The 144,179-nt window shown below is 41.5% G+C and overlaps 2 protein-coding genes across 2 annotated transcripts; both read left to right on the forward strand.

Annotated features, from left to right (window-relative positions):
• Positions 1 to 22: 22 nt before the first annotated feature.
• Positions 23 to 5,283, forward strand: PIM1 (Pim-1 proto-oncogene, serine/threonine kinase). Its single transcript, XM_020795323.3, has 6 exons — positions 23 to 301; positions 551 to 657; positions 850 to 900; positions 1,062 to 1,428; positions 3,140 to 3,316; positions 3,894 to 5,283. Exons 1-6 carry the CDS (start codon positions 220 to 222, stop codon positions 4,049 to 4,051), a joined length of 942 nt encoding a protein of 313 aa, XP_020650982.1. The 5' UTR covers positions 23 to 219; the 3' UTR covers positions 4,052 to 5,283.
• Positions 5,284 to 24,274: 18,991 nt separating this feature from the next.
• TBC1D22B (TBC1 domain family member 22B) lies at positions 24,275 to 78,103 on the forward strand. The gene is made up of 13 exons (XM_020795303.3): positions 24,275 to 24,494; positions 28,081 to 28,137; positions 38,973 to 39,274; positions 40,926 to 41,105; positions 41,945 to 42,015; positions 42,687 to 42,815; positions 43,303 to 43,368; positions 48,658 to 48,772; positions 66,873 to 66,979; positions 68,873 to 68,948; positions 74,849 to 74,976; positions 75,252 to 75,347; positions 75,840 to 78,103. Exons 1-13 carry the CDS (start codon positions 24,439 to 24,441, stop codon positions 75,966 to 75,968), a joined length of 1,512 nt encoding a protein of 503 aa, XP_020650962.1. The 5' UTR covers positions 24,275 to 24,438; the 3' UTR covers positions 75,969 to 78,103.
• Positions 78,104 to 144,179: the final 66,076 nt, after the last annotated feature.

The raw sequence follows: 144,179 nt of genomic DNA on the forward strand, positions 1-144,179 counted from the left end.
GGCTCCGCCCCAGTTCTGCTCCCTCCCACTTTACTACAGGCGGCTGAAGCCGGGCCGCCGCGCCACACGGGAGGGAGCAGGCTGGCCCGGCACGACCCCGCCCGCAGCTCCCGCCCGTGCAGAGGAGACGCCAGCCTAGCAGCTACCGTCGTTGCCGCCTTAGAGGAGACGCCGCCGCCGCCGGTCCCGGCCTGCTTGGAACACGCGGACGGGGCGGGGATGTTGCTCTCCAAGATCAACTCGCTGGCCCACCTGTGCTCGGCGCCCGGCGGAGATCTGCACCCGGTGAAGCCGCTGCCAGGTTAGCCAGACCGGGAGGTGGAAAGGAGAGATGGCTTGGTGCGGGCAGAGGGGAGTCACGTGCGGTGGGCCGGTGGGTGGCCGCCTTGGGTGCACCCCCTCCCGTGGCCAGGATCGGTCCTGATGGGGGTCGGGGGGGCGGTGGTGGGTTTGGATTGGGGGGAGAGAGAGAGAGAGAGAGAGGCGCGAGCAGGAGACAAATGGGGGAGGGCGCTGAGCTGACCTCCCTCCCCGATTCTGTTCCTCTTAGGAAAGGAGAAGGAGCCCTTGGAGAAGCTCTACCAGGTGGGCCCACTGCTGGGCAGTGGCGGCTTCGGCTCTGTCTATTCGGGCACCAGGCTGGCCGACGGAGCTCCGGTGAGTGGCTGGCTGGCTGGTGGATCGTGCCCTCGGCATCCCTCCGGCTCCCTATTCGTTTTGCTGTTGTTTTCCAGCTTTCTGACGTATCCATTCTTCAATTCAGTGTTTTCATTTTTTTCTGACGCTGGTTCTCATCTGGATTGGTTTTCATTTCTCTCCCCCCCCCCCCTTTATGTGCTGTGTTTGCAGGTGGCCATCAAGCATGTGTCCCGGGACCGGGTTTCGGAATGGGGAGAACTGGTAAGTGTGTGGCAGCACAAATGGCTGGGGGAGCCCCTCTTTGGAGAAACCCACACACACATCTTTGATTACTGTTCTGCTGCGTAGGTCCACTTGCCCTCCTGCTCATGGACTCCTCTTTCTTTTTCCTCCTTCCCCCCCCCTTCCCACATTCCTTGCAGCCTGGTGGGACGAGGGTGCCCATGGAGATTTTACTCTTGAAGAAGGTTGGCTCCGGCTTTCGAGGGGTTATTCGGCTCCTGGATTGGTTTGAGAGGCCAGATAGTTTCATTTTGGTTTTGGAACGGCCGGATCCTGTGCAGGACCTCTTTGATTTCATCACAGAGCGGGGCGCTTTGCCCGAGGATTTGGCCCGCAGTTTTTTCCGTCAGGTTTTGGAGGCGGTTCGACATTGTCACAGCTGTGGCGTTCTGCACAGGGATATCAAGGACGAGAATATCCTGATTGACTTGAGCACTGGAGAGCTCAAACTTATAGACTTTGGTTCCGGAGCACTCCTCAAGGACACCGTGTACACCGACTTTGATGGTGAGTGTTGTCAGTTTCCCTTCGCTGCTGAGAGCCAGGGAATTTCCTTTCTAAAACACTGTGTTCCCTGGCTTTGAATGTTCAGTAACTTCACAGCAATGGAACATGTTCTTCCTTTGAAGGGTAGGAATTGTCCCTGTGAAATACATTTTAGACTGATTACCAATTGCCTGCTTAAAATGGCAAAAACCTCTGTTGCTGAAAGATGTAACTCCCATCCATTGCTAGTCTTTGCTGCTGATTAGAGATTACCTTTTTATAAGTCTGATGGACCCGTAGGGTTAGCTGGCAGTGTGAACATAGAAAGTGAAGTTGTCCAGGAGATCTACAGTAAATCTTTGGAGATTATGACGACTAATTCACCTGCTAGGTAATGCAGATGGGCTTTGGGTTTTTATGGACAATGCTAAGCTGAATGTAAACATGCTTGGAGCCATGCTGTTCAGAAATCAGGAATGCTAATCTTGCAGCCAAAGTGAAAAGCTTAGAATATATAGTTTGCTATCTTTCTAAGTGCAATAAATATAAAAGATTGTTTTGTTTACTACCCTTCCTAATGACAAAGTAAAAAGGCAGTGGGGGAATTGTTAAGGATTGTTGCTTTCGTCATCTCACTAAATTAATCATTGCTACTGAGAAGTTGGTTATCATCATGGCATGGATGTTGTGAAATCTAATCTAGAAGAGATCTGTTTACAGCCAGCTCCCTTTTCCTTTCTTACTAAGAAATTCAAGTAGCTGATTTCTATCTTTAAAAAAAAAGTAACATGAGAAGGCAGTTCAAGGATTTCAGTGTTAAAATTAGAAAATAAGTGATTTGTTTTTGTTCACAAATTGTTCTCAGAAAACAAACCAATAAGCTTCTTGTGTTGCTATGGACTCTTCCTCACAAAGAACCGTTGCCTTCAAAAAAATCGCCTTCAAAAAAATCGCCGCAGGCTTTTGGTTTGTTTTGTATCTTTCCTCTTGAGCTCCCGAGTGACAGGAGCTGCCTTGCATTTTTTTTGTTTTGTTTTGTTTTTAATTTAACGGTTAATGACCAGGGATGGACTTGCTCCTCCCCACGTTGCCCTCCTTCTGGCACTGTTTCGAAAGCGTGTGCTGCCCTCTGGTGGATAGTGAGGTCTTTTTTTACAACCCAAAGTTTGTAAACAACAGTCACGTGATTGGAAAGGAGAGGAGCTGCTCTGACCTCAGTATCCTTGCTTCCTGCCAGCAGGGGAGGGATACTAGATACTACAACAAAGGCAGAGCTACTTCTATGCCAAGAGCATCTGCACAGGTGCAAGCAGGATGCAGTCTGAGCATCTCATAATTACTATTTTTACAATTCCTAAGGCAAAGTCACTGCCATAATGTATTGTAAACGTTTCTTGTTTTTCTGCAGATTGACTATTAACAGGAATTTTAAAAGGGATTGAAAACTTCTTATAATACAGGCAATTTTGGGAATATTTAATTCCCCCTCTCCGTATATGTGGTATTAGGGTTATGCAGGCGCTAAATTTGCAAATCGCCTTTGCAGGAAAAAAAAATGAAAACTGCAATTCAAAACCTCAATGCCTAATAGGCTCACTGCCATTGAAATGAGTTCTTATGTCTTATCAGTGTGACCAAGCATTACAGATAACTAAAGCCAAAGGAGTCTAGAAGCTGAATTCTGTAGAATTTTAATTTTCTTGCTAACCAGACTTGCCTCTTCCTTTTTCAGGGACTCGTGTGTATAGTCCTCCAGAATGGATCCGGTATCACCGATATCATGGCAGATCTGCTGCTGTCTGGTCCCTTGGAGTGTTGCTCTATGATATGGTCTGTGGAGATATCCCTTTCGAGCATGATGAGGAGATCCTAAGGGGGCAGGTCTATTTTCGACAAAGGGTTTCTCCAGGTAAGTGCCTGTTGCCTTTATCTGGTAGGAGGCTAACTTGGGGACCGCTGGGATTCTATGTGCAATGTATCTCTTGAGCCAACAGCATTTTAGGTAATCGGCAATTGATGCAAAGAGGACACTTGGTGCTTGCCTTTTCTCTCTGTTTTTGCAAGAATGGCACTTAGAATAATTCTGGGTATCTTTAATTGTGGACATTTTAAATAGTGCTGCCATATATGAGTTTTTACTTTAGGTTGAAGTATGTAAGCATGGAAACAGACTCTCAGAATATGACCTTAGTTGCATGTTACTAGGTAAAGTTTATGAAGTAGTGTTCACAAAACATTCTGTTCCTTGGCTTTCAGCATTCTCTCCTGTTGCCAAACTTCCTTCCAACACAAGGAATTTTGGTGTTATTTAGCTTTGCGAGAAATAGCCACTAAATGGGAAATAAATTGTTCAAATGTAATTTTGACCACATTAAGTAGCCTTGTTTTATGGAGTAAGTTTGGGAGACATTAGAGCAGAAGATATGTGCTTACTTTTGCTGATTCTCCTGGCCAATGAATTTTTAAATTTGTGCTTTCTTTTGTAGAGTGCCAGCATCTCATCAAATGGTGTTTAGCTCTGAGGCCTTCTGACAGACCATCTTTTGAAGACCTTCTGAACCATTCTTGGATGCAAGATGTTCTTCTGCCTCAGGAAACAGCTGAAATCCATTTGCACAGTCTAATACAAGAGTCTAGCAAATAGCCGTGTGTGTTGTCCAAGCGGGGGGAAAACAGAATTCTGCTCTACTGCGTTCAGCTGAGTGAGGATTTTCACAGGAACAAAATTCATCTCATTTTAGATGCAGGCTGTCTGGAAACTTATCCAACCATCAAGAACCACATCCCTCCTGGTAGAGTGAACTCCCAACTCCTAGAGGCTTACCTTGCAACCCTCCTTGCCACTAGATGAATCAGGCAAGTCCATGAGCATCCATAACCTGCTGAATCCTACAATACGAAATGTTTGGAGCAGAGGACTAGTGCATATGCTTCAACTAGGGGAATCCGGATACGGGAGCAGGGAGGGAAGGTACTAATTTGGACTGGCGCCCTGTCTTCACTGTGTCATCATGTTCTGAGTGCCTTCAGTTGCAAACATAGCTGTGCTGGGGGAAAATACTTGAATGTATTCCTTCATTGCTGCTGTCTCAAGATTCTCCTGAGTTACTCTTTATTCCATCTTGGAATACCTGCTTCAAAAGAGTATGGGGGTGATACACTGGCAAACGGTAGCTGTACATGTTGTCCAGTATGAACTTTTTAGTTTGTTCTTGCTGCCTCTTGAAAGTGAAGGCAACTTCAAATGCACAAACAATGCAACCCAACTAACTGTAAAATTTGTACAAAACAGTACAGGAAAAAAGCTTGGTGTACAGAAGATTGTAGTTTATACTATTTTTACTTCTGTTTTTTTAATTTATTTCTAGGGTTTTAAAATGGAATGTCCTAACTTGTAGGATCCTATTTATTTTATTTATGAATCATGTGGGTTTTTGGCCTACACTTCACTGCTACAGCTGCTGACTTGGTGTCCTGTCACATTGCCCCCTCTTATTTCTGCTCAGATCCCTTCCTCACTGTGTTGTCTTCTGTATGTTCTGCTCAGTTACATGTCTTGCCACTGTATGGAGCAGCTGACCACCCCCCAGCCATCTGTAAATACTTTAAGCTGTGGCTGTTCAGCTTCTCTGAAGGTTTGAGACATATTTCCACAGGTATTGGTGGGGAGGGCATCTGTGTGTATATACAGCATGTGTATATAGTGCTCTTCTTACTGAAAGTGGGGCAAGATACTTTGGACTTCAACACTGTCAAGCTTGTATAAGTAATTTGGTGTGTAGTTTGCTGTTTTTTTTAAATAGCTAATATTGTACAGGGAATTAAAATGCTATTTTTTTTATACATGCTGTTTTAAATAAAAATTGAATCACCTGATTTAATCAGAGTTCTGGCTCTTTAATGACCAGTATAAATCAAAGATAGACATTACCTGCTTTCTTTGTGTTACGTTCTTAAAACGCTTAGCTGTAGTTCATAGTTCAGATCTCTTATAGCACTATTTTATGGCTTTAAAATGTTCAGTCAAGTGACAGAGAAAATTGGAGGTAAGTGGCATTATATTGTGAACAAAGTTCAGATGGAACCAATAAATTGTGTGAGACAAATGCTTCATTTATATGACACGATAGAGTTCCTGACATAAAATTTAGATTCCTGAATTTTCTGCTGGGGGGTGGGGTAGGGGTGATGGAGCCCAGGACATGAGCAGGAAGATAGGGGTGGAAAGAGTCACGTAGCAATTAATAACTTGCAGTGTTCAGATATTGTATGTGGTGGACATTCTCTTAGTCTTTCATATCCAGTTCCTGTCGGAGATTACAAAGATCTTTGCCAATTCAAGTTCTCTGTTTTGGTCAGTATAGACTGTGCACCAATGTTCTAGGCAAAATAAGTGCAGCTGCCTTCTGATAAGATTTTTGCCTCATCCCTCATGGGTTTTCATTTTGTCTTTGACATAAAGCCATTCACAGGATCCAGATCCACATTTACATTCCTAAAGCTTGGTGCCCCTCCCTGATTCATATTTGCTATCACTGCTAGAAGTTTTGTGATCATTACTTGCTGCAACCATATTGAGTCCATTTGTTGGCTGATCTGTCATTTTTTTCTCTCACATCTGCAGATGAAACACATGTATCCCAGCTAGAGTATGGCCAGCACTGCTATAGTTTTGCTGGTTGAAACAGGTAATAATAATATAATTTATTGTCATTGTAAGTATATACACAGTATATCATACAACGAAATCCACATGTGGGTGGAATTGAGCATAAACTTCAGTCATGAGAATAAATTGAGGTTCATATAATGGTTAAGACTATGAGCTTGTAAGTGGGAATTCAGATATGTTAGATATATGCAGTGGGATTTTAAAAATACAGTGGTACCCCAACTTACAACCAATTCAACTTACAAACAGCTCTGGTCGCAAAATTTTACTTCTACTTGCGACCGGAGCTTCCACTTAAGGAAAAAGGCAGGGGGAAAAGGCAGGAAATTCAAATTGCTTCTTTGTAGCTCCCCAAGGGTTAGAATGAGTGCAATCGAGGAGGGACTGCCTGGCTTCTGCTTCTCAGTGAGCGTCTATGTGCTTGCAAGGAGGCTTGGGACTGCCTGTTAGGTAAGGTGCTGTTTTATGCTTCTAAAAAACTTCTGGGTTTTTTGCAGCATGGTTTTAGGCTGGGGGGGTTATGTTTCTGGGCTGTGATGGGTCTTGGGGGTTTGTTTTCGGGTCCCCCATTTCCGATGGGTCTTGGGGGTTTTTCCCCCATTTCCGATGGGTCCTGAATGCTTCCCTTGCTTTTTCCTTTGTTTTCTTTGCATTTCTGACCTTGTCTCTTTGTCCTCTGTGCATTTCCAATCTGCTCCATCTGTTTTCTGTACATTTGCAATGGGTCCTGCATGCTTATAAGGGACGTGGTGGCACTGTGGGCTAAACCGCAGAAGCCTGTGCTGCAAGGTCAGAAGATCAAGCAGTCGTAAGATCGAATCCACGCGACGGAGTGAGCGCCCGTCGCTTGTCCCAGCTCCCGCCAACCTAGCGGTTGAAAAGCATGCAAATGCGAGTAGATTAATAGGTACCATCTCGGTGGGAAGGTAAACAGTGTTCCGTGTCTAAATCACACTGGCCATGTGACCACGGAAAGATTGTCTTCGGACAAACGCTGGCTCTATGGCTTGAAGAGCGGGATGAGCGCCACCCCCTAGAGTCGGACACGACTGGACAAAAATTGTCAAGGGGAACCTTTTACCTGCATGCTTCCCTTGCTTTTTCCTTTTTTTCCTGTGCATTTGCAATGGGTCTTGCACGCTTGATTGCTTCCCTCCCCCTTCAGCCAGAAGGGATTAATCTGTTTCCAATGAGTCTTGCAGTGATTTTTGTGTGTGTGTGATTTTTTTTTCTTTGGCCGGAACGGATTAATTGCATTTCAATGCATTCCTATGGGAAATGGTGCTTCAATTTACGACCATTTCAAGTTACGCCCATCTTCTGGAACTTATGGTTGTAAGTTGAGGCACCACTGTAATAAACATGCACAGAATTGTGCTGCATGTTCCTTAAACTGACTTATATCAGATGAGCCTTGTTTTCTTAATTGTACCAAATGAAACACTAATACCTAGATTAATATCTGGGATGTTCACATTTGCCATTTACTAACAGACACCCCATCCCAACTTTCATGTTCTCATGGGTTTGTGACAGTTTTCCATGATCTACATTTTGCTAGTGATGATTGGTTTTCCTTTAAATGTGCAGCCTGACCTTATTCATGCCGTAGTCTCAGGTTTTAACCCCTTCTCCTCCTCCGAAGCCATTTTTTATTGGGAAAATGGCAGTAGGGCAAAGAGTAAAATGCATGTTCTGAAAACAATTACAAGCCACTCAAGCTGAATTTGGCTGAAAGTATCAGATTAGATTAGTTTAGTATCAGTCATAGATTCACCTTCATACTATGTACTTAGCTGCTTCAGATATTAAGAGGAAGAATAGATCCTGAAGCTGAGGCTCCAATACTTTGGCCAACTCATGAGAAGAGAAGACTCCCTGGAAAAGACCCTGATGTTGGGAAAGTGTGAAGGCAAGAGGAGAAGAGGACGACAGAGGATGAGATGGTTGGACAGTGTCACTAAAGCTACCAACATGAATTTGACCCAGCTCCGGGAGGCAGTAGAAGACAGGAGGGCCTGATGTGCTCTGGTCCATGGGGTCATGAAGAGTTGGACACAACGACTAAACAACAACAACTCTACTATCTCAATATAATGTATGGAAGAAAGTTGAATTAATTTCTGTGGAAGTTGCACACCAGTGGGTGTTAGCATTATGGTTATAGACCCACCCTTATTCCAGTAAAGGCTGATTGACTGTTACTTGTTCTAAGAAAACCTTCCCACAAAGGAGACAAAAGTATGATCAGAAAGTTCAGCTACCCAGAGCCGGATCTAATGATAGCAACTTCCTTCTGTGGCTAGTTTCTATCATCCTCCCCACTGTGTTGTAACAGTAGCAGGGAAAAGCTATGTGGTTGGAGATCTTAGCTCAGTGAAGGTTCCTGAAAAAAGAGCCATATTCTGCATTTCATGCCTCCAATAGGCTTTGGAGGTTAGAGAATACTGGGCACCATGCTTTGCATAAGAGTAAGTACACACTTCCCTAAGCCAAGCCCTATAAGAGAATGGAAGAGGAAACAAGTTCTTAATTAGGGGGTAGGGGGTATTCCCAGTTCATTGAACTTGAGGGCCTAACTATACAATATGGAAAGTACATGTCAGCTTTTTAAAATGGCCTCATCTATTTCTCAATCATCCTCCCAGACATCTGCAATGATTTGTGTTTTGATACAGCATTCCACATTTCTTTACCCTTTTCACAGGCAACTACCATGTTTCCCCGAAAATAAGATGGGGTCTTATATTAGTTTTGCTCCAAAAAAACACATTAGGGGTTATTTTCAGAGGAGGATTTATTTTTTTCATGTACAACAATCTACATTTAATCAAACACAGTCATGTCATCTTCTGGTTGCGGCATAATGGTGGAGGGCGGGGTTTCACTCATACTAGGGCCAATTTTCAGGTTAGGTCTTATTTTCGGGGAAACAGGGTAACAATGTGGTAGAGAATCAAGAAATTTGGGACCAAAGTGATAATGAAGTTCTATCAAGGCAGGGAGCATATTCCTTGTTGGCACATCACATACTGTACATTTACTCACTGTATCGTCTTCTTGGGTCTTTGGTTAAAATGATAAACCAGCTATCTCCAACCCCCTCTTCCCAGCCTGCATTGTTGTATCTCGGGGCCTTCATTTGGAATTATCCAAAAGCACAAATCACAATGTTGCATGCTACAACTCTGTTCATATCTGGAGGTTCACACACCAACCTCTCATGGTGTACCAATGACAGATGACTGAAGCAACCCGATTAAAACCCTATTCACAATCCTATTGTGAAATCCATTCAATATGCATGGTAGCATATCACCATGAGATAATTTAATCAAAAATGCAGGAGACAGCATCCCCCCCTGAAGTCTGTGCTTTATACTCTAGAATGCATTTACTCAAGCTTGTTGACTTCTTTGACAACTGTCTAGAGGTTTTATGATAACAGCTACAGGAAATGCTGCAGAGTAAACATGCTCTTAAAACATTTTTTCCTGTGCCACAATCAAAAACAGGAGCAGTGACTCTTGTGTTGCTGAACTTAACTTGGTTTTGACCTAGTTCTTTGTTTGCAGTCCTTATCTTAATTCTTTACTCAATTCAGATGCAGACTTGTTTTATATCTCTGAATAGAAAAAAGAACTAAGAACCAATCATGATCCTCAAACATTGGCATGTCTTAACAATGTCTGTTCTTCCTGTACTTTGTTGCTTATGTGCATCAGCTCCAACAATTTGTTTTGATGTGGCAGAAGCAGCATTTCCTAACTTATCATGCAGAAGCTGAAAGCTTAAATCCCAATGAAAAACAGATTACCACTTGCTAGAAGGTGGCACTTGTAATTAATAGTTTTGGTATCTCTGTTTTTGGTTATATGTTTTATCCACTACAATGATAGTACCTGTCATCACTGGGGCAGAAAGAAGGTGTTTCCTGGCTCATCTCAGAGATACAAAGGCTAAGAGAACTCCTGCTAGGATATGAACTCAATGACTCTTGTGCTCCTGCAAATACTGTTATGACATCTACAGTGAATTAGAGAAATAACATTCTCCACCTCTGTAATCTGCTGCCAAAAAGCACTGGAGTAACTGGCTGTATGATAGGAATAGTTTGTGTTGACATGCTTACAGGAAATGCAAACATCAATATTAACAGCATGATGGGGTGTTTGCTTACTGTTACATAGCAACTGGTGTCAGGAGTGCTTGCAAGAACTGCAAGGTGTTATATGAGACATATGCTCATACACATTCTTTGGCTACAAGCAAATGTCTGCTAGAAAGATGTTTTATTTCACATATTAAGGATAAGCCTGTGTTGAGATAAATTCAGGATATATAATTCTAGACTCATATCACCATGCAGTGAGGAGGTATAGAAGCCTAAAGTCTGCTTTCAATATACTCCAACTCAGGATGCTCGTAAAAATAAGCCTTATTTAAGTGCAACCCCACCCTCCACCATTGTGCAGCAACCAGAAGATGACATGAATGTAAAATAAAACATCCCTTGAAAATAAACCCTAATGCATTTTTGGGAGCAAAAATTAATATAAGACCCTGTCTTATTTTTGGGGAAACATGGTATTTAAGATTGGAAATGTGGTGAGTGCTACTCTTTCACTGTTCTTTCAATAAACAGAACAGAATGACTAGCACTGGCTTCACAGAACAGGGTCAGCTGCATAGCTACTGAGCAAAATAAATATTTTAGAAAGTTGATTCGTGTAGCTTCAAATACAGTACAGGGACAAATAAACACCAAATATTGATTTAAGATATTGTCTGTCAAGTGCTGAGATGGTGAGGTGTTCCGACAAGAAAAACACAACCTGGAGTAAAGCTACCCAACAGTGGAAAGAAATCTGCAGGCCTGAATGTAATCCTGATTAGCACTACAGTTCCCATCTGCAAATACTAACACAAAGCAAAGCAAAGTGTGCCGCTTATATATACCGCCCCATAGTTACTTCAAGCACTCTCTGGGCGGTTTACAAGTTAATTATGCAGGCTACACATTACCCCCATTTACCGACCTCGGAAGGATAGAAGGCTGAGTCAACCTTGAGCCGACTACCTGGGATTGAACCCCAGGTCGTGCGGTTTAACCACTGCGGTTTAACTAGTGATTAGAGATTTAACCACTGCAGTTTAACTAGTGATTAGAGATGATGGGAGCTGAAGTTTAACCATACCAGGAAGTTCTCCACTCTTGCTGTTTAGAAAATGTGCAAGCAACCATTGCAATTTTAAGAAATAACAAAGGTCTTGCAGCCTCTTAAAGACAAACAAATTTTATTCTGCAAAACCTTTTCTGGGTGGCAACCTACTTTATCAAAGGCAAGGTATACTACAAAGAGATAGTGCTGAAAGAAGTTCAGGATTTTTCAGTTCAGCTTCTGAAATAGGCAGAGTGAAGAACCAATAGTCTACAAGAGATCCACAATCAGCCCCTGTTACATTTTTTAAAATGACATGTAGATATGGCTTACTGTAAACTTGAATTGAGCAACAACTAGAGGTAAGGTTGAACCTGATGCAATTTTACTAACAAATATTGCTTCCTATGTTGTTTCCCAAATCGTCACTACTTTAATAGTTCATTCATTCTAGTCTCCAACATTACAGGGAAACAACACCCCCTGCTGTATTATTCAAAGCATGTACAGAAGAATAGGAATAATGTATCTTTCTTCAGTGCTGTGCTATGCATCCTGTCTTCCCAAACTGTAGGAAATCTGAGGGACAGCCTTTGCTAAGATTCATGTGCTTCTGATGAGAAACAGTAACAGAGACTTAGGGTATTTTTATAACATGTTTCTTACAGCTGCATAGGTTGCATGAGTCCCAGAATATATATTTACTGTGGTACTTCCATTCCCACAGCTCCTTAGTTTCAGAGTAGATTATTTTTAATTTATTATTCCCTTCTCTCCAAGAAAAAATGGATTGCACAGAAGATTACGGCATCTATCCATTTATTTCATGAAACATAACTATTTCTGACTTCAAGCAATCAAAGATTTAAAGGGCAATTTGTTGAGATTTGTTACACACTCATGAGGAATAAGAGGAATGTCACACCACTTTTTAAACAAATTAATGAAGGAGAATTCTTAAACACACATGCTTCAATATCTGTGCATTCCTTTCACATTCTTGTTTAGGAGCTGATTTTTCCTCAACAGCAAAATACATACTTGGCAGACAGAAGATCCATGATTCAACCTCAAGCATCTCCACGTACAGCTAAGATAGAATTCTGCCTGAAATCCTGGAGAGCCTTACCAGTCACAGTTGTCAATACCATTAGGTTTCTAGGATCACTAGATTTGCTTTTCACATAAATCTCAAATTAGAATGCAGAAAGATGAATCTTTTGCAGTACAACGGTGCCTTGACTTACAACTACAGTATAATCCGTTCCAGAAGATGGACGTAATTTGAAATGGTTGTAAGTCGAAGCACCATTTCCCACTGAAATGCATTGGAATGCGATTAATCTGTTCCAGCAATAAATAAATAAAAAAACTCTAAAGCATACAGCAAGCCCAGTCGGAAGGCGCTGGGGCTTTAAAAAAAACAAAAACAAACCAAAAATAAACAGGAAAGCAAGCTCCATCGCTGGGGCTTTAAAAAAAAACACACCAAAAATAAAGCACACAGCAAGCTGTGTCGCTGGGGCTTTAAAAACCAAATCCCAAACCAAAAATAAACAGCAAAGCAAGCCCCAAAGGCGCTGGGACTGAAAAAAAACAACCCAAACCAAAAATAAACAAAGGAGCAAGTGATTATGCTCATTACCGTTGCAAGGCACTGGGGCTGGAAAAAAAAAACCAAAACAACACAGTACAGAAACATCCCCCCCAGCCCAAAACCCACCCAGAACAGTTTTTAAAAAGCAGAAAACAGCACCTTACCTTACCAGGCAGCCTCCTCCAATCGCACACTCTCTAATTGCTGGGGCGAAAGAGCTAAAAAGAAGCAGCCTCTTCGCCAACAACAGTTAGCAATATGAATTTCCTGCCTTTTTCCCCTGCCTTTTTGTGTTTGTAACTGGAAGCTCCAGCCACAAGTAGAAGCAAAATTTTGTGGCCAGAGTTGGTCATAACTAGAAATGGTAGTAAGTAGGGATGGTTGTAAGTCGAGGCACCACTGTACTGGTTGGCAGAACCATGTCCAAATTCTATAGACCAATGCTTCTAACTATTAGAAATATCAGAAAGTTGTATTTGTACTAAACAGAATGGCACCTAATTTAATTTGCAGTGGTGAGAATCCTGTTGGTGTCCACATAAGATCTATATAACTTGCCACAGCTAATTATGGCTGAGAGCTGTCAGGGTGCATCTTGGTCATGTGTCTGGCCAGATGCCAAACTGAGTAACTGAGATGCATCTCAGTTCTTCATGAATTAGCTGAGTTACACAAAACTTACACAAACACCAACCAGATTCCTACTACTGTTATGGCCGTTGTGCCAATAAATACACACTGACTGACTGACTGCACAAATGACTGGGTATAAGCCTAGAACTATGTCACATTTGCAAACAAGAGTTTTTCCCTGATCTTTGGATTTGTTGAAATTTATAAATGGTGGGGGAGGGAAGATGTGATGGGTGGTAGGATGCATATGCTTAGCTCCTCCTTTTGACACTTTCCCTCTGCATATGCCTGAGACAGTTTCTCCTCAAGCAGATTTCTTTCCAGGCTTGTATCCTGATGAAAGAAAAGCAGCTAATAGCTAATCTAAAAAGTGATTATCTCTCTCTCTTAATCACGGCAGCTTTTCTGCAAATTCCCCACCTCTGCATGCATATTATTCAGTACCCATGTGGGAACGTGTAGCACTGGCCTAAAAAAGAAAGAAAAAGAAAGGGAGGGAGAGAACAAAGTAGCTTTTCTTTTGTTTTATAATCTAGAACTAAAACATCCCCATCATGTTATTAAATACATAAAATATAAATACACATCCAAATGCTTTATACATTATAGTAGGCCCCACCTTTTTCCATAGCAGTATAATCCAAGTTTTCAGAGGCACATAATTGTGATTATGGGCTAGAAACAGAAACACCATCCTGCTCCAATGTTCTGGTGTCACGGTTTCATTTCCTCATATTCAGTGATGCAAATCAGGACCCTGTGAGAAAACAATCCAATATAACAGGTAGGAAACTTATGCCTATTGAGCTCATCAGAGCATTCCTGTCAATTAATGAAATAATCTATGTTTAATTTTATTTATTTATTGAACTTATATCTCACCCATCTAGTGGCAACCCACTAGAACACATTATACTTTTTCAGATTCACAACTGCAGACACGATTTGTGACCGCAGAAGGTTTATAATGTGGCTGTCAGGTTGATGGTGGGAGTGAGTAAGTTCAATCACATCATACCAGTCCTGGCTGGCTTATACTGGTTACCTGTTGCTTCTTGGATCAAGTTCAAGGTCTTGATGCTCAACTATAAAGCTCTTCATGGTTTGGGACCCTGTTACATATTGAAGTGTCTTTCCACAAAGTCATCTTCCCGTATCATCAGATCCTACCAGGCTATGTTCCTCCGAGTGGAAGGAGGACAGAAAATGTTCAACAAGGAGTCGGGCCTTCTCAGCATTGGCACCAGCTTTCTGGAATTGACTCCTGGATGAGCACCTGGCTCCCTCCACTCCATTTTTAAGAAGCTGCTGAAGATGCTTCTCTTTTGAGAGTCCTCTGAAGGCTGCATCATTTTAATTTTTCGCCTCTTGCCCTGCTGCCTTATTTGGAAATGCTTCACTTTTGGGGCTTACTGCCGATTTATTCTCCTGTTGTTTCTATTTTATGTGCTTTATTTTTATTTTTGCTGTTGTCATTATGTACCATCAAGTCACCTCTGACTCATGGTGACCCTATACAAATCATTCTGCCCTCAACCACCCTGCTCAACTCTTGAAGACTAAAGCCCATGGTCTCTTTTTAGGAATCAGTCCATCTCATATTTGGTCTTCTTCTTTTCCTCCGGCCTTCCACCTTTCCCATGGTTATTGTCTTTTCCAGAGAATACTGTCTTCTCCTTGTGGTGAAATGGCAACAGGTGATGTCATTCCTGCCTGTCCATCACAGAAGCTCAAGAGGGAGGACCCAAGGATAGGGGCGGAGTCAGAGAAACAGTTGGGGATGTGAAATAGCAGTTAGGGTTTAGGAGAGTGAAGAAGAGGGTTATTGAATTGAGCTGAGAGAGTTAAGAGAGTGAATTGAGAAGGTTAAAATATATTGAACAAGCAGGAATGAAATTATAAGTACTATAAGAGTTAAAAGTATATACAGTAGTACAGTGGTGCCCCACATAGCGACATTAATCCGTTCCGGATTAATCGTCGCTATGCAGAAACATCGCTAAACGGATCAAAAAAACCCATAGGAACGCATTAAACTTGGTTTAATGCGTTCCTATGGGGCCCAAACTCACCGTTCAGCGAAGTTCCTCCATAGCGCCGCCATTTTCGCGCCCTCGATAAGTGAGGGCAGGGTGCAAAAACACTTGTGGTGGCCATTTTGAGCACCCGGTGGCCATTTTGGAACCACCGATCAGCTGTTTAAAAAAACATCGCAATGCGAAGATCGGTAAGCGAAACGCTTACTAGTCATCGCAATGCGAGTTTTTGCCTATGTAAACGTCGCAATGCGATCGCTTTTGCGATCGCAAAAGCGACATTGCTATGTGGATTCGTCGTTAAATGGTGCGCTTGTTAAGCGAGGCACCACTGTAGTTCGGAATAAAAGTACTTGGAACCCAATACATAATCAAATCCTTGTTAATACCTGATACAGTTCATACCGTGATTTACCTTTGTGATTTACTTGACAATAAATGAATAGTTAATTAAATCTCTGATTCCTAAGTTCAATAAACCTTAGCTTTGGCAGCACACGTGTATAACATACATAATTGGTATTAGGAGGATAATACCTTGTGGCAGCTAGAAGAAAAAAGGGTGTGAGACTTTGTGAGGGCCAAAATAAACAGGGGTAACAAGGTCGAATGCCACAAAGTCGTGACCAGCAGCGGGATACGAAAGATAATCCAGTAAGCCAAAGAGATACGAGTAAGAATCCAGTAAGCAAAAGGGATTTGAATACAGTCCAGTAAGCCAAAGTGAATTTCCTGAGCTTAAGAGACCTAGTTGTCTGGTGCTGTAAGGGCAGGAGTGGGACTCTTGAAAGTGGCTTGGTGAAAAGTTTAAAAGGGACTCCCGATTGCAGACCTGGGAAAGACTAAAGAAAGGGAATAGCTCTGAGGAAAATTCAACAGTTCAAGTTTTACCTCAAGATTTTGAAAGACTAGTGGGCTAGTCTTGGATTCTAGGCTCTAAGAAGTGCTGAAAGAGACAAAAGCGGAAGCCAAGGTCAGACACAGATCTGGGGGAACTGAACCAAGCAGAGGGGCTTGGAAAACAGAAAAATAAAAATAAGCAGAAATAGCTGGGTGGCTGGAGGCCAAAAGAAACAGTGTATCCTACAGGGAACAACGAGGCTAGGTGCCTAAAGTAACAAAGTAGCGAACCTAGGCTGTAGAGGGGAAGCTAATAAGAATCAATTTCTCTCTAACACAGAAGAAAAAAAATAGGTCCCTTTTTAAAAAGAGGCTTGTCTATCTGAATCTGTGCGATAACAGATAAACCATGCCTTCTAAGAGAGGGAAATGGTTGTGGTATCGGATGTGCAGAGTTTACCTCACGAAGAGAAAAGCCCTCCTGAATTAGCTGAGCAAGATGATGATGCTCAGGAGGATGATGACTCAGAAGAGAAAGATCCCTAGATTTTGTGAAATGGAAATTGGAGAAGGAGTTTCAATTAAAAGAATTACAGCTCAGAGCTGAGGCTGAAGCCAGACAGGCACAGGCAGAGGCCAGAGAAAGGGAGATGGCCATGGAGCAAGAAAGGAGACAACTAGAAATAAGAGAAAAAGAAAGGGCTGAAGCCAGACAACTGGAAATGAGAGAAAGAGAAATGGCCATGAGGGAAAAAGAGATGGAACACCAATTTAAAATGAAACAATTAGAACTAACAGTCCTAAATCAGAATAATAACAATTCAGCAGTTGAAGAGATTTTAAAAAGAGACTTTAAGAAATTCCCACAATTCAGAATGGGAGATAATCCTGAGGCATTCCTAATTCTGTTTGAGAGAGCCTGCTGGGACTATAGACTAGAAGAATCAGAGAAAATGGTCGTTTTAAGAATCCAAACAAGTGGAGAACTCGCTGAAATAGACTTGAGAACTTAATCCATATTGGAAGGCGGTTCTCAAGTCAAAAAGTTCTCAGGTCAAATCTGCATTTCCCATAGGAATGCATTGAAAACCATTTGATCCGTATCTGCTCTTTTCCGTCCATAGAAACTAATGGGAAGCTGCTATTCCGCCTTCGACCACTAGAGGGGGATATTTTGTTTCTTTTTTCTTAGGTCAAGAAAGGTTCAGGGAAGGCAGGGAAAATACAGTCCAGGCAGTACCAGGCAGTCCTAAGACTGTCTCCCAATCCACTCTCTAAACGCTGGGAGGAGTGAGGAAGCAGACAGTCACCCTTTTCACTGCCCAACAGTTAACTGAAAGTTCAAATTTTGCACTTTCCCTGCCTCCCACGTGGTTTTTTTCAGTTCTTAAATCTAAGTATGTAAGTCAAGTCAATATTTTCCTATGAGAGTGGTTCTTAAGTCAAAATGTTCTTAACTCGAGCCGTTCTTAAGTCAAGACCCCACTGTAAGCCCAAATGCCCCAAGAAAAAGCAAGATACAAAGATTTTAGAAAGCTGGTTTTTGTGAGGTTTGGGATCAATGTGGAACATCTGAGGCGGAAATTTAGAGCATTGACCAAAAAGCCTGAGGAATCCTATTCTCAATTAGGGGCAAATATGAGGAGATATTTGGAAAAGTGGCTTGAGCAGTCGGAGTTTCAGGCGCTAGAGGATATGAAAAATATCATTGGTCTTGAACAATTTTTCTCAGTTCTACCTGAGGAACTGAGGTATTTGGTAAAAGCTAAAAAGCCTCAAAATATTTTGGAGGCCAGCGAAATAGCTGACCATATCACAGAAATAAAACATCCAAGATACTCAGGGGTAAAATTTGAAGGGAAAGCTTGGGATAACAGAAAGAAAGAACCCAGAGAGTACCTCAAAAATCAACAGGCAGTTGGAAGCCATTTTGGAGGCAAGCCCTCAGAGCAGAGCCAGCAGAGATATAAGAACTGGGAAGGAAAGGGAGATAAGTTCCCAAGTTTTGAACAAAAAGTTTCTAGATGCTGTTTTGGATGTGGAGTAAAAGGACACTTCATAGCTCAATGTGCTAAGAATAGAGAGTTTGAGCAACAAAAATAACATACATAATTGGTATTAGGAGGATAATACCTGGTGGCAGCTAGAAGAGAAAAGGGCGTGAGACTTTGTGAGGGCCAAAATAAACAGGGGCAACAAGGCTGAATGCCACACTTGTGTTGTGCCACAGTAGGGCAGACTCAGTTTTAACATGTTTGCCTCCAGAGCCAGTTCAGATTTTTTTTTATTTAGGACCCACTTATTTGTTCTTCGGGCAGTTCAGGATATCTGCAAAGCTCTATTCCAGCATCATATTTCAAACAAATCATTTTCCTGTTTTCTTAACTGTCCATTTTTCACACCCATACATGTTGATTAAAATTACAACAGTGTAGATGGTTTTGATTTCCAATGACACATCCTTACACTTGATGATCTTTTCTAGTTCCTTCATTGCTGCCCATCCTAGTCCCAGTCTTCTGCTGATTTCTTGCTGCAGTCTCCATTTGGATTGGTTGTTATATCTGGTTTGGTCTTATATGTAAACCACCCAGAATAATGCTGTGGATTAATAGGGTGGTATATAAGTTAAATAAATAAATAAATAAATAAATAAATAAATAAATAAATAAATAAATAAATAAATAAATAAATAAATAAATAAATAAATAAATAAATAAATAAATAAATAAATAAATAAATACACCAACTCTGCACTTTTGACTCATTAAAACAAACACAGTCTACTAGCCATTCATTATGGCCTGCCTTGTACATAACAATCACCCTGTTTTTGTAGTTCCAGGCACCAGTCAATAACTGGAGGTAACCAGTAGATAGCAATATATGGTTGGCAGGCTAAATGTTTTTTTTCTGACATCCCAAGCAGTGCCAACCTGGTGTTCACAAATGCACATCATCATAATCCAGCAGCTCTCATTGAATTCTTCTTGCACGGAAACTCAACCTAAGCTGGGGAGGTTTTAATGTACATTTTGATATCTGTCTTGTTCTTGATACTGTATATCCATCCTGATTGTCTGCCTTGAATATTGTTGCTTTCCCCAGTGTCCCCTGTGTGTTTTCCCTCAAACACAGGTCCACCTTCAGACACATGTACTATTTTCTCCCACTGTACATGCTGCCACCAGTGGATCATTATCCACACAGTACCAAATAAGTTTCTTAGACCCGGGCTGCCAACTATAACAGGTGTATTTATCGTTAGATTGGTAAATCACAGAAGTAAAGTCATAGATATTCTTTTATTGTTCAGTCATTAAACTTGAATAGGATTACATGTTTGCTTATTTGTATTCATTCACATTACCCACTGTAACAGTATCTTATGACTGTCTATCTATTTTCTATTACTTTTATCTCTTATCTATTCTCTAACACACACCAACTTTCCAATCTCTGTCTTAACACTTCAAAACTCCCCTCAGTCTCCAACTGTTTTTCTTGACTCCGCCACTCCTGTCCTGTCATAGGCTCCGGCCCTAGAGCTCCATATGACGGACAGGCTTGACTTGGGCATTCCGCCACAGAGCATATGTTATACAGTAATTTTTAAAAGAGCCAAAAGCAGTCAAGGATTATACTCATTACCAACCCAAACAATTCCAAGGAACTGGGGGGGAGGAATCCCATAGTCTTTGGAGCCTTGCTAGTCAGGACTATAAGAAATGTCACAGAAGACTATCCAAGAAAGGTAGATGACAGTGTCTTGCTTCTGAGCTAAACAGAGGAAGTACCATAATGGATAAGTGACAATATTATGTGTGGTACATGTGACAAACCCAGACCTACTGGGATATGCCACAGTTTCACTAAGCTGCCACCAACCATTCCCTATAAGAAGTCACACAGACCAGGGATGGATTTTTAACAAATAAAGGAATAAGGTTTATTTAAACAACACACAGGGAAAATAAAAATGATCAGGTGAATAAGATACAGTAACGTGGCTTAGTCTCAATCATGCATACACACAGTTTGGTTCACACAGAACACTTAACTTGAAGCACAGACCCTGAACCTATCAGTTCTGGCTAACCATACAGACACCTGAACCTATCAGGTTGGTACTGACTGACACACAGTAGTACCCTGTCTGACACACAGACTCCCACTCAAGCTTCTTCTCTCAGCTCTTCCAGCTTCTCCACACACGCTCCACATATATATACAGTACAGCCCCTCCTCCTGATGTCCCGCCTTCCACTCCCCATAGGATGGAACTTTCCCTCCAAACCCATGACAGACAGGTAACATCAGTGCTGTATGTAACAGAGGAAGTACCATAATGGATAAGTGACAATATTATGTGTGGTACACTGTTATAAAAACACACACACACTGAAAACTTACAGCAAGCGAGTTTTATTTCATGTCTGCAGGCATGGAGAGAACACACCTGGGGGGTGCAGTCTCTGCTATTCAAGCATTCAGCAATACATTTTATGCCCGACGCAAAGCATCCCCTCTCTGTCCCTCTGTCCAATCCTGACCAATGCAGAGAGCTCACATTCTATCTATCACGTGACGCTAAGTGCCCATATATGTATTCTCCCTTACTACACTAACTCTACACTGTCTCATGTTTCTTAACTTTCACTTTCCACTTTCATTTCTCAATTTTCTGTGAACTCAGAACTATTACTTCACCTATCCATATCAATAACAGCCAGGACAACTGGTACATAAAAACCAATACAGGATAGCCCATGCTATGATAATATTTTGATCTGGCTTGACTCTCTGCAAAAGAGATATGGACCAGTTTAGGTGACTGCACTCAAAGATAAGATACATGTCGGTCATCAAAATCATATGCACATGAGCTAGAACAAATCCTGCTTTTGGTGTTATGCCACAGAAGCCACCTGCACAAAGGATCTCCAAAATCCATCTGAAAGACAAAGAAAATTGTAATCAGTAGTGCAAGATACAGAAAATGTTTCAGAGCTTTTTAAGTTAAAATAACCTAGATGGTTAGTTTAAACCTATATTTAGAATACGAGATCAAAATTAACTTTGGGTACAAGACATAAGGCAATAGTACTGATGCACATTTGAGTGCATGAAAACAAGGAAATGGGCAATATCTTCTCTTTGAAAGATAACGTGTTATATCAAGTCCCACCTAGAATGCAATCTGATACATATGCATTCAGGAATAAACTTTGCTAAACACTTGGAAACTATTTCCAAATAAAGATGTACAGGATTACATGATAAAGAATGAACATTTTCTTTCAGAACTATGTCATCCTATCAGGGTTTAGATTTGGTAACCTCACAGTGCAACAATGCCTCCTTGTAGGCTTGCTGTCCACAATTAGTGGCTTCTGACTTGGAATGAAAAAGTAGTATTTGTGCTCAACTCCATCAGCATTCAGAAAATTATAAAATTGGGACCTGTGTAATTTTTTTCCCCAGTTTTAGTTTACAGAACAACAACATCTACTTCGGTCACTAGCTGGAAGGTATCCCTAGAAACAAAGATCGAGTCAGGGCTGGTTCATTTATTTCTCCCCAGAGCTGTTAGGCATCTCTACTGTTGTCTTTAGGGCCCAGAATTCTCCAAACAGTTAAAACACAAGTATACAGAGAGAAAGGGGATGATAATGGATCATTCCATGTTGTGCTCCCTAGCATCAAAAATTAAGATGAATGCCAAAGCAAATCATTCTCATCCTAGTATCCAATAACTGATGTTTTGTCATTTCATCTACTCAATTTTTCCTCAGTCAATACTAGCAGAAACCCCTTTAGCTGCTGCTTCCCCCAACCCTGGTGATCCTTTTGTTTCTTTCACCCTTTTTTAAACTCTTCTCTTTCCCCATTAAAAACAAAACTTTCTGGCCCTTTTCTTCCTCTTCCAGGTGCTTCTCCATCCCTTCCCTCTGCTTCCTATCCCCATAACACGCAGCAAACCTCTTTCTCTCTGTATACACATCTTTTAACTGGAGAATTCTGGACCATAAAGTGGGCAGCACCATGTGTAGATGCCTACAGACTCTGAGAAATAAATGTCCCAGCCCTCACTCCCTGTTGTTTCTAGGGTAACCTTCTGGCTAGTGACTGAAGCAGATACGGTAGCTCATATTTCTGTGCCACTGCATAGCCATGGAGGGACCATGACTTCTGTGGTGTAGTTTGGGGATGCAAATAGGATATATCATCCAACAGTAGTTTGGACAGGATTGCATCTAAAAACCCTTTGAAATCATGAGGATCCATGCCTGGAATCCATGTCTTCGTGCCACTAAAAAGCCATGCACTGAAGGATCCATAATTTTTGTGGTGTAGTGAGCACAGATGAGATCCATTATTTTGATGTTGGTTTGGAAAGGATCCCACATAAAAGTCGTATGAAATCATGAAGATCCATTCTTGGTTTCATGGATCTGCATTTTACTTTCTTCCCTTCTAATTTATTTATTTATTTATTTGATTTATACCCTGCCTATCTGGCCCACCGGACCACTCTAGGCGGCTTCCAATATAAAATCAGATAATAAAAACATAGACAAATACAGTGGGGTCTCGACTTACGAACTTAATCCGTATTGGAAGGCAGTTCTCAGGTTGAAAAGTTCTCAAATCGAATCTGCATTTCCCATAGGAATGCATTGAAAACCATTTAATCCGTATCTGCTCTTTTCGTCCATAGAAACTAATGGGAAGCTGCTATTCCGCCTTCTGCCACTAGAGGGGGATATTTTTTCTTTTTTCCTTTTAACCTAAGATGACTTAGCTTTTAAAAAAAGGGAAAAAAAGAGTTCGTAACTCAAATCTAAGTTCTTAAGTCGAAACGTTCGTATGTCGAGCTGTTCGTAAGTTGAGACCCCATAATAATCAAACAGCAACAGCAGTAAAATAAAGAAGGAAAAGTAAGAGAGAAATCAAGAATTGGCTGGAGGGAAAGCCTGGATAAATAACCATGTTTTTAGTTGGGTTTTAAAGGTGCCCAGCGTGGGGGCCGCGCGAATCTCCAGAGGGAGATTGTTCCAGAGGCGAGGAGCCACCGCTGATGGGAAACGATTGTAGTCAATAATTCTGAAAGACTTTCCGAGGCGTTTGTTACTAACCATTTAGTCATGGACTACACCAAGGTACACCCTAGAGTTCAATGAGTCAAGTAGCAAGCAAGCAAGCACGTACAAGTTTGCACTTTTAAACAACGTAGTGACACCATCGTTCAGCATTTAAACTGGTACTACCCAGTCCTTGCCGCCCTTACTATCTCGATTAGTGCGACTGAGACAACTTCACCCGGGGCTTGGACCCACGTTGCCCCCCTTGACTCTTAGGCACTTTCAACAAACACTGCCTGAGGCATTTACCGTTTAGAAAAAGCAGCCGTCTGGAACTGTTTTTCCCAAAAAGTAAATGCATCATCAGGAAGTTTTCAGCTGCAGAGCTTTGCCTTGGGGCGGAGCCAATTTCAAATCTATGCGCCTACATTTGAAAGCCGTCACGCAAATGAATAATTGGCAATTTATTTTCTGAGGCTGACGGTCCCCTTACAGTGGCCTTTGAACCTCTCAGCTGATACCTTCTATGGATAGTTTTTACCCCTCCCCCCGGCCTTACAGTCAATTTTTTTAACCATAGCGAGCTTTCCCCGCTTCTCCGAGAGCGCGACGAAACACAGCAGTTAAGTCGAGCTACGGCGGTTAAACTGCCTTCTCCCTCTCCCATCTCTGAGCCCCTCCCCTCCGTTTCCCTGGGTAACTTGTCCCGCCCCTTGTGTTCTGCGCAGCTTCTGATTCCTCGCCGCTGTGTGTATGGTTTTTCCCCCCTGCTTCACGGTGCTTTAGAAATCTGACTCGGGATTGGCCAGGGTCGGAGACTCTCTGCCAGACGACCAATGGCTGGAGGGTGCTCGCCCGAGTCCAAGATGGCGGTGCTGGGGACTGGCAATAGGGCCCCTGGAGGGAGGAGGTGAAGCGGCCTCGGTTGGAGGCTTTGGGCCCCACCGCTCCGGCTCTTTCCCTTCTTCCCGGAGCCAGCGGGGGGGACTCGGCTTGGGTCCCAGCCATGGCAGCGGAAAGCAGCAAGCAGTTTTGGAAGCGGAGCGCAAAGTTGCCTGGCAGGTGAGCGAGGGAGGGCCGGCCGGTCGGCCGGGGTCCTCTCTGGCATCGGTGCCGACTAATCAGGCGTTCCACCCTTGAGTCAGGCAGCGATTAGCGATGGCAGTTTAGCGGAGAGTATCTGCCGCCATTCATTCTGCGAGAGGGCTCCCGGTGTCTCCCCCCCCCCCCCCAAACTGATCTGTGGCCACGAAGGAGGAGGAGAGGGGAAACTGTGTAGAAAGGTTGTATTGGGGTTTCCCCAAGGCTAGTCTCGCTGTTAGGGTCGTGACACGGTTCCTCTCAGGCACAAAGTACCGGCTCTGGTACACAGCAGCAACCGCAATCTGAAGTCCTTTGCTAATGAATGGAGCGCCGGGACAGCGGCTTCCTTGGTTCCCACGGTCAGAAGCTGGTCCTAGAGAGCAATAGCGGAGCTGGCGAGGTCCTGGGGCACCTCTCCCGCCTGGGCCATTCGTCTTGCGATCGGCGAGATGGTGCCCTGCAGAGGGAGGATTGCTCTTTGCCGAGGAAGTCCATGCTTCAATCGGTGGGGATCTGTGTAGTATGCTTATTACGCTGATGCGTATTGCTTGCTGAACGCTGTGATTCAGGTTAAATATAAATCCAGGTAATAAAAAGGAACTGGCATTATTCTTTAAAAGCAGCGGCAACAACAACAACAACAGGGTTAGGCCTAAGGTGAAATGAACAACTGGCAACCTTTTCCCTGTTTCAGCTGGAAAGTTCTGTGAAGAATTTCAGGACACAAGGCAGACCTTGAAGCAGAATTCCTCGTCTTCTGCTAAGAATTCTTTTCTTGAGCTGTGCCATGAGTCGCCCCCATAGTGCCCATTTCCAAAGTTGGTGAAGTGGAAGTTTGCATTTCTTGAGTTATGGGGGCTTAGAAGGGTTCGTAGATTGGATAGATATGTTTGTGCACACAAGAAGTACTGAACCAAGTACCAGGTTCTTTTTCCCACCCTGGAAAGTTGGCCTGTGGAAAACTACTATTGACAAAATGTTTGGGCTATTGCTGGAGAACATCTGGAGTTTAGACAAACTTCTCTAAGTTCTAAGGAAAGGTTTCTCACACCATATACTGGCAAGATCATTGTCTTATACCTACAGTGGGGTCTTGACTTGAGAACTTAATCCGTATTGGAAGGCGGTTCTCAAGTCAAAAAGTCTGTAGGTCAAGTCTCCATTGACCTACAGTGCATTGAAAACCGATTAATCCCGTAAAAGGCCGTTTTTGTTCCATTTTGGTTTTTTTCTGGTCTGTAAGTCAATTCTCAGGCTGCAAATCAAACCTAAATTTTGCGGCCAGAGAAGTCTGTAACTCAAAAAGTCTGTAAGTCAAGCCGTCTGTAAGTCAAGGGTCCACTGTATTTGTCTTGGATAATTTCTTCCCCTGGGTTGGTTATATCTTTGTGATTAAGAAAGTGGGTTCAATTTGCCTGTTTGCCCACTAGGAGTGTATTTGAAAGTATGAGAAAACTCAACACAGCTCTTGGCTAATTTAAAAGAGTTTAAGACCTACCTAATCCTTGTTGATATCATCAGGCATATATGCCCTGGAAGAAATCGGGAATAAAAACCAAGACATGGATGTGTGTTTTGGATAAAGCTGTGTAGTTATAACATATAAGTGTTATATTCTGCACATGCTCTCTAATGTCATCTTGACCCTGCATTCCTATTACAGTTTGCCACTGCAGCCCCTCTAGAATGCTTAGCTGGCTTAAAATCCTGCCAAGCTAGGTAATTCTTTATTTCTGCCTCTAATACACACTGACTTTCCCGCCAAACATAAAATTGCAAGGATAGTTTAGATGTGTGGGAAAGCTGCAGATACTTGCTGTATAATGTATTCTTAAGATGTTAACACACGTTATCTTTGGAAATATGCTAGCATCTCCCTATCTTAAGTCTTTTATCACATCCTGCTTGCATGTATATTTCTGCTTCTTTCTAAAGGAGTGTGTCATTTCCATCTATAGCCATTTTAAACAGTAAAGTTGACTCAACCTGGCAAACCGGTTTTGGGAAAGTAAGTCAGCCAACTTGAACTTCAGCCCAACCAGTGTGTGTCAACTTCATCCAGTTTTGGTATAAGTTGTCTGCCAGCTGCTGAGAGATTTTTAAAGCTATGGAAGGGAGCTGATTTGTGCACATGCAGTATTGTCTTAATGGTACTTAATACGTATTTCTCACATGCTCTTTTATGAAGCACACATAGCTTGTAATTAATTATTCTGAGAACCAGTTACACACAGCCCCTCTACAACAGACTTGCCTTGCTCCCCACTCATGTTATACTGCAAGCTGTGAATGGCTCAAATTGTTTGTTGAGAATAAATCACCATTTTTGTATTAACTTGCGTTCGGAAAGTTGGGCATATGGCAAGTAACTCTGATGACCCGTGTGCAGTGTAGTCCAGGCTGAAAAGAAAAATACTTGACCTACATGTAGTCATGTGAACTGGTCTCTGTTAAGTCTGCAGAGAGGGGAGGGAGAGATATTTTGATTGGGACTAGAAGGTGATGCAAATTCTCAAAGAGCAGCTTGTTGAAATGGGGAATGTTTCCCATGCTTTCTTTCTGCACCAACCAAAGAAGAGGTAAAGAAAGGAGTTATGAGGGCATAGGGGATTGCCAGTTTGATACTGCTTTAGCCTGTAGTGGATAGCTAGACTTGTTGGAGGTAGTTGACAATATCTGCTGGCCTCCTTGAAATGTCCAGATAGCTTTGTTACAGAAGACTTGTTCCTGTTGCCTGCTTGCTTTGATCTGAAAAATGAAAATTAATTTGGAAGAGTTTGATTTTGACGTGTTTGGATGTGTCATTTGACACATAAATTATCCTGTTCTAGGTCAGATAGTTGGGTCCTTTGACCTCTGGGTCAGTAGAGTCCCATAGTTCTGCTCAGGAGACATGTGGATGCTTTGGTGCAGGCTGTCATCTTATGGTTAGCCCATTGTGTGTGATAGACTTGTTAAATAGCATACTTATTTGGTTTGTTTGGTTGCTTTATTTCAGTGCTGTCTTTCTCCCAATTACTGGATCCAAGGTGGCTCACAAATGATTAAAAGTCCAGTTGGCATAACCAATTTTTGTTAGGGCTGTGGGAAAAAAAGATGGTGAAATTAATGTTATTAGCACATGATCAGTTCAAACACAGATTTTGCGAACCAAATAGATTCAATTGTAGAACTCTTGGTTTGGAAATAATGCATAAATAATCACTGGAATCTGCATGAATGAGGCTGCTTATTAAGAAGCATACAGTGACTTTGTAAGACTGCATATACAAATTCTTAAATCTACATTGCATGTCTAGAATTGTGGTTTGGATTAAGAAAGTTCTGTCCACCTGCCAGGTTGTGTCTGGCCTTGTTCTTCTTACCTCTGATTCAGTAGCACATCAGTTGTGCTATGTTAACAGTAATGAAGAAACTACAATTCTAGAAAGATGATCCTCCTTCTCTACATGATTTTGAACATGTAGCATTGTTAAAGTCATTTGTGTGGGACTCTTGATATGTTTACAGCTGAAACTAGAGCAATTTCTCACAAATCATTATAGTTTCTTATCACCCCCTATAGTATTCAACCTGTTTATGGAGCTCAGCACCCCCCACTGGATCCCCGGCTCACAAAAAAGTAAGTATTCACTGTTTACCTCATCAGAAGGCAAGAGTTAAACACTCATTATCATAAGATGTTCTGTTGTGGGAGGAAGGCTCTACAGTTTTTCTGTTTGCTTTGCTTTCTTGTGGAATAGCGTATCTCAAATTCTAGTTTGAGTTGCTATTTCAGACAGAAAAGGCACTTCATACTTGTACCTTAAAGTCAATTTAGTGGATTAAATTTAGTGCTGGTGGATTAAATAATAAAACATTGTTTTTGAGAACAAGAACTGAAAATTCTATGTGAACCAGAGCTTTGTGAGAGCAGATGATGTTCTGCTGAAATGCACTAGCTAATGTATTTTGAACTATTGGTTTTCCTTCAGGCATGAGGTTTGTCTCTTTTTGCTTTCATTGGCAAAAATGATTGGTCACTGGTAGCTTTAGTGTTAAGTCACTGTGGGAAGGCATTTCCATCACAATTGTTGTCCTCACTGCTTGTCAAGAGGTTCATGGATTGGGGAGTCAAATGCCCATTTTAATCTCTAAAGGGAATTTCACCAAGGAGAAGGTGAGGGATCAGCATATGTAGGCTACGAAGTTCCACTCTGGCCTATGTATTGTTTGCTGTATATAAGTAATGTAACATTCTAGATTAGGCTGTAGAATTGGGGATGTGTACTGACAACAAAGTTTAATTTCAAAGTTAGTTCAACATTTTTGGAAAACAAGCCATGTCTCCTTGGGTAGCTTCGGAGTTCTCCAAACTTAATTCAAAATCCAAATTGTGATTCAGGGAATCTTTCACAACAAATAACTATAATGTTCCTGGTTTTTTTGTACTACAGTACATTGGATGAAATTGGCAGGCAAATGAATTCTGCGCAAATGAAACTGAATAGTGAAAAAAGATGTGCATGATTTGTGAACTTTACAATTCAGGGATTTCAGGAAAGGGAATAGTTTACTCCCAAATGCTTAGGGGAAGGGAATCCATATGAAAATGGCACATATTATATAGGTGTGCCTTAAAAAGAAGCGTGTAAAATTTCAAAATATTCCATTTAGGCATTTTTCTGCTGCATTTCATTAATTGTTTGTGACACTCTCCCCTACCTGAACTCTTGGTTCTTGCTTTAGGTTTTAAGTTATTTCAGTGCATTTTTGTGTTTGTTTTTAATTATGAAGTACAAATGTATGGGTTGAAATGGTTGATAAAAGAGAAGTGAGGGACTCAAGAGCTTCTCAACAGTCAAAGGTGGAATGTAATGCCAAAAAGTGTGGGAACTGTGCTTTTAGGGTTCATCTTTGATGCAGTGAATGGATGACACATTGCTGAAAACATAAATAGAAATGTATACTATTGAGCTTGTGGACAGTATATTGCACATGGGGACTATTTAAAGCTAGAGGTCTTCTTAAACAGGATTTCTTTCACCCTTCTGTGGGAAATCTGTGTTTGGTACAGTGGGGTCTCTACTTAAGAACTTAATCCGTATTGGAAGGTGGTTCTCAAGTTGAAAAGTTCTTATGTTGAATCTGCATTTCCCATAGGAATGCATTGAAAACCATTTAATCCGTATCTGCTCTTTTCCGTCCATAGAAACTACAGTGGAACCTCTACTTAAGAACTTAATCCGTTTTGGAATGGTGTTCTTAAGTTGAAACGTTCTTAAGTTGAAGCAAAATGTCCCATAGGAATGGAATGAAAACCAATTAATCCGTTCTGGCTGTTTTTTTGTTATGTAGAGGTGCATTCCTACATTGAAGAATTAGTTCCCATAGGAACTAATGCAAAGCTGGTTAATACGTACTCTACCACTAGGGGGAGAATTTTTTTTTAACCTAAGATGACCTAAGGTTAAAAAAAGAGCAGCAAAGGTTTTTTTTTCCTGTTCTTGGATTTCTGTTCTCAAGTAGAAGCAAAATTTAGCAAATGGAGCTGTTCTTAAGTTGGATTGTTCTTAAGTAGAGACGTTCTTAAGTAGAGACCCCACTGTATATGGCTGTGTCTCAAGCACACACAAATCTGTGCATGCATGAACCCATATACAGTGGTGCCCCGTATAGCGAGGTTAATCCGTTCCGGATTAACCTTCGCTATGCGAAAACATCGCTGTACGGGCAAGGAAAGCCTATTGGAACGCATTAAACTTAGTTTAATGCGTTCCAATAAGCGTCCAAACTTACCCCTCCAGCAATGTTTTCGCGTCCGGCGGCCATTTTGGAGCCACCGATCAGCTGATCGGCGGCTCCAAAATGGCCGCGGATGACCCGAAATGCCCCCCCGCAGCGTTTTCGCGACCTCCGTAAGCAAGGGGAGGGCGCGAAAACACTGATAGGGGGCCATTTCGGGTCATCCGGCGGCCATTTTGGAGCCGCCGATGAGCTGATCGGCGGCTCCAAAATGGCCGCCGGACGCCCCGATCGTCGCAAAGCGAGTGCGGCGATTGGGGCAGATCCGTATAGCGATCCCCAAAAAGGGATCGCTATACGAATTCTTCGTTAAACGGTGTGCTCGTTAAGCGAGGCACCACTGTACATTATTAGTGCTTGGTGCAACCATAAAACCGTATTTGTATGTCAAATGTGAAAGCTCCCCATCACCTCTTTATAATTCCAGTGAAAGAAGGAATATCCTTAGTTATTGATCAGGGCCAGAATCCTAGCTCATTGCTGGAACTGCATGTTAAGTAGAGGGTGAGGAGGCAATAGAAGTAGTAAAGCAGCTGCTGTTCTCTACCTCTCACCTGGGTTTTCATGACTGGCTGGAGCTTGTGTGTAACCCTCTTGCATGTTGCTGACAAGTGCCACCTTTAACAGTATGGTGGTACTATGGCCTCCTCATACTGGCAGCCAGAAAGAAAATGCTGAGGAGCTTGACACAGATTTGGGAATCATGGAACTTCATATAGTTGAATACTTGAGAGTATAGGGATGCAGTGTCCATCTCCCTCCATGTTGTTCACAAAGCTTTGGGGGGACCCAGACTTCTTTCAGAAAAGTTTTGGAAGACCTTTAGGACAAATCTTGTATCTGCCTGATTTGCTGGGATGGGTTGTCTACATTTAAGGCATAACCCTACTGAAAATCTGATGTGCTGTATCCCATGTTGTGAATATAAGGTTGACCATATTTCTCTCGAAGGATATAAATATGCAGTTTCATGATTTAAAAAGTGGTTTTACTGTTAGGTGTAAAGCTGCCAGTGTGATATAGAGCAGGGGTCTCCAAACTTTTCACACAGAGGGCCACATAATATATTTTTGAGGGAGCGTGCATATAGATGCATACACACACAGAGCCCTGCCCACCTACCCGCACTTATATAGGCACACACACACCTGCCCACCTACACGCACACCTGCACAGACGGGCCAGAGAAAAAGGCCAGGTGGGCCAAATGTGGTCCACGGGCCGTACTTTGGAAACCCCTGATATAGAGGGTAGACCAGGACTCAGGAGACATGAGTTGAAATTTCCACTCAGCCATAGAAACTCATGGGGGAGGTAGGCACCAGTAAAATCACTTGTGATGAGACTTGACAGTGCATAGTGACAATTTTTAGCAGTTACAAAGCTGTAATCATTCAGACTGATCCCCCTCTAGCCCAGTCCATTTGTCTTTGAACAAATGTTACTACTAGATGTCTGTCTTCCATCTATAGACTCTATAGTACAACTATGGATACATTTATCTGCTATAAATTTTTCTAATTGCTTACCAGTTGAAGCTTGAGAGGAACAAAATTTTCTGTAACTGTCTTGCCTGCTAAAACTTGAAAAATGTGATAAACCTTTGGAAACATGTTGGACTATTTGTCTCTTATTTTAATTTAATTTAATTTTAATTTTAATGTAATTTCCAATGATGCTTCCCCCCAGACACATGCATATTTCAAATATAAGCTTTATTGTTGGAAACAAGCCTGCCCATCACAGTTAAACGTTTCCTGTCAGCATTTTTGCCTTCTGTAGCAAATGCCCAATGTAAGTTTGCAGCTGGGATGTGACGAGGATTTTCCAGTCTGACTAGCTGAACAACAAGTGGTTCCAAGTACTACATGTGTGCACAGGGAGAAGTGGAATGGTTACGTCAACATATGGAAGCCTTGTGTTCCACACTCCAATCAGAAGCCTGTAAGGCTGAAGACAAAAACAGGACAAGAAGAATTTGGCATTTAAGTTATTTATTTAAAATATTTTTACCCCACCTTCTTACCTCTATTACCATCTCCACGCAAGAATTGGAGGTTGTTCATGACTTTGTGTACCTGGGCTCAATGATCTCTGACACTCGCTCCCTAGATGTCGAGCTGGAGAAACGCATTGGCAAAGCAGCTACCATGTTCTCTAGACTCACAAAGAGAGTATGGCTCAATAAGAATCTGACGGCATATACCAAGATCCAGGTCTATAAAGCCTGTGTCCTGAGCACCCTCCTGTACTGCAGTGAGTCCTGGACCCCTTGTGCATGGAGAGGAAGCTGAACACATTCCACATGTGCTGTCTCAGATGCATTTTTATATCACCGGGCAGGACAACGTTCCAAATAGAGTAGTTTAGAACAAGCTGGAATTTTTAGCATGTATACATTACTGAAACAGTGACGTCTACATTGGCTTGGGCATGTCGTGAGAATGGCTGGTGGTCTGATTCCAAAAGATCTCCTGTATGGAGAATTAGTGCAGGGAAATTGCCCCAGAGGGAGACCACACCTGCAATACAAGGATATCTATGAGCGGGATCTGAAGGCCTTAGGAATGGACCTCAACAGATGGGAAACCTTGACGTCTGAGCGTTCAGCCTGGAGGCAGGCAGTGCATCATGGACTCTCCCATTTTGAAGAGACACTTGTCCAGCAGGCTGAGGCAAAGAGGGAGTTCCAAAACCAGCAAAATCAGGGAGCTGGACAGGGGACAGATTGTATTTTCAGTGTGGAAGAGATTATCACTCTCAAATTGGCCTTCTTAGCCACACTAGATGCTGTTCCAAATCCTCTATACAGAGCACGTTACCATAGTGTCTCAAGACTGAAGGATGCCTAACTGCAACTGTAACTAAACATTTCCCGTAGGAATGCATTGAAATGCAATTAATCTGTTCTGGCTGAAGAAAAAAAAATCACTGCAGGACTCATTGGAAACGCGATTAATCCCTTCCAGCCGAAGGGGAGGGAAAAAAAGAAAAAGCAATCAAGCGTGCAAGACTCATTGGAAATGCACAGAAAACAAACGAAGCAGATCGGAAATGCACAGAGAACAAAGGGGGCAGGTTGGAAATGCAAAGGAAAAAGCAAGGAAAGCATGCAGGACCCATCGGAAATGGGGGGAAAAAAACCCAAAGCAACCAAACCGCCCAAGACCCATCGGAAATGGGGGAACCCCCCCAAAAGCAACCAAACCCCCCAAGACCTATCGGAAATGGGAGGGAGTAAAAAAACAACCCCCCAAGACCCATTGGAAATGGGAAAAAACCCAAACAAACAAACCCCTAAGACCCATCGGAAATGGGGGGGAACCAAAAAAAAACCCAAGACCCATTATAGCAAAGAAACATAATCCACCCAGCTCAAAACCACACTTCAAAAACATCCAGAGCAGTTTTTAAAAAGCAGAAAAGAGCACCTTATCGTACCTGGCAGCCCAAAGCCTCCCTGCAAACACACACACATGCTCACTCAGAAGCAGAAGGAGGCAGTCCCAAGCCTCCTCCAACAGACACTAAGTGCTGGGGCAAAAGAGCTACAAAGAAGCAGCCTTGTTGCCACCTACAGTTAGAAATTTGTATTTCCTGCCTTTTTTCCCTGCCTTTTCTGTTAGTAAGTAGAAGCTCTGGTTGCAAGTAGAAGCAAAATTTTGCGACCGGAGCTGGTCGTAACTTGAAATGGTCGTAAGTAGGGACGTTCGTAAGTCGAGGCACCACTGTACAAATATGTAAAAAGCACCAAATACCACACTAAAAATGGTAAGCAAAATCAACATTAAAAACAGGTTTACAGGAATACAGCACAAGACTATTAAAATGCCTCTCAGCCAGTCTGAAGAGAAAGGTCTTTGTCTGCTTGCAGAAGGACAGCAAAGATGGAACCAACCTGGTCTTCTGTGGGAGGGAGTTCCAGAATCTGGGTACAGCAATAGAGAAGGCCCTCTCTTGTGTCCCCACCAAATGTACTTATGAAGATGGTGGTTTTGAGAGAAAGGCCTCCCCTGATAATCTTAACATTTGAGCAGACTCTTAAAGGGAGATAACTTGGACCCAAGCCATTTAGGGCTTCATAGGTAAAAGTCAGCACTCTTAATTGTGCTTGGAACCCGATTGGCAACCAGTAGAGCTGCTGTAATGGAAGTCATTTGGTTCCTATAACCAGCCACAGTCAGCTGCAGTGCTTCGGACCTACTGAAGTTTCTTGTCCAAAGGCAGACGCACGTAGAGTGTGTTACAGTAATCCAGCCCAGATATAACTAAGGCATGTGTCACCATGGCCAGATCAGACCTCTTCAGAAATAGGTGCAGCTGGTATACTGTGCAAAAGCAATCGTGGCCATTGCCAAAATGTGGGCATCCAGGCTTAGAGACAAATCCAGGAGAACGTCAAAGCTGGTCATCTCTGTTCGTACTGCTTTATGAATTGTACACTTATGATCAACACCAACTTTCCTCAAACTGGTACCTTCCAGATTTCTTGCAAAAAAGGGCAAATGCTATTGTAGGCTGCCCTTCATTGGTTGCTGCCTTGTCATGGTGAAGAGGCTTGAGTAACTCAGAGAAGCTATGGGCTATGCCGTGCAGGGACACCCAAGATGGACAGGTCATAGTGGAGAGTTCTGACTAAACGCAACAGGTAGAGGCAAGCCAGTCCAGTATCTTTGCCAAGAATACCCCATGGACAGAAACAAAAGGGTAAAGGATATGACACTGGAAGATGAGCCCCTCAGGTTGGAAGGCGTTCAACATGTTACTGAAGAAGAGTGGAGGACAAGTATAAATAGCTCCAGAGCTAATGAAGTGGTTAGGCCACAGTCAAAAAGAGGCTCAGCTGTGGACGTGCCTGGAAGTGAAAGGAAAGTCCGATGTTGCAAAGAAAAATACTGCATAGGAATCTGGAATATAAGATCTATGAACCCTGGTAAACTGGATGTGGTCAAACAGGAGATGACAAGAATAAATATTGACATCCTGGGCGTCAGTGAACTAAAATGGACTGAAATGGCTGAATTCAATTCAGATGCTTATCGTATCTACTATTGTGGGCAAGAATCCCGTAGAAGGAATGGAGTAGCCCTCATAGTCAACAAAAGAGTGGGGAAAGCTGTAATGGGATATAATCTCAAAAATAATAGAATGATTTCAATATGAATCCAAGACCTTTCAACATCACAGTAATCCACGTTTATTCACCAACCACCAATGCTGAGGAGACTGAAATTGACCAATTCTATGAAGACTTAAAACACCTTTTGGAACTGACACCAAAGAAAGATGTTCTTCTCATTATAGGGGATTGGAATGCTAAAGTAGGGAGTCAAGAGATAAAAGGAACAACAGGTAAGTTTGGCTTTGGAGTTCAGAACAAAGCAGGACAAAGGCTAATAGAGTTTTGTCAAGAGAGCAAGCTGGTCATCACAAACACTCTTTTCCAACAACACAAGAGGTGACTTTACACATGGACATCACCAGATGGGCAATACCGAAATCTGATTGATTATATTCACTGCAGCCAAAGATGGAGAAGCTCTATACAGTCAGCAAATACAAGACCTGGAGCTGATTGTGGCTCTGATCATCAGCTTCTCATAGCAAAATTCAAGCTTAAACTGAACAGAGTAGGAAAAACCACTGGGCTAGTCACGTATAATCCAAACCAAATCCCTTATGAATACACAATGGAAGTGAAGAACAGATTTAAGGAACTAGATATGGTGGACAGAGTGCCTGAGGAACGTTGGATAGAGGCTCGTAACATTGTACAGGAGGCAGCAACGAAAACCATCCCAAAGAAAAGGAAATGCAAGAAAGCAAAGTGGCTGTCCAAGGTGGCCTTACAAATAGCAGAGAAGAGAAGGGGGAAAATGCAAGGGAGATAGGGAAAGTCACAGAAAATTGAATGCAGACTTCCAGAGAATAACAAGGAGAGACAAGAGGGCCTTCTTAAATGAACAGTGTAAAGAAATAGAGGAAAATAATAGAAAGGGAAAAATCCAGAGATCTGTTCAGGAAAATTGAAGACATTAAAGGAACATTTTGTGCAAAGATGGATATGATAAAGGACAAAAATGACAGGGACCTAACAGAAGCAGAAGATGTCAAGAAGAGGTGGCAAGAATACACAGAGGAATTATATCAGAAAGATGTGGATATCCCGGACAACCCAGATAGTGTGGTTGCTGACCTTGAGCCAGACATCCTGGAGAGTGAAGTCAAGTGGGCCTTAGAAAGCTTTTTTAACAAGGCTAGTAGAGGTGATGGCATTCCAGACAAACTATTTGAAATCTTAAAAGATGATGCTGTTAAGGTGCTACGTTCAATATGCCAGCAAGTTTGGAAAACTTAACAGTGGCCAGAGGAACTAGAGACCAAATTGCGAACATGTGCTGGATTATGGAGAAAGCCAGAGAGTTACAGAATAAACATCTGCTATATTGACTGTGCAAAAGCCTTTGACTGTGTGGACCACAGCAAACTATGGCAACTCCTTAAAGAAATGGGCGTGCCTGACCACCTTGTCTTTCTCCTGAGAAACCTATACGTGGGGCAGGAGGCAACAGTTAGAACTGGATATGGAACAAATGATTGGTTCAAAATTGGGAAAGGAGTACGACAAGGCTGTATATTGTCCCCCGGCTTATTTAACTTAAATGCAGAATACATCATGCGAAAGGCTGGACTGGACGAATCCCAAACTGGAATTAAGATTGCCGGAAGAAATATCAACAACCTCCAATATCCAGATGATACCACTCTGATGGCAGAAAGTAGGAGGAATTAAAGAACCTTGTAATGAGGGTAAAAGAGGAGAGCGCAAAAAATGGTTTGAAGCTCAACATCAAAAAATCTAAGATCATGGCCCCTGGTCCCATCACCTCCTGGCAAATAGAAGGGAAGATACAGAGGTATTGACAGATTTTACTTTCCTGGGCTCCATGATCATTGCAGATGGTGACAGCAGCCAGGAAATTAAAAGATGCCTGCTTCTTGGGAGGAAAGTGATGACAAACCTCAACAGCATCTTAAAAAGCAGAGACATCACCTTGCCAACAAAAGTCCGAATAGTCAAAGCTATGGTTTTTCCTGTAGTGTTGTATGGAAATGAGAGCTGGACCATAAAGAAAGCTGACCGCTGAAGAATTGATGCTTTTTAATTGTGGTGCTGGAGGAATCTCTTGAGAGTCCCCTGGACTGCAAGGAGAACAAATCTATCCATTTTGAAGGAAATCAACCATGAGTGCTTACTGGAAGGACAGATCCTGAAGCTGAGGCTCCAATACTTTGGCCATCTGATGAGAAGAGAAGAATCCCTGGAAAAGACCTTGATGTTGGGAAAGTGTGAAAGCAGGAGGAGAAGGGACAACAGAGGATGAGACAGTGTTGTCATCAGTTGGACAGTGTCATCAAAGCTACCAGCATGAATTTGACACAACTCCTGGAGTCATTGGAAGACACGAGGATCTGGCGTGCTCTGGTCCATGGGTCCATGAAGAGTGGGACATGTCTAAACGACTAAACAACAACAACAACTGTAGGCTGCATTAACAGAAGTATAGTTTCCAAATCCCATGAAGTATTAGTCCCCCTCTCTTCATCACTGGGTTAGGCCTCATCTGTACTGTGTCCTGTTCTTGACACCACACTTTAAAATGGATGGCAACAAAGTGGAACAAGTTCAATGAAGGGCAACAAGGATGATCAGAAGACTAGAAATCAAGCCCCATGAAGAAATATTGAAAGAACTGGGCATGTTTGACCATGAGAAAAGAAGACGGGGAAGATATGGTAGTACTTTTCTGTACTTGAAAGAGAGTGATACAGAGGAGGAGTGGGATCTGTTCTCTTTCATCCCAGAGGGCGGGGCACATAATGGGCTCAAATTACAGGAAGCCAGATTTTGGTTGAATATCAGGAAAAAAGTCTTTATAAAAGATTTACAATTTAAAATGTGTATTCTGTGTTCATAATATCTTTTCCTCTTATATAATGAAGACTAGTACAACTAACACCATTAGTTTGTCTTTGTCTGGATCACATCTTGCATGTGCCGTCGCTGGTTGTACATCTCTTCACGTATGTCCAGGCTTGCTTGGAGTGTTCTTCTTTTCCCTCCAAGGAATACATGCACCTTCTGTGTTTCTTGGGTTCTTTGGCACAGTGACTTTGATTCATTTAACTGAGCATAAAGCAAATGCAGTGTTCAGAGTAGATAGAATAATTACCTTAATAGTGTGTCTATGGCTACAGTGTCCTGCTTCCTTTTTAAAACAAATATGGTTACTCTCAAATAGTAGCTATATATATATTTGCTCTTCTTTAAGATTCAGCACATGCTGACTAGATTTGAATCCAGTTTCCTACCTCACTTTGCTTAGCACACGGTAGGTCTGTAACAGCCTTTCTTCATTAAGCCGCTTGACATACTTTAAAGCTCAGTTTCATACTTCAACCTTTGTACTTGGAGGGGGGTTAAGTAGAAGGATTTTACATTCCTTTTCCTTACTCTAAGGAGAAGAGAAGGGATTATACAGTGGAATGAAGTAATAGTGGGAAGAATGGCTTGATGTACAGGGGAAATGAATGGATGATGAATTTTCCCACAGACATGGGAAGACTTGGTTCCAAGTTGCAATGGTACTAGCTACCCTTTATTTTTTTTAGCTTTGTTAAGGAACGATCTAAGATCAATGCACTGCCCATGAAGAATAAGAAGGCCAGCAGTTTTCATGAGTTTGCTCGTGACACAAGTGATGCCTGGGACATTGGGGATGATGAAGATGAGGACCTCTCATCTTTTCAGACTTTGAACTCTAAGGTGGCCAAGGCCACAGCAGTGCAGGTGCTGGAGAATCACAGCAGATTGCGTGTGAAACCTGAACGGCCCCAGGCACCTCTGAGTGAAGCACTAACCAATTGTAAAGTCATCAAGTCCAGTAGTGATGCCCAGCTATCCAAAATGCCTGGTAAGAGCCTTATTGTTCTTTTTTACAGCTTATGATTTTTATCAAAGTTTTACAGCTTTCTATAGTTCTGTACGGTAGTCACATTCAGAGTCATGGGAAAAGTATTGAATATCTGAGACTCCTGATTGTTAGCTGAGAAATGTGGGTTTCTTTTCTTTATGGTACTAAAAAGTAGACTTGAATGTATGTAGTAAATTTCTGGTCCATGGAATCACGAAGAGTCGGACACGACTAAACAACTAAATAACAACAGTAAATTACTGACAAGATAATTGAGAGATGGTAAGTACAGCAGAGATGCACATGACCTGAGGTTCAGCCTGGTTTGGTGCAGTGCCCGCACAGCTTCCCTCCACCACCTCTTTGGGCAATTGTCCACTTACTGGCAGTAGGAAGGGGTCCTCTGCCCCACCTCCTTGTCTGAGTGAGTGATCGCCTGGAGGAGGTAGAAGAGGGAAGCATGCTCCTGTTGGTGAGCGGGCCGTCGCCTGGGGAGGTGGGAAAGAGAAGGAACACCTGTACGTTTGCTGAACTGGGCCAAACTGTGGTTCATGCCCATCTCTAGAGTACAGTACTCTGAAGGTAAGATTTCAGTGACTTGTTTATTTACTTTTTCCCTGTGTTCAGGAAGAACAGAGTAAATTAAACTAGGTATATAAAGATATGATTTGTTTATATAATAATTTACAGGCATTGTTGACAGTAGATTACTAAACTAGACAAATCCAGGATCTGATCTGATAGCTTTCTTTTCTTTCACGTTATGGAACTTATTGTCTCTTGGCACAGAATGCAAGTTACCTTGCTCTGCTTTGCAATTTATGTACCTTCCCAGTAGAGAGTGCTGTCTGGCTCTGAAAAATCCACTTTCCTGTTTCATAACTACCACCAGATGGCATCAGAGTCCATCTCACACTTAACGATGTTTAGAGGAATTTGGTATTATAAATTGCCTGAGATTTTCTGTTATGTACTGTTGAGTTTGCTTTTCAGTGTATTAAAGGAAGAAGCAAGGGAAGAAAGAAGGTAAATGGAAAGGGAGCAGTGAAAACCTAGTCATATTTTAGAGCTGGAGGACAGGCCAAAGGGCCTGTTAGCCAAAGTAGTCTGAGGGTCCTTCATGAACAGTGGCTATAGAACCCAATATAACATCTTGCCTTCCCTACCACACTCATTAGTGTAATCAAAGTGATTGAGGCTCCCTCTCAGTCTTTTCCTGAAATGTCATACTAGTGATAGTGAAGATCACAAAGCATTCTGTTAGCTGTAAGGAATTCCTATGCAGGGATTTTCATTGTTCTGTACAATGGGAGGTTGAGGCAGAGCAGTTTAGTCCAGCAAGAGTGGATGAGTTTAAGGTACATATCATGTAGACATGGAGTTATACTTGTTGTTGTATGTAACAGTGTGGTAAACAGATGAACTTTCTGCCATCACTAAGAGATGGGAGGAGAAATGCACAAGTATGGAGTCTTTTCCTTCCATATTTATTTATTTGATTTAATAAATAAATACGTGGCTAAGGTGTAGAAGCCTTCTTGCAATTGAGAATTCTGGTTGCACGGAGAAAGTAATAGATTCTAGACCCCAAGGCAAGGGTTGCTGCTGCCTGGTTTGCTCATAGCCTGATGAAGCTTTTTAAAACTTCCAGAGGATGCCTGTATGCGCAACCCCCTCCACAAACAGCAGTCCCTCCCACTCCGGCCTATTATTCCACTTGTTGCTCGCATCTCTGACCAGAATGCTTCAGGTGCACCTCCCATGACAGTGCGTGAGAAAACCCGCTTGGAGAAATTCCGGCAGCTTCTGTCCAGCCAAAACACTGATCTAGGTGAGTCTAAGATGGGATAGCTGAAAGCCCTTGTTGCCCTGCTGGTTTCAGAAGCACACTAAAAAGACTTCTGTGTTGAAAATAGAACTGAAGAAACTAGTTTCTCGTCATGCCCCAGAACCTCCCATGGGCTGCATCAACCCCACAGATGAATTTTACTGAAATTCAGGGACCAAAAAAAGCACAGAATACTGTTCTGCCGGTTTAACATACATTTTCATTTTAAGACATGTGAAGACATACACATTGTCCTAAAGAACAATTGTGGTTCTAGCAATTCTCCTTGTTTCAGATGAAAAAAAGTATGATGTTTCTCTACTGCATTGGTGCCGTGCTGCCAAATTTAATCGGGGTGGCGAAGACAGGCCACGAGCCACACGTGGGCTATGTGTTGTCTGTCCTAATCTGAATCATCCTTCCATGACTCATTCCCTCCAAATGACCTCTGTCTTCAGCCCCAATCAGTACGGAAATGGTCAGCATGGTAGTCCAATTAATCTGGAAGGCACCAGTTTGAGGAAGGCTGGTCTTGAGAATAAGGCATACCACTCTGTATGTGTGGAAACATCTTATCTCTTATGCACCTTTCTGTGTGTTTGAGCCTGCTTTTAATATAGATTAAAAACATGTACATAATACTTTGATAAATATAATTAGAAACCAGTCATTATCACATACAAAACTCCCACTGGAGACGCTATTGTCATAGAAACTGATGTATTCAAAGAAAAAGCCTGCTTATGGCCTTGACGGTCTGGAGAATTTGCTTTTCTTCCCAAGTTTAGGAATACAGGGTGGGATACTATATGCGAAAAAAACTAACTGCTGTTCATTTGCAGATGAATTGAGAAAATGCAGCTGGCCTGGTGTCCCCAGAGAGGTCCGGCCTGTAACGTGGCGACTTTTATCAGTGAGTGCTGCATCCTCCAAGTGAGGGCAATTTGAATATATCTTCCAGATAAAAAAATACACACATGAGGCATAACTGAACTATATGGTGATGTGGCAGTTTTCTGGGCTCCTAGCTGAAGTCTGTACCTCTGAGCCTTTCTCCCTAAAATCCTTTAATTGGAGGGAGAAGTACAAGTACCACTCTTGTTATGTGGGAGAGCCATATGCTTCTTTGCTGGGTTTTAAAAACAGAAAATTTAGAAGTGAACATTGCTCAAATTGTCAGGCTGATTACACCTGGAAAATGCATGTGCATATCAGGGAGAAGGAATGATTATTAGAATTAGGATTGCTGGATTCAGTACAAGCAGCCTCAAATGTTTTTAAGCGTTTGATTTTAGAGGAGGTTTTGGCACATGCAGGTTCTCCCACCATAGCAGCCTGCCCATGGAAGAAGTTGGAGTTGTAGAACTTCTGCTTTCTAGGCAATTCCCATGTCACTTCAGTTTCTCTGTTGATGAAATCACTATCTAAGTTAAGATGATTCTCTAATTGAGGTAGGAACCCCAATTCAGCAGTGGCGTAGGAACAAGATGGAATGATAAATACTAATACCTCCATCTCTAGTCTTGAATACAGCAGACGGAACAAGACTCTGTCTTGCCTTGACAGATTTCTCTTCTCCTACAGGGTTATCTTCCTGCCAGCATGGAGAGGAGAAAGCTAACCTTGCAGCGTAAACGTGAAGAGTATTTTGGCTTCATTGAGCAGTATTATGACTCCAGAAATGAAGAGCATCATCAGGATACATACCGGCAGGTATCCAGACATTTGCCTCTTGCAGTTCCTGTCCCTTGCAGCTTTGGTGGATTCCATTGCAAGGGTCTTAAAGATTTCCCCTCATAGCCATCCTTCATTCTTTGACTTTCAGCTCTGTTATGGTATTAGGACTATAGAGTTTGCTGGCAAAAGTGAACAGATGCATTTTGACAGTTAGCCAGATACTGAAAGTTGCTCTGATTCTCGAATCTCATTCCTGTTACAGTTACTCTAAATACAAGAAGTGGAGTTGATTGCTGATAGGCTATAAGAATTGTTTATTTTATGCAGGGATCTTTATTGAAAAGTCTGTTCTGTATAACTGAAGGAATAGCAAGCAGTTCTTGGTGTCAGGATGACTAATGAGTCTTAGTCATATTGCTGCATTGTTTTGAGTCTTAGAAATATGTTTGGCATTGTGTTGAAGTTTAACAGATGAGATCGGCAATCCTCAAATGTTCTCTGATGTTTTAAAATTTTGTTTCAGATCCATATAGACATTCCACGGACGAACCCCCTCATCCCTCTGTTTCAGCAACCATTAGTTCAGGAGGTGAGAAGAGCCGTTTTTCTTTTCCCTCTTCTGCAGTGCAATGTACCAGGCTATGTTGTGGCCACAGACAGCTTCCTGAGGGATTCTCTTTTTCTATTCAACGTGTTACTTTTCTTCCTTATTCAGCTGCTTTCTGTTTTATGCAAAGGTTGTTCTGATAGACCAGGGAATTGCCATTGATTTAAATATACCAGGCAGACCTTCTACTTACCATCCAATTCTGAATTCTGCAACTTGCAAATACTGTACATATTCTGTGCTCAGACCAAACTCTTTAAATCCAATATATGTTTTAAAAAGTTTCTTTTTCAGGAGTATAGTTGGTTTGCATACTTTATTCTCAACGTCCTGGTCCTGGCAAAAACTCTCCCTCTTTTCCAAACATTCACACCATCTGAAATTGACCACATCTAGACATTAGAGAGTGTGTGCCTGTGTCTGAAAAGTCAGTCAGGGATGGGAATATCTTGTATCTTAGTTTTTCCTCTTCCTTTCTGATATTGTCTTGTAATGCAAAATGTGTCAAATGATGTCATCACATTCCAATGCCTTGTCCCTTCTCCACTTCATTATTGCTGGTGGAGTTGGAAAATATATATAACACAAGCATTTAATACTGCTTGCAATGTGCTGATAGGTCACTTTATCTCGTTTGTTGCTGTATGCTCCAGAGAAGAGACAAGAAAGAAATGTGAGACTGTTATTCTCATCTGTTACCAAGTTTACTCTGTAATGTCTAGTTCTGGTTTACATTTCATATGGATCCACATTCTTTTCTGTCACATGCAGACATTGAATAAAATTGGGGATATGGGGACTGACATGGCAAGGACTGGATTCTGTTCATTACATTTTTCTATTCATAATACTATTAATATTAATTATTAATATTAATAATAATCTTTCCCTTTCTAAAATTATGCTTAATTAGTTGCAACACTTTGAAACTCTGACATATATTTTAGGACATTTATTATCCTACTTCCCAGTTTGAAAGAATTACCAGAATGACATCCTCCCCCACAAAAAAAAGAAAATGTTTTTAATCTATTTAAAAATCAGAGTAAGTTAAGTAACAAACTAGGTGGCATGCCAGCATTCAGGTAAAATTTAAACTAAATTAAATACAAGTTGTATGGAAATGAAAAGGCCTTCTTTTGGCAATGAAAAGAAATTTTCCTTCCTTCAGGAAAGAGTCCCAAAATCAAGCATCACAGTCCAGAATATCCCAGTCTTCGTCAGCTGCCACATAGACAGCTGATCATTGGTGGTGGGGAAATCAGCGTATAGTCTCTGGACTTCTATGGAAGATAGTCATGATCATGCTTGCTTGCTTTGGTGTTACAGTAAAAAGTGTTGGGGCATGGCAATACCATTACTGGGGAACATTAAAAAGGGACCTCTAAGACCAAGTGCCGGTTTCTGCACATGGCAGGAGATAGAGATCTGAAGCTGCTATGTCAGTGTGTGTGCAGCAAAGCTAAAGATAAAATTTCCTAGTAGTGATGTGCAATGCCTAAGATCTCACAGCATTTTGGTGACAGAGCCATGAGTGAGGTCAGCTTTTGGCTGTACTAGACAAAAGTGCAAATATTCATAAGCAAAAGCTGGCATCTTTTATACAGCTGATAATCCTTTGACCAACCTGATTGTGCTGACTATTTCCTAATGCCTGCAGATCACAGTTTCAGTCAAATACAAGTAGACTTAATTCATTTCAGAGGGCTTAATCCATTCCAAAATTTGTGTGCATAGCAAAGTTACAGATGTTTCCTTTATCTAAGAACCAGTTGTTGATTGGGTGTTGACGTTCATGGTAACTAATGCAAGGACTATCTAAAACCACAGGCCTTGCCAGCATGAAAGTTTGATTCAGATCTTCAGGTTTCTGGAACGCAGAAGCACACAGTGAGTCCTATAAATGAATACCTCACAAAGTCCTGCGGGTTGGCTAGAAATAGGTCCATGACTATTCTGAGATCTGTTGTCATTATTGTTGTAATAATACCTTGTTTGCTGGTGTGTATCCTCTTTTGTAGCAGACAAGATTCAGGGATAAAACATTGTTTAATCTAAAAGCCAAAGAACTTCACTGTTTTAGAGGTGGTGGTCCTGTAACTGTAATACAGACTGTGTTTAGTGTGATGAATAGGAGCTGTATATTGTAAAAGGGGTGAATATAATTGCTGAACAACCTGTAAGGTTTTAAAATGAACATAAACAAATGGGTTTCCTGCGGATTCCATATGCAAGATAGTGTTCAGTAATAGTCCAGCAGTATGACTAGCAATACATACCTTCTAAACTTTTTTGTTAAGTTTGTTTTTGTTAAATAAGTAGGCTTTTCTTACCCTGCCTATTTATTTATTTATTTATTTATTTATTTATTTATTTATTTATTTATTTATTTATTTATTTATTTATTTATTTATTTATTTATTTATTTATTTATTTATTTGATTTCTACCCCGCCCCTCTAGACAGAATCTACTCGGGGTGGCTTACAGTTATAAAACATCATAAAAATAATCATAAAAGATGTTGTTGGACTACCTGTCTGCCAGATTCACTTATTTCAAATGCAAATGTATTGAGCTCCAACAAACAACCCATCAATGTACTAAAAGCAAGGTTGTGATCCTCATGTTAACTTTTATATAAAAACTAGAACAGTTTTGAAGAGTTCAGTTCTCCTGTGCCTAAAATAGTAAGGTCCAAATCCTGCTGCTGTTTGCTGTATGTGGAGTTGTAGTCATAGAAGTGGCTGTTTGGTAGGGTGCCAGACAGGTGCCTGGCTGCGCAACCAGTCATGTACCCAGCACCTCATTAAACAGCACCTTCCATGAGTGTTACTCCACATGGAGCAACAACCTTCTAGCCTTCATGTTTGTGGCAATAATATTTTGTAATATCAGGTGAAATCTGAAGGCGTACCGGGCCATCAGGTTAGAATCCTGGTTTATAAATTTAAAAGACACTCTAATTGACCAGGAGTGATTTGTGTGAGCATAACAATGCCTTTTTTGTGTGTGTTTTTGTTTTTTTTGCTTTGCAGTGCTCACTTGAATCACCATCAAGTAGTGGCATGGTCCAGTGGCTGATAAGTTACTTCCTTACCATGCAGTGGTGACTGGGCCTTATTCTCATGGGAAGATCTTGAATTTATGGGCAGGAAACATTGCCAAGGAAGATGAGAGGCCTTTAATGATATTTCAGTGGGTTTAATGGTATCTGCAGAGCAGGAGAATATAGCAGTGATTTGGTAAGGCTGCTTAATATGTCAGAGTAGGAGAGTGTAATGTGGTGAACTATGACTGTTAGAAGCTGCAGTATCTTTGGGTCATACTCTCTGGTTTTATGTTCCAACTGGCAGCAGTTTTCTGCAATTTCAGGTAATGTGTTTCCTATCAATTACCCTATGATCCTTTTAATGGGATCCATCAGCACTGAATTTGAAGCACTCTGCATATGAAGCATGTCCCCTTAACTACATTCCTCCCCCTCCCCCAATACGTTTTGAGAGGGCTCTGTTTGACTGATAGAAATAACAAGGCCTTATTATACTTAGCCAAATCTGGGGAAAAGCCAATCTCATGTTTACTAACAGTGTCCTTAAACTTGACAGTACAAAACACATTCTCATGCTACTCTGCCCAAGATCCTGAAGGCTGGCTAGCTAAATATTGTTTTCAGTGGGGTTCTATGAATAAAAACTGCAGTTTGTGCATGTTGCGTTTTCTGTACACCAGCCAAAAACAACACGTGGTCTGTGGGCTGCATGCAAACTCTCAGGGGCCCAAATTCATCACAGTACCTGAAGAACTACCCCACAATATTTTGGTACATGTTCCTGTGTGAAATTTAGGGTCTTGGTTAAGATCGTACGCTCGCCCAGTAACCTTTCCTCCATTTTAAAAAATAAAATAAAAATTTGCAACCACTAGAAGGTACAAGGGACTTTTTCATTTTTTTTTATGTGTTTTAGTTTGTTTCTAGTCTGTTCTCATTCCTCACACAGTGACTAAGCGAGAAAGCAATTTTGAGGCAAACAAATGAATTCTGGCAATGAAACTGCATTGTGGCAGACTAACAACCAGAAACTGAGGTGCATTGAAGGGCCTGATGAGAGCTCAGCCATTTCTTCTTTAAGATAATAATTAACTGCCAACCAATCATTCTGGTGTTTTGTTCGGGATTTCTAGAACAAAAAAAAGCCTACTTCTTGTTCCCGTCCTGTCAGAGGTTGGATGTCATCACGAGTGTTTTCATTTTGAATTTGGCGCTGCGGGTTAAACCGCAGAAGCCTGTGCTGCAGGGTCAGAAGACCAAGCAGTCGTAAGATCGAATCCATGCGACGGAGTGAGCGCCCGTTGCTTGTCCCAGCTCCCGCCAACCTAGCGGTTCGAAAGCATGCAAATGCGAGTAGATAAATAGGTACCATCTTGGTGGGAAGGTAAACAGCGTTCCGTGTCTAAATCACACTGGCCATGTGACCATGGAAAGATTGTCTTCAGACAAGCGCTGGCTCTATGGCTTGAAGAGCGGGATGAGCGCCGCCCCCTAGAGTCGGACACGACTGGACAAAAATTGTCAAGGGGAACCTTTACCTTTTACCTTTACCGAAACAGTGTTGTGTTATATGGTTATACAGTTTTTATGGTTTTCTGCCAATAAGTTCTTCTTCCTGCATGACTTCTCCCATTTATTTACATATAAGTTAACTTGCTTACTAATTACTCAATAATTTTGTATGATACTGCCTGTATGTGTTTTTCTTCTTTTAAAAAAGATTAGCATTTCCTTTCTCTTGAAATGAAAATAGAAGACTGAGCTCCTGTAGAGCTTCTCTTACTACCATTCATTTGGGGAGAGAGAAATAAACAAACACGAGCCTTCCATCTGCCGCTGTGTGGACGGAGTGAAAGTGAAGTTAGATAGTCCTGCAACTGCATCTGATTCCCTATTCGCCTTGCCATCTGTTTCCCTCTCTGTGTCTAAGCAAGCTAGAGCAATAGACAAAACATTTTCTTTTGCAGTCAGTTGTTTTCAGTGCGGAGAGTTCTCATTTGAGTGAGTAGTAATTTTGTTTTCAACTGGCTCCAGGTAGCATCTTCTGATGGATCTTTCTGTGCTGCTAGGAATCCCACACTTGGTTGTACTCTCAGCATGTGTGTGTTTCTGCCTCCTACTACACACTTCACTGCCCCTTTGCTTGCCCATCTTTCTCCTCCTCTCTCTTCCTCTGGGCATGGCTAACTCAAGCACCTGGCTCTCCTTCTTCCTCTCTAGATCTTTGAACGAATCCTGTTTATCTGGGCCATCCGACACCCAGCCAGCGGCTACGTGCAGGGGATTAATGACCTGGTCACTCCATTCTTTGTCGTGTTCCTCTCTGAATATGTTGGTAAGCGATGCGTATGGCTGCAGTGTGTTCTTATCCTGTGTTGTTGAATATTCAAATTATTATTAGATAAGCCTTATCATGCCAGAAATGCTTTGCTGCTGGCTGCTGTATAAAACTAAGACTGCTTATTCTCACTTTTCTCCTGGATTGGCTTTTGTCAGTGGCATACTATGCTTAACACTGAGAATAAGAACATATTTTGAATGTGAATCTAGTTACAGTATATTTCCTAGTAGGCCAACAAATGATAGCACACCGATTTGGAAAGTTTCTGAAATTTCATGGTAAGCATAATAAATTATGTAGGGCAGGGAGAAAGGGCTGGAAATTCGAATTTGACAGCTCTTTCTCTCATGCCTATGTGATTGAGAGTTAGACTACAATGTGTGTGCATGCATGCATCCACATGGGGTGAAGAGATAAGGAATCAGTTGTGTAGGGAGAAAAGATAGTATGTGGTCTTGCAACTCTGCAAACAGGCCACCATTAATTATTGTTCTGCCCATGACTGGGAGTATTTATTATTTCAGCCATCAGGAGCCTTTCATAGGAAAGAAAGATGCTTCACTAACGTATAAAAGAAGAGAATTCATTGCTGTAAGCATTTTAAAAGATCTTTGTCTGATGCTTAAAGAGGAACTAAGCTGATAATATGGCAACGTTCCACAAGAGAGATTCTTCAGTTCAAGTCCCTCTCTAGCTGCTACAGTGGTGCCTCGCTTGACGAGGATAATTCGTTCCGTTGAAATCACTGTTAAGCGAAATCCTCATCAAGCGAAATGAAAAAGCCCATTAAAATGCATTGAAACCAGTTCAGTACGTTCCAGTGGGCTGAATACCTCAGCGTCCAGTGAAGATCCTCCATAGGGCGGCCATTTTCTGTGCCTGTAAAGCGAGGAATCTGTCCTGAAAACACAGAGGGGAGCCATTTTGCACAGAGGGCGGCCATTTTAGAGCCGCCGATCAGCTGTTTCAAAATCGTCGTTTAGCAAAAAAATCGAAGCAGGGAACCGATCATTGTTAAGCAGTTTTTTACCATTAAAACATTGTTTTGTGATTGCAAAACTTCATCATCAAGCGGTTTCATCCTTTAACAAGGTAACCATTAAGCAAGGCGCCGCTGTACCCACTTTATTTCAGATTAAGGGGCACCTGGCCTCAGAAGATTGACATGTAGAGTTTTGAAACACCACCACTTTGAATTGTGCTTGGAAACAAATGGGGGTTGGAGTGGAAGCTTTTTGGGTGCTGTTGAAAGATGCTTCCAGTGACTTGTCTCAGTTAGTAAGCAACTAGCTTTACTTTGAAGTAATACACCACCAGCATGAAATGGCTTGCACTTGTCTAATCTGGGATTTTCCAGAGCATCTCTGTCAACAATGCTGGGTTGATGTGCACTTCCAGAGTATGAATTATGTGTCGACCCCTCCATGCATAGACTGAACAGACTACTTGAACAAATAAATCATCATCAGTTGTTCTTCAGTCTTGGCAGGATTGAGTTTATTTTTCCTCACATAGCCAATTAATGATTCCAGACACTGAATTACCACATTTGTAACAACTGGATAAGATGTAAAAGAAAATCTCTAAATTATTGTCTTATCTCTGTGTGTGTGTGAAAATGCAGGGGACAAAATGGACCCCATAGCAAATGTGCCACAAGGCTACATGATACCAAACCACACCCCAGCACCTAGAATCAGTCCTCTAGGACTGGAACCAGTGGACCACTCTGCTCCCGGTTCTCAATCCATAGAACCCATTGTGAAGAACACAACAATGGAGCGTAACAAAATATATCCAGAGGCTCTGTTTGTTAATGAGAGCAGCCAAAGCTATTTGGTGTCAAAATTAGACTCAAAGCATGTTAATTATATTGTTTCCTTTCAGTCTGATCCAAGAGCACCTGGAATTCAGTGCACAACCTCAGAATTCAAAGTGGTGCTGTACCCCTTGTTCTCTCAACACCAGTTTCTTAGCCTTGAGAAGTGACCTTGCCAAGCAAGGGACTTTCTGTTTTTTATTGTGAATGGCATGCTATGCTTCATTCATACTATGGATATAAATGGCTTGCCTCTCTTCCTTGATGTTAAGCATCAGTATCTGGAGCTAGCAGTAGTAAACTTTGTTACTTGTTCCCATTTCAGGTTTCTTGAAATAGATGCTTGTTATCTAGTTTGAGTCATTTCTAAACATATTCATCCCTTTTTAGCAGAGCCTGTAGCATAGATGTTGGAGTCATCAAGCCACCAGAGGGTCCCAGGGGAAGCATTTTGTGTAGGAAATCTTTGTTTGAGGGTGCACACCTTTAAAAATAACATATCCCCAAACACACTTACATATTAGTTGTGATGCCTATGCCTTTTACTTTTGTATTTACTAGCCTCTTAGTTGGCATCCTTGGTCAGTGACTCAAGGCCACTGTCATTCATTAATGCTTCTCTGATATAAATAAGTATTGCATTCCTTAGCTTATTTTTATGATTGAGAAACTTCTTACAGAAAAATCTGATGCTCAGTTTGGTCATTTTAAACTCAAGGACCATACAAGGAATTAAATTTACCAAGCTTGATAACAGCTCAGTAATTGGGAAAGGCCATTTGTTTTGAATATTGTACTGTATTATGCTCTAGTACTGTGACAGTTTCAGAAAGTAGAGCTGTGTTGCCGTGTTGCAGCCGAACTGCAAGGGTTTTGTGGCACCTTAAATACAAAAAACATTATGATAGCATATGCTGCCATGAAAGTTCATACTATAATAAATTAATTTGCCTTTATGCTTCCACACCACAAATACACCATGTGTATCGATTTGTTTTTTACCACATTATTGAGATAATTTGCACTGATGCCATCTTTTGCTCATTCAGTAACGGCGTCTTGTAAAGAATATGGGGCAACTGGAAATGGTTTCATAGTAGCCGTTTGAAGGATCTTTACAAAAGCCCAAACATAAAGAAGAATCTAGCAAGCTGGTTTATTAATCAAACAAGGAAGAGCATTTATTTTGGCTCACAGATTCTCCTATTGTCTGAAACTGCTTTCCTTGCTCCCCACTGAAAAGGAGGCCAGTGGATGGACCAAGTATTGTCTCATCGCAGTTTTCTCTTCGTTGCCTGTTGCCTGTTTCCATAATGTCCGTTGTTGGCCTGCTCTGCAGTCCCAGTTGCCTTTGTGAGCTGGCAGAGTGAACAAGCACTTCTGGACCTCTGCCAGATCTATATACGGAGTGTCTTCTGCTCCCATCAGATCAATTGCTTTTGCTGAACATTGCTGAGCACTGCTTGTTTCAGCGAGTTATGTCTGACAGAATGGCTTATGGGAGTTGCCAGAGGTGGAGTATCAGCGGATGTTGAATGTCGCACAGGTGGAGTTATAGTAGGTTGCCAAAGGTTCCAAAGTGCCAGACTTGCTGAGCAGTCTTTTGGATGAGATTTTAGTTGCATGTTCAAGTAGTCACCAGCATAAATGGATTCTCTGGGCAAAAAGAGGGCAGGGTATGTGTATTTTGGTAGGACATCAAGGATTTTAAATGGTTTAACACTCCATTTATTTGTGGCCATTAGAAATGGATACAGGGCACTCAGTTGTTTTTAAAGACAACCACATGGTATGATGGCAAATGATTTGTTAAATGCCTTGTTAAATCGCAGCAACTACAATGTTGGTTGGTGCTACGCCAGTCTAGATGACAGTGTTGATATCTGAACTTTGAATTCCATTGATGCCTTTTGCTTTATTTTTGTAAAATGGAAATCGTGACTACACATGATGTTTGATATGAGAGGAGAAATGTAAAACTTGTTAATAATAAAGGTACCATAAAGTGGGGGAACTTGTATTGATTGCCTCTTTCTGGCATCGGCGGACACAGTGCTCTTTGGAACTTGCCTTCTATTGTATTTTTGCCCTCAATTGTTTGTTATAAATGGCTCCAAGTACCTTACTGTGCACACTCGGAAACTAAACTCTGTTAATTTATATTTACCAAGTCAGTCTCCAGAGTTATTTCTCCTCCTATCCATCCTTTTTAAACTTTCTAATTTAGTTATAGCAAGAACCCAGAACCTTTTTGAGTTGGGGCCATATTTGGAATTTGGAAGAACTGAGATGAATGCTGTCATCATATGCCTTATTTATTTATTTATTTATTTATTTATTTATTTATTTATTTATTTATTTATTTATTTATTTATTTATTTATTTATTTATTTATTTATTTATTTATTTATTTATTTATTTATTTATTTATTTATTTATTTATTTAATATCCCGCCTATCTGGTCGGTTAAGACCACTCTATTTTGTGATGATTCACAAAATAGCTAATGTTTGTATCAGAGAGACAGACATGATGTGACAATTTCGCAGAAGTAAAGCATGTGACACACTTTAAATTCAATATGAAGCAGCAGTGAAAAACGTTTTTTGAACCCATGGAAATCAGTTTCATAGAAGGCAAAATCTTTTTCTCTCCCCCATGCCAACTTATTTTTGTATCTCTGTTCTCACTGTGGATTATCATCCATACACACACTCCTTCTCAAACCAGACCAAAATACATCCTTACACATACAAGCGGCCTTCTTTCCTACATGCCCATACACTCATTTAGATATATAATGTATACAAATACAGATTAATCATGCAGGCTTAAAAAATGCTGTCTGCTTTGTTGCTTCAGATTGGTTAGTTTCTGCAGTAGCATGACTTCTTAGGTGGGAGCATGTTTTCTTTTGCAAAACATTTTACTGGATAGTCTAGTTTGCTACAGACTAGAATGCCATTTCACCTTTCTGCTTTTTCTTTTCTAGTCATGTATTCAGGCCCATGGGGAACTCAGGAATTTTGGGGAAGGGGCAGGTGGGTTTGGCTTGTGGTTGGAAAAATATCTGTGAGGGCAGTCTTGTCTGTCTATGTAGTTGTGTCAATTAAAGCATGGTTGTATCATTTTTAAAAAATATCTTTTTCAGATAGTGCTTGCAAAGAAATCTATGAACCAGACTCCGGTTGTGCTGAAAATTAATTCCACTTCGTAGTTACCAGTGCTGTGCCCTGCTTTGTTGGCTGACTGCCAGTCCAACATACTTTGTTCTTTCCAGCAACCATATGCATAGCAAGGTGCCAATTCTCTCCTCTCCTGCCTCCAACATACCTTGTATTATGGTGTCAATCATAGCTATGGCCGATTCTTCTTTATGCCAGCCTTGAGTGCTTGCTGCAGAGCTGTTGGCTGCCTTTCAGTTCATGTCAGAGCCATATGTTGACTGTCCAGGTTCTTTATCTGGAACTTGTCTAGTTTTCTTCAGAAACAGATGTTTGTACTGAGTGATATGCTCAAGAGGGAATTACCCGTAAATCCTCTTTTGCTGGGACTCACAGTTTGGGTTTTTAGCACTGAATGTGCTATTTGCACTTCTAGCTATGCTTGAGTGTAGGGAGAAAGGCAATTATATGGGGAAGCTGCAACTACTACAGCATTTGAGCTTGTTCTGTAAACATCTCATTAGCTACTTGGTAGGAATCCCACCCAACTATGTTTATTATTTCTCAAGAATCTATTTATTATAGTAATAATTAGAGATGGGTGGTTCGTCCCAGTTTCATTTCCCATTGCAACAGGTGTTCAGCAGTTTGGTGTCCCCCTCCCCCCTTGCAGGCGTCCACTTGGAGGCAGCAGCATCCTGGCTTCCCTGGTCTGCCTCCTCCAGAAGCTGCTTCTTAGTGGGCCCCCACCAGAGGAGCCAGGGCACTGAACCACCAAACACTTGTTGCGATGGTAAATGAACTGGGACAGATCGCTGAACCAAACATTCATGCCCATTTCTAATAACCATCCTAGAACTGCAGAGCTGGAAGGGACCCGATGGATCAAATCCAGACCCTGTTAAGGAGGCACTAGAGGGAATCAAACTCCCAACCACTGAGTTTTACATATTCTCTCTCATTGTGTTCTCACAACAGCCCTGAGAAAGATTTTCTGGTTTCCAGTCTTTTACACCACCAGAGTATGGAAAGTGAACATTAAGCTGGAACCATGACAAAAATAAAAACTCAGCTTAAAATATCATTTAAATGAGAGATAAAATGATGAAAACTCCCAAATGTTTATAAAAACAATGAAAACACAGAGTGTGTTAGTTGAAATCCTGTTGCTTATCATAGTAAGTTGCACTACGGTAGGCCCATTGAATTAGTGGGGATTTGGCAAGTCAGCTACTCTGTAAGTTCTGTCAGTTCAAATAGACCTAATATAGTTGCAATTTGCTTTAGCATAGTACAACTCGTGTAGGCCCATTTGAATCAGTAAAATTTATACAGGCGATGACTCACTAAATCCCCATTGAGTCAATGTGCCTGCTCTAAGCATGGTTTACTAAGCTAAGTAACAGGATTTCCACTATTGTGTTAAAATGACAATATTTCCAGCCAAAAGTATATCCTGTTTCTTATCATACCAAAGGACCCATCTGTAGTTTTAAAATTATGTTCTGTGCAGCTGCAGAAATCCACGTTTTATGAACCAAGGTTTTAGCTTAAAGGAAATAGGGCTTTTCCCAGCCCTCCATGTTGACAGTCTTTGGAGAATAGAGGCTGTAGTTGAATTCATGGGCTTCACATAAGCAGTTGGTTAGCCACTGCATTAAGAGAATGTTAGAGTTTCGGTCTGAAAAAACATGGGGCCGTATAAAAATCCAGAACTATTTATACTTTTAAGCTTCTTATGATTTCAGAATAGTTTGTAATAGTTCCACATCATTTTAGTTATATTTCCATATAGTTTTCATAGTTCTATAAATATGGTGTAGTTCTTAGCCTCTTAAAAAACCACAAATCCAAAATAAGAGCTGAGCTTCAGGTCAGGCTGAGAGGGTGACTGTCCAATGTTACTCAGTTTGTTCCATGGTTCATTAGCCTGGCTCTCCCACATTTCAGTTCAACACTGTAATCACTACACTTATATAAAAATGGTTTACTGTTCTGTTTTTCAGGCATGGTCTGGGACTGTGTAGCTTACTCAAGGCCACACATACTGGTTCTTCTTCCAGGAGATAGTGGGAAATTAATCTCTTGATATTGACTCCGCAGCCACATGTTCCAGCTCATTGAGCCATCTGTCCAACTCTTGAATACCCTGGCAAAAAAAGGGAGAGAAAACAAGTAAATTGAAGTACTGGTTTAAAGAATTTACTCAAGCCTGTTTCCAGATTCATAATTCACAACCCATCCTGTGAGATGGATGGGTCTGTGCACCTCAACATCACCCCCAGTATCTCATCACATCCCTGTGTTTGGCAGAGAAATCTGCAGGAAAGGTCTGCCTATCTTTACTGGAACACAAGTGGAAACCTGCTTTATCAGGTGTCGTAGTATGAAGATTTCTAGTAGGGAAGTACAAGTACTGTCTAATTTCATTTTTATACAAATACGTGCTATACAGATCAGGGCAACTCACCTATGGCTGTTTTGGCAGTGGCCTGCACCAGTTTGTTTTTCGGTTCATGCAAGTATGTTTCCAGATTGAGGGAAGGTGGGAGTTATATAGTGCAATCAATTTTAGGACTGTTGAACAAGTGTGCAGGAAAAATTATTCAGCATCCCTTTCCAGTAGTTGTGGACTCTACTTGTGGCTCAACTCCCATTCTTCATTTATCCACCCAACTATAGCCAGCAGCAGGTATTAAAAAAGAAAATAGAAAGGGTTGGGGAGCAGGACTCTGACCTAGCTGGGACAGCTAATCATTCATATCTCTCTCTCTTCTTAGTGTAATGAACATTCAGTGTAGCTAGCTTTCTGAAAGAAAGAAGAAAATTCTAGAACACAGCCAGTCTGATAAATGATATCACACATCTTGCTTTTGTCATGCCTGGATGTGAAATATCTGCTTGTTTGAGTGCATTGAAATACGTAGAATCTGTTGACATGGGTCTGAGTCATCCTTAAGGGCTCAGCTACTGAAGTTTCTGTAGAAGGTTATGGCTTTCGTTGAGACTTCGGCCATAGCAACTGGTGCTAAGTTTTTCTCTGTCCTAATCACAGCATTTCTAATCCGAAAAACACCAGAGAAAACTTCAGTGATTAATAGAGGCATAACTGAGGGCTTCTTGAACTACTCTGTAACTGAACCAAAAATGCACACGTATCCCTGCTCTACCCTTTTGGGACACTTTTTTCTAAAGCCGGTGCACATCCCTACTTATACCTAGCTTTTTCCCCTGAACGTGAGTAGAAGCCCACTGTAGATCTTGCTGCTTGAAGAAGTCAGTGATCTTGGAAGCAATACAGGTGTTCATGAGGGATGTGTGGCCTCATTCCTCTTACCTGTATTCATGTATCCTATTCGGGTATAAGCATGAACATAGCTGTTATTTTAATAGCATTGAATGGGCCTCCATGCTTTTAATTGCACACATGAGGAATCCAGCAATTCTTCATCCCCTGCCAATAAAACAGGTGTTTCAGCTCAGAAAACACATTCCATCAAAGGCTATCAAATCTGAATACCAAAAGGTGGCATAAATTCGGTTGGTGGTCTCAATGAGAGTAGTACCCTTGAATCAACTGATAAATGTTAAAAACAACACTTGGAAAGATTTCACTGATTCATTAGGTCTACTCTAAATTGCTACTGCTTTTGAATTCACAAAACTTGACAGACTGTATTTCAGTGCTCTGTCTCAAGCGGCTGCTGCATCATGGCACTAGGAGTCTTGTAAGCTCTTAAAGACTGACAAGTTTGATTAGCCTGTGAAAGATTATGCCTAATAAAAGTTGTTAGTCTTTAAATTGCCACTTAGAACTATGAGTGAATTTACAAAGCTCAGCTATGAATATAGATATGATATATAATTCCTGGCTTGTCTTTGTTCTTGGCACACACATAGATTCTCTAAAAAGTTGGATTTCTTTAATATATAATGGATTATGTCGATAAGTCCTTTAGATACCCCAGTACAACTTAAGTATTTACTTGAAAAGTCTTAAGGAAAAGGATTTTAATTCACTGCTGCCACTTCTGCAATTAGAAAGGATGTAGCGTTCACCCTTATTATGTTAAATAGTTATGAATATTCATGTTGTAGGCTAATATTGCTGAGAGGCGGAGCTGAGAGAAAGGTAATAAAGAGGCGGAGTCAGAGAGTGAAAGAAGTCAGTAAGAGTTAGTGAGAGGCAGAGTGAGAGAGTGTGGAGAGATAGAGTGTGGTATTTGGGAGATCTGAGGTGTGATTAGAGTGAAAGCGAATAAGAACTGTAATAACAAATAGAAGGTTGTGATTGATGATAATAGAAGTTACCTATGATTAATATTCAGAGATCTGTAATCAATAAAACATTTTATTTAAAAGACAGTGAAGTTTGGATCTGCATTGTCTTCCTTCCATAATTAATGTTGATTTAGTGATCAACTGATGGCAGCGAGGTAAAAAGGAGTAGTAGTTTGCCTTCATGTGTTCTGTGTTTGGAGGGTCAGGCAAGGGGCACGAGGGCGAACACCACAAAGGGGTTGGGAATTTTGAGTGATACCATTTAATCTAAATAGCAAAGAGTTCTGTGGCACATTTATTATAGGACGAGCTTTTGTGGATTATAGGCCATTTTATCTTATGTATGAGGTGTTAATCAGAATTGCAAGTGTTCATACACTTTACAAGCATGTGTGAAACTGAACTTCAGTTTAATGCTGCTTTTTGTCTCTGATGATGGGCTACAATCTGCAAAAGCAGATACTGTAATAAAATAGTTACCCATAGCTATCTCAGAACACTGAGGGGACATGGTGGCACTGCGTGAAGCCTCTGTGCTGCAAGATCAGAAGACCAGCAGTCGTAATATCAAATCCACGCGATGGAGTGAGTTCCCGTCGCTTGTCCCAGCTCCTGCCAATTTAGCAGTTCGAAAGCATGTAAAACTGGGTAGATAAATAGGTACCACCTCAGTGGGAAGGTAACAGCATTCCGTGTCTAGTCGTGCTGGCCATGTGACCACAGAAACTGTCTTCGGACAAACGCTGGCTTTTTGGCTTGGAAACGGGGATGAGCACTGCACCCTAGAGTCGGACACAACTGCACTAAATGTCAAGGGGAACCTTTACCTATCTCAGAACACAATAACCCATCTTGAAATTACTTAAACTAGCTTAAATTTTAATTTGCTCACTTGTCCCACTGGTGTAACAGCAGACAACAATTGTTCTTGTGCCCCTCTCCTTCCCGCTGGCACTGAAATTCTCAAATAACTGCCATCCAAGCCACCTTTCTTAATTTTCTTAGTTCTCTGAATTATTCTTCCAACCTGGTGCCTCTCAGGTTGGACTAAGGTCCCATGATTTCTAGTAGCCGTGCCAGCTGGGCTTACAGAGGCTGTTTAACATATTGGTTTGTGCCTCCTTGGTGGCAGGCTACTTAGGGTGATACAGACAGTTTGAGGGTGAATTGGATGATCTTTAATTTTGGGATTTAAAGAGGACCTGTAAAGTATATTTTCTTTCTGTACCCTTTTTGCAGCAGAATTCTGTTCACGTTCTTAATATCTGTGTTGCTCTGTGTTCCACTTTAATGAACACAGTAGTTCCAGTAAAGCCTTAAAAGCAGGTGCAGTGAAATAAATTCCTGAGGTGTGGAAACCATATTCTTGTTAATATGGGCTAGCATAGTATGGGCAATTTGAATTAGTGCACCATATTGTTGGCTTCCAATTTGTTCCAAGTTCTTGCTTCCAGAAGACCAAAAAGTGTAAACAAGTGCAATGAAATTACATGGTGTTATCTACTATATATTAGATGCAAGTGGATGCAAGTATATATATTACTATGCATCATTTCAAATATTCTGAGTTCCAAACCAACATTTCAAATTATTAAACACTGTTATTTAATACTAACTAGTTCATATACCTATATTGTTCATGTACATGTGCTGGAACAAAGCACTACCTTTCCTGGAAAGCATCAGTGATCAATTCAGAGTGTTATAAACAATAATGCAGAGTTTTATAAACTTTGAATATTAATATGAAAAATGGTGACAATAATAAGGCATCAGAGAAAGCTTTGTATACACCCCAACTAGTCCTTAAATCCACTTTGTTCAATTTGGCACCCTCCAGATGTGTTGGATTAGAACCCTTCACATATATTGGATTGTTATTCCCTCCTGTGCTGGCTAGGAAAGGTAGAAGGCTGGGAATGATGGAAATTCTAGTCCAACACATTCAAAGGGCACCAGGTTAAATAAATTGGGCTTCTCTGATGGATAAATGGGCAATGATATCAAGTCATAGACTTCTCTGTATCCATTTTTGCTTACATACTTATGCAGCATCCTGTTGGAAAATACCATGTGCAAAAGAGTAACTGCAGAAATGCCCCCTCTTGGCAAGGTGTCTAATGTATAATTAGGGCTGCACTGATGGAACTGACTGTGTGACTCACACGACACTGGGCAGCTTGCACAACTGCCATTACACATTTTTTCTCTATCAGGATTCCAGCCATATAATCTATTTCTCAGCTTATTCCAGTTCCACCCTATGTACATATGAAACAGAGATAACTGTATATAAGAAATTTTTAAAAAGCCCATTGAAGTGCAGCCCTTTGTTCTACCAACATTGTTGATGAAATCAAACACAAACTTTCAGAGCAGATAGTTGTTACAGCTTGTAGTACTTCTGTATAAAGATGTATGTGCTGAATAAATTCTGATGCCAACTTGATTCTTGGTTCACGGGGCCCCCATCTTCATTATTTACATGCCTATATTCACTCTTAATGGGATTGGGAAGACAAATTCTACAAGACAGCAGTACAGTTGATCTTGTGGTATTGCCCAGTACCGCATTCTCTTTCCCTTGAGCCTGAATTTCTCACCCATTGCCTAGGACTGTAACATTTAATCTACTCACGAATTGCCAGAAACCTCCATTGGTTACTCAGAGTGGACCATATTGATCTACATAGGTCTTGGAACTGATAGAGGTGGGAACACTTTAATTTTATGAGGTTACTTTGATTCTAGTGTGTTACAGGAATAAGCATCTCCCTGTTCTTTTAATTTCTGAAGAAAGCAACTTAGACTGAACTGTTGGTAAAATTGAAAGGCAGTTGATTGATTGAACAAATAAGTCTCTAAATTTGTCTGCAAATACAGTGAAAATCTTGTCCTACAACACATAAATTAATAGGCACTTTTTTAGTTTGTAAAGCTCCCTTTGATTCTGTGAAGAGTGCAAACCTCTTTTGCTGGAATCTGAATTTTCTAGTACTGGGAAAACTGGGCAGCAAACTGCTATCCCTCTTTTAAAAGGCTGTTGTCCCTAGGCTCAGAACAGTGCATGGTGCCTTTCCTTCCGGTTTGATGCGGAGAACTAAGGGGTCATCATTGCTGAAAACATTAATTGCTCAGAGCTACATTTAACTTTCAGATCTTTGATGGGTAAGACATTGTTTTAAGAGTTCTTGTGCTCTTGTAATTCTGAAGGGTTTTCATGAAGCTGCAGTTAGTGCTGATGACAATATGTGTTTCAAAAACTCAGGATGGCTGCCTGGGATCATCTCCCATTTCTCCTTCCTTAGCTGTCATTGCCTGTTAGTCCCCTGCTGCCTTCTGTGTTGTCCTAATGCTCCTCATATGCTGTTTGCTGCTGGGCTGCCATAGCATCGGACCTTCCTGCTGTTCTGTGATGTCTTTTCTCCTGAGCTGGCATGTTGTTCTTTGTGGGAGGTATCTATTCGGGGGTAAAGAAAAAATGGGCAGCCCTCCAGCTGCACCCAGTTAATCCTTTAAGCTCTAAATATCAGTCTGAGCATAGCTGAATGCAGTAGGGACTTCCACCCACGGCTTTTTGGATCACTAACAAAAAGGTTTCTTTATGCCATCCAGGTTCCAATCAGTTTTCCTCACTATTCTGATTAGGTTATGGGAATAGGCTTTAACAAGCTTGCTGGTGGTAAATATACGTATGTTTATGTATGTGTGTTTGTTCATGTACCAGAGTCATCTAGGTTTAAGTTGTAAAAATAAAGCTACATGAAACACTAACTAAATGACACATGCACATTCACATGGCCGAGTTGTACCACAGCAAACAAGCATAAAAGAGCATAAATCATAAAAGCATAAACTAGGCTTGCTGGATCAGACCAAAGAATTGCCTGATTTAGCATTTACTTTCCACAAAGGCAAATGCGACACTTGTGGGAATCTCTCAGGGCATATGAATGCAATACAGCCTTCCTTCTTTTGTACCCCAGCTACTGTAATTGAGGGGCAGTGTCCCTCTGATACTGGAGGCAATATATAGCAATTGTGATTACTGTTATTGATAGCCCCATTCTCTACAAATTTGTCTGATCCCCTTTTAAAGTCACCCAAGCTGACTGACATCACTACATCACACCACTTTGTTAACAAAATGCTGGACGAGATAGATCTTTAGTCTGCTCCAACATGCCCCTTATGTTCCTAATAAATTTGCCAGCTAAGATGTTGAGTACCTAAGAGAAAATGTGAATCTGTCTTCAGGTTATAAAAAGACTATTCTAAGAATCTTTATGACTATCTGAATGGGGTTGGGCTGATTTTGCTGCATGGTACAGAAGGAGTTGTGTGATTACTTCATTGTGCACCCAGATAGTAACTCAGCCTGCATTAGCTGGTAGCACTGTAATGCTGCCAACTGTGAGTTCAAATTGACCCAAAGTACTTTAGATGTTAAGGGCTTGCTTTCAAGTAGCACACAGCACCTGTGCCAGCTCAGATCTTTGGCTGACACAAACATCTTTAAGAGCCATATGCTGTGATTAGCCCTTCTGTTTAAGACAAAGCAAACTATTCAGTCATGGATCAAACTGCAATCAGAAGATGACATAAACTTGGAATGGCAGCTATGAAGGAGCTAAAAAAGGTCCTTAAGTATAAGGCCGTGATGATCCATACTGTAACATTCCCAATATCAGTATGTATGGATGTGAAAGCTGGAAATGAAAAATGCTGACAAATAAATAAATTCATAATAGGGTCAAAGAGGGCTTTACAGATACAGTGGACCCTTGACTTACAGATGGCTTGACTTACAGACTTTTTGAGTTACAGACTTCTCTGGCCGCAAAATTTAGGTTTGACTTGCAAACTGAGATTTGACTTACAGACCAGAAAAAAAACCAAAATGGAACAAAAACGGCCTGTTACGGGATTAATCGGTTTTCAATGCACTATAGGTCAATGGAGACTTGACTTACAGACTTTTTGACTTGAGAACCGCCTTCCAATACGGATTAAGTTCTCAAGTCAAGACCCCACTGTACATGGACTGCCCAGAAGCAAAACAAGGGAGCGCCAGATCAAGTCAAGCTTGATCTCTCATTAGAAGCTCAGAAGCTGTTGTACTTTGCATACATGACACGAAGCAAAGACTCACTGGAAAAGACAATAAAGCTAGGAAACTTGAAGATAGTAGGAAAAGAGGAAGATTGAACATGAAGTGGACTGATTCAAAAAAGGAAGTTATGGCCTTTAGTTTTCGAGCTCCGAGTAAGGCTATTAATAATTGGATCTGTTGGAAGTAATTAATTCACAGGGCTGCTGTAAGTTACAAATGACTTGATGAAACTTAATAACAGGACTGCGTATTATACAGAAAGTCCAAAATAGGCAGTTCCAGTGCTTTTAAGTTAAAACAGCTTTTGCTTGTCTTTGAGGATGGGAAGGATTTGCATTTCCCCTTCTCTGGCAAGGTAAGCAGTGGCTCAGAGTAGAACTGGTTTAATTTAGAAAAGCAGCACATAACTATAAGGTTAAAAAGCCCTTATCCTAGCATCATTGCTGTCATCAAATTCATCAAAGACACATGTGTTTTTGTTACCTTTTTTTCATCCAAATACTGAATTATTCATCCAAATTCACTTTTTGCATTAAAATGCAAGATTCAATTAGGTTACAGGGTAACCAGGAATACATGATAGGGCAATTTTCCTATAGAGATCAGTGAATGCCAGTTATTCTGTAAGGATTTGGTTTCTGAAATGGAGGTTAAACATGTTTTAGGCTAACAGGATCGCATAAGCAGCAAACTCAGATAAGGAACTAGAATGTAAAGCATATTTGGATCCATCTTTCCCAAATTCAGCATATAGAGTTGGTTGCCTGCCTGCCTGTCTGTGTTGCAAAGCAACTGCCCTTCCCGGGCTCTTAGCCTTCAATCCCTTGAACCAGAGAACTAGGCCAGTTCCTCAGCAGTAGCTCTTAACACTGCAGGAGAGTTGAATGGTTTGTCCTTGGCTTTGTAAAAGAAGCATGAAGGAAGCATAGCCTCCTGTTCAATGCTGCCAGCCAAAGCCTCTCTTCACAGAGACACTCTGTGATATCCATTAGTAAAGCAACCACCATGGAGAGAGGCAGAAAGCAGCAGGATTTGCATTCCTTGTCAAGAACAGGCATTAGCGCAGACAGAACACCACATTTCGACCTTGGAAGGCTGACTGCAGTGTGCAGGCCACACATAGCCCACCCCTGCAGAATAGATACCCCAACCCTGGCCTAGATGGACAGGGCAGGTCGTGGAGGAGCTATGGGTCTCAAGTGACCAGAAATGCCATTTTGGGGGGTATAATAAAGGTATTGCCCATCATTGTCTTCAGACTGGATATAAGGACTACATGGCTTTTTTCTTTCTCTTTTTGATTGGATGTGGAAGCCTTTTCTGGCTCAAAACCTCCCCTTTTGAAGTAGAAGCAGCCTGGAATTCTGTTCCTTAAAAGCAATCCCGGTCCTGTGACCAGAATGTCAACCTCTTTGTTGTGCATCATTTTAACTTTTTTTAAAAAATTGTATATTTTGATTAGATAAGTTGGCCTTTGTAGGGGCGAGGGGAATTTGGACGGCAGTACTGCATAATTTTTATTGCTACAATTATTAGTTTGTGGTCTAGTCTTTTCTCCCCTTTGTTGCAAAAGTATGATTGAGACTTTTAATATATGACACTTGTGAATGATATGAAAGTTGGTTGGTGCTTCTGTCCTTCAAATCATCACATAAGGCTGATACTAGTAAGTGCAAACAATTTCCAGTAATTTGGACGTAGAGAAGAAAACAATTCTACCTCTAACATTCATCTCAAAAGTGCACCTCTATAATCCAGAATGATTTCTGTTAACTCTTGGTCACGACAAATCTTGATCTTCGTTTTTAGAAATATGCCACACTTTTCTGTACTTCAGCATACTTCCACGACTCTTTGTACATCTCTTAAAAGTCACTTAGAATGGACCTGTGATTCATGCCTGGAACCTATTGTAAGCAATAATTGATATAACAAACTGTTATAATTATCTGTTAGAAATGCCATAATGCTGTTATGGAATGTGTGCCAAGGACTTCACATGGAGATGTGCCCCATGCAAAAACATTTTTTTTAATATTCCACAGTTTTAGGCTCCATCATATACAGGGACCATCTTTTCTGAAATATAACTATGGGGCGGTATATAAGTCCAATAAATAAATAAATAAATATATAACAGAATAATGGTTCTGCAGAGCTTTACACAAAATGCAGGGAGGAGGGATAATAACCAACAGGCGTGCTGTGTGGAGAGTTCTGTCACTCTGTCCTAGCAAAAATGTACCAAAACAAAATCTCTTTAAGTAAGTCATCGCCTTTAGTTCCCCTTCTACCAAGGTTAAAAATTGCCCTGGTTGCCTCCAGATGGCTGGGAACAGCCACTGCTTGCATACCTTTGGTTCCGTCCCACAGGTCTCTAGATGGCAGGATTTGTATGACATGTCATTTTCTTCTTCAAGCTATGCTTTGAGTTTATGGGTGGATTTGGACATGTTTATGAGTAATATGGTGAGAAAGGCCCGATTACTCATTAACATGAGTTCAAATGTAGGTTGCAGAGAAAATGTGAAATGGAATGGAAATCCTCCATTTAGTCATATCATAGATCACCCCACCCCATTTCCTCTTCTTGTTCCCTTTCCATATTCCTCCTCCAGTCTTTCTTATTCTGAATGTTCCTCCTTGCTTTTTCCCCAACTGTGAGGATGTGAGGTTTATTCTTGAAGTTAAAATCCCTGTCTGCTTTTGGACTATATGCACAGTCCCAAAATACTTGAAGTAATAAAAAGGAGCAAGCCGCTGAGTATTTGCACACTTTCTCTCTAGTCACTATGATAAAGAGAATTGGTGTCTTCACATATTGATATTTTAGTCTAGATTTCTGAATGACCGCTCTGATTGTTTCTGTGTTGATCTTAATAATATAGGAGGATGAACCTCCATCTATCTAAAAAGATATTTAAAATCATCTATCTAAAAGAATATCATGGTTGATGGAATTATAGGTCCCTGAGAGATCCATGAGCTACAGAGCAATTAAAACCATTTCCATTCCAAACCTAAGCTTCAAGACTGATTTAAAAAGAATTCTAACAGTTTTATTCGAGTCTGTTGCAGTCTGCAGGGAACCTCCCACTTGGACATCTTGTCTAAGAATATATGCTAACAGCTATACTTGTTCACATTTTCAAGTTAGGTCCAGTAATGGTTTGTAAAAAAAGAGATTGAAGGTTGCATCTTGTGTGTCTTAATGGTGTGTTCTGTAGTGAAAAGGCAAAAAAAAAACAGTAGTCTGTCCTAAGAGTGGCTCATTTTCGCTACTCTTGGAATGGAGCCTCAAACTATGCATGGTGCTCCAGCCTAGAACAATGACAGTCATGATAATCATCTTTGGGTTCTAACGTTTTATTGGGCACCTTCATCTTATCTTTGCAGTCATAAGAATCAGAAACTAATTTATTTAAAGAAATAACCCAAGAGAAATGAGTTTCTCAGGTATCCAGTGCTGAGTTGCACACAAACACATACTTGTTTGTGTGGTGTTGCATTTAGTAATAGCCATCACCAAAACAGCTTCTCCAGTGATGAAGAACTGACCTACAATGACAGACAGAGGATAGCAGTCTTGCTAGCATCTAAACATGCAAGCAGGAGAGATGCATGAGAACGATGTTGAAAAATGGGGGAGGCAGAGTCAGGAACCACATCTCTACTCTTTACTCTTTTCTTGATATTTTTTGCCCTTTCTTTTTCAGAAGAGGATGTGGAGAACTTTGATGTAAGAAACCTTTCTCAGGATGTGATGCGGAGCATTGAAGCAGACAGCTTTTGGTGTATGAGTAAACTCCTAGATGGGATACAGGTAGATACTACTTCCTTACTCTTGCTTCCTGTCCCCTTTCAACCTTCATAGGAGAGAATATGTAGAAAACTGTAACAACCATGCTTTAAAAAAATTACACCCTCCAAAACATAAAATACCACTTTCCAGGCAACTAACGTTTTCCTTACATGAATTATTATAATTCACAATATTTGCATACTTTTCATTGTTCTGCTTAATTTATTCTACTTCATATATTTTGCTGGTTGAAATAAATTCAGTTTTACCCACTGTATTTGACACTAAATGCAGCAATAGTTGAAAGGATCATAGAAAACAATATAAAAATCAAATACAGCTTTTTCTAATTCAGCACTCTCCAGATGTGTTAGACTACAACTCTCATTATTGGCAGCCAGCCTATGAAATTATCCCTCTAAGAAACTAGACTAAAAATTCTTCCCAGTACCTATGAATTTTAAGTTGGAAGGCATATTGTGGAAGAAGGAAGGCGGAATTCAAATCTGGGGTCTAGGAGTTGAAAGCTTCCCTACTACTATTGGAAATGATATACTGTACTGTATTTTTCGCTCCATAAGACGCACTTTTCCCCAAAAAAAAACTTCGGGGGAAAAGTGTATGCATCTTATGGAGTGAAATCGCCAGGACCCTTCCAATTTTATTTACAGGAACCTGGAAGGCGCTCTCGGACCCTTTGGAGGCTTCCCCCAGCCTCACCCCTGCTGGCCCAGCAGGCTGAAATTCCCAGATTATTTATTTCCTGTTTTCTTCTCCTAAAACTTTGGTGCGTCTTATGGAGCAAAAAAAAATACCATAAATGTATAGTAGATTCTTAGTTTAGTAGGTATTACACACAGAGAGAAAAGTACTTGTGTACTGTACGTGTTGATGGGGAAGAGGGCTGTCTAGTAATTCCTCCATCTCTATCCATACTTATATTGGTGTTGTTTTTTTCATACAGACTCATGAGAAAAATGGCTCATTATGGTGTTTTTAAAATTATTTTTATTTAAACTATCTTTTACCCCAAATTTTTCCTTAAAAAGGACCCAAGGCAGTTTACATCATTAAAAGACAGTATTTTAAAACTAACAACAGTGAGTATACAATTACTAGAAAGGACTGAACAAATATTATATTAAAAAGCATAAGCAACACCAAAGGACATTCAAAACAGTAAGGTACAACAATCCATTAAAAAACCCCACTCAGGTAACCAGTCACTGAAGGTGACTGAAGAGATAGGTGTTTGCCTGCTTACAGAAGTAAAGATGGGGCCAGCCTAGCTTTCTGTGGGAGGGAGTTCCAAAGTCTGAGAGGAGCAACAGAGAAGGCCGTCTCCCGTGTTCTCACCAAACACACCTATGAAGGTGGTGGGACTGAGAGAATGCCCTCTTCTGATGGTCTTAACACTTAATCAGGTTCATAAGGGGAGATGAGTTCTTCAGATGGCTTGGGCCCAAGCCATTTAGGGCTTTATAGGCTGGAACCAGCATTCTACCCAGAAGCGGATTGGCAGCCAGTGGAGCTGCTGTGACAGCAGAGTTCTGTGATCCCTATGACTGCCCCCAGTTAACAATCTGACTGCTGTGCTTTGGACCTGCTGAAGTTTCCTAACACTTTCCATAGCCAGCCCCAAGGAGAATGTGTTACAGTAATCCAGCCAGTAAAAACATAAATGGTTAATAGCTTAACTCTTTCTTCTCTCTTATTCACTGCTGCTAACAAAACTTCTCAAAGAATCTCATCCCTCCAGTGGTTTCCCTCCTGCCACCATCCTGTGGTTCATTGTTTACCAAGAGAACATGCTACATGTAATGCTTGAAATTATGGGGAAGTACTTTCAGGCTATAGCTAGCTTTTAAACTGGACTCAGTGCTTTTAAACTTTTTTTTTTTTTTTTGGCTATAGGATAACTACACTTTTGCACAACCAGGGATCCAAAAGAAAGTCAAAGCACTAGAGGAACTTGTCAGCCGGATTGATGGTAGGTGAGACTGAATCTACTAAAAGAAAATCTGAACTTGATAAATTCTGAACGGTTCACATCCGTGGCTGAACATTAATGGTTTGTGTACATTAGGTATGAGTTGTGCAAAGCTACCATGAAGCCCAATGTTGTTGTTTAGTTGCTAAGTCGTGTCTGACTCTTCATAACCCCATGAACCAGAGCACGCCAGGCCCTCCTGTCTTCCACTGCCTCCCAGAGTTGGGTCAAATTCATGTTGGTAGCTTCGGTGACACTGTCCAACCATCTCATCCTCTGTTGTCCCCTTCTCCTCTTGCCTTCACACTTTCCCAACATCAGGGGCTTTTCCAGAAAGTCTTTTCTCCTCATGAGATGGCCAAAGCATTGCAGCCTCAACTTCAGGATATGTCCTTCCAGTGAGCACTCAGGATTGATTTCCTTCAAAATGGATAGATTTGTTCTCCTTTCTCAGGAGAAAGATAAGGTGGACAGGCACTCCCATTTCTTTAAGGAATTGCCATAGTTTGCTCTGGTCCACACAGTCAAAGACTTTTGTGTAGTCAATGAAGCAGAAGTGGTAGATGTTTTTCTGGAACTCTCTGGCTTTCTCCATAATCCAGGGCATATTAGCAATTTGGTCTCTACTTCCTCTGCCCCTTCAAAATCCAGCTTGTACTTCTGGGTGTTCTTGGTCCACATACTGCAGAAACCTACCTTGTAGGATTTTGAGCATAACCTTGCTAGCATGTGAAATGAGTGCAATTGTACAGTACAGTGGTGCCTCGCATAACGTTTGCTTCGTTTAACGTTTTTTTCGCTTAACGTTTATTTTTTCAGAGTCAGATTGTGCTTCGTATAACGTTTTTCCCTATGGGCGATTTTCACATAGGGATTTTGGGACCATGCTTCGCTTAACGTTTTTGGTTTTAGGTCCCCTGCTTCACTTAACGATGTTCATTTTTTCAATTACAAAAGTGTCTTAACATGTTGAAAAACGGTTTTAAATGCTTGGAATCGTTAGTGCACCTTCTAAAATGTGTGCATACTTAATTTGGCGTTGATCTGACTTTTCGTTAATTTTTTGTGAATTTTTTTCTCCCCCATAGGAAACAATGGAGCTGTCAGATTTTGACAGCTGTCAAAAGTTGGGGGGGGGAATTCAGCATAAATTAACAAAAAGTCAGATCAAAGCCAAATTAACTTTTGCATCCGTTTTATAGGGTGCAGAAGCTAATCCAAGCATTTAAAACCATTTTTGACCCTTTTATGACACACTTAAATTTGCAAAAATTGACTTCGCAAAGCCATTGAAATGTATTGAGTCGACTTCAATACATTCCAATGGAGGAAACATTGTATCGTTTAACAATGTTTCCTATGGGTTTTTTCGCTTAAGGACGCCAATCCGTGCCTATTGGAACGGATTAACCGGTTTCCAATGCATTCCTATGGGAAATGGTGTTTCACATAAAGTTTTTTTCGCATAAGGTTTTTTTTTTTTTTTTGGAACCAATTAAAAACGTTATGTGAGGCACCACTGTAGTTGGAGCATTCTTTGGCACTGCCCTTCTTTGGGATTGGGATACAGACTGATCTTTTCCAATCCTCAGGCCACTGCTGAGTTTTCCAAACTTGCTGGCATATTGTGTGTACCACCTTAACAGTGTCATCGTTTAAGATTATAAATAGTTCAACTGCAATTCCATCACCTCCACTGGCCTTGTTGTTTGCCAGGCTTTCTAAGGCCCACTTGACTTCATTCTCCAGGATGTCTGGCTCAAAGTCAGCAGCCACACTATCTGGGATGTCCGGGACATCCAAATCTTTCTGGTATAATTCCTCTTTGTATTCTTGCCACGTCTTCATGATCTCTTCTGCTTCTGTTAGGTCCCTACCGTTTTTGTTCTTTATCATGTCCATCTTTGTACAAAATGTTCCTTTAATACCCTGTTTCCACGAAAAGAAGACCTAACCTGAAAATAAGCCCTAGTATGATTTTTCAGGATGCTCGAAATACACTGGTGCCTCACACAACGATGTTAATTGGTTCCAAAAAAATCAACGTTGTGTGAAACATCGTTCTGTGAAACACCATTTCCCATAGGAATGAATTGAAAACTGGTTAATCCGTTCCAATTGGAACAGATTGCCGTCTTTAAGTGAAAAAACCCATAGGAAACATCATTGAGTGAAACAATGTTTCCTTCATTGGAATGTATTGAAGCCGACTCAATACATTTCAATGGCTTTGCGAAGTCCTTTTTCACTCCTGTAAAAGTGCCTTACAGTGTTTGGAACAGGTTTTAAATGCTTGCAATCGTTAGCCCACCTCCTGAACCCTATGCAAACTTAATTTGATGTTGTTCAGAGTCGTCCTTAATTTTTAGTGATTTTTTGAATTTTCTCTCATTGGAATGTACTGTATTGAACTTTCTGTCCAATGCATTCCATTGAGAGAAAATTCAAAAAATCACCAAAAATTAAGGACGACTCAGAACAACACCAAATTAAGTTTGCATAGGGTTCAGGAGGTGGGCTAATGATTGCAAGCATTTAAAACCTGTTCCAAACATTGTAAGACCCTTAAAAATGAGCGAAAACGGAAGAGCTTCAAAAGCACTGAAGCCGTCTTCAGTGCTTTTGAAGTCTTTTCCGATGTCCCTTTTTGCTAATTTTTAAGTGTCTTACAATGTTTGGAACAGGTTTTAAATGCTTGCAGTCGTTAGCCCACCTCCTGAACCCTATGCAAACTTAATTTGGTGTTGTTCTGAGTCGTCCTTAATTTTTGGTGATTTTTTGAATTTTCTCTCATTGGAATGCATTGGACGGAAAGTTCAATACATTCCAATGAGAGAAAATTCAAAAAATCACTAAAAATTAAGGACGACTCAGAACAACACCAAATTAAGTTTGCATAGGGTTCAAGAGGTGGGCTAACGATTGCAAGCATTTAAAACCTGTTCCAAACATTGTAAGACCCTTAAAAATGAGCGAAAACGGAAGAGCTTCAAAAGCACTGAAGCCGGGTTCAGTGCTTTTGAAGTCTTTTCCGATGTCCCTTTTCGCTCATTTTTAAGTGTCTTACAATGTTTGGAACAGGTTTTAAATGCTTGCAGTTGTTAGCCCACCTCCTGAACCCTATGCAAACTTAATTTGGTGTTGTTCTGAGTCGTCCTTAATTTTTGGTGATTTTTTGTTTTCCCTATTTAAATGAATTGAACTGTCCATTCAATTGATTTAAATGGGGAAAATAAAAAAATCATCAAAAATTAATGAAGACTCAGAACAAAACCAAATTAAGTTTGCACATGTTTCACAAGGTGCACTATGGAATCCAAGCATTTAAAACAGGTTTCAAACATTTTAAGACACTTTTAAATGAGCAAAAAGGGACATCGTTAAGTGAAATTCCCCCATAGAGAACATCGTTAAACGATGGGGGAAATTCCTCAAAAAAACCCATCGCTGTGTGAATTCATCGTTGTATGAAGCAATCGTTGTGCGAGGCACCACTGTATAAGCCCTACCCCAAAAATAAGCCCTAGTTAAGTGAAACCCCGCCCTCCACCATTGTGCAGCAACCAGAAGATGACATGACTGTAAAATAAAACATCTGAAAAATAAGCCCTAATGCGTTTTTTGGAGCAAAAATTAATATAAAACCCTGTCTTACTTTCGAGGGGAAACGATATCTCCAATTTTCTTGAACAGATCTCTGGTTTTCCCCGTTCTATTATTTTCCTCTATTTCTTTGCACTGTTCATTTAAGAAAGCCCTCTTGTCTCTCCTTGCTATTCTTTGGAAGCCTGCATTGAATTTTCTGTAACTTTCCCTATCTCCCTTGCATTTTCCCCCTTCTCTTCTCTGCTATTTGTAAGGCCTCCTTGGACAGCCACTTTGCTTTCTTTCATTTCCTTTTCTTTGGGACGGTTTTTGTTGCTGCCTCCTGTACAATGTTACGAGCCTCTATCCAACGTTCCTCAGGCACTCTGTCCACCATATCTAGTTCCTTAAATCTGTTCTTCACTTCCATTGTGTATTCATAAGGGATTTGGTTTGGATTATACGTGACTAGCCCAGTGGTTTTTCCTACTCTGTTCAGTTTAAGCTTGAATTTTGCTATGAGAAGCTGATGATCAGAGCCACAATCAGCTCCAGGTCTTGTTTTTGCTGACTGTATAGAGCTTCTCCATCTTTGGCTGCAGAGAACATAATGAATCAGATTTCGGTATTGCACATCTGGTGATGTCCATGTGTAAAGTCACCTCTTGTGTTGTTGGAAAAGAGTGTTTGTGATGACCAGCTTGTTCTCTTGACAAAACTCTATTAGCCTTTGGCCTGCTTCGTTTTGAACTCCAAGGCCAAACTTACCTGTTGTTCCTTTTCTCTCTTGACTCCCTACTTTAGCATTCGAATCCCCTATAATGAGAAGAACATCTTTCTTTGGTGTCAGTTCTAGAAGGTGTTACGAGTCTTCATAAAATTGCTCAATTTCAGCCTCTTCAGCATTGGTGGTTGGTGCATAAATTTGGATTACTATGATGTTGAAAGGTCTGCCTTGGATTCATACTGAAATCATTATATCATTTTTGAGATTATATCCCAGTACAGCTTTTCCCGCTCTCTTGTTGACTATGAGGGCTACTCGGCAGGCCTTCCCTCCAGACAATTCCTGATGCCCTCTCCTCTCCCTCTCCTATTGTTTCCTCCCTCTCCTAAGGTTTCTTCTATTTAAATTTTTTATACTATTTTATGCTGTTAGCCGCCTAGAGTGGTCTTAACCGACCAGATAGGCGGGATATTAAATAAATAAATAAATAAATAAATAAATAAATAAATAAATAAATAAATAAATAAATAAATAAATAAATAAATAAATAAATAAATAAATAAATAAATAAATAAATAAATAAATAAATAAAATGCAATGCTCCATTTCTTCTATGGGATTCTTGCCTTCAGTCGTAGATATGATAATCATCTGAATTGAATTCACCCATTCCCGTCCATTTTAGTTCACTGATGCCCAGGATGCCAATGTTTATTCTTGCCATCTCCTGTTTGACCACATCTAGCTTACGAAATTTCATAGATCTTATATTCCAGGTTCCTATGCAGTATTTTTCTTTGCAGCATCGGACTTTCCTTTCACTTCCAGGCACATCCACAGCTGAGCATCCTTTCGGCTTTGGCCCAACCACTTCATTAGCTCTGGAGCTACTTGTCTTCTGCTCTTCCTCAGTAGCATGTTGGACGCCTTCCGACTTGAGGGGCCCATCTTCCAGTGTCATATCTTTTAGCCTTTTGTTTCTGATCATGGGGTGTTTTTGGCAAAGATATTGGAGTGGCTTGTCAGTTCCTACTCCAGGTGGATTGCATTTAGTCAGAACTCTCCACTATGACCTGTCTGTCTTGGGTGTCCCTAAATGGCATAGCCCATAGCTTCTCTGAGTTACTCAAGCCCCTTCGCCACGACAAGGCAGCAATCCGTGAAGGGGCATGAAGCCCAAAGCAGAGTTCTGTGATCCCGTGAAGCCCAACGCAGAGTTCTAAAGTTTCTTTAGCCAATCAGCTGTGCTAAGGGGGGTGGGGGTGGATCAGGACATCCATGCTCTTAAGTAGAAATAGGACTGTTTGTTAAGGATGTTAGAAATGGGGCATTGCCAGGGAGATTAAGAGGCCATTTGCTGATAGCCCTGCAAGACAGGTTGTGATTCAGCATTAAGGGGGCTGCAGTGTCTAAACTGTACCTGTGGGAAGCATTGGATGTAGGTTGGTTGTGCTGGAGTTATTTGGTTGGGCGAACAGAGACTGAGGTTGATGGCTGTGTGAATGAAGGTGGAGCTTTAGGGAGATGCCTTGCAAGGTTGCGGGGGGCACTCTGTGTTCAGCAGAGTAAATGGAATGTGCTGTTTCAGAGCAGGTACACAATCACTTTAGGGAATACGAAGTCGAATACCTGCAGTTTGCCTTTCGCTGGATGAACAATTTACTAATGAGAGAGCTTCCTCTTCGCTGCACAATTCGCCTTTGGGACACTTACCAGGTATGAGACTTTATCTACCTATGTGGGGGTAACTTGCCTTGGTATACATGTGTATTGCTGCCACGGATTGCTGCCCTATCTTCTGTAGGCATTTTTCACTCTCAGCAATGGCTTTATATGGGGATAGGTTGTACCATTAGATGTCATGTCAGTATATTCATACAAAGATATAAAAATACTCACACATGCACATCACCCATAAAATGTGGAGAAGCACTGAAATCCAAGTTGTTCTTTTCTAACTCTAAATATTTTTCCTTTTTGATTTTTCACAGTCTGAGCCAGAGGGGTTCTCTCATTTCCATTTATATGTTTGTGCTGCATTCTTGATTAAGTGGCGGAAAGAGATCTTGGATGAAAAAGACTTCCAGGTAAATCTTGAGGTGATAGCCACATTCTCTTGCTTGAGAAATTTATCTGCCTGTTCTGAAACAACAGACTGCAACATGAACAATACATCTGCTTTAAGAATATGTGAGCTGATCCAGAGCTGAAATCCAGATACTTTCTATGTGTGCAGTCAATGCAGCAATCACCCTGACTGTGCAGTTTTGTAAACGTGTTAGAACAAAAATAAAATATTAATTTTTTTTGGAATTTGATTCCAATTCTGAAATGCACAACATTATTTTCCACCTGTTGACATGGTCACCATTGTCCCATTCCCTTTAAAGTAGTACAGATTTGTTATTTGGTGTTTGTGATGCATACTTTATGAAACACAGTGTGGATTAATGTTTCTCCATTAGCTGAGGAAGCTGGACATGTCAAGCCACAGAAATGCAAATGGAAGTTTTGTTTGTTTAAGATAAGATGCACACCTGGCTGCTACCTCTGTGCTAAGTTCCTTTCTTTTTTTTCAGGGCCTTCTCATGTTGCTACAAAATCTGCCCACAATACACTGGGGCAATGAAGAGATTGGACTCCTCCTTGCAGAAGCCTACAGGCTCAAATATATGTTTGCAGACGCCCCCAACCATTACCGCCGATAGGTCACAGGGTTCTGCCTCTGCTCCCTTTATGCTGGCCCAATCCCAATCACTGTGGCATTTCATCATTCTAGTCCTTGGGCGCTTTCTGACCAGGAGCCACCTGTTGCTGTAAAAAGCTTACAACAAACCTCCGTCTTAACTTTTGCGTGTGCCTGCCTGCCACTTCATGTGTGGATGTGCCATTAGTGTCCCGTGCTATGGTGGTGGCGTGAGCTCAAGGACTCGGGACTGGACAAGTAAACTCCAGGCTCCAACCTGGACCATCAAAGCCTTGCAGCCTCTTTCTTGTTAATTCGCCTGAGCACTGACACAGTTGCACACTCCAAACTGGGCCTGTATTCTCTTGTTTCTTCAGATGCTGTTCAATCAAACTCCCCAATGAAGATGCCTTACAAAGAGTTCCGCCCAGGCAATGGCAGTGCCATTGGACACTAGAAGCTTTCAGGGGCTAGCTTCACTCAGCGTGTCTGAAGAAGTACAGCATTTCAAGAGTTAATCACAGACACACACACACACACACACTCCACACACACAGTCTTATGTGCAGCATATCTCTGCAAAGTTGGCGCACATGTGTTCAAACATCTGTCTTGTCCATGCACAGTTTGGAGTGACATAAATGAGCAAGACAGGACTCTTCCTGTGATTGACTGACTGACTGACTGATGTGCTGTGTGAAATGAAGTGGAGGGGGGAGAGCTCTGCTTCAAAAATTCTCCTCTCCGTGACAATGATACTCCTCCAAGGCATTATGTGTATATTGTGTTCTTGTGTATATGGGTCAAAGATGTACAATATAAGTCTTCTGTTTGTAGCAGATATGATTTTATATTTATAATGTGAGTTCCAAGTGTGTAAAGGCTGCCTAGGTTACTAATAACAGTGGGTCTCCTGCCTTCCCCTGCTCATCAGGGTTTCCGGAGCTCTGGGCCCATCTGCACTAGCACGTTTCTGCTGGCCCTCTTCCCAAACATGCACATTTCATTTCTGTCAGGAAATATTTGACTCCAAAGCAAAATCCTGCTGAGTGAAAGTCCAGTGCATACCTGCGAGCGTGGGCACCTTGGACTTGACAGGATTCGATCTGAAGGATGCTTGCAATCCCTATCAGCACTTGAGCACACTCTTTTCGAGAAAGCACTGCAGTCCTTAGAACTCCTTCAGCAATGCAGCTGTGAGTAAAATCCTGCCTGTATATTGCTCTAGGTTGCTTCTTGAGACAGGTAATGGATCCCACCCTCTCTGCCTCCCCGCTCCCCAAACTTGATTGGAGTCTTCAGCTGTCTCTTCAAGTCTTGGGGTAGCGGGGAGGGGAGATGGGCTTCTTGTTTCAATGCTATGAACTTGTGAGGAGATAGGAAGAAATGGTGGCTTTTTCTACTAAATTCCTTTCTTACCATTGTCTCAGTGTGACTTTTGACCAACAAAAGGTTGTTTTGTTTTGTTTTTTTTTTGTTTTTAATTTAATAAGTTTATTCCAGCCAGCAGACAAAGTCTTATTTGTGCCAAGCCTTGACCTCTGGCTTCTGTTCATCTCACTAGGCTTCCAACAGCACCATCCTCAGTTGTTTTTTCCCCCTTGTTGGGGCCAAAAAACAAAAGCAACCCTGTGGTTTTTAGCCAGTGGTAGTACCAGGGATATTGGAGGCGCATCAAGGCAGAGGAGCTTTGTTGCCATTTGAACACCAAGCAGTGTCCTCACAAGTGGCTTTCCAAACCTGGAGTTGTTTTCTCAGCCATCCTAAATTGATTTTCTTTTCTGTGTGTGCCTTTTGTTGCTTCCTCTGAGACAGCGATCTGGTGGTCGTTAGTTTAACATGACTAATTAAAAAAGAAAACCAACCCAAGTTGCTCATCTTTTCTTCTTGGTAGGTTTTGTGAGATTGTGAGTAGGCAATAAAACTTTTGAGTATCTTTCTCCCTTTCCTGAATGAATCTCACACTGCAGCGCACTCCAGTTCAAGGTAAGCTTAACCCTCACCTACCAGGTTAAAAAAAACTTGCATTGAGTGAGTTTGGGGGTATCTTCTGACCTCGTGAAAATTTCAGTGTATTCAGATGTCCAGTCCATCTGAAGGAGATGACTGTGGTCCAGAAATGCTTAAGCCAAATAAAACTTCTTGGTTTTAAAGGTGCCACAAGACTCTTTGTTATTTTCACTCCAACATGGCTGTCTTCATGGAAATATACCGAGAGTTAGTAGTAGGAGTCATTCACCAGAGTTATGAGGGCCTCACATAAACAACCTCAGAGCTTGGAGGGCCAGTCCCGTTATGCCTACCTCACCTTAAGCATTTCTTATACAGTGGTACCTCGACTTAAAAACTTAATCCGTATTGGGACTGCGTTAAGTTGAAATGTTCTTAAGTAGAAGCGCCATTCCCCATAGGAATGCATTGAAAACCATTTTATCCATATCTGCTGTTTTTCGTTCTTAAGTCAAGGCACTGTTCTTAAGTCGAAGCATTAGTTCCCATAGGAACTAATGCAGAGCCGGTTAATCCGTATCTACCGCTAGGGGGTGAATTTTTTTTAATTTTTTTTTTCTTTTGACCTAAGGTGAGCTTAGGTCAAAAAAAAAGGGCAGGAAAGGTGGGTTTTCTCCTTTTTGTTGTTGTTCTTAAGTTGAGGCGCCATTCTCAAGTCAAAGCAACTGTTTGCGAATGGAGCCGTTCTTAACTCGAATCGTTTGTATGTGGGGACGTTCTCAAGTTGAGGTACCACTGTATAAATTTATTTTTTAAAAAAACTACAAAAGCCTCTTTCTAATTTTCTAAAAAAATTAATTTTGTTGTGTGAACAAGGGGTGCTGGAGACCCCACAAAACATGGTAAAATTCAAAGACATTCTTTACAACTCTTTAGGTCAATGGTTCTTAACCTTGGGTTACTCAAGTGTTTTTGAACTGCAACTCCCAGAAACCCCAGCCAGCACAGCTGGTGGTGAAGGCTTCTGGGAGTTGCAGTCCAAAAACACCTGAGTAACCCAAGGTTAAGAACCACTGCTTTAGGTGACCTTGCCATAGAATGCCTACCTTTTAGGTCTAATTCTGTGATGATTCTCTAACTGTATATGACACTGGGAACTAAAATGTCCTATCCTGAGCCATGAGGGTTAATTTCCACTGTTATTTCTTTTTGAAGTTCCATTCTAGGCTTTTCTCCTGCTCTTGAAGCAAGAATTCATTGACCTATTTTACATCCGAGTTAGCTTAGTCATCACTTAGAATAGGGGCAGGGAGTGACTGACCTTTCAGAGTTAGACTACATCTGTTAGCTTTAACCAGCCTAAGCCAAAGTTAAGGGATAATGGGAGATTCAGTCCATTACCATCTGATGGGCTGCATGTTTGTCATCCCTGTGCTAAGCATTATCACTTTGGGCATAAATATGGAATCGCATCTGTGACAAACCCAGACCTACTGAGCTATGCCACAGTTTCACTAAGCTGCCACCAACCATTCCCTATAAGAAGTCACACAGACCAGGGATGGATTTTTAACAAATAAAAGAACAAGGTTTATTTACATAACACACAGGGAAAATAAAATGATCAAATGAATAAGATACAGTAACGTGGCTTAGTCTCAATCATACATACACTAGTTTGGTTCACACAGAACGCATTTAACTAAAGCACAGACCCTGAACCTATCAGTTCTGGCTAACCCTACAGACACCTGAACCTATCAGGTTGGTACTGACTGACACACAGTAGTACCCTGTCTGACACACAGACTCCCACTCAAGCTTCTTCTCTCAGCTCTTCTCCAGCTTCTTCACACAAGCTCCACATATATATACAGTACAGCCCCTCCTCCTGATGTCCCGCCTTCCACTCCCCATAGGATGGAACTTTCCCTCCAAACCCATGACAGACAGGTAACATCAGTGCTGTATGTAACACCTCCCCTCTTTATAAGTTGTTTTGTAGGGGGAAAGCTAAGGTGCTTTTCACCAAAAAACAACCTGGTTAAAACACACAAAAACAGTTATACATACAATATCATACTTACTTATACTTACACTCTAAGTTAAACATTTACCATTTTCAATACATCAAGTTACCTTTATTCATACAAATCAATCATGTTTAATACACAGGTACATTTAACTTTTTGTCATCAAAATATATACATAGTCCATGTTTCTTTCGCCGTCTTCATTCTTCAGGTCTTCTTGACAAGGCGTCAGCAACACAGTTCACTGACCCTCTGACCACCTTCACTTCAAAGTCATAGTCTTGCAGGTTTAAAGCCCACCTCATAAGTTTACTATTGTGGGATTTCATTGTCTTTAACCATTGCAGTGGTGAATGGTCAGTGCACAGAATAAAATGTCTTCCCCAGATGTAAGGCTTGACCTTCTGGATCGCGTAGACTATGGCCAGGCACTCCTTCTCCACGGTTGCCAGATGTCTCTCACCTTTCTGGAGTTTCCTACTCAGGTAGGACACTGGATGCTGGTCACCATTCTCATCCTCCTGGCAAAGAACTGCTCCTACCCCGCTGTTAGACGCATCGGTGTATATGATGAACTCCCGGTCGAAGTCTGGAGCACGCAGCACTGGATAATTGATGAGGGCCTCCTTCAACCTCCGGAACGCCTCCTCACAGTCGCTGGTCCATGGGATGCGGTCATCAGTCTTCTTCCTCGTCAGATCGGTCAGCGGAGTTGCTATCTCGCTAAACCTCGGGATGAACTTTCTGTGGTAGCCCACCAACCCAAGAAATGATTTGACTTTTTTCTTGGTGTTGGGTCTGGGCCAATCACGAACGGCTTCTATCTTGGCCTCTAGGGGTTTTATCACTCCTCCCCCTACCATGTGACCCAAGTATTTTATTTCTGGGCTACCCAGCTGACACTTGCTGGCCTTTACTGTTAGCCCTGCTGCACTTAACCTCTGCAGCACTAACTCCAGGTGTTTCAGGTGATCTTCCCAGGTATTGCTGAAGATCCCTATGTCGTCAATGTAGGCCACAGAAAAGTCACTGAGCCCTGCTAAGGTCTGGTCCATCAGCCTTTGGAATGTGGCTGGTGCATTTCTGAGACCAAAGCTCAGGACTCTAAACTCATAGAGACCAAAAGGGCTGCAAAAGGCGGTCTTTTCTTGATCCCTGGGATCAATTCTTAATTGCCAATATCCCTTTACTAGGTCCAATGATGAAATGAACCGACAACCCCCTATGGTTTCAATCAGGTTGTCTAGCCTGGGCATTGGGTAGGCATCAGGAGTGGTTACGCGGTTTAATTTCCTGTAATCTACACAAAACCTAATGCTCCCATCAGGCTTGTCCACCAGGACTATCGGAGAGGACCAAGGACTAGAAGAGGGGACGATTATGTTCTCCCTAAGCATCTCGTCCAGCTCCTTCCGCACCTTGTCCCTATAGGGTCCCGTCACTCGGTATGGGGATACTGCCTGCGGGGGTGCATCCCCTGTGTGGATCCGATGCATCACTCCCTTCACTATCCCCGGCTTATTGGAAAACACCCTTTGGTATTTGATGAGCAGCATTTTTAGTTCTTGCTGCTGGTCTTGGGTGAGTGCAGGACTGATCTTTACCTCCTCTGGGTTGTATTTTACTTGCCCTCTACCCTCCGAGAAGGGTAATTCAGCTTCCTCACTCTCAGCTGCTTTTATCGCAAATAAAACCCTCTGTTCCCCTCTGTAGTAGGGTTTTAGGGCATTCACATGAACCACCCTCCTTGCTTGGTTCTCCTCCTGCTCTATAAGGTAGTTCAGGTCTGACATCTTGGAAATGACCCTATATGGTCCTGCCCATTTGAGCTGCAGTTTGTTCTCTCTGCAGGGCCTAAGCCAAAGCACTTCCTCCCCTGGGTCAAAGTGCCTCTCTCTAGCTTTGTGGTCATACCATGTTTTCTGTCTGACCTTCTGAGCTTGCAGGTTTTCTGCTGCTAGCTCTAGGTTTCTCTTTAGGTCATTCATCAAGGTGTCTATGTATGTCACAACGTCTTGTGGGTCATCCTGGGTGATCTGCTCCCAATTTTGTTTGATCAAATCAAGGGGCCCTTTCACCCTTCTCCCAAATAGAAGTTCAAACGGACTGAACCCGGTACTGGCTTGTGGCACTGATCGATAAGCAAACAAAAGGGATTGCAGCTTCTGGTCCCAATTGTTTGGATTCTCTGCCAAGTAAGCCCTAATCATGCGCATTAGAGTCCCATTGAACTTCTCAGTTAACCCATTACTTTCAGGGTGATAGGCAGTGGTTTCCTTGTGCTTAATTCCACAGATTTGCCATAAGCGTTTCATGAGCTTCGATGTGAACGATGCGCCCAAATCTGTGATTATTTCTGAGGCAAATCCCATCCTGGACATATACCCCACCAAGGCATCTGCCACTGTGTTAGTTTCAATGTTAGTCAAGGGTATGGCTTCAGGGTACCTCGTGGCATGGTCCACAATGGTGAGAATGAACCTGTTCCCCCTCTTTGTGGCCTTGGGCAAAGGTCCCACAATATCCACCCCTATGCATTTGAACGGAGTGTCAATCACAGGCAAAGGGCACAACTTTGCCTTGGTCCTGTCACGATTATTCCCCTGCCGCTGACACACATCACATTTTTTACAGAACTCCCTGATCTGCTTCCCTATGTCAGGCCAGTAAAAATTCTGTGTGATTCTCTGCTGTGTCTTGTTCACCCCTAAGTGCGCAGCAAACATGTCAGAGTGCCCCCTTTGTAAGATCATGGGGCGATACTTTTCAGGTACCACTAGATGACTTCTGATCCCATCTCCCCCTTTTGAGATATTCCTCAGGGTCTCTCTATATAAAATCCCCTTTTTCTCTAGAAATCTCACTGGGGTTTCAGGTGTTAGCTGGGCGTCTGTCACCTGTTCAAAACACTTTTGGAGAGTGGCGTCTGCCTTTTGCTCTTGGCCAAATCTGCTGTCTGTGGTCAAGGTTTCCACCTCAGCTTCTGAACTCCCCCCACCTGCTTCCGTCTCGGGCTCATCATTACCCCCCTGAACTGTCCCCGTGGTGGCTTGTGAACGTGTAATCACTAGCACCCGTTTCACATGTTCAGCCAGGTCATTTCCCACGAGCACGGCTGCTGGCAGAGTCGATGAAATCGCTAGCCGCCAAACTCCCCTCCAGCCTTGAAAGTTCACAGGTATCTCCGCTACTGGCAGCGAGATCACCTGTCCCTCAATCCCTGCCACCTTTATGCTCTCATTTGGGATTACATACTCCCTAGGAATAATATCTGGATGGCACAGGGTCACCTGGGAACAAGTATCCCTTAACCCCCGATACTGATGGTCAAGTATTCCTACGTCCACCCCTGCTGTTTCAAACAACTGTGAATCTGTTCTCACAAGTAAGCAGCGCCTGACCTCCACAAGAGGACCATTTTCCTCAGCCTGATCAGCAGATGTAACTGTTCCAGATTGAGTAGCCATGGCAACAGGCTCCCTCAGTGACAAGGAGCTTTGCTCTTTCTGGACACAGAACACAGCTTTTGGCTTGGTTCCACTCGAATCATGAGGCACATTTCCTTTTAACTGCTTTAATTTCTCACACTCTGAGATTAGATGGCCCTTTCCCTGACAGAAATAACATTTTCTGGTGTATTTTGAGTCTTTCTCATCTTGTTTTGGTTTTCCCTCCAAAATCTGAGGTCTTGGTTTCGTGTCTGAGGGCTTCCCTTCACCATGGGTCCCTCCCACTTGCTGGTTTCTTCCTGGTCCCTGAGAGTACTTGCTGTAGGTTTCTTTAGGTTTCCCCATCGATTTCCCCTCACCCAAGGGCTTTCTTATTTGGGAAATAAAATCTGCGATCTCGGCCGCCTCCGCCACAGATTTCGGTTTCCTTTCCCTCACCTGGAACTTCAGTTCCCCATGCAGGACTGAATAGAACTGTTCCAGCGCTATCAAGTCTTTGAGCTGCTGGAAGGTCTCTGTTCCCTCCTGAGATAGCCATTTCTCTAGCAGCCTCACCAGTTGGGCCCCCACTTGGGTAAAAGTCTGCTCTGGTTTCTTGGTGAGTGACCTGAATCTTTGCCTCAGCTGTTCTGCATTTATCCCATGTCTGGCAAACACCAGTTTTTTAAACTCTGCAAAATCTTTCATCAGTTCCTCTGGCATCTCTGCATAGACTTCTGCCAGGCTGCCACTGATTAAAGATCGCATAATGGTCATCTTCTCAGTTTCCCTCACTGAGAAGTCCACAAACGCTCTTTCCACTAGGGAAAAGAACACCTCAGGGCAATCTCCCTTGTGGTATACAGGGAATTTCTTCAGGTCAGTTTTAGACAATTGGCCTCCCTCAGAATCCCTATTGTTATTATTGTTCTGATTCATCAGTTCCAATTTTCTTAACTCAAATGCCATTTTCTCTTTCTCCAATTCAAATTGTCTTTGCCTCTCCCTTTCCTGCATTTTTTCTCTCTCTAATCTTTCCTCCATTTCAAATTGCCTCATCCTCAGTTCATGCTGTTGGGCTATGAGCATTTTCCTGAGTTCTGGGTTCTGTTCTCCCGTGCTGTCACCCTGCACTGAGCCAAATTCATCCTCAGAACCTTGGTCAACCTGGGGGTCTTTCACTTCACCCATTTCTGCCATTTGGCTTCGAGTCAAGGGCATAATCCCCCCCAGAACAGGCTGCTTTCAAAAGTCAAGCCTCAAAATAAAGCGACCACTTTTTTTTTTCTTTTGCCTCAGAACCAGCCTTCTATAGAGTGCTGCTGTTCTTCAGCACTAACTTGCAACTGTTGCAAGCCAGAGTCTACCCCCCTCTGCTAGGCCTCTCAGCAGGCAGGCTAGATCACTGCTACTTCACACAGTTTTGCCTCAGCTTTTTCCCGCCAAAACAGGTTGCCTCAGAGCTCCCTAATCTAGTCCCCAGTTGGCACGTTCTTCCACTAGCGCACCTCCCCTTGAGGTACGCCTAGAAGATTACCTACGCGCCCTCAGATTGTCCCTGACTAGACCCCCCTTGCTCTGGGCACACTTGCCAAGGCTTTGCTGGACCACTGGACAACTGGACCAGTCGTATCCCACACGCTGGACACCAATCAATGTGACAAACCCAGACCTACTGAGCTATGCCACAGTTTCACTAAGCTGCCACCAACCATTCCCTATAAGAAGTCACACAGACCAGGGATGGATTTTTAACAAATAAAAGAACAAGGTTTATTTACATAACACACAGGGAAAATAAAATGATCAAATGAATAAGATACAGTAACGTGGCTTAGTCTCAATCATACATACACTAGTTTGGTTCACACAGAACGCATTTAACTAAAGCACAGACCCTGAACCTATCAGTTCTGGCTAACCCTACAGACACCTGAACCTATCAGGTTGGTACTGACTGACACACAGTAGTACCCTGTCTGACACACAGACTCCCACTCAAGCTTCTTCTCTCAGCTCTTCTCCAGCTTCTTCACACAAGCTCCACATATATATACAGTACAGCCCCTCCTCCTGATGTCCCGCCTTCCACTCCCCATAGGATGGAACTTTCCCTCCAAACCCATGACAGACAGGTAACATCAGTGCTGTATGTAACACCTCCCCTCTTTATAAGTTGTTTTGTAGGGGGAAAGCTAAGGTGCTTTTCACCAAAAAACAACCTGGTTAAAACACACAAAAACAGTTATACATACAATATCATACTTACTTATACTTACACTCTAAGTTAAACATTTACCATTTTCAATACATCAAGTTACCTTTATTCATACAAATCAATCATGTTTAATAGAGAATCTTGGGGCTTCCCATATAAGAGATGAATCCTTCCAAAAGTGGCCTGCTAATGGCAGCCATTATAGGTTGAAGAGGGTCCATGTGGCCACAGGATTTCTTGCTTAGACCAGCTGTTCTGAGTTGATACCATGTATCATTCAACACATTTGAACACAGGAAACAATGAAATCATTATGCTGTGGTACAGCTTTCCAGTTTACTCCCATTAATATTTACTACCACCCCCTATGCCCAGAAGGTGATTCTGAATCTCTCAAGTAAAGCTCACAGCTGGATACTGGACATCCTTCCATTTTTCATGCAGACTGGGCTGGGCACAGCAGGTCACTCCAACTTTCTGTCTCTTGCCCCAAGTTAATTACTATTAAAATAAAAAGTTCACTGGAGTGGAACAAACGTAATTACTTTTTGGAAGCCTAATTATCTGCATTTATTGCTAGTGCTTTGTTGTAATTGATTGCTAATGGTCTGCTTCGCTCTGGAATTATCTAATTAATACCTCCACAGAAGAGATCAGACTCCAGCCTGAAACTCCGCAGTCCTGATTGCAGTTGTCTCTTGTTCTGGTGTGTCTGTTGGGCTTTGTTTACACTTGGTTGCATCTTTGAAGTGCCTGAGCACATAGGCTCAGTTCCCTTGCCATCATGGCGCTAGGCACTGTGTTTTCTACTGCAAAGCTGAGCTTTCTTACTGTTGGAGGCAAATCCCAAATGTGTTTATTGGGACATTCTCGGCTCATTTCATTCTGTCAGTATCCTTATCTTCTCACAAATAGCACTTCCTGATAATGTCTGTCCTCCCTCCCCTCCTTTAGAATGCCATCATTTTGTACAACCTTAAATTTCTCTTCCAAAGCACTTAGTGTTGTTTCAAAACAAAGGAGGGAAAGTACAAAGTGGTTCAATGTCCTGTTTGCTTGTTTGTTTAAGTGCCTCCAACTTATGCAGTGCTAGGAATGAGTGACCTCCAAAATGTCATATCATTAAGAGCCTTGCTCAGCTCCAACACATTCACATGTAGTATCTAGTAACTCATTCTAAACCAGGGCCTTGGAAAGGTCTTTCTTTGCACTGCAGCTCCCAGAATCCCCCATCCAACTGGTTAGAGGAGCTATAGTTTAAAAGAGAATTTTTTCTGAGCCCCTGACTCTATCAACTCATTAGCTGTGGTTTGTTCATGCATGCATGTTTATAATCTGATTTCTCAGGACTCTAGTCAGCATGCTCCTTAAATCCGTGGACTGATGCCCTTTTGTTTCAAGAGTTATATGAATGTTAGGTTTACAGTGTGTGATCTGGGATGGGTTGCTCATCTTTGCCAATCTTCATTTGATGCTGCAGTCATTTGATGATGAGCATGCATGGGGAAACAAATCCTCCCAAATGCACATAAATTGCTCCTCAGTGGCTGTTAATCCAACTAATTTACAAAGTATGTTGGTACTCTGTAATGTTTTTATGTATCTACCGCTATGGATCCCCAACTCAATAAATAAAACCACAGGTAAGATGTTTTCCCACTGACTTGCCAGAAACAAAAGAATAAGGAAAAGACAAGGTGTCTCCCGCAACTCACATTTTTGCCTTCCATTCAGAGTACAATACTATGAAACATGAAAAGTTGTTCTCCACATTTTAGGGATTATTGTTCCTATTCAAGGAATCTTGAACTTCCATTGAGGGGAAGGGAGACAGGTCTTTCTCAGCAGCCACCCACCTACTCCAATCCTGCAACAAACCTCACAGAACTTATCCAGAACCACCATACACCATCACTGCTAAGAAATCTGCTCCCCCTTCTTCTTTTGACATGCAATATATAAGAAGTCTGGTTTGTACAACCTCTACTGAAGATTCTAAGAGGACAAGAAGACACAAGCTAGTTTAGACAGAGAACACAGTAGAAACTTAATTGTGTGTGAGAGTGAATGAAAATGGAAGTAAAGAAGCCAGCAATTTAAATTACTGTATAGTTAACACAGAGCCAGGAACCGTTGAGGGTGGGATTTATTTTTCCTAGGAAGAAGTATCAAAGTAGATTACCTCAGTTGTGCAATGAAGAATATCACAAAGAGTATTAAGGATTGTGTCATGTCGCAGTTAATAGGTTCACATGCTTGGCAGTTGCAATCCCATCTTCTGTAGGACCTTGATTCTGTACAGAGAAAGGAAAGATGGATATTTCCCTAAGAATCACCTCCGTTTTTCAACACTATTTAATAAAAGCCAGTTTGGAGCTAATTCCTTTGTCCCGACTGATGCATATAAAGGCAACTTGATCTATATAGAGTTAATTTTATGGTGCTACAATATAGACTTGTACCCTTTGCTCAAAACTTTTGTTTACGTTTCTCTGCAACCTCTCTCTCTCACACACACACCCCTTTCTTTCATCTGAAACAAAACAATTCAGAGCAGTTTGCAGCTTTTGAGATTTTAATATAAGAATAATAGAAATAATGGAGTCAGAAGGGGCCTTATAAGGTATCAAATCCATCCCTCTGCTCAATGCAGAAATCCAAAGTATAGCTGACAGATAGTTGTCTAATTCTCTCTTTAATGCCTCCAGTGTTGGAGCATTCATCACCTCCTGAGGTAAATGGTTTCACTATCATACTGCTCTAACAGTTGGGAAGCTTTTCCTGATGTTCACCTAAAATCTGGCTTCCTATAACTTGGAACACTTGAGAATGATCCTGTTCTTCCTCTGTATGACAACTCTTCAGCTATCTTTTATCAAGGCTAAACAAGCCAAGTTCTTTCCTCAGAGGGCAAGTTTTGTAGTTCCCTGATCATCTTTTTTGCCCTCCTCTGAACTTGGTCCAGTTTACTGACGATGAGGCCTAACCAGTGCCGAATAGAGAGGAATTAGTACTTCACAGGGCTCAGAGACTATACTTCTGTCGATGCAGCCTAAAATAGCATTTGTCTATTTTGCAGCCGTATCACATTGTTGGCTTATATACACCTTTAATCTACAACAGTTCCAAGATTCTTCTTGTGTATATTATTACTGAGCCAAGTATCCCACATCTTATAACTGTGTGTTTGGTCCCCTCGCCCTGCCCCCAGTGTAGAACTTTGCACTTGTTGCTGTTAAATTTCATTCTGTTGTTTTCAGCCAGGGCTCAAACCTATCAAGAACTTTTTGAATTTTGTTTCAGTCTTCCAAGACGTTAGCTATTCCACCTAATTTTGTATCATTTGCAAATCTCATGAGCATTCCCTGCACTCCCTCATCCAAGTCATTCATAAAATGTTGACAAGTACTGGGCCCAGGCTGAGCCTTGTAATATCCTATTTGTTACCTTCTCCCAGTTTGAGAAGGAGCCATTGATAAGCACTCTCTGAGTACGATTTTGTTACATATTTAATCTTTACTGCCTCTATTTGCATTCCTTCAAAGCAGCTTTGTCTTTTTTAAAAATTGGCATCAAGGAATGTAGCACTGCAGTTAATTCCTCAGGCTGTTTGTGAATCAATCATCAAGATGTGCCAGATTCTTCAAGAATCCATTCAGTGCAAAAGACCTGGATGCTCATCTAGTGTAAATGAATGGGATGTCATATTGTTTACTGCCAAAGGAGCAAATTCCAGCATGCTAAGAAAGAGAACCATTTTTCTCCACTAATTTAACTAATGTGTGCCCATTTCTCCCTAGAATATTGTCAAAAGAAACAGCACAGTCAATAACCAAGATCTTGTTGCCCTGTCATTCAGTTGGTACTGCCATATGCTATAATCGAGAAAAGTACCGTGCCATGCAACACAGAAAGCAAAACAAAATTGTAATGAGTCAGTTAAAAACATCTTATTCAAAAGAACAATTTTGCAAAACATGACAGAAAAGAAAGAAAACATCTCTTGTCATTCAAATTAGGCATACGTTATTTATCATGAGTGGTGTCACTGAACTTCAATGTGAATTGACAGAAAAGGGCACTGACTCTCAAACTGGAGGTGGAATGGGGTTACACTTCTTCCAGGAAATATGTGAAAAAATATGGGAAGCGGGGGTGACAAGTGTGAGATTTTCATAATGCAAGAACATTGTTTTTATCAGCTTAAACAATTCTTTTATTTTCAAAGTTCATACCATAACATCAATGTAACATAATTCTTATTAGCTCTTCTGTTTATTTTTAATTTTAAATTACAAATTGATTTTTTTTCCTTAGAAGGAGGTTAGATGCTGATGAAGGGACATGGAGGGGTATGAGGACATCTCAGAAATCAAATAGGGTACATAGTGCCAAAAAACGTATAGGAACCACTGGGATAAGAGGCCACACATAGCCAGTCCTTTAATTGTATTTTCATTTTCCATTATGTAGGAGAGATGAACTTAGTGGAAAGGATGGTGCTCAACTTGCCAAAAAAAAAAAAAAAAAACCAGAAAGAGGATTTATTTATTCATCATATTTAAAATTAACAAATTAACAAACATATTATCGTTATATAGCCAAAATGGATCCTTCTGCACACATATGGAGGTACAGCAAGTTTGGAGAAAACTTTTAGAAGCAAGAAAAGCTTCTGGGAATTATGGAGGGAGACCTAGAATGCTGGCGGACTGTTAGTGGGAGAAAATGAGGAGAGTGGGAGCGGAGTATGGCAGAAGAGGACATGGCTGTCTGTCAGGAATCCTGTTCAGGAGTGTCCCGTGCTACAACATCTTGTTATTGGTTTTGCTTTTAAACCCTTATATTTCACCCTTTCTCCAAGGGGCTTTGGGTCATCTCTACATAGTTCTTCTGCACCTTCACTATCCTCTCAATAAACTGGTAAGTTCATTTAGACTGTGACTGATCCAGTGCCATCCAATGAACATCAGGGCAACAGGTTCAGAATGACATTTTTAGAGAAAAGACCTGTATATGGACAACTGTATACCTGTAAACCTTCGTTTCAGCCAAAACTCCAATCGTGATGTTACAGAAAAGGTGAGGAGTCATGAGCTCAACCTGGGGGCAGGGTAGATGATGTGATGCCACCCTACTTGTGTCTACTGCCGTCAGGACTTATCAATCAAACTCTTGTCAATGTGGATGCTGATTAGGTGGTATGTAGTCAATTGGATTTAGCCATATGACATCATTCAGGGAAAGGGACAGTGAGTCCACTGCTTCCTTGACTGGGTGTGTGGGTAAATTCACTGGATGAGGTTATTGGCTGCTGTCACTCTAGAACATGCTTCCCCATATTGGCTCCCCAGATGTTCTTGAACTAAAACTCGCAGAAGCCTTCACCATTACCTGTACAGGCCAGGTTTTCTGAGAGCTGTTCCGAGACCCAACCACTGCTCTAGAGGGATTGCATGTGTTTCTTAACAACATACTTCTAGTGTGTGCTGCTTTTAAAAAAATTAGACAAAAGGAGTGCTCTGTGCAGCTGCCATATTATGCCATGGTATTTGTTCAACTATTAGCACAATCTATATAACAATTCGAGGCTTATAACATTTAATGCTGGGCTGCCTCCATGTGCTTCTGTTGAATCCTGCTGCCTCCCTAAGACTGGTGATCTCCTTCCCTCTTGCAATTCTTCCATCCACCTTGAAATTCTCCTTCAGAGGGCTGGCAAACTCTGTGGGGCAGGTTTTGGGTACTACAGAGGGTTGCAAGAAGAGTGGAGGAGGAAGAGAAAATCCTGATTCCAGTGGATTTGGAAATCTTATCACCAGTAATATACACTTTTTTTAAAGAAACCCTATGCTATGGAAATTAGTATGCTGTGGGAAGAATGATTTATAGTGGAAAACAGGCATACAGTGGACCCTCGACTTACAGACAGCTCCACTTACAGACTTTTCGAGTTACAGACTTCTCTGGCTGCAAAATTTAGGTTCGACTTGCAGCCGGAGAATCGACCTACAGACCAGAAAAAAAACCAAAATGGAACAAAAAAGGCCAGTTACGGATTGTTTTTCAATGCATTGTAGGTCAATGGAGCCTCGACCTACAGACTTTTCAACCTGCAGCCACCGTTCTAATATGGATTAATTCCGTAAGTTGAGGGTCCACTGTACAAATATTACACGTGGGCATTTGGTCACAAAGGCTGAAAGATGTGAAATGGATATTCGCCCAATATGCACATAACTGAGGATCACTGGATTCACTCATACGACCTCAGGTAGTTTGGGATGCTGAGTAGAAGTGCTAGAGTTAGGTATGGAACAATGTGGACATATTTTAAATAGAGGCACAGTTGGATGTACAGTAGTAGAACGTTTATTCTGCCAGGAATTTATTCTATTGGACTGAACTTTATTAATACAAAATGGTTATTGTGAGAGGTGGGCGACAGGCAGCCACGGAGTTGGTACTGGCAACCAGGTACAACTCACACTGTTGCCTAAGCACAGTCTGAGCTTTTAAATTCTTTCCATGTCAAGGGGAAAGAAATAGCTATCCCAGCTGGGTAAATACATCCTTAGGTACATTTCATGGTTCAAGCAATATGCTGACCTGACTCCCTGAAAAAATCATAGGAAAATAGTCCAAAGCCACTGAAACTAGGATACCAGATAATATTTAGGAGCAGTTGTCCCTGGCTGAACTGCATCACAAATATTTGAATCTAAATGTGATGAAATATTAGTATGATCTTGTCTACTTCTCCAGCAGTACAAATCTCTGTTGGCCAAAGATCTCCTGCTCCATTAGAAGATTCTGCTCATTCTTCATTTGTTGGTCCATATAGCATTGCTGCTTCCCACAAGAATACGTCTGCAGTGCCTTTTCTCTTACTTTCTTTGATCCTCACCTCAAAATCCATCTTTTCTGTGAAGCCTTTGGCAGATCCCATGTGCAGCCTGTAATTACGCTGGGGTACATGCAAGTGAAACCACTTCTGATTTTATTCCCTGCTTTCCCATTCCTGCCCCTTCTTCTGCTGTTATTCCTGTTTCAAATGTTAGTCAGGGCAGGGACTTTTCCTCTTTTATTGTCTAAAATCCCTTATAATACTATTTGCTATAAATAATATACAGTACTGCTATAGTAATAATAACAATCATGTGGCACCAAGTCAGTTCTGACTTATGGAGACCCTTTCCAGGTTTTTCTAGGTGAAGAATATACAGAAGTGGCTTACCATTCTCTTCTTCTGGGGTGACCTAAGACTGGGCAGCTTGCCTAAGGCCACACAAGGCTGGCTCTTCTCAGTGGAAGCACAGTGAGGGATTAGACTCCCAACATCTGGCTCTACAGCCAGATACCCAGACTACTGAGTTATACAAATAATAGCAAAAGTAGGACATATAAGGGTACCATTGGTCCATTATGTAACGAACAAGCTATCAATAATTAGCTTGAAATGGTTTTAAAGTACCCATGTCAAAAACACTCCCCCCTTTTTTTCCTCCTCTTCCTCATATTCAATGTTTGATCCTTTAGTTTATATTATTGTTTGTCATCTCTCGTATTGGTGATAAAAGCAGGTTGATGGGATTTTTACCAGACTACAATGCGTACGTGCTGATAACACATCACGATCTGTATGCACGTTGCATGCCGATTCCCGCGCAGAAGTCTGTTACATGTGGGAAATCTGTAGGAGAAAGAACCCTGAAGGAAACTGACATTATCCTGAGCTAGCCTTGCCATCCGCCCAGGTGTTTGTCACAAGACAAACAACCACTTTGGGGCAGAACGAGACATTTGGCAGAAGGTTGCTCAGACTGAATCAGAAATAAATCAGTACAAGGTAAGCCAGGGCAGGCCTGTTCCTACCAAATCAAAGCCTTGTCTCTGGGCTGCTTCAAAAAGCTGTCAGAATTAGGCCCTGGTAGCATGACACCAGAACTCTATTAGCCTTGGAAATGCTTGCTTTCCCAGGCAATGTTCATTGAACTCCTTTCTGGAGGGCTGCAGGTGTGTTTGACAGTTCATTCTCCATTCCTATAGCATCAGTCTTCTGCCATTTCACCCTGCATCTTCCGTTTATGCACTTAGTCAAGCAGGCTTGATGCCTTCTGACATGGTAAAAATGTCAGCATTGCTCTGCATTAAAGGTCAGATCCTGATGGGTGGATTTCCAAATGCCATCCTTCCCACTCTGCACCTTCTGAAGATGCTGGCAGCTACTGGATGTTTTCATCAAGATGTGTTAAATGCCTTGGACTCTCACAGGGTCATTAGGAGTGTGAATGGATGGATTGAAGATGCTTGATCTTGCTTCAAAACAGCACAACAGGAAAGGGAATAGGAGGAATGATCACTCAGCCCTTGGTATCTGCAGCTTCCTGTTCCTCACTATCAGGGGTGTAGTAGTAAACTCTGAAGCATGGGCTCTCATCACAATTCCCGTAGCCATGCCCCTCGAGAAAAATTCAGAAGTATTAGCAGTTTTTTTAAATCATATCAATAAAACAATCCTGGCAGTTTTCATATGTACCAGGAGCTGGTTTTATCTAAACCTAATTGCTCTTATGTGCCCATTCAAGCCTGAGCCACTCCAGAATACTTTGCTTTGCTACAGGGTGACAATCATATATTGATGCTGGGGAAACCCACTTCTTCCTCTAGCTACTGTGAAGCTTGCAGCTAAGCCTGAGCCAGGTAGCAGATGATTACATAATCCTTGCCAGTTGAAAAATCCCAGTGGCTCAACTGTGAGCTTGAATTTCATTGCACTGGCCATCACACTCCTTGATGGTACTGGCCGGTGGACTCCACCATGCTTAACTCATTATGGCCACTTCCACGGATTGTCCCAGCTGAGGGTTATTTTATACTTTGCTCTTTCCTGTGTGGAAACTAATATTGGAGAAAGTGTCTGAATGGCCATATTTGTTTCCAGGTCCATACCTTGCCTTTCTACTTGGCACCTACTGATTTCCACACAGCAGGATCCAGCTAAAGTTAAACACTTTGAAGCCCCATTGATTTTAATGGGAAAGTTAAGCATGTGCTCCAGAGTTCACAACATACATGCGTCTGCTCAGAAATACAGCCCACTGAGTTCCACTTATCCTGTACTTAAAATCTTTGTTCATAAGCATAACAATCCATGCTTGGATTGTTCCTGCTACAATATTTTCTCATTAAAGACATGAATATTACCTTATTGGAAAAAGTGATCTATGAAAAGGCCAAAAAGAAAAAGCAATGTTGCTGGAAAAGGCCTATGGATGATAATACTACTGATTGAAATTATCTACTCAGCAGAGTATGTATAAAATGATTATGCTCTTATCATGAAATCTCAAGGATTTGTTGATTACAGAGACAATAGATATAACTCTGGCTTGAGAGAAGGCAGAAACCCAAATAGCCTGAGAGTTAGGTTTTAAATCTCTAATGTTTATTTTAAAGCTATTCTGCTCTCAATGTCTTGTCTTTTCTTTTCTATTCCACGTTGACTGCGACAATCTCCTTTGGCTTTTAGTGCTCATCGCTAAATAGCTCATTGGTACATTTCAATCAGTAGATAGTTCTGCTGAGACAATAATAATTAGGTGTCATCAAGTCAACTCTACATGTAGAAACCTTTTTCAAGGTTTTCTAGTTACAAAATATTCAGAAGCGGTTTACCATTCAAAGCTAGTGTTGGCACACTAGCTTGCTCAAGGTGCTCTAGATTTCCTATTGCTGATCATAGTGGCACCAAAGAAGGCCTAAAAATGCACACCAGAAATTGTTCTTTCTTGCTAGGGGCCCTGTCTCTTTGAAATAAACTTTCAGGCTCCTTCGTTCCAAGTGTTTAAGAAATGGCTGTGAATGGAACTTTTAAAAGCGGCTGTTACTAATGCTGACTTGGGATTTTTATTGGTTTAAATGTTTATTTTATTTAGAATTGGTTTGCTTGTGGCAGGGAACCAATTCATCGTTGGTTTAAATTATATGTTTGTTTTGTCCTGGATTTTATTTGATTGAATTTACTGTTGCAAACCACCCAGAGAGTGCTATGCACTATAGGGCAGTATACTGGATGGACGGACAGATGGAAGGACAGATAGAATATCCACTGGCTGTCATTTGGGATGGGGCAGGTAGTGGAGAATTAAATTACCACCCCCTGGCTCCACAATCACCTACTGCAGCTCACTGAGCTAAGACACCCAGCTCCAGATCTCCACAATGTTCATATTTGTATGATTGTTGAGTAATCATGGTCATTTAGCCTTATTTGGTTATCTGCAAAATCAAGATGACATTAGTCTACCTCACGTAGCTCTTAGAAGCTGTGGAAAATAAGGTCCATACATTGATTTCCAATTTACTGTTTAACCTAAATACTACTGGTAAGTTTTCGAATGAATAGATAAAATGAAGCATTGATAAAATGAATTGTGCAACTTGCTTCATTTTAAAACAGGGAGGGCAAAGTGTGGCCCTCCAGATGTTGTTGGACTGCAACAACCAGCATTGCTCCCCATGAGTATCCTGGCTAGGGCTGATGGGAGCATTTTTCCATGATCACCTGGAGATTGCACTTTATCCACCTCTACTTTAAAAGGGTTAATAAAAAATATGTACGCATGCACAGTGGAAGAAGGGAAGCCAAAGGGAGACCTTATAATTTGCAGGGATACTCACATACCTGTCAGAGGTTTTGTAGTGTTTGGGCACAAAAAAAGAAGTAAATAATTTTAAAAATCCGTCTATATTTCAGGAGCAGGGAAGTCAGGCTGCTTCATTAGCATTTGTCCAGCTGTGTTAAGTGGTGTTGGAGATGCTATGAACGAAGGAGTTTTTTTTTCCCTTCCGTGAAGAGCCAAGTCAAGTCAATTATTCCTGAAGGAGACAAGCTGAGAAAATAACTGTTCACACCTATTAATCCCCTGGTCTGCCTCCCTGCGCAGAGTCCGACCCTGTCAAGCAGGGGATAGAGCTCTAGCCTGGGAGCTATGCCAACATGTGTTTTACAGTCACTGCATCAGAGTCAGGCTGTGTTAACCTCAGAGCAACACGGTGGCTGAAGTGTCTGGTCAGCACAAATTAATGTAATGACAGCACAGAGCTGGGCTGTCTCTTTGCCACAAAGAATGCCCAAGCTGAAGCCTGCTTCGCTGTTAATGAAGAAAAGAGGGTAGATTTTCTCTGATACATTAACACTTGTTATTAGCCATTTTATGCTCGTATTGGTATCCTACATCATGTTCTTCTCTATGTCTAACATGCTTTCCTGCCTTCTTTTTCAGCTTTCTTACAGCCAGAAAAGAAAATTTTCATTATGCTCTCTCCCTCTCTTTCTCTGCCCTCCCCTCAGAGAGACACAGGTGGAAAGCAGTTTTTTAGTAAAAGAAGATCCCAAACAGGGTCAGTGCAAGGACACAGCCCTGTTTCCCTCTGCTTTGGATGTCAAAGGGATCTGATGCTGAGCCATCAAAAACTACAGTGCCCTTAATTTTCTCATGAAAGGACCTAATGATGTTAAGGAGTCAAGGTGGACATCCAATCTTGGGAAGTATTTTAAAAAGGCTGTCCCTGCTAACCAAATCAAAGGCCTTTGTAAGATCTATGAAGGCCACAAAGAGTCGCTGTCGTTGTTCCCTACCTTTCTCCTGCAACTGTCTGAGGGGAAATACCATGTCAGTGGTGGATCTATTAGCTTGAAATCCACACTGTGATTCTGGATAGACTCTGCCTGCAAGCACCTGGAATCTCTTCAGCACAACACGGGCAAGCAGCTTCCCTACAATGCTGAGAACAGAGATGCCACGGTAGTTATTGCAGTCCTCTCTGTCTCCTTTGTTCTTATACAATGTGATGATGTTTGCATCCTTCATGTCCTGTGGTACTCTACCTTCCCTCCAGCAACGACAAAAGATTTCATGCCGTTTCCCCGAAAATAAGACCTAACCTGAAAATAAACCCTAGTATGGTTTTTCAGGATGCTCGTAATATAAGCTCTACCCAAAAAATAAGCCCTAGTTAAGTGAAACCTCACCTTCCACCACTGTGCAGCAACCAGAAGAAGATGACATGACTGTATTTGAATAAATGTAGATTGTTGTACATGGAAAAAAATAAAATAAAACATCCCCAGAAAATAAGCCCTAATGCATTTTTGGAGCAAAAATAATATAAGACCCTGTCTTATTTTTGGGGAAACATGGTACAGCTCGGTGGTGATGATCTCTTTACAGCACTTCAGCAGGGATGTTATCCTTCCCAGGTGCCTTGCCGGAGGTGAGGGAATTCAAGGCCGCTTTTATTTCTGATAAAGTTGGTTCGCTGTCCAACTCTTCCAAGACAGGCAGGCACTCGATGTTATTTAATGCCTCTTCGGTTACTACATTCTCTCTGGAATATAGCTCAGAGTAGTGCTGCACCCAGCGGTCCATCTACTGTGCTCAGTCCTGCATAATCACACCTGTAGCAGACTTCAAGGGAGCAGATTGTCTTCCTGCAGCCTCCAGGAGCAAGGCTGGAGGAAGGCTGCATCTTGGTACCTGGCACAACATCCACTTTCAATCCTGCTCCATACATTTAACCATTGTTGAGTAGCCCACACAGATGATCTTAGTTAGGCATCCTTCAGTCTCGAAAGACTATGGTAGCGTGCTCTGTATGGAGGACTTGGAACAGTGTCTAGTGTAGCTGAGGAGGCCAATTCGAGAGTGACAATCCCTTCCACACTGAAGACAAATCCAATCTGTCCCCTGTCCAGCTCCCTGGTTTTGCTGCTTTTGTGATTTCCTCTTTGCCTTGGCCTGCTGGGCAAGGGTCGCTTCAAATTAGGAGAGGCCGCGATGCAGTGCCTGCCTCCAGGCTGAACGCTCATATGTCAGGGTTTCCCATCTGTTGAGGTCTATTCCTAAGGCCTTCAGATCTCGCTTGCAGACGTCCTTGTATCGCAGCTGTGGTCTCCCTCTGGGGCGATTTCCCTGCACTAATTCTCCATACAGGAGGTCCTTTGAAATCCGACCATCAGCCATTCTCACGACGTGCCCAAGCCAACGTAGACGTCGCTGTTTCAGTAATGTATACATGCTGAAAATTCCAGCTCGTTCTAGGACTACTCTGTTTGGGACTTTGTCCTGCCAGGTGATGCCAAAAATCCGTCGGAGGCAACGCATATGGAACGTGTTCAGCTTCCTCTCCTGCCGTGCACAAAGGGTCCAGGACTCGCTGCAGTACAGGAGTGTGCTTAGGACACAGGCTCTATAGACTTGGATCTTTGTATGTGTCGTCAGCTTCTTATTGAGCCATACTCTCTTTGTGAGTCTAGAGAACATGGTGGCTGCTTTGCCAATGCGTTTATCCAGCTCGACATCCAGAGAGAGGGTGTCAGAGATGGTTGAGCCAAGGTACACAAAGTCATGAACAACCTCCAATTCTTGTGTAGAGATGGTAATGGAAGGAGGTGAGTCCACGCCCTGGCCCATGACTTGTGTTTTCTTCAGGCTGATTGTTAGTCCAAAGTCTTGGCAGGCCTTGCTGAAACGATTCATGAGTTGTTGGAGGTCTTCAGCAGAGTGGGCAACGATGGCTGCATCATCTGCGAAGAGGAAGTCCCGCATGCATTTCAGTTGGACTTTGGTCTTCGCTCTCAATCTAGAGAGATTAAAGAGCTTTCCGTCTGATCTAGTCCGGAGATAGACACCCTCGGTTGCAGTTCCAAAGGCATGCTTCAGCATGACAGCAAAAAAGATCCCAAAAAGTGTTAGTGCGAGGACACAGCCCTGTTTCACTCCGCTTCGGATGTCAAAGGGGTCTGATGTTGAGCCGTCAAAAACTACAGTGCCTTTCATTCCCTCATGGAAAGATCTGATGATGTTAAGGAGACGAGGTGGACATCCAATCTTGGGAAGTATTTTAAAAAGGCCATCCCTGCTAACCAGATCAAATGCTTTTGTAAGGTCTATGAAGGCCACTAAGAGTGGCTGTTGTTGTTCCCTGCATTTCTCCTGCAGCTGTCGGAGGGAGAATACCATGTCAGTGGTGGATCTATTAGCTCGAAATCCGCACTGTGATTCTGGATAGACTCTGTCTGCAAGCACCTGGAGCCTCTTCAGAACAACACGGGCAAGCAGCTTCCCTACAACGCTAAGAAGAGAGATGCCACGGTAGTTATTGCAGTCACCCCTGTCTCCTTTGTTCTTGTACAATGTGACAATGTTTGCATCCTTCATGTCCTGTGGTACTCCACCTTCCCTCCAGCAGAGACAAAAGATTTCATACAGTTCGGTGGTGATGATCTCCTTACAGCATTTCAGCACTTCAGCAGGGATGTTATCCTTTCCAGGTGCCTTGCCGGAGGCGAGGGAGTCCAAGGCCGCTTTTATTTCTGCTAGGGTTGGTTCGCTGTCCAGCTCTTCCAAGACAGGTAGGCACTCAATGTTATTTAATGCTTCTTCGGTTACTACATTCTCTCTGGAATATAGCTCAGAGTAGTGCTGTACCCAGCATTCCATCTGCTGTGCTCGGTCCTGGATGAGCACACCTGTCGCAGACTTCAAGGGAGCAGATTTCTTCTGTATTGGACCTAAGGCCTGCTTGATACCGTCATACATTCCTTTGATGTTACCTGTGTCCGCTGCTAACTGTATATGAGAGCAGAGCTGGAGCCAATAATCGTTGGAGCATCTCCTGGCAGCCTGTTGGACTTGGCTGCGAGCAGCTCGGAGAGCTTGCAAGTTGTACTCGCTAGGACAGGCTTTGTATGCTGCTAGTGCTCTTCTCTTAACCTCGATGGCTGGCATTAGCTCCTCTGAATGGGCTTCGAACCAGTCAGCCATCTTTTGGGTCTTCTTGCCAAAGGTGGACAAGGCGGTGTTATAGACAGTGTTCTTGAAGTGTTCCCATCGTTCAGGTGCATTTGCATTAGCCGGACCTGGAAGGGCTTCCTCAAGTGCTTGGGCAAATTCTTTCACTTTTCTTTGATCGCGAGTCTTGCTGATGTCAATACGTGGTCTTCCTTCCTTTTTCGTGTGATATACTCTCTTTGTTCGCAGTTTTACTCTACTACACACCAGGGAGTGATCAGTATCACAATCAGCACTCTGGTAACTGCGTGTGATCGTAATACTAGGAAGGCTGGAACGTCTAGTGAGGATTAGATCGAGCTGATGCCAATGCTTGGATCTTGGATGTCTCCAGGAAACTCTGTGTTGCAGCTTCGTGTTAAAGAATGTGTTGCTGACGCAAAGACCATAATGGCAGCAAAGCTCCAGCAAGCTTTGGCCATTTTCATTCATCTTTCCAATGCCAAAACGGCCTAGACAAGTGGGCCAAGAATTATGATCAGCACCAACTCTAGCGTTAAAGTCTCCAAGAATGAACAGTGCCTCTCTTTCAGGGACTTTTTTGATAGTAGCTGCCAGATCGTCATAGAATTTGTCTTTCACTTCTGGAGTGGATGACAGTGTTGGTGCACATGCACTAATGAGGGTTACTGGTCCTGCTGATGAGTGGAGCTGCAGAGACAGGATTCTTTCACTCCCCACAGTAGGTGGAACAATGCATCTCATAAGAGTATTTCTGACTGCAAAGCCAACACCATATTCCCTGGTCTCATTCGATGGTTTTCCCTGCCAGAAGAATGAGAAGTTTTTTTCTTTGACAGATCCCGAGTCTGGCAATCTTGTCTCTTGCAGGGCAACAATATCCATCTGCAGTCTACTCAGTTCCATGTCAATGACAGCTGTCTTGCGCACATCGTCTATTTCTTGCAGGTCGTTAGGAAAGCCATAGTCAGGAAAGCCAGGGGTCATTGTCCGTACATTCCAGGTGCCCAGCTTTAGGGCAGGCATTTTCTTACGATTGTTGCATGGTGCACAGTTATCGATCTGCTTGTCGGGTTTGACCCTAAACCCCACGCACCCCGTGAAGTTAACAGACCGTGGCGAGGTAGCACCTTACTGGCTGGGGGCTGCCCAGCTTAAGGCATGCGGTATCTACCTGGTGAGGTGTAATGACCTCTCCCACCGTCAGAAGTAGCCCCTGGCGTCATGCTCTACGCCAATTGAGCAAGGACTTATAACCGGTAACTGCTACTTCCCGTGTTGTTTCAACGCTATATGCGAAGCTGGAGTGTCCTCTCCAGAGCACGAAGCCTGGGTAAAATAATATGGAGGATAGGCTGTTACCCAAGCAGCAAATCCCCCCTCTCCACATCACTGAAATAGTCCAGTGGAAAGGCAAGAGCCAGTACAATTGGTTCCAGTGACGTCGCAGGAGTTGGCGGAATGATATAAACTGCCTCCGGGACTCCGGCTCCGGATTTTGCCTCGAGGTTATCTCCTGAAGCCCTTTCCATAAGTGGATATAGCCACAAGGCAGTGGAGGTTTGAAGTCGGAGTTTTCCTTCTCCTAGATGGGCTGCCTTCCAGGGCTGACAAGCCCCACCTACCCGGCCTCCTCTAATAGTGTGGAAGTGTTCTATGCTAGTTGTCATTCCAATGTATCAAATTTCGGTAAAGATAGGATTTGAAGATTTAGCACGCCATTTGACACGCTCTCCTGCTCAGCCTCCTTCAAAGCTAAAACTCTACCTTCCCACAGGCCATGCATATCTACCATGTTAAGGACGGAGATAGGATTGTAGACAGAATAGGAGTATTTGACAGGCGCGCGGTCCTGGGAGGTCCCAATTTAACCATGCAGTGGGGGGGGGACACAGAGAGAATAAGCCAGAAAAGCCCATAACAGCCAGTACCTGTGCTTCCTTCCTAGACAAAACTTCCTGAGGAAATGGAGGAAAGCTCTCCTGGGAGGTCCCAATTTAACCATGCGGTGGGGGGGGGGGACACAGAGAGAATAAGCCAGAAAAGCCCATAACAGCCAGTACCTGTGCTTCCTTCCTAGACAAAACTTCCTGAGGAAATGGAGGAAAGCTCTCCTGGGAGGTCCCAATTTAACCATGCGTTGGGGGGGGGGACACAGAGAGAATAAGCCAGAAAAGCCCATAACAGCCAGTACCTGTGCTTCCTTCCTAGACAAAACTTCCTGAGGAAATGGAGGAAAGCTCTCCTGGGAGGTCCCAATTTAACCATGCGTTGGGGGGGGGGGGACACAGAGAGAATAAGCCAGAAAAGCCCATAACAGCCAGTACCTGTGCTTCCTTCCTAGACAAAACTTCCTGAGGAAATGGAGGAAAGCTCTCCTGGGATGATCTCACTGTAATAAACCACAGACAAGGCTAGAGTAATAATGATATTCAGATCTTGTGGCCTGAGGTCGGGAGAGGGTGTGGGCAGACAAGGAGAGGGGCTATCTGCTTTCCTTAGTATTTCATTTGCAGAAGTGGGTCTCCTGGATCCAGTTGCCATGATGTATCCAAGCCATGTTAGTCTGTAGTCTGTGGCAGCAAAACCACCAAACAATCTTTCATGATGCTGAAATCATAAAAGTGCAAATGAAGTGTGTTAGTTTTTATGGTGCATTGTTGGTTTCAATGCAATATGTCTATTGTTTATGGATCTGCCTCCTCCCAACAACATCATTTCTACTTTAAAATATGCCAGTTATCAATCAACAATTATCAGAGGAAAAAAAGCAGGCTAAAAGACAGCAGATTAAAACAGTTTTTCCATGCACTCACCTCCAGGAAATCAGTTAAAATCTACTTGACACGCTAAATGCCAGTCCAAAAAGAAGAAAAGATTTGCAAATTATAATGAAACTGTCCAAAAGAGAGCACCACTTTCTGGTGGGAAGGGCCAGATGCCCTCTTTCAGACTCTGATTTGCTGAACTGCAACCTTGTAAACTTAAAGACATGATTATTGCAACCTGGCTGCCATTGAAGACAATCTGAAAGCTTTTAGCTGGCACACAATGACTGTTTTTTAGATTGTCTGTTTGTAGTGATGTTGTTTGGACCACATTATACTAACTCCAGTGGTTCACTACCTGGGCTTTTTACATATCCTTCAGCCACAACTTGGAAAAGTTGCTTTCAGAGACAACAACTGCCAGAATCTATTGGCAGAATGTAGAAATTTATTGGCTTAAAACCTCTAACTATGCAACAGATAAAGCTTCAGGGAACTATAGAACAGAGTTAGTGTCAAATCTCCCTTTAGTATATCATCCATTATTATTTAGTTCTCCTCAACTGGCATTTATTGTCTCAGTGATTAACTAAGAGAAATTGGCAAGAGAAAAGAATAAACATGTTCCATTTGCTCTCAATTCTTCATAGATCAAAAACAAACAGCATTCTTCTGTCTCAACACATGAATTGGGACTCAGAAGAGTTGATTCCACCTGAGTTCCAAGGCCCAAGACTCTCCTTAGACTCCGCATTTAATAACTACACCTCACAACTGGTTGACTTATGCCTTGAATTCAATTTAACTATACTCAATGGCTCCACCGCCAACGATATCCCAGGCAGATTAACCCACTTCTCTTCTAGGGGGACTAGCGTTCTTGATTATGCACTTACCTCTCCAGCCGTCCTGCCTTACCTTTCAGACTTCATTATTGACTTTCGTTCTGAAAGTGACCACTTACCCATTCATCTGGTCTTAAATTTTCAAATCCTCAATATGAGATCAAAGGACCCTCGACCAAAACCTACACCTCGTCTCAAATGGTCCCCCAAGATGGAGGAAGCTTTCAACGTTTGGCTGAGTACGACAGACTCTATTAATTCTAACCTGAAATTGACTGAGACCAACTCTCCCTTTACAGCCATTGCGACTTATGAGTCCCTTGCCAAGGCACTCGTCCAGTCTCTTAGAGCATCCTCTTCTACTAATTCCCACAAACACCCTCTTTCCTGGTTTGACACAGAATGCTTGAATGCCAAGAAGTGTGTCAGGCAGTTTTTCCTCTTAGTCCGCAGTGACCCTTCCCCGGCCCTTCTAAAATCATACTTCCATCTGAGGAAAACATGCCGACTCCTCCTAGAAGAAAAGAAGCACTTATTTGCCCAACGTAATTGGAACTTACTTCATGATGCAATCCACTCCAACAACCATAAAGCTTTCTGGTCCCTGGTCTCCTGCACAAACTCCCCTTTAGCTCGTAACGTTTCTTCCCCCATTCCTGCTTCTACTTGGACCACCCACTTCTCTAGAATCTTTACAGCTTCAACTACACATAACGACCCGATCCTGCATCCCCCTGATCTACCGGAATGGCCTCCGGTCACCCCGAATGAGGTGGAAGAACTTATTAATACTTTGAAACCTGGGAAAGCCCCAGGTCCTGATGACATTCCATCTGAAATCCTTATAAGTAACCCCTCATGGTGGTCGGGGCCTTTATCCAACCTATTCACATTAATTAACCACTCAGGTCTTTTCCCTCACTCCTGGCTATCCTCAACTATTGTTCCCATTTACAAAAAGGGTGACCCTGCCTCACCGAACAACTACAGACCAATAAGCCTCCTCTCATCTATTGGGAAGCTTTATTCCAAACTACTACTCAACAGACTTACAACCTGGGCACTTTCAAAAGCCCTCCCGGGCAGAGAACAAATAGGTTTCCGCCCAGGTGCTTCCACAGTTGACCACGCCTTCACACTATCCTTTCTCGCGGAAAAATACTCCATTTATTATGGAGCCAGATTGTACACAGCCTTTATTGACCTTAGAGGAGCGTTTGATTCAATCAATAGGGACATCCTGTGGAAGAAACTGTCCTATTGGGGGATCGACCCCCGCCTTCTCTTCCTGATCCAACGCCTTCACTCTTCCAACTCGTGCCGGATTCGCCTAGATGGCACAGGCTCCTTGACCGACGAAATCCCTATCAACAAAGGAGTCCGCCAAGGGTGTATACTTGCCCCTTCACTTTTCAATCTATTCCTTGCAGATCTGCCTTCCGTTCTTTCTAGCTCTGGAAACTCCCCCCCCTCTCTCAATGGGGTCCCTGTACCTATTCTTCTTTATGCAGACGACGCGGTGCTGCTGTCTGTCACTAAACCTGGCCTCCGACTTCTGCTATCCTCTTTCCAAGAATACTGCTTCTCCAATGAATTATCAATTAACCCCGAGAAAACAAAAATTCTGGTTTTCTCGAAATCCTGGGCCCCGACAGCTTGGAAGATTGGTAATCTATCATTCCAGCAAGTCCAATCTTTCAAATATCTGGGAATTACCTTCCACTCCCGACTCAGCTGGTCTCACCATCGTAAAGCCACCATTTCGTCTGCCATGCCACATTTAAATGCAATCGCCCGTTTCCACTTCAACAGTGGCAACCAGTACATTCCGGCTGCTCTCCATATATTTCAAATCAAAATCCTCTCCCAGCTGCTATATGGTGCCCAATCTGGATCGAGGCTGTTAATCAAGATCTTGATAAAGTTGCTGCCTCCTTTCTCAGAAGGATTCTTGGGGTCCCAAACCTAATTAGATTGTCTACATTGATACTCGAATTAGGCATACACCTTCCCTCTACTACCGCTTGGTCCCTAACCTTCAAGTTCTGGCTTAGACTGCACCTCAATACCCAACCAGACTCCATACTCAATGACCTACTAAAAGATCCCTTCTCATCCAAGTGGTTCAGTATTCTGGATGCCAAGCTCGCATCCTTGGACCTCTCCCCCGAATCTCTTTCAGACACTAACCTTCACAGAGCCCATCAAATCATCAAATCTAAACTCTGGCAACAGGAACTTAATTTACTACTCCCCAATTTAAATCCTATTTGTTCCCCTCTCTTCTTCGGTCTTTCCACTTCTCTTGGTAGACCCTCCAACTATTTCAGTAAATTAATTAATCCAAGTAAAAGGAGGGCTTTTATGCTAGCAAGACTAAACATTTTCCCATCAGCTGTTCATTTTGGCAGGTTTGAAAACATTCCACGCAACAATAGACTCTGTCTCTCCTGCTCATCTGAGCTCGATACCTTAGACCACATACTACTCCGCTGCCCGACTCATCAACATTTACGAAACAACATTCTTGAACCCCTCCTGTCGTCCCTTTTTGTTTCCCTAGCTGACCCCCTCCCCATCCTTTTAAGCGATTACTCGGCGACCATCACTAGCGTGGTAGCAGATTTTCTATTAGCGGTCTCCAAGCCAAAATCCCTCCCCCAACCTCCCCCCGCATCACTTTCCCAGCTCTTACCTTCACGATCGTCCTCCCTGGTTTGTAATACTATGATATAAACTGTTACTCCTGCTTTATCCCCTTTTAATGCCAATAAAGGTTTTAAGTAAGTAACAGCATTCTTTAGAAAAATAATAACTGGTTACATGAACAGAGCTTAACTAGTTAACTAGCTTTATGACTGACTGACTAAATACAGTATATTGCTCTAACTGTCTTCAGACTGCCTGACTGAAAAGACCAGTAAAAGAATCTTAGGTAGAAAAATGTGACTCTCTTCAAACTTTGAGGCAGAGAGGGAACAATTGACTGCTACTTGACTGATTTATATTCACTCCAGTCCAGAAGGATCCCTCCCAGCCGAAACCCCCTAAAGGCAACATAAAATGATGTGCAATAATTCAAATAGAATCTCCCAGCCACCGTGGGCAATGATCCTGCTGGCTAGGGGATTCCGGGAGTTGTAGTAAAAATGACATTTCTCATTTGTGCCTTTAGCACTATGGTACTAAGAACAATTCAACATGTCAACCTGCAAGCCTCTTAATTGTTAACACTCATTCTGCCCTTTTTTCAGTTTACTTGAATGAGATCCATAATAATAATTGTTGTATGCCATCAAGTCAATTCCAATTTATGGGAATCCGTTCCAGGCTTTTCTAGGAAGAGAATATTCAGAAGTGGTTTACCATCCCCTTCTTTGGAGGGGCGGTGTGCCCTGGGACTCTGCAGCCTGCCCATGACTACACAGGCTGACTCTTGTGTCACAGGAGGCACAGTGAGGAAATCCAGTTCCCAGCCTCTGACTCCATGGCCTGATAGCTAAACATCCAGCCAGCTTAATGGGATCCCTATCTATTCCCGTAGAAAGGATGGGCCCTTCTCTCTGCCACATTCCAAGGTATTGCAATTAGAAAAAAAACCCTGCATGTCCGTAGGGAGATAGAGAGTTGAAGGAGAATTCATATGCTACATTTTAATCCAGTTATTACTTCATAACATCTCAACCTTTTCATAGCAACCTTTTCAGAGCAGAGAGTCACAAACTCTTATGGTACATGGTCTCATTGTGGGATACAGATATGAAAATCTGTCATTCTCAGTTTTGTTGTCTTTCTCCAGATGCCACCTACACTTTCTTCCCTTCCTTGTTTCCTATCAGGTTGTCAGACTTTGTTTTTTCCTCCCTAAACAGAATTTTTTGTATATTTCAATACACCCTTTTCTGAATGTTCAAATTTTCCTATATTTTCCCAGCTGAATAAAGCAAGTTCCTGTGTATTTTCTTATATATGCATTCTGATGATGCAATTGTATATGGTCATATACTGTACTTGTCTGTTGTGATTGTTCATATATTTGTGTATAAAGTATAAATTAAAAAGATTGTTGACACTCACCATGTCTCCTGGAAAACTGAAATACTGTATATTTATTTACTGATTGATTTTATTTTTTGTACCCCGCCCATCTGGTCTATAAGACCACTCTAGGCGGCAATATACTCACTTGTTGATTAATAGTAGGGCAGATATCAACCTGAATAAATTTGTAGCTTAGCAAAGTTATTTTCAGACAAGAACTCACAGAAGCCAGCCAGCCAGCCAGCAAGGAAGGTCCACTAAAAGTTCTTTGGCTGTGACAAAAGCCAAAACCACTAAGGAATGCATCAGTACCAGATGGCAATCTTAACTGTGCTTCATGTGACCACGGGGAGTGGGGGAAAGCAACAAACCAACTGGGGGATAACTAGAGATCATTTCCCTCATGTGACCAGGACATACTGTAAGTGAGTGACAGAAAGAAGAAACCAGGAGTGAAGACAGTGAGTATCAAAGCAGCAAGGAAAGTAGTGGAGGGGATATGTCTTGCTTCAGGCTATAGGACATCTTGTGTCAATGCTGCCATTAACAGGCTTAATTCTATAATTGCTGATAAATGCTATTATTATTATTATTATTATTATTATTATTATTATTATTATTATTATTATTATTATTATTATTATTATTATTATTATTATTATTATTATTATTAGTATTAGTATTAGTATTAGTATTATTAGTATTATTAGTATTAGTATTAGTATTAGTATTAGTATTATTAGTATTAGTATTAGTATTAGTATTAGTATTAGTATTAGTATTAGTATTAGTATTAGAATAATAATAATAATAATAATAATAATAATAATAATAATAATAATAATAATAATAATAATAATAATAATAATAATAATAATAATAATAATAATAATAATAATAATAATAATAATAATAATAATTTGATTTGTACCCCACCTTTCTGGACCAATGGACCACTCTAGTACTATTAGAGATGGAGGCTTTGCATTCATAGACAAATATGAAGCCCACTGGTACAGGTGGCTGGCCTGATTACCTCCTGCCCACAGAAACCACTAGTCCACTTACAGTGCAGCAGATGGTGCTTGGCGTGCATGGCCAGCATCATCACAAGTGTGCTAAATATGACAGTAGCCAGGCTGTTGCAGCCCCATCTCCCTGCTTGGCCAGCCACTCCAGCAAGGGGGCAGGAGCACAAGTCTCCTTGCTCAGCTGTGGAGTGGCTGAGCGAGCAGGAAGACGGGGCTGCGGCAGCTGGGCTACTGCCATGTTTGGTGTGCTACTGCTGCTGATAGCTATGCACGCCATATTGTAAGTGGACCAGCATGTTCTGAGGGCAGGAGGTAATCAGCCTGGCCACCTGTGCCGGCGGGCTTCGTATTTGTCTACGAATACAAAGCCCTTGTCTCTAGATACTATAGTTGCATTACTCATGTTGTATGCCTGACTCCAAATCTCACTGCTGGAAACACAACAGGTAATTCTAGAGTGTCTAGCAGGCAATAATCCAGCACTGGACAATTAATGCAGTTCAAACACCATACTTCTTTTCCTTTGTGATTGGTCATCAGAAGATACACATGGGCTTTAAATGCAAGCCCCATGGCTCAGGCAAGTTGATACGAAGGGTCCTTATATTAAATAAACAGAGGAGAGCCCTGAACCAGTGGCATTAACTGGCATGTTTTTCTTATTTCTACAAGCAGGCCTGGATGTGCCCTTTTCATAACTCTGTGTGTGGCATTGCGAAATAGCACCTCAAAATCCATAGTGAAAATGACCATACAGTGAGCATGCTTACAAAGCAGTTCATATCTCATGCAAATGCTAAACAGACCTCAAACCAATTTATTGGGAGTCAGATTACTCCCAAACCAGATTATTGGGAGATTATCTGAAGGTCTTTCCAAGCCCAGAGATAACAAGCGTCATGGAAAGCTGATACCTACACAACAGAGCACGTTTCAACCAACATGGTTGACTGTCTCCTGCTTCCCTTTTGTGGTGTTTATCACAAGGACCTCTTTCTGATTATTATTATCATGTTTTAAAAGCTGGAAGACTTTGCTTCAATCCTGCAAGTGCTTCCTCCCTCAGAAATTTCCACTCTCCTCTGGTAGCAATTTTATCTTGTTTTGTTGTCATTTGAAGCAATTCTTGCCCGAGTTGTCATGGAAACTGGCTTGTTTGTTTTCCTACTCTATGAAGGAAGCTTAACTAACTCCAACACTCCCTAAGAGTTAGCATGTGGCTGCCTTTGGGAGCAAGCATTTTGCTTGAGGGGCCCAAGACTTGTTGAACACAAGAGATGTTTGCACATCAGAAAGAACCTTTCACACTAAAGGCAATTCTATCCTTATAGCAAAGATGGCAGTTGGCTTAGCCAGAGCTTCTCCAACTATGGTCTTCTGAGAGCAAACTTCCCCAGCTAGTGTGCCCCTAGATGTGTTGAACTGTACTTCTTATCATCACCATTGATATGAAGCCCCTCCATCGACCATGCAGGTTGAGTTGGTAGTACCAGAGCTTAGCAAAAATGTGTTAGATTTAATGTGTTGAGGGCAGCCAACTAAGGATAGTTTTGGTGTAGCCTCTAACAAAGGCACATGCTAGTGCACCCTCCTCCTTCCCAGACGGAAAGGTACCTGCACCTCTCATTAACCACCAGCTCAATTAACATGACCCAATGTCTATGGTATGATGTGATACTGAGGTATTCAGAAACAGTTCAGGGATTAAATGAAGCGGCACATACAATAGATGAACATAAAGTAGGTCTTTGTCAAGCACACAGAAGGTCAAAATTATTTCCATTGGCACTAAAATCAAAGTTTATTGCTGTAAGATGAGGACTGATTGGTTGGTCCCTGGGGTCCCTTCCAACTCTGCGCTTTCTCTAAGATTTCTATGAGTGCAGCTATCCATATGGATCATTCCAAGGCGATGCCCTTTGAAACCTGACAAAACATTTTTGATTAGCTTGTGAAGTGTCTTTGTGGAAGCTAAGTCATAACAAGAAAGCTCAGGAGACAGAAAGCCATGTAAACAAGGTACACACTCTGTAATCCTTATTTCTAGTTAAAACAGTGCTTCTATATGATTCTTGCTCAGAGGGCTTAAGAGAGGAGGTGTGCACCCCACTAAGAGACTGGGGTGTACTATAATGTTAAAATAAGAGGGCAAGGGTTAATTTATTTCCACGGCCTCAGTGATTCCAGCAGTGATCGGCTGCTGCCCATGGAAGGTTCCAGGGGTGAATTTAGTCCGCAGAACTGTTGCACACTCTGGTCTAAACAGTTCTAGATAAGAAATTTAAAAGCATAGATACTATTGCACAGATGTGAGTAGATACTGTGTTCTGTTTATTTTAAGACATCGAGAATGGAATCATTCTCTAGAGTCATGGTTCTCAGGTACTGTGGTACATGCATACACCACTTGATGGAATAGCAAAGTAGCCTAGATGAGAGATGTAGCATTTTCATAACAATTATCAAGAACTTCCTGTCTGTTCCCATGCTCGCCTGCAAATGTGATGAGCTATTGTCTACTAATGCTACCACAGATGATCCAAACTAGCAGTCACTTTTGACACTTGGGCTTGTAGTTTATTGCCTAAATGTGGAGCAGAAGGGAAATTGCATCAGCATTCTTTTGCTTCAGCAGCCTCTCTGTTATACAGCCAGTTGTGTGACTGATCATGTGACCAGTACGAGAACAAGCATGTGATGGAGAGGTAAGAACACTGACTTGAAACCCACCATGTTTCTGACCCTGGTGTTTCTCCTTTTTCCTTTTTCCTCTACTCCTCAGTGAGTGCCTCAGAAGTACTATTTCAAATGATAATGGGATTGTTATTGTCATCTGTGTTCTAATTTTAGTAATAAAATCTGCTCCTCGTAATGCTGCTGCAATATTTGTTTATTGGCCAGAATCCTACTGATGTTTCCGTAAATTGCTGGTGTTATTTATGAACTGATAAAGTGCAGCGACAATTTTGATTCTGCACTTAGTTGTGTGATCAGCTACATGGCCAAGATGTGCCCTGGCATTTCGTCAATAAGCTGCGATTAACTGTGGTAACCAATACAATTCAGGCCATTGTCTTTATCTGTTACAACTGTTGTATCAGTAAAATTTATTCTCAACAGTATCATTACAATTTTCACCTGAAATTATAATTTCGGCTACTAATAGGGTTCTTATTTTTGTTTATGTTTACTCCCAGCAATGCTACTGCAATTTTTATATCTTTAAAACTTACCATAATTGGTCAACATGATAACAGAATGCCTGTGAACATATAGTAATGTCCTTTATAGGGAAAATAGGCTTCTTGTTTATATTATAATGGTACTGAAGTCCTTTGGTAGAGAGATTGGTGGAACATAAAATATAAACAGAAGACAACCAAGGCTCAAGAGTGGCTTATCGTGAGCAGTACAGCAGCAACATTTGATGACATCAATTGTAATACAGTGGTGCCTCGCAAGACGATGTTAATTCGTTCCATGAAAAACGCTGTCTTGTGAAAACATCATCTTGCAAAACACGGTTCCCCATTGGAATGCATTGAAATCTATTTAATGCGTTCCACTGGAAAAATTGTCGTCTTGTGAAAATCGTCCATAGAAAACATTGCCTTGCAGAACGCAGTTCCCCATTGGAATGCACTGAAATCTATTTAATGCTTTCCAATGGGGAAAATCATCGTCTTGCGAAAATCGTCCATAGAAAACATCGTCTTGCGAAGCGCAACAGCGATTGCAAAAACTAATTGTCTTGCGGATTAATCGTCCCGCAAGGCAATCGTCTTGCGAGGCACCATTGTATATGTATTGGATTCTACTTCTACTATACAGTCTTTTAGAAAAGGAGTCTGAGGGTGTGACCGCATTGACAAACAGCATGGGAAATGCTGTGATTGGAATGGACTGATTTGGGTTTTTTTTTTTCATTTCTATTGCCTACATGACACACAAGAAATGTGAATCAGTCTTGAAATTATCACTCCCAAAAAAGCTGTAGTGTTTTGCTCCACTGCTGGGGTTCTACCTTTTAACAATATGGAACCATTTGCATTGGTTCAGTCAGCGAAGTGTGTGCTGGTGGTTGGCATAACGGCATGGCAGCTGTGGAGGGCAAAGGCCCAGCCCTTTGCATGAGCTTCCTGTGGACCAAAGAGTATTTAAATTGTTTAATGATACATTAAGAGGTTAAGTAATGATTCATCATTTCTGCCATTTTGATTTCTTATTTTGGGAAGCGCAATTTAGTAGGATTTGCCATTGTTTAGTGATTGGGTTTTTTGATTATACAAATAATCCGTGTTACTAACACATTAGATATATCCTCTTGCTTAGCAATTTCTTTACTTGAAGCAATTTGCCTCCACAAGTTACACTGTCAGCCTTATACTGGTGCAGCTACACAAGAAGATGTTAGCCATTATTAATCATGAATTTGAAGCATAAATATAATAATTTCACTATAATGATTAGATTAACCAATTAGTTATGGAGTTAATTTAAATAAATTAGCTTTAGGACTAACCCTTTCAAGCTCTGGCAGCAAAAAGGTTCTCCCAAAATGTTCCCATATTGCTTATATACACCTAATGTCAACCATTTGGTCTCACTCAATACATCTCTGTGTTATGTACGTATACCTAGAAATAACATTGCTTTGTCCCAAGTGCTGTTTTTATCATTTATTTTTTGACTTGAGATTTTGGCAGCATTCACAGGTAATATTGTAAACTTGGGTATTAAAGATTGACTCACATGCCAGCCCTTAGATACTATTTCTAAGATAACTCCCACATGCTAGTTCTTGCCCAGATCCCACACAATTCTCTTCTTCTTCTTCTTCTTCTTCTTCTTCTTCTTCTTCTTCTTCTTCTTCTTCTACTACTACTACTACTACTACTACTTCTACTACTACTACTACTACTACTACTACTACTACTACTACTACTACTACTACTACTACTACTACTACTACTTCTTCTTCTTCAGAATTATTACTACAGAAAAAAATGTGGTTTGGAGCAAGCATGAGTTGTTTATCAATGATGACACAGGGAATAGCCAAAAGTACCTGATCTTGTGTAGCTTTGCAGTGCTGAATTATCTCATGTAGCTTTGCAGTGCTGAATTATTCCTGATAATAACGAATGCACCATTGATTTGAGATATATGAATGCCTGGAGCATTGCTGCTCTTCTGCAAGCAACTTTTACCCTAACTTGAAAAGGTCAGCTTTAAAGGAGAAACTCGTCCTCCTAGATTTGTTGGGATAATAGCAACTGCATGCACTAACACTGGGTATCAGTGGGAGAGGGCATAATATGATTGTCCTTTGCCAATAACTAGATTGGTAAAAGTTCTTTTCCCACCGCTGGCATGTGACACAAAATTGCTCACGCAATTCACTAGCCATCAAGCAAATGCAAGCACCTGAAGGAACTTCTATGTGCATGCAGATGGGCGCAATGGATATGCCTGCATAAATGTGCTTACAAAAGAAGAATTAGAAATGGAAATTATCTGGCACAGGGAAATGTCATCCTGTCCTGACAAATAGCCAGGAGACCTGGCAAAATCACAAGAAAAAAAGAGTGCAACATTTTATGGGAAATGAAGCCACTCATAGCTACAGCAGCTGTAGAAATCAAATGGCTACTCAAAGGTGAGTGCAGGCTGTGTCTAATGCAAGGCAGCCAAGCAAGAGTGTATCAGTCACTTGCTACCCCCTTTAATTTAAGCATTAGCGGTTGGTTGGCTGGTTAGTTGGTTGGTTGGTCTGAAAAACAACAGAGTGCTGTGGCACCTTGAAGACTATCAAGTTCTATTAGGCATAAACTTTTTGCAGATTGCAGCCTGCTTTTTCGGGTGCGAGAATTTTTTTTTTCATCTCCAGAAACATTTCCTTGCTTATTTGTCTCCCTACAGCCTGTTTTTGAGGCCGCAATTCCATGTCCAAGGATATGGGAACAAGGTGCAGTGAACTCTGCAGAGGTTATTTCTGAGCACATATGTGTTGGTTTGCTCTGTTAATTGGCCAATGTCCCTCCACCATAAAGGGCTGGGGAGATAAAGGTGTAAATTCACCTAATGGAATAGAGTATCTAGACCACAGAAGCAGAAAGATTACAACCCCACCTGTATACTCAACTGGGAAGGTTTGCAAACTGTATATTTTCTGTAAAGTTTTCCTACAGCAACAGCATTTGGCTGCAGGAGAAGCGGAGGTCAAGGCTGGAGAGCACCATGTCAACTTGCTGCTTCAACTTAACTAAGTGCTCAAAGTCTGCACAAGAACACAGACATTCAACACACATACACAGTCAACCCTAGAAGTAAATTATGAGAAGGAAAAGACAATGCAATCTGCAGCATTTACCTTACCCTAAGTAGATTGCTAAGCACAATGCAGAAAAACACAGTGTTCAAGAGAACATAAAGTCCAGGTGACTTAACTCAGGGACCGTTCCATATTCTGAGTTGTGTGATACACGTAACTGTGTCTTCTAAGACAAGGAAAGGCCAAGGGGCTCAAAAGGAGCAGCTGGAATGCTGCCACTGCTGCCCACCAAGCACCTGCCATCTGAGCTTGTTGCCTCTTTTAGACTAATCATGGGGCTGATCCTTCCTGGAAAGCAAATTTGGGGGCTGCCTGTCTCCAGAAAACTGAAATGGGACAACAGATGTGGTGCTTGCAGTAATGTTATGTTCTGACTCTGCCTACATTCATCTTGTAAATGAGTTCAGCTATCACAGTCCCTCAGCCTTAAATCCCCAAGGATATCTTCTTTAAGAGAAAAGAATCCTGAATAGTCACTGTCTTGTTATTTCTCAGAGCTTGGAGAACTGTGGAGGAGGTAACAATGTTTAAATGTAAGCACATATTGGCTGACAGCCTGTTGGCACAGCTCCACACATGTAAGGATGATGATGTCAATAGCCATGGTTTTAATTAAAAGGTTCCTACCCCACCTCTCAGTTTCAGAAGCTTCCTACGGATCCCTTTTGACCTGGGAAGACCTTGGCAGCCTTGGGATGGGGGAGGGAATCTTTGGGGTCTAAAAATTGCTGCATCCAGACCTGGTGGCAGTGCTTTCCGAATTAAATATTCTCCTTAGCCTTGAGGCCACCAGAAGCTTCCCAAGCATGAAAGAGATCCTTGAAGAACCTCTGAATCTGAGAGGGGATAGGAAACCTTTAATTAAAGGTGATAGTAGGTGACATGTTAGCCTTATGCAGGTGGAGCTGAACCAACAGGATTCTGGCCTTTAAATCACCCAAAGTATTAGTGATAACACATACTGGTTAAGAAGCCAACCTTTGAAAAAAAATATTTTTTGAATTCCAACCCCTAGCATTCCCCACCATAATGATCACAGACTACAATGGTGAGAGGATTTTGGGAGCTGTAGTCTAAAAATGTAACTATTAAAGTCTTTGGAGCCTAAGTACTAGCAGCAGCAAATTACCAAATTGCTCTGACTCCAGAACAATGCACATGTGGACACGCTATTTTACACACATGCACTTACTTACACTGTTAATTTTTTTATAGTGGATTCACATGCCCACAAACTAGGTGGTAAAAATTTGCAACCTCACCACATAGTACCTGCCTCTGAGTGTTACCAAGAAACAGGGGAGGGGAGAATTAATTTGTAATAATTTTTCTTATTTTTAAGTGTTCTGGTCAAATTTTTTTCATTAAACATCCAATGACATATCTAATAACAGCGTACAATAGGTTTATGAAGAGATAATAGATTTTAAAAGGGCTAGCATGTATTGGTGGTACAAATATTTCTTTTGCATTTAAACACTATGAATCTGCAATTTTAGAAGTCCTTTCCCTGCCCTGTGTTTTGATATGTACAAAATAAACACCTATTGGTGTGTTATGAATTCATGTTACAGTATTCTTAATCTTCTCTTTGCAATGGGACATGCCAACTGGTAGATAAAAGCATCCTACGGTGAAGTTAAAGATACCAGAATAGCTTCAAGTGGGATTCAAGCTGGCACATAATGCTGGTGTAGCTTCCACCACATTATCATATATTTAATATGATAATTGTTGTAAGCCGCCCAGAGACCTCTGGGTAGAGTGGGCGGCATATAAATTAAGTAAATAAAAATAAATAGATAAATAAATTTAAGCTCCAATACAGTGGGGTCTTGACTTGAGAACTTAATCCGTATTGGAAGGCGGTTCTCAAGTCAAAAAGTCTGTAGGTCAAGTCTCCATTGACCTACAGTGCATTGAAAACCGATTAATCCTGTAACAGGCCGTTTTTGTTCCATTTTGGTTTTTTTCTAGTCTGTAAGTCAATTCTCAGGCTGCAAGTCAAACCTAAATTTTGCGGCCAAAGAAGTCTGTAACTCAAAAAGTCTGTAAGTCAAGCCGTCTGTAAGTCAAGGGTCCACTGTACATAAAAGCAGGAAACCTTGGGACTAGTGAGCAGTAACTGTTCCTTTTCAAAAACTGAATATAAATAGGTTGCTTCTTATTTTGCAGTCTGCTAAAGACTAATATGTGAAAAGGTTAACTAAAAAAAGCTGCTTAAAGTTGACAAAAGGATGTTACTGAATAGGTAAAGGATACAGAGGAAAATCTGTAGACTTTGAGGTGGACCTGTAGTTCCACAGATGTTGCAGGAAGGCAGCCCACACCAACCCTAGCAATCATAGCCAATGGCAAGATATTATGGGACTCGTAGTCCAGCAACATCTAGATGGCCATATGTTGCCCCTCCAAGCTCCACAACACCTGGATGTTATGGCAGTCCTGAAAGACTCGCCCACAACCTCTACAATAAAGTTCAAGTTTTCCAGTCTCAAAATGCACAACAGTGTCTGTGTTTGAATAAAAGAGGCCAAAAATTATATCCCAAATGGAGACATTTCCTAATGCTCTGTTTGGCAAACAGAATCTCCCATTTGCATTTCAAAATTGCTGATAGAGCAACTGACAGCAGTTCACCCTTTGGAATGTAAGGAAATCTCAGAACAGGAAGAGGCAGAAGCAGGAAGAGCAGAGGGCTGCTCTGTTACTGCAACATGAGAGATTCCACCTAATATTTGAATTAAAAACTAAATGCTGTTCTCCCTGCATGAATTATGGCAGCGAGACAGGGGATAACCTGACAACTTCTCAGAGTCTCTCTGTTCCAGAGTCCATTTTACTACTACTACTACTATTACTACTACTACATAATAATAATAATAATAATAATAATAATAATAATAATAATAATAATAATAATAATAATAATAATAATAATAATAATAATAATAATAATAATAATAATAATAATAATATCAGGGCTTTGGGAAAATATCAAGAAATTTCACACAATATTATGAACAGTTGCAGATTTCAGAAATAGCATCGTCAGAGCTACAAAAACAGGAATATTAGGAACAGCATATGTCATATGTCAATATTTAACAAATACTTAGGTTTTTGGTTAAAACTTGTATGTGTTATATAATACCAATGTTTTTATAATTTTGATTGACTGTGCCTGGTATTTCTGAATAATAATAATCTTCGTCTGGGAGCAAGCAAACCAGAGAAAATCTTCTAATGCCAGATTGATTTGTTGTAAGAGTGCCACTGAGTCATAAAACTGCTTCTGCCCTGTGATAAATGCAACAATCACATTCTATCTTGGGTATATTCACATGGATATATTAAGAAGTCGTCAAAGTGATTTTTCTTCTGTGATTGCATCCCTTGAAAATTTCCAGTGCTTTGCTGTTTTAGAGAAGATGGGTATGACATATATTGAGAAGGGAACAAGGGGGCATGACTTGCTATTTTAAAAAAATGCAAGCATATAAACATACACATTTACATTATGGTTTCCAAAACTACACTCCAGGCTAAATGTATCATTTTGGCAACCATAATATAAATGTGTGCATGTATATGTATGCTATCAGCATCCTGTCCTCAATAGAATGCTTTAACTGTGCCCACTAGTTCAGCTCTTTAGCTGTGCTCTTCATTGCAACAGTACTTGGACTCTTAACCTTCAGGACATTCTTAGGGGCTCTACCACGGCATCTTTAGTATTAGGGGACTGTGCTGACCTGAAAATTGTATTGTGTTAGTTACATGTACAGTCTTTTCCTTCAGAAGCAACACATATACAGGACACTAGAGGTCAGAAAGTAGGATAAACTGGAATTTGCTGAGCACTCAACTGTCGGCAAATGCTTTTTAAAAAAGACATCTCATTTGTATGTGTGTGCAAACTTTAACAGTGAATGATTAGCATAAGGAACTACCTGACTACAACAATTAAGATAGGGACTATCTACTTTGAAGGGTCCTCCGTGTTTCCACATCTTATAGTTTCCACATCTTATATAGTCATTTAAAAACAAACAAAATAATAGCTTTTTTTAAAAAAAAAAAAATAAAGTTTCCCAAAACAAGTCAGTGGGAAAGCTGACAATCACATAACTTTTTCTTTCTACTGTCCTTACCCTTATGGAGTCTGATTGGTTTTTAAAGATCCGCTTTTATTTTCTCTTGAAATGTGTATCTATGCTATTAGCATCCTGTCCTCAGTAGAGTGCTTTAACTGTGCCCACTATTTTCTCTCTTTCCTGAGAGAGAAAATAAACATATTCCCTCAGAAAGGAATCACCTCTTCCCCATGCTCTTTAAAACAAAACAACTGCCTTTCAGTACAGGAAAATTAAATTTTCCTTTAATTATCTGCTGGTATAGACCTATACAAGATTATATGAGGATTGATTTATGACAACATTAACTCAGGGTATGAGAGCATATTCTTGCAAAAACTAATCCCCAAAGTAATTAATTTAAATAGACACACACATACACATTTACTGCCATCATGTGCTGCATACAACACTCTGGATTTGCAGTGAAGCATTTCTGAGGGGACATCCACAGGATAAACTTTAAACTGGTTTAATGACTATGGGACAAGGAAAATGGTAATTTATAGAGGGAACTAAAGCTGTCCAGGAGAAAATTCTCAACATATTCACCAAAGTACAAATCCTGAGATTTTCTGGGAGAGCAGGGCAGTTCATTAAATCTAAAATTAAAATTCAATATATGCACATATACTTTACAGACTTGTATTGCTCGGCAGTATATTCTTTCTGCAGACACTCTTGGTTTGTAGGTTGAAGGAAATTACCATCTTCTCATATACTAATTACTTCTCCGCTACATCTCTCATATTAGTTTTCAAATGCATGGGTGGATTCTTGGAAGTCACACCCCTCTTATATGGGAGGAAATTCTGAGTAATAAAAGCATGAATGAATTTCCCATCCAAAGAGATAGTCATGTTAATCTATTGCAGAAAAATTAGTTAGCTACCTAAAAGACTAACACATTTGTTACAGTAAAGATGTTTCAAGTCATTGCTGCTTTCTGCCCTTAAGATGGGGTCACCTGCATATCTTAAATTATTAATATTCCTTCCAACAATTTTCACTCTTCATTTGAATCTAGTCTCACTTTCCATATGATATGTTCTGCATACAGACTGAACCAATAAGGGGACAAATGGCACCCTTATCTGACACCTTTTCTTATAGGAAGCTGTTCTGTCTATCCATATTCTATGCTAATGGTAGCTTCTTTTCCACAGTATAGGTTATGCGTCAGGACAGTCAAATGCGAAGGCCCATCTATTTCTTTAAGAACAACCCACACAGGCAAAGGCTTTACTGTAATCTATAAAGCATAGATTGTTCTTCTTCTGAAATTCTTTGGTGTGCTCTGGTAGCTAGCATATGTTTGCAATATGATCTCAAATACCTTTTTCTTCTTTGGAATCCAGCTTATACATCAGGTATTTCTTGCCACTTATCGTTAGGGGGCATAATGTGAAATCTGACTAAGTAATATCACTCAGGCTCTGTGGAAAATCTATCAACATAACTATAATTTGTTACAAATACTGATGCTGACAAAAATGAAATTTAAAGCTTTCATGCAAGCATCCAAGAAGAAATTGATCACACACCAAAACAAGACATGCTTATACTACCATAGGTGACTGGAATGCAAAAGTAGAGAACATAGCAGAACCACATGTTGTTGGTAAAGTTGGCCTAGGGAACACAAATGAAGCAGGAAAACAATTCATAGAGTTCGACAAAGCCAACAATCTGTTTATTACAAATGCATGCTTCAAGCTCCCAAACAGACAGCTGTACATATGAACATCACCAGATGTCAATACAGAAATTATTAAAAAAACTATGCAATTGGAATAAACAGTTTTACCCGCTGGATGCTCTCTTTAGCATTCAGTACTGCTTGTTTGATGTCAAGGTTTCATGATGACCAAGAACTCATGTTGATCTTCCGTTGATGCCCTGATTGGATATTCTATGGTATTTTCAGTTCAGGAAAAATCAGGATAAGGCTACATGGCTGTGAAAACAATACAAATGCAGAGTAAGTTATGTTTTTAGTCAACCATTATATGGTTGATTAAAAACATAACATTAAATGGTTGACTAAAAACATAACCCCATCTCTAATTAGGAATTTAGTTACACCACTAGGAAAAGTCAATTTAAACCAAATTTAAGCCAAATAAATAGTTTTCTTTATGCTCTCTTTATCATCGAAAGCTCGCTATCAATGATAAAGCGAGCTTTCGATGATAAAGAGAGCATAAAGAAAACTATTTATTTGGTTTAAATTTGGTTTAAATTGACTTTTCCTAGTGGTGTAACTAAATTCCTAATTAGAGATAGGGGTATTCATATTCATATATGAATACAAATATCCCCCCACAGGTGGAGATAACGGGGGGTCCGGACGGTCCACTCATGATTGTGCTGCTGCTGCGACCGCTGTGGAGCCTTCAAAATGGCTCCAAAGATCGTGTTCAGCTCGCTACTTGTGGCAGGAGGCGGAACAACAAGCCTCTCTGCTAGGTTGAAGAGTGGCTCACTGAATGTAATCTCTGGAGCGATTGGAAGGTTTCACGGCAGTCACGGCAGCGACGCAACCGTGAGTGGACCGTCCGGCCCCATGGGGCTGGCCCCTTGTTATCTCCACCTGTGAGGGGAGATATTCGTATTCGTATACGAATACCCCTATTCCTATTCCTAATCCCATCTCTATTAGAGGCAGGCCATGCTAACCTTCTCTCCCCCAGCTAAAGAGAAACTTTCGGAGTTTCATAAAGGCAGAAAGGGAGAAAGGGGGGGCAGATTGCCTGTCCTCTGTTTTAAGAGATGGGCCATAAATTCCAAATTGCTAGCTGCAGAATAGCTTGAAACCAACCTGCATGCTGCAGCTGTTTCCACCTAAGAAGCTTGCCTGGCCTCTACCCCATCAACCTTGTGAATTTGGGATGTTAAAAACAGCACATATGTTTGGAACTACTGCCCACAAGAACTTGATGCACAGCCTTGAAGAAGATGATTTATCATCAAAAGCTTGCTATTTGTTTTTTGTTTTTATTTTAGTGGTGGATTAAATATAATTCCCAGAGTGCAGGACATGCAACAATGGGCTCAAGTTAATGGAAGCCAGATTTCGGTTGAATATCAGGAGAAACGTCCTAAATGTTAGAGCAGTACAACAGTGGAACCAGTTCCCTCAGGGAGTGCTCCAACACTGGAGGCATTCAAGAAAAACATAGATAATCACCTGGCAGATGTGCTTTGATTGTATTCCTGCATTGAGCAGGAGGTTGGACTTGATGGCCTTGTAGGCCCTCTCCAACTTCACTTTTCTAAGATTCTATGATTTTTGTTTTTGTTTTATTTTCTTAATGGTCCATGAAAGGTATCACCTTCTCCTGCATTTGTCTTGTTTCCATGACAATGTGGCCTTATCCTGATTTTTCCTGAACAGAAAAAACACTTAAAATTGTAAAGAACAGGCAAGAAGCAAAAGTAAATGATGACAGGAATAGGGTCAGAACCCTGAATATAGTTTTTCAGAAACTGTCAAGGACAGACAAGATGACAAAAACACATCCTGGCATAGTTTTCCACCCCCTAAATCTGATGATGGCTGTTAATTTACTAATTAACATCACACTCCATGCTCTTCTAAACTCTTCCTTAAAGGATGACTGCTTATTACACTTCCTATTTTAATTATTAACATGTTTTGTTTTGTTTTGTCGTTAAGTGGTGTCCAACTCTTCGTGACCCCATGGACTGGCTAAATTAGTAGCATTTTAGCAGCTGCTAATAAATAATCAACCAATCTGCTCCATTTTTCATTTACACAGTTTCTTAGGTCATTAAATAACCTCAATTGCAGGCTAAATATAAGCAAATCCCCTATACAGTATTCCCTTGGTTTTTAAGACATTCTGCCCAAACGTCTATATATCATTCCACTTTTATTATATGTGTATGCATCCAGCCCCTGAATATTAAGAGTTCAAGCTGTATATTCTCCTTCTTACTGTTGCATTCTACCATTAAAGTAGAATAACATCCCCAATAAAATGTATGGTGTAGTAGATAAGCATGGTGGACTAAGACTCAGGAGGCCTGGGTTCAAACCCCCTCTCAGCATTGAAAGTTCACTGAGGGTTTGGAACTGGTAAACCACTCCTTAAAATATCTCACTTACCTTGAAAGCCCTTTCATAAATCTGTTCTTGCTTGATAACACATAACAACATGAAACATTGTTCCTTACTAGCAAATATCTTCATTAGTCCTTATTTATCTCACGTTATAGACACCTTTCTGTCTTTAATATTTGTCATGTCTGGAGACTACTTGAGAGATTGAAAGGTCAGGTCTCCTGCAACCAGAGCATTTGTTCTGTCCCCTCGTCTGCCGCATGGTGCCAAAGAATACAGGATTCACCAGAATTTGCATCCACATTTATATTTAAAACCTCAATTCTCTTCTATTTAAGCAATCTGCATCTTTTTAGGAACCATTTTTAAAACACCTCTTAAATAAATCTTCAAAATATTGCAAAACTCTTGATCTTGATAAGCTTCTTTGCTCAATTTTGTTGCTATTGTTATTTTTAAGTATGGTTTAGCATTATTTTAAAGGTTCACACTGGGAAGTAGGGGTATGCAAGAACCATCTGATCCAATTGGTCTTTGCACAGATTTATGACCCGCCTCACCTTTGGAAGTGGCAATCTGAATCTATTTGCTCTTGCATTAGTATGTTTCCAGATATATAACCTGTGATTGGGAGTGCTAAATAGCTCTGTCAGTTCTCGGAATATGATGTGTAGTCCAAAGCTCCTACCACCTTTCTTCTTTTCATCCTCCCCATCTCCAGGGAACTGTGTATTATACTCCTTGATAACTTCCTGTTTTCCATGAATCCACTCTGCATCAGCCAGCAGCAGACACTTTTAAAAGAACGTAGAAAATGATGGTGAGGAAAAATAGTCGCTAGTGCTACTTTGATGTATCCAATCAAAGCCCACATAAAAGAGTCAGTCATCAATCCCACATTCACACAGACACACACACAATCCTAAGTGCAATGACAACCTAGTATACTTAGCTAATGAAAAGGAAAAGTGGGGGGGAAGACTAGATGGCCAGTCTATTAAGTAAGGAAGCATGTTCTCTTTGCCATTTCTGGATGCAAAGTGGATTAATGGGGGTAGGAATATATAGTGTCTGGCGAGATCAGTGATTGGGATTTCCTGTGGAGAAATTGACTTTCATTTTTCAGTCTCTCTCTGTTCTGGCATATCCTTCTTTTGCTACAACATTAGTTTCATTTTTCCCAATTTATAACAGAAACCTGTTATTTTTCAAATTTCAGCATTTTAATCCCTAAAATATCAAAGCGTATGTAGCTGGGCTGGAAATGCAGAAATATCTTTGCTCCACATCCTTGAACACTTTCTTCTGAAGCTAACATATAGGAAAGCTCTAGTTGCTTAAACTGTATTCCTGGTACAAAGCAATACTAAAACATTAAACATGGACTTGTTTTTAAAGCATTTTAAAAGGAGCAGAAAGTCAAGGAAAAAAGCACTGGGAAAGTACAGGCAAATTTTATTTCACATGGTGAGAAAAATACCAAATAAAATCAGTACATCACTTGATGCTTTCATTACAGCAAATACCGATCTGGATAAGCTCTTTTTCAAAGTTATTTGTTCCCATTAGTCAGTACAGCATCGGAGATATAAAATTTTATTGTTGGTCCTTATGATGTTGCAGAGCTAACTCACCATGTTGCTGTTCATTACATTTTTATTATTTTCCACTATTTTAAACAAAAAATCTTGGGCTTTATAACAAAATGGCATAGAACTTAAATTCTTCTAAAAATGCCTTTAAAGGCATTTAATTGGAAATTTTGAAAGTAACTAGAAAGCATTACTGTACTTTTAATGGCAGTGTATGTCTTTTTCTACCTTATACACTACTTTCAAAATTTATCTGACCTACACTCTTGATACTCCCAAATACATCCTGTTAAAAGGTAACAATGTTACTTCTATAAGTCACAGCTTCCAAGTGCTGGACAATTGCTATCAAAATAAAATACAGTAGCTAAATTTCTCTTGCTTAGTGTAGTATATTGCACTAGAGTAGGCCCATTAAGTTAGTGGAGATCTAGTGAGATGTTTCCTGTGTAAGTTATGCTAAAGTAAATTGCAGTTAGACTGAATGGGATGTATGAAGGAGCTGACTTACCAAATATCACTGATTCAATGGGCCTATTCTAGTGTGATGCATTATGCCAAGCAACAGGATTTTGGCCATTGGTTTAGTATGTTCATACTCAACAAGTTGGTCTAAACCAGTCAGGTTTTTATTGACTTAATAAGCCTTCTGCTCTTTTTACTTTAAGATTCTTTTTGTGTCTGCAAGTAGTGAAACTATCATGAGTGGTTCTGCCTCCTGTTTTGAAGCTTTAAGAAATGCCCAGGTACTGTACTTAATAAATAGGTAACGTTGGAAACCTTGAGGCACAATCTTGGTCTTGGATACCACAACTAACACCTCTCAGATGTTTTTTGGTGTCTTAGCCTGTACACATCTTCTCTTTATGTCTTCTCTTCATGTCCTCTCTCCATACACGTATTTCTATCTCAGCAAGCATTATGTTTCCTTGAATCTTGACACTGGGACTATTTCTGAGAATACATCAATTGCCACCAGTCATTATGAGTTGAACAGATATTCTCTCCAGTTGCAGAGGTAAGATGTCTTTGCATCTCAGTTGCTTGGGAACATCAGCAGGAAGGTGCAGTTGTGCTCATGTTTTGAGGCATCCCAGAGGCATCTGGTTGGCAGCTGCATAAACAGAATGCTGCACTAAATTATTGCTTGAAGGCCAGTCAACTATTAGGCATGTTTACAGCATTCAGAGTGGTTGAGTTAGGAAGTAGTTCTCTAACTAATAAAATGTGCGCTGTTTCAGTGGTGCAACCAATACACACTAAACAGGATTTGGATACCTACTGAACTAGGGAAAAGAGCAAATGTGCATGTTAGAAAACAGTTGTTTACAATTTTGAAGACACAAAAGTGTAAGTTATTTGAATGCTCCTTAGAGTCGCAAGGGGAATACTCTATGATAGTGACATTGGTACTCATCTGGAAAGTGTCCATGACTTCATGTAGGGTATGTTGATATCAGTAAAACCAAAGGCACAAAAACAAAACAACACACACACACACACACACACACACACACACACACACCACCACCACCACCACCACCACCACCACCACCACCACCAACAACAACAACAACAACAACAACAAAACCAAACCCTAGTGTTTTGCTACTGGAGCTTATTAGAACAGAACACCAACATACTGTACAGTAAGTTGCAAATGATTTGAGAGAGAAGAAGCAGGGAGATACGTAGCTTGCAGGTGGGCTTCCTCTCTCTTGTCTTTTCCAAATCTACATGCCTATGGCTAGTCTCATGTTTCCTTCCTTCCTCTTTCTTCCTTTGTAATCTGTCTCTGCTGCTTTCTCCTCTCTTTGGACAGAGGCTAACTTAGGTGATTTTTACATGAAAGCTGAACAGTCCTTAGGAGCTAGCTTTAGGAGCTTCTCTAATCAGATTTAGGAATACTTTTTCCTTCTGGACCATCTGTAAATAGAGTTCTTTGATAATAAAGAAGTTCCTCTTTTTTTTCCCTTTTTTCCTTTTTACTTTATTACCAATCTCTAGGGTGATTAACTGAGAAAACCATTTGCTCAGCACTAGACTACTGCACTTTGAAAGATAAAATGCTAAATAACTCTAATAGAACTTTGGTCCACTCCAGGAAGTAGGAGGTATGGAACCAAAAAAAATCTATTGTAGTCTGACTTCGTGTGTTCAGTTTCTTTTCACAAAGGATATGAACACATCTACCTCCCCCCCATCTCTGCCTACCTGCCTGCCTGATTCACACTGATTCACATCATGCACCTTCACGTGTTGACATTTTGTATTTTTAGAAACTATTGTATCCACTAATTCAAGACAAGTCATGCCTCAACATCTGAATACTTTATTTCTTTATGGTAAAAATGGCTCTGAGGACTTCTTATAGCAAAGCTGTTCTCACCTAAGGAATCAAGAACTAATTACAAATAACATGGATTTTGAACGCAGTGGTCATTACAATTATAGGAAATCTAATTTCAGTTTAAAAGTAGTTGGTTTCAGTCATACTAAAATCAATGGGACATATAACAGTCATTACTTAAGTCAGCCATGCTCTAAAGATGACTACCACTGGATTCAGCTCTGTGCTTTTTCACATGCTGTGTTAGCTACATAAACATTTTTAAAAACATTAGAGGTGAAACGTTCCAGACGGATAGCTGTGTTAGGGTGTGACTGCACAGCAGAAAAAATGCGAAATGATCCGCTATAAAGTTGCAAATGGAAAATTGGGTTTCTGTGGGTGAATTTGCTTTCGCCAACTACACAGAAATCAACAGGGAGAAAGGAGGAAATTACCAGTCCACATTTGTTAGCATCTTGGTAAAGTGGCTCTATTGCAGCTATCCAGATTTGCAGGAGGCAGGGCAATGGTAGAGCTACCTTAGCAAGCTGCAAATGAAGGCTGGCTTCCAAGTTCCTCCTCTCTGCTAATTTTCATTCTTATTCTTAATATTATTAATATAATAATTATTAACATTTTTAAAAGCATAAGAGGTGATAATAAATAATTTATTTATTATTAATAAAGCTCACCATACTGTCAACTTTTACTTCTTAAAAAATTAGCAGATCAATGAAGCTGTTGTAATTGTTTTATCCCTCCTGTTAAAGTTTCTGCTTTGATGAAAAAGTTGCAAGGCTATATTAAAACAATTAAATATTACAATTCTTATAATTCCATAGGTTTGAACCTTTGATATTTTCATTTCATTTGCACTTGTTCTGATTAGTTCCTGTATATAATTTTGTCTAAATTATTTGTTTTCTGTAGAGATTTGCTATATACTAATACACATTTTAATGAAAAAATGCTATATATGCTTCCATTTTAAGAATGATTAAAAAGTAATGCCATTGCTATCATTCTTGTTAGACATCCACAGATGAAAAAAAAAAGTGTTAAGAGGATTAGTTTGAAGGAAAGGAAGTGGTGAGGCTAAAATCCACCTTGGATTATGATGAGAAAATAATTCTTTTGCAACAGCATTTTGTTTTTTCTTAGGATGAGTATGGATCAGTTGTTTGCCAGACTCTAACATACCAATTAGGGAGACAATGCTGTTGAGATTGCATATTTTGCCTAATTGCTCAGAAAAAAAAATTCATCTGCTGGCCCATGGTTTTTTGATTGGGTATGGATGTGTGACAAAATGGCCCATCTTTTCTAGAATGGTATAGTGGTATACCATTATACCATTAATCAATGGTATAAATACAGGTATTTATCTCACAGTGTGGCTGCTTATCTAGCACAGCACCTCCTCTCTTGATAAGTGATTGTCGGTATTCACTCACAGTTCCAAAGGAATGTATTTAGGATTTCAGTCCCTTTCAAAAAAACTGAAAAGTATCAGAAGTTGAACCAGCCCTCTCAGCCTGATGCAGCTCAAATGTGTGGAATGACACCTCCCACTACCCTCAGTCAGATGGTGGGATTTGTAGTCTGATGAGGGCTGGCCTTAGGTATAAATAGCATCCTGGACAAGGACAACTGCCAGTGGTCAGCTTTGCAAGGCCACCTCGATGGTTTATGAAGCAAGCGAAGGGGACACCTGTTGCTGTTCCCTACAAATACCATGCATGTGTGTACAAAGCTGGGAAACCACTTGTAAAGGTTACCTCATGCACAGACTACACTACCTGTGGGTCCTCTTTGATCTGTCACCCAAACAACCTGTACAGCTTTGGAGTAAACAAGGCAGACAATGGGTTTTTGCCACCTATGCTCATTGCCAAGAGTACACTAAAATAACACCAAACCCTCAGCAAAGCTTGGCACCACTTTCAACTAATTTGGAACCTCCCTCAACTTGGTGCCCTGAACAATTTCCTAGCTTACCTAACCGCAGGGCTAGCCCAGAATCCAAAGTCATCTATGAGGGTGCCAGTTTGGCAGTGAATGGTTCAGTTGAGCTTGCTGGCATTCACATCATTTTCTCTTCTTTTTGTTTCACTGCAGAGTATTTAACAAACCCAAAGGCTATTGAGAAAAAAAGCCCAACTTCCTCTCACAATTCCTGACCTTAGGGAGCATTTATAACACCCATCTCCTCCTGTGTGTTGTTCAAAAGCTTTGGAGAGGGTAGAGGTTCACTTCAGGATATCAGTAGCAAGGTTTTCCAATGGGGACACTCAGCTCTTTCCATTTGCCCTTTTCCATTGTTGAAATTGCTTGCCAGCAGGCTCAGTTTAATCATTCTTCTCAAAGACACACCAAATTATTATCCCCCCACTTTTTTCTCTTCACCCTCACACTCCACAATTGTTTTTAATGACTTTCCATCCATTGTTGTAAAAGAGCTCCTTTGGGACGTTAATGGACAAAATTTGTAGGCTAACCTGCGACTTTGCTATGTTGCCTTGAGACCTGCAGTTTGAAGCAACTGACACAATTCAGCAAATTTGCTACATTTCAAAGTGGAGTGGCTGGCAGAACCTTTCCTCTTTCCTTTCTGGATTTGCCCCTGTTACATACAGCACTGATGTTACCTGTCTGTCATGGGTTTGGAGGGAAAGTTCCATCCTATGGGGAGTGGAAGGCGGGACATCAGGAGGAGGGGCTGTACTGTATATATATGTGGATCCTGTGTGGAGAAGTTTAGAAGCTGGGGGAGAAGAGCTGAGAGAAGAAGCTTGTGTGGGAGTCTGTGTGTCAGACAGGGTACTACTGTGTGTCAGTCAGTACCAACCTGATGGGTTCAGGTGTCTGTATGGTTAGCCAGAACTGATAGGTTCAGGGTCTGTGCTTCAAGTTAAGTGTTCTGTGTGAACCAAACTGTGTGTATGGATGATTGAGACTAAGCCACGTTACTGTATCTTATTCACTTGATCCTTTTATTTTTCCCTGTGTGTTATTTAATAAACCTTGTTCGTTTATTTGTTAAAAATCCATCCCTGGTCTGTGTGACTTCTTATAGGGAATGGTTGGTGGCAGCTTAGTGAAACTGTGGCAGATCCCAGTAGGTCTGGGTTTGTCACAGCCCCCTCCTCTTTCTGTTCCAATGCTGTTCTCTCTCCTACTCGGCTACTAAGCCCATACAAGGTTCATTTCATAAGAGGTTATCTTATAGGAAGCAAGTAACTGTCCTCTTATCTTCTTCAAAATAGACATATTGCCGGTGTTTTGTATTTGAAAACAGAAGGATTGCCTTTCTGATTTAGGGCCAGACTACAACCCACCACTGGAAGAAATCCCTTAGTGTTGTAGACACATGATTCCATCAGACTTTTGTGACTGAGCCATCATACTTGCAAATGAAGCCACTGCTGACATGCACATACCTTCCCAACCAATCACAGAACAAAGCAAGCTATTTGCTAGCTATAGGTGGTGGGAAGTTCTCCTGCTGTTCTTGGTGCTTAAGTAATTGCTGATTCCAGTAATGGGCTATCTCTAGCATATATGCTGGGCCTCGGACCAGAGTTCCAATCTGGCCCAGTATTCTTTCACCAATGGTGGATGGAGGTTGCATGGGATCCTAATACATCTGTCATGTATTGGGTCATCCAAGCTGGTGACAATGGAAATTTATCTCCCCTCTAGCCCTGCAGATATGCTGAATTCCAGTTCCCACCATGCTGGCTAGTGTAAATAGATGATGGGAGGCCATAAACACCTGAGAGATTAGAGTACTTCATCAACACCTGGAGATTTACATGCTCTGGGGACTGCTTCTCACCAAGGCAGTAAATATGTATCGGGGTTGCACCACTCCAAAGTCCAACTAGATGTTCCCAAGACTGAATGCTCCTCCAAACAAAACAACTTCCCTACACATAGAAAACTGGCATGTAAAGTCTAATCTAGAGAATACTTTCAAATAATATATAGGGATTTTTAAAGAGCAGGGAACATTCGATTATGTGGGTTTGTACCTGCAGATTGAAGTGAGATAGCCAAATAACAAGGGAATTGCCTCAGTAAGAACCAGACTATTTATACTGTACTGTATATCAGTGTTTGCTTATGTAGCAAATTTATGTAAGATCAGCCTGGCAAATGCCCTCAGAGCAGTTTATAATCATAAATTTTCAGAGCAGCAGCTGTCTTATTCTGTTGCATCAAAAAACAACAGTGTCGTTTTTTGCAACAAAAGTTTTGAATTATCTTGAAACTATCACATTTATAATGGTGCACATTTTCATGGTGGCCTGAAGACTCACTGCTGGCCCACAGCCCTACCTCTCCTGTCCTCCAAGGGCACTTGGGGAGTATCTGGATGGATTCTCAAAGGCTTTCACAACCGGGATCCAATGATTGTTGTAGGTTTTTCGGGCTGTTTGGCCATGTTCTGGAGGTTTTTCTCTGTCTGTGTTCTGGTGTAATGGTGATCACCCAATCTCCTGAAAAGGACAAAAGGCTGATCCCACAACGACAAATACTCAACTATCCCACACACTACACCAGAGCACAGGCAGAGTTCTAACTCCTGTCCTCTGAAGATGCCGGCCACAGAGACTGGTGAAACGTTAGGAAGAAAAACTTCCAGAACACAGACAAACAGCCCGAAAAACCTACAACACCTCTCCGGATGGAGTTTGGGGATGGACAAGGATGCACCTGAATCCAGTTGAGACAGAGGTCTTGTCTGTTGGGAATCAAGCTAGATAAAGAAACTCAACGTTAAAACACCAGAACTGTTGAATTAAAATCTGCCCAGGCCATAATCTTCAACTTCTAAAGCCAGTAATAAATATGTTTTGACTTGGCACCCAAATGATGCCATTGTCAGGGTCAATTGAGGCCTCAAGGGAGGGGCATTCCACAGTTTAGGTACTATAGCTATTTTGATTGTTTATTGCCTTATTGAATGGTAATTGCTTACTGTATGTTTTTATCATTGTAATTATGTTATGGTTGTATTTTAACTGTTTTTGACTATTGGAATGCGCTATGGTATAGAGTGCAATAATAATAATAATAATAATAATAATAATAATAATAATAATAATAATAATAATAATAATAATAATAATAATAATAATAATAATAATAATAATAATAATAATAATAATAATAATAATAATAATAGCCCAGTTTTGAATGGGAATGTGCTCCCTCTGAAGGCCTAGATAGGGAGCTTAGAGTGTTCCTGGATTCACTGCTGTCTGGAGCAGTACCAAGATAATGGCCTGGACTCCTTTCTGCAAATACAGGTTTCTTTGTCAGTTTGGACTCTGTACAATTGGCAAAGCCCCTGTCAGTTACCCAAGTTCTATTTATAACCAAACTGTCCTGTGTTATACACTGTGGAGCTGTCCCTGAAAACAGTTTTGAAATGTCAATGGTGCAAAATGTGACTATCCACATGTTAGTGAGGATGAAGAAGCCTGAACATGTAATATCACTTTTATGCAGATTAAGAGTGCCACAGGCCAAATCTTCAAAAGAATTAGGGACCAGGTTACCTTAAGGTAATTATTATTCATGTGCTATCAAGTCAGTTCTGAAGCACAAGGATTCCTAAATATGCAGAAGAAGTGTTTTACAAGTCCCTTCTTCTAGTGGTGCTCTAGGACTAGGCAGCTGCTCTCTTCAACACTCTTGGAAAGAAGATGTTCACCTGTTAGATACAGCCATCATCTGCCCTTGCCAATCTGGCATGTTGGAGATGGTTGCCCAAGATCTTCTATACTGCTTATATTAAAAGTATATCCATAGTTGGTATATCTTATCAATCAAAAAAGCCAGGCAGATTAGACAAATTTTATACTTCCTTACTCTATTCTGAGTCCTCAAGCAGAATTACAATCAGTATGTTATGTTTAAAAACAAGATATTTTAAACAATTTGAAATTGAATGTTTAAAACACAACATTAAAAACAATTGCATTAAAATCTGTGTAGGCCAGGAGCCTCAACTCCAAAAGGCTCTAATAAAAAAGGATGCTTTGACTTAGCTGTTCATGTGAATGTGCAATTTCGTGGTTCTTGATCTCACACCTTTTGGTTATTTATTTTTAAATAAGGCTCAGACTGGGCAATCCTTCAAATAACTGTCCTCTGTAAATGAAGATACATGGCCACCTTAGACAGGGGCCCCTCTGCAGTCATTTGGGCCTGGATATGTGCCCCATCGTGCTTACCCTTGGCATTAGTCCCAAGTACTGCCATTTTGTAGGAGCACTTAGAAAGGAGTAATGGCAAAGTACTGCAGAGTACTTAGAACAGCCATTAACCCTGCTTCCAATTCCTTGACTAACAAATGTTGGGATCAAGTCAGCCCCCCTCACATTTATTTTCAAAGGATGAACCTAGAAAGTACCCATGCAATTCCAAAGTTGCTAAACTCTCACAACTCTGCCAGTTAAGGCCATTCAGCACACTGCAGGATGGAGGAGAATGACAAATGAAAGAACAGAGTTGCATCCTCAGTTATTGCCCACTACAAAGGCACTTTCAATCAGATGCTCTTTCATGCTGTTAACAGCAAAGCAGAAAGATGTTAGAGCTTGGTTCACTTCAGAGCCTTGGGGTTAACAGGGATCAATTTAATCCTTCCCCACAGTGCAGGACTGTAATTGTTGATCTATTAGAATCTTAATTGTATTGGGAGAGTGCCAGCCTTAAGAAAGCAATTAATGTATTAACCAGATTTGAAAGGAAGAAAGTGTCCCTCCACCTTCATCAGCACATCTGCATGTAGAATATGAATACAGAGCTTCGGGGAGATGCAGAGATGTAATTTGGTTGGCACCTTAGCGCACCATGCTTAAATTCTCTGGCAAACAGGTGCTACAAGTTTACTGATATGTAAAAGGCCCCAACTTAGTGTGAAAATAGCAATAGGCAGCTTGGTATCAAAAGCTGCATGCCCACATGCAGGATCTGGAATTACTACCTCTCTTGGGTGCAATAATTAAATTCATTATAGGAGATGTGTGTGTGTACACACACACACACACACACACACAAACAGAAAGACATGCTAAAGTACAAAGGGAAAAAAGTTGTAATCAATAGAGGCAAACAACCATGAAATGCAAAGCATGGAAATAGGTCTGCCATACAATATTTCCATTCACAGCCAATTGAACCAAGCTGCTAATTTTCTGGCTTCTGCATTGTTTAAACTGGAAGGCCCTTACACACACACACACACACACACACACACACACACACCTTCCAGTATATAGGCTTTGCATTTCATGGTTCACACACACACACACACACACACACACACACACACAACCTTCCAGTATATAGGCTTTGCATTTCATGGTTCACACACACACACACACACACACACACACACACACACACACACACACACACACACACACACACACACACATGACCTTCCAGTATATAGGCTTTGCATTTCATGGTTGTTTGCCTCTATTGATTACAACTCCCTGTTTGTGCACCAGTCAAAGCCATGCACCTACACTAGTCACTGAAATGTTATGCCAGACCGCCTCAACTTGATGCTTCCAGATATATTGAACTACAATCCCTACAATCCAAACAATTCCCACATTAGCTAGATGTGGGATCATGGATCCAATGCATCTCTAGGGCACAGAATTAAGGAAGATCATGTTAGCCTTTAAGATCTTACCAGAGTTCTCATTATTCTTCCTGAAGACCAATATGGCTACACTGACATTACTGTCAGCTTCCAGTCTGACAAGATGACACCCTCACAATGCCCAGAGGGTTAGCTGTAGAAATGAGGTCTTAAATAATGAAGCCATGAAGCAGAGAAGAGAATTGTATCGCACTGCTTTTACCCTAGCTAAGGGAAATAGAACTACAGTATTTATCAGTTTCTCTGTGTTACTCAGAGCCAATTAAAAAAAATAGTTACAGTTATAGTTCCACAGTACCTAAAGGAAATAGTTAGACACAGTTTTGTTAGACCTTTTAAAAGTAACTCTATCCTGTCCTGTTTCTTGAGAGAAAGTAACATAGTTTGCAAATACTTAAAAAAACCAACCAACCAACCAAAAAGCACTGGATCTGAATCCTGCAAGCCAGTAGCTAAACAAAGTTTCCTTCCTGCACCAGAGCACAGAGTGCTGTCCTCTGAAGATGCCAGCCGCAGAGACTGGCGAAACATTAGGAAGAACAACCTTCAGAACATGGCCAAAGAGCCCGAAAAACCCACAACAACCGAAGTTTCCTTCCTTCCATCTAGTCGCTGTTCAACATCCACAACATAATGATTCTCAAGCTGGGTCTCCAGATGTTCTTGGACTGCAGTTCTCAGAAGACTTCATCACTAGATGTGCTGGCCAGGATTTCTTGGAGTTGCAGTCCAAGAACATCTGGGGACCCAAGGATGGGAACCACTGATTCATAGCACAAGGGTCAGCTGAATCATATAACATTCCTCTTTCAACATTAAGTGAGGTTACACCTCCGTTACAATAAAAATTATCCCATATTAAGTTATAACTGTAATATAATGCAGCTTTAGCATTAGTATAATTAGCATTAGCATCATTATTAAGGAAAGAAAATAAACTACCTATTTGTAACTAGGTCCGCCCATGTTCTGCTTATAATTTATTATCCTCATTTTCCTCCCAGATTTCTAACCATGCTTGAGGCCTGGATAGCATTACAATTATACGCAGCCTGACACACCAGTTTGCCTTAGGTGGAAAAGAGCCAAAGCCTTTTGCCAAGACCCCTGAGCACAGTGCACTTCCCTACCTTGTCTGCTCTTGCTGTTGTGACAATAATACTGGGTTAGGAGGGGCAGAACCAGCTCCTAGGATGACAATCAGCTCAGTAATTCTAATTTGCTTGCAGAAGAGGGCAGTCATGCACATGACCTCACCAGTAGTTGACTAGAGTAATTATTTTAATACAATGCCTCACTCTCTGTAAAACTGGTGATCAGTCTTCTTCACAACAGGTCCACAAGATGCACCCTTAATATTTCTACTGTACAAATGAAGAGCTGAAGTAGCCACAGAATGATGCAAGACACTCAACTCTTCCAGGTTGAAGGCATTTCAGCAACTATGGCACCGTGGCTCTGGCTAGTTAGATAGCAAAGCAGCAGCATGTTTATTGCACTGAATATTATCAGCCCCAGATTAACCATCAAACAAAACAAGCACATGCTTTAGGGCAGAGGTCCCCAAACCCCAGTCTGTGGCCCAGTGTCGGTCCGTGGCCTGAGCCGGACCAGGCCGCAGAGACAGACGCCCTGCCCCTCCGCACGCGCTCACCCCGCACAGCTTATTTGCATATGTGCCCGCGCTCCAGCACGCCTGTAAGACTGCCATGCTGCCATTTGCACATGCACACAAGTGCCTGTGTGAGAGCCGTGCCACCGTTTGTGCATGCGCGCTCTCTCTCTCATTCACGCAATAGAGCGCAAGTGCTTGTTCGCACATGCGCACAAGCGCAGAGGGTACCCCGCCTTCCCCAGACAGTCTGCAGGGTGAAAAAGGTTGGGTACCCCTGCTTTAGGGTATCAACAAGGGAAGGGAGCACCACAGAGTGTTTTTTCAGTGCCAGATTTGCCATGGACTATGGTGCAAATGGTGAACCCTCCTTAACAAACCACATCCATCCATCCAGATCCCTCACCTCTCTCCCTCCTTTCGTCCCAAAAGAGCCCAAGAAAATCACCTCCCTACCAAAAGTAAGGGAGGTGGAGTGGAGATAAGGAAAAAAAAATGCTGGCCTTTTAGACCTTTGGCCTGTGCACTATATGTGCAAGCCAAAGAAATAACAGCCACTGTGAAAAATGCCCCCAAAGGGGTTTAAGCTCTTGTTTGAGCTTTTCAGTTTACAGATTCTGACAAAATCTGTCTACATTAATCAAAGCATGAAAGCACACGATATGGTGGGAAGTTAATAATTTGATCATATGTACAATTTTTTATATGATATGTGGTTCTTTTTTGCCACATGCTATACAATTAAATTGCCGTATTTTCATGCACATAATGCGCACATTATACTGTATGTTTTTTTTTCAAGCAGCAGGACCTGTTAGATGCATAGAGGGCACCATAATCTTTTCAGTGCTTAGAAACTCTAAAATTCTTAATCTAGCCCTGAGTATTATTCTTCGATGTTGTTTCTCCATATAGGCAAATATGCTGCTACACTGACAAGTAATATTCCGCTCTTACACAGAGCAGCATAAATGTGCATAAATGTGGCAGCAGCAGCATTTTATAATGCCCCTTGAAGTGTGTAAAGTGTTTCAAACACATGTAATCCTTGCAGACATCTGGTAAGACAGCAGACTCTAGACAGGTTTGGCCAAAACATTATGCTTCTAGGAAGGCTTTAAACTGGAAAGTTGTTTTTCTTCTCATTGGCCAGAATCTTATTTGTCATTTACACCAGCATAAATGCAATGGCACAACCTGCAGTGGCAAATTGCTGCTAGTGAACAAGTCAGCACGTGTATTCATTGTCATGCGCCAGTCGTGTGACTTGGCATATAACAAGGAATACAAGTAACAGGTCGTTAAACTAGAGGCAATTGGCTGCCACAATTTACACTGCTGCAAGAAGAAGAAGAAGAAGAAGAAGAAGAAGAAGAAGAAGAAGAAGAAGAAGAAGAAGAAGAAGCATATATACTGATATTTAACAGATATTTAGTTTTTTGGTTAAAACTTGTATATGTTATATAATACCAGTCAATGTTTTTATAATTTTGATTGACTGTACCTGGTATTTCTGAATATGTTTCAGTAATCAAATCAGTTCTGATTTCTGGCAACTCTTTCCAGGGTTTTCCAGTTAGACAATTCTCAGAAGTGGTTCACCATTCCCTTCTTCTGGGGGGCATCCTGAGACCGTGCAGTTTGCCCAAGGCTCCACAGGCTGGCTTTACTCACGGGATGCATGGTGGGGAATCAAACTCTTAACCTCTGGCTTTCAGTCATTTCTCTAAACCACTGAGCATTCCAGCCAACTAACAACCAATTGGGTACCGGTCTTTGTGTAGGTTTTTTTGTGGGGGTGCACTAACTTCTTTGAGGTTAGACATTTAAACCAATGAGATTTCCACAATTTTTGGCACTGCTTTAGTTGCCAAGGGTCTACTGTAAAGAGTCCAAATTTGTGGTTTGGTGAGTTACTTAGAATTCTTTGCAAGAGAGCTTGAGTGCACTGCCCTGAATACCAGCAAGGAATTCTTAGGGTCTCAAACTGTAATAACTGTGTATTGTAAATATACTGCTCATTAACAGCCTGGAGTACTTTTCTTTTCTACGTGGGGATTTCTCTTCAGGAAAATTCTGCATTCATGGCAGGACTTTGGGGCACAAACAGAAAGTTAATTACCCTAAAATTATTCCTTGTGATTTTAACAAGCAAAGGCAAAAACCAAGAATCACCAATAATTCCCCTACTTTAGTTTATACCCTGATCAAAAACCCATTTCCTCAAACAGACTTCAAATGATGGTATGCTTACTGTCCTACTCCATTTTAGGGTCCTTCTGCTTATTTCTTCTGGGTGGAATCTTCAGTCCCAACACATTTTCAAACATTCATTCACCTTCAAATCTATGTGAAAGCCAACATATGTTGTAGCAGGACATTCGTTTGTCAAAGGGCATCTTATAGAATAGCCGTAAGGCAACCTAACTCATAGTCAAATCTATAAAAGATAGACCTCTATCGGGTTAATTTGCTTTAGCCTCTGGATGGAATATTTTTTTTCAAAGGCAGAAGAGGTCTTTAATGACAATGTGTATTATTTCATTGATGATGATGATACTTTTTTGTTTGTTTTGAGGCACTGGCTGTGGCACTGTTGCTGTTATGTATCATCAAGTCACTTCTCATGGCATTCCTGTGAATTCCCTGTGTGTGGTCAAATAACTCTGACTTATGGCAAGCCTTTTCAGGGTTTTACAGACAGAGAGTACTCTGAAGTGGTTTACCCTTCCCATCTTCTGGAGGCACCCTAGGATGGTGCAGCTTGCCCAAGGCCACACAGCCCGGCTCTGCGCACTGGAGGTACAGTGGGGAATCAAACTCCCAACCTCTGGCTTCACAGCCAGATGCTGGACTATCTTATGAATTAGTGACTTGTAAAAGGTCTTGTTATTAAGAGACCGGCTGAACTCTTACAAATTATTAAGTCAATCTATCTCATATTCAGTCCCTGTCTTTTCCTGTTGCTCTCAACTCTTCCTAGTATTGTTGCCTTTTCTAATGAGTCTTTTCATCTGATGTGCCCAAAGTATGATGGCATGATGTAGTGCATGATGAGAAATACAAGCATCAACTTCTTGACCAGTGGCAGTTTGCTACAGCAATGTATGCCATTTGACTTACTCTGGTGAGTGCAAGTAATAGAACTCTGGCTAACATCCTGAGATGACTTACTACTCACTGCCTAACGATGTTGAAGCAGAAGTTCTGCCTTTGTTCTGCATACAAGGAACAAGACAGCACATATTATGTGAAATCCTCACTGTGGTCATAGTTGTAAACGTGAGTCTATTCCAGCAGTGGCACACCAGATATGTCCATCCAAAACAGGCAATGACACTTGCTATTCTATACAGACACTCTTCAGTAAATGTTTTTACTGCAACAATATATTTATTATCTTTCATGTCATTACTTATGGCTTTTTTTCCCCTGAGTATTTTTTGGGGGCAGGAGGGGTGGGACTGGACAATTAAATGAACTGTCCAGGATCACTATACTATGGGAAGGGTATTTTCTGATTGCAGAAGACTTCCAGCAGGCATATCTCACAACCTTGGTGACTGCTTAACTTGATGGTATGTCTTGATGATTACTTAGCCTCCCACGAATTTAGCCCTCCATTGCTTCTGCTTCATAAACTCAACAAGAGACAACCCATATATTTCTTTGCTGCTTTGGAATTGTGTTGCGCCTCTCAGGTATACTTTGCTAGCAATCATGAGATAAAGTGTGACATCCATTCTGTCTGATCACTTAATTCTTTCAAGTGCCTGGAGACCCAGATCTGCATAAGTTTGGGCTCTCAACTATAAGAAAGGAAAGAAGAGTGTACAGTTACTGGCCAACAGGTACCAAACACTGACAACTTCAAGGACTGCTAATGTGACAGCCAGTCCTAAATGCTAGTGCACTTTGTAGATGGCAGCAGTTTGTCGCCATCCATGCCCATCCATAGCATGGACAGTTCACCACTGCTGTGAGACCAATGAGGGACAATCCAGGACAATAGTATCCTGACTAAGGTACTATTCCACAGAGGAAACATAGACATTTGGAGCATATGCCTGCACACAGTCTTGGCAGGTGATATGCCAATAAATAGTCATAGCATGCACCCCTCTGCCTTCTACAGTGCATTGTTGGTGGGCAAACCCTCCTCCATTGACTCCACTCAGTCTGGCTCAGCAATAACAGTATTTACCGGAACAAGGGAATGGGAAGCAACAAGTTCAGGAGTTCACTCCACTCCTAAAGTTCTTCTTAGGGGCAGAGTTAATGTCATTTGTCCCTGTCAAGTGATAGCTTGGCCTGGGCCCCAAGTTAACTCTACTGGGGCCCAAGAGCCTCTAATCTTTTTCAGAGGAAGTCTTCATAGGAGACCAAAGCTTGGAGCTTGGAGGAAGGATTGCTTATATGCCTAGACAGGGCTTGAACCTCGCCAGAGTTGATTGTCACAGGGTTGAAATTGCCACTTCTGTATCCGTTCAGGAATCGCAGTTCTTATTTTATGGAGAAACGAGAGTCTGTAGAGTGGCGAGAGGCCTCAAAAACAAATTCCATCCTTTTTTTGAAAATGTTTAGCAAGTGACATAATACTGTATTGAAAAGACACACTAACCATTTGAGTCAGCACTATGCTAGCTTCATGTTATTTGTTTGTTTGTTTATATATACCATTTCTATGCTTTCTTTCTCCTATAAAGGCAGCTAGCAATAATTAAAATACAAATTAAAAGCACAATAATTTTTTTCAAGAAGCAAATATACACACAATAGCACTAAACTAGGAGAAAAATATTTTTAGAAATACAAGTGAAGCATTGTACTGCAGTTGTAAGCTGATCAGTGCAAGCAGAAGGCTGATAAAGGGAACAGCGTTCACTTCCACAACACACCCCATTCTGCACATCCATCTTCAATTAGGTCATCTGGACACACCCAACAATGGCCTCAGAGAACTGATACAATCAATCACACAAGCCAGAATAAGACAAAATAATGTGAACAGAAACACTGAAATATATACATACAAGCCCTGCTGGGCGAACAAGATATATAGCACATAATCCCTGAGAATGCCCAATTCCTGGTTGTGAATTTCCAGGCCTCCCTTGGAGAGGCCAGCTGTAACATCATGTATATGGAGATGTAGATGGGATGGGGGGTCACTCTGAGGAAGAGGTGCTCTGACAAGTAGCAAGGTCCTAAACTGCTTAGGATTTGTCAACATCAGTACCTTGAGCTTGGCCTGGAAGCATACTGGCAGCCAGTACAAATGGGCCAGCATAGGAAAATTATGACCATATGTCAAAGTCCTTGACACCAACTTGGCAGGCAGGATTTGCACTTGCTGTAGCTTCCAAACTGCCTTCAAGGGCAGCCTCACATAGAAAGCATTGCGGTTGTCTATCTTCAAGATTACCAGCACTATTAGGGACTTCCCACTGAGATATGGGCAAAAGTGCCTAAGTTTGAAAAAGGCAGACCTAATCACAAGTAAGATGTAATTCTCCATGGAGAGGGCTGGGTCCAGAAGCATACAGAGATTATGAAACTGATACCTTAGGGGGAGTGTCACCCCATGTGTAGACCAGACAAAAAGCCTAACCTATCAGGGGTCCCGCCTAACAATAGGCCCTATATCTTGTCAGGATTCAATTTCAGCCTGTTAGCCTTTGTCCAGTCTGTAACCATGGCCAGGCAATGCTTCAGAGTCTGCACAGCTTCTTCTGCCAAAAGACAAAAAGGAGACATAAAGCTGCGTGTCATCAGCATAACGGTGACAACACACTCCAGATCGCCAAATGATCTACCCAGCAGTTTCATATAAATGGTGAACAGCAGTGAGATGACTGATCCCTCTGAGACACCACCTGGTAGAGCCCACAGGGATGAAACAGCATCCACAAGCTGAACCCTCTGGCACTGGTCACTGAGGAAGGACTGCAGCCAGCACAATGTTGTGCTGACAGTCCCCAGTACTGACAACCAGTCCAGAAGGATACCATGGTCAAGAGCAGTGGTTCTTAACCTTTGTTACTCGGATGTTTTTGAACTGCAACTCCCAGAAACCCCAGCCAGCACAGTTGGTGGTGAAGGCTTCTGGGAGTTGCAGTCCAAAACTCCTGAGTAACCCAAGGTTAAGAACGAGTGGTCAAGAGGATCAAAAGCTGCTGAGAGATCCAGGAGAACCAACATTCCCACACTGGCTTCCCATAATAGGTCATTTAACAGAGCAACCAAAACTGTTTCAGTCCCATGACACAGCCTAAACCCCGAATAGAATAGATCCAGACTATCTGTGTCCTCCAAGAATGCCTTCAGCTGGCTGGCCACCAACTCTCTCAATCAGTGTACCCATAAACAGCATATTAGTGACCACACAATAGTTGTTTAAGTCATCAGTTGGCAGGCTGGCTTTTTTCAGAATGAGCTGGATTGTCGTCTCTTTCAAGCAGGAGGGAATATAACCCTCCTGCAAGGAGGAGTTCACAGTCTGTGTGGTCCACTCAACTGTCGCCTCTCTTGCTGATTTCAAGAGCCAAATGGATCTGACCAAGAGATGGCAGCCTGAAATTTTGCAAGTGCCTTGTCCATATCATCAGGCATCACAAGCTGAAATTGACTCCATACAACTGGAGGAGAAGGGTACCAGATATCTCAGTATGACTTATTGCCTCACTAATGGAGTCAAGGTCTCAGTGGATGGCCTCAAAGAAAGGCTGCACTCTGTAGCTCACAGAATGGCATTGAGCATCTCTGACCAACAACAAACGATTTGTACAAAGCAGCCCTTCCAACGGTTCCTGAAGGTTGGATCTCCTCCTTGTCAACAGTTGTTGATATCCACATTGCACATGTCAATCTTTTACTTCTGAAGTCTGTGTCATCTCCAAGTGACTACACTTCACTATATGAGAGATGCTCTTTATGAGAAGGTTAGGATTTGCTGTGTTAAAACACTCATTAGTTGAGAATGTAACATAAAACCATCCCCAGATGGATCGTAGGTACTTTGTATAATTTATCTCTTTTCAACATCTTTATTTCCTTAGATGGCAACACAAGAGTTATTTAACATCCTGATGGAGTAAAGTTTCCCTTTTAAGAGGGATTGGAGACTGGCAATTGATTGGAAAGGTCACCAATTCATATAACACACACATACATTGCACTGTGAGGTAATAAAGGCTAAAAATGCATTAAAATGATGTTAAGTATCTGAATGTAGCCTAGGAAATTCAGTTCACTCCTTCCATTAAGTAGATGATACTACCCTGAGGTTATTCCGGACTTCCCTGCACTACAGATTAT

Source organism: Pogona vitticeps, chromosome 4 (genome assembly GCF_051106095.1).
Source record: "Pogona vitticeps strain Pit_001003342236 chromosome 4, PviZW2.1, whole genome shotgun sequence".
NCBI classification, from domain to species: domain Eukaryota; kingdom Metazoa; phylum Chordata; class Lepidosauria; order Squamata; family Agamidae; genus Pogona; species Pogona vitticeps.

Excerpts from the sequence above, each read along its gene's own strand:
- PIM1 (XM_020795323.3), top strand. The coding sequence starts at position 220 with ATGTTGCTCTCCAAGATCAACTCGCTGGCCCACCTGTGCTCGGCGCCC. Across the intron at positions 658-849 it reads GGCTGGCCGACGGAGCTCCG|GTGGCCATCAAGCATGTGTC; the intron begins GTGAGTGGCTGG and ends CTGTGTTTGCAG. Across the intron at positions 901-1,061 it reads TTTCGGAATGGGGAGAACTG|CCTGGTGGGACGAGGGTGCC; the intron begins GTAAGTGTGTGG and ends CATTCCTTGCAG.
- TBC1D22B (XM_020795303.3), top strand. The coding sequence starts at position 24,439 with ATGGCAGCGGAAAGCAGCAAGCAGTTTTGGAAGCGGAGCGCAAAGTTG. Across the intron at positions 28,138-38,972 it reads GATCCCCGGCTCACAAAAAA|CTTTGTTAAGGAACGATCTA; the intron begins GTAAGTATTCAC and ends TATTTTTTTTAG. Across the intron at positions 43,369-48,657 it reads AGCAACCATTAGTTCAGGAG|ATCTTTGAACGAATCCTGTT; the intron begins GTGAGAAGAGCC and ends CTTCCTCTCTAG.